The following is a 144,179-nucleotide window of genomic DNA, read 5'->3' as shown; positions in this document are numbered from 1 at the left end:
TTGCTAATAAAATCTCAGTATGGCTGATGCTGGAATAACTATCATGACTCCATAGGCTGAGGATGTTAGGACACAGTTCTGAAAAAATTGCTTGAAATACGAATTTTTGTAAATCTAGATAGAGGTCACATGTGTGGAACTATTTTTTAAAAAGATTTATCTTTTCTTACAATTCAACTTCAAATATTTCGGTATGAGTTAACGTTTTCTGATAGATTCGGAGACTTGTGTAACTTGGGGGTCTTTGAGGTTTTTATATAATTTAAAATGTCTTTCCATGTTTTCAGTGGCTGTATCTTCAGGCACAAGGGAAATTAATTTGAAGGTTGTTTTAGTCCATATGTGCCAGGTCATCTGGCACTCTGCATAAAGTTAGTTTCATTTTGTCAAATAGGACGATCTTCACATTTAAATTCTATTTCAAAGCCCTTAGACATGTGTGTGTGGTTTTTTTTTTTTTTTTAAATGTGCCATCGGGTTTTTCAAAAATAGATATTCTAAATGGTTGAAAATAACAGACATAGTCTCACTATATAGTTCAGACTAGTGGTAAAGTTGTGATCCTCCTGCCTCAGCTCAGGGAGTCCTGGGGGGTTACAGGTGTCCTAGTGTCCTTTACTGCAATGTGTACTTCTGAACACATATGATTTACTGGGGAACTTTCTACGTGGGCATCAGCAGTTGCTGGCCTCCTGTTGACTGGAGCGTTACTATTTGCATAGATGCCACAGGGAAAATTGTGGGCTGTGCAGCCAAGCTGTGCCCATCATGTGCCCTGTGCTCAGAAGATGCCCTCCTCTCTCCCACAGCTGCTGCTGCTGCTGTCTTGTTGCTACAGTCACCTCAGACCAGGTCCCACTAGTTAATCTTTCAGATCCCCAGTGCCTCTCAGCTGACACATGGGCAGTAAGTCACGGAGCCAGCTCTCAGTCACTGCCCATTGTCATACATGCAAGCCAAGCTTGCGTGTGGATGGTAGCTGTCACTAGAATAAAAGGTCTGTGGCGATTAATTTACGAAGAGAGGAAAGTTCACTTCAAACCTCGGATTTGGAGTTTCTACGCCCTTACTGGTTGGCGCCATTACTTTGAACAGGAGGGAGGACAGCCTGTAATAGTGGAAGCATGTGATAGAGTAAATACATTTTAGCATACAAATCCACAGCAAAACATTTACTACAGTCAAGCAAGTTAATATAGCCAATCTCTCATTGTATGGGTGTTGATGAATATTAATAATTGATATTCAGTCATATATTTAGTAAGTCATTAACCAATAATTTCCCCCAAATAACCACGTGTTGAGACTGTTGTTCATTCAAAGTTAAGCACCAAGGTGAACATAATAACTATCAATTTATCTCATCCAAGGTCCCAGGTACTGGAGTTATTATCTTCTCTGGACTCCATCCATTTTCCCTGTCTCCTGCACCCCCCTCCTCCGGTCCCTCGACCTTCCAGCCTCGGAACCTCAAACTCTATTCCCCTTTCTTCTGCCAAATCCCAAGCTTCAGCATTAAAAAAAAAGAAAAAAAAATTAACCAATCAACTTTAAATTAGGTGCAGCAAGGTTTGCACAAGGACAGGTATTCGTGAGCCTGTGCTCCTCTGAGCAGGGACCAGATCTTAGGAGCCAGTAATTAGCATTAAAATACACAGCACCAGACCAACCTCTAATATATGGGTATATGACAAGAATACATTAAAGACTGCTCTCGTAACAAGTTTCCAGCATAGACTCCGATATTCCGAGTCCTCACACTGCACATTAGATCACTAGGCTCACTCACCCCACAATAGTCCAGTGTCACAAGGCTTGGCAAGTGTCTTCTCAGACCCTGTCCCCCTGTAACCACCGCCTTACTGTGCCTTTGCCCATTTTGTAATAAAGTTCTTATTGAAGCATCCCTGTTTGCTTGTAGCATTCTGTCTGCCCCTGGCTGTGTTGCGGCAAGGCAGTAGGACTGAGTAGCACCATTAGGAAGGGTTGGCTTGCAAAGCCACAACACTTCCTGTCTGGGATTTTACCTAATAGGTTTGCTGACATCTGTACTAGACTGTAAACCCCACAAAGGCAGTCATCACGGCTGTCTACTTCACAATTGTCTTCTCCAGGCCTAGTGTCTACTGCATGCCTGGCACGTAGAGCGCGCTCGGTCAAGCCTTGTTGAAAAAGGAAAAGGGAAATTAACTATGTAATCACACTAATATTCTTGAAGTAATTTCTTGTCTTGAAAGAGTCATATAAATCTTATGTTTGAGTACACTTTGAAGTATCTGTATAAGAAGAATTGTCAGAACAGCCTACTTTACTGTGAAACTGACTCTTTAGGAAAATGATGGTATGTTTGGCTTGTGGCTTCACACATCCTCTGGTGCATTGTCCCCCGCCCCAATCTTAAGAGGCTGGGCATTGAATACGTGTCATCACCACTCGATGTTTATTGAGCAGACCTGGGGCCAGGTGTGAGGACCGAGAGGACGATGGTTCCACCATGTCTAACCCATCAGAGCAAACAGAGCTGGAAAGCCAAATGCAAGTGGACTCGTGATCTATTACATGTGTGGACACAGATCCGTACCCAAGAAGAGGTATCCAGTGCGAAGGAAGAACGCTGGAGTGACTGGTGTGGGTGTTCAGAGCTGAGACACAGTCCTCTTGATTTTTGGGGGGCTGAACGGGCTTCTGTGCAGCCCCTGTCTGGTCTCCGATCCAAGATGAGGCTTAGAAAGGCACTGTTCTGTCAAAGGGGTCTTACCAAAGCTGCTCTGCAGCCATCTTTGTTACGGAGAACTGACTAAACCTGAGACCAGCAAAGGCTTAGGAGGAATTAGAGATTCAGGATGGTGTGATCCAAAGCCGGGAAACTCAACACTCAGGAAAGCAGATTTGGGAGAGACTAGGAATCATCAGTAGACAATGGTGGTAGGGTCTCTCCAATTTGGGAAAAGTGTGATATACGCAGGACACTTCAACAGGCTGGGGTGATGGGGGCAGGTTTCCAATGGGAAAATGCATACATGCAGAAAGTTAGGCAAGAAAATCATCTCAGCCAGTACTTACTCTGGTCTTATGGAGAACTGGAGCCATACTCAGGTCACCTGACCATCATCTTGGGCTTTGGTCATATTGGATACCTTTGGCATGGCATGGCTGTGACTGCGCATGCGCATGAGGGTTCTCAGCTAAGGAAGATTTGAAAGAGCCAGTTACCCCCAATCTTATACATTCCACAGAGTTTATTTGTTATATGAGATCAACAATCTGCCTGAGTTTTTTTTTTTTTTTTTTTTTTTTTTTTTTTTAAGGCAAAGAAGCCAGAGATTATTTGTGACCAAAATTTTCAACAAGCTCCGGAAAGCCGATTCACAGAATAACTGGTGTTATTTTTTTATTGCTGTCCCTTATGGGGTCTTTACTCATTTCTTAGACGAACAACTGTGTAATTGGCCTGAAAGAGGGTTGGTTGCTTGCAGCGAGGTTGGGGTTTCTTGACTGCCTTGAGAGTGAAATGCTCTACAGCTGAGGAAAACAGGCAGAGCAGCCCAACCCTCCGTGGCTCTTTCCAGAACCCTCTGTGGACATCACATGTCATAGAATTGCAGGGACCTTGAGCTTGCAACAATATTCCGGGGATGTGTTGTTACAGCTCAGTTGTGGGAGCCTCTTTGTGTAAGAGAGAAAGACGGTGACAAAAATAGGTTTTTGTTTGTCTGTTTAAAGCTGATACGTAGAAAAACCTACTGATGGAGCAGAAATCTAAGGGATACAATGTTACTTGCTCTTCAAGTCTCTGCTGAAGACAAAACAGGGCATCTTTCTACAGTTCTGCCTAAGAGAGGCTATGTATGTTTGTCACTTAACCATTTAGGGAGAAGTGCCCCAGCATTCAATAAGTCTTTTTCTTAAACATTTAAATTGAAAGTAATGAAGTTTGTAAATGAGACAGAAGCAGCCAGTTCCTGTTCCTTCAGGGTAGTCCCATATGACATAAATTGCAAATCTGTTTTTGTTTTTTCAAGACAGGGTTTCTCTATATAACCTTGGCTGTCTTGGACTCACTTTGTAGACCAGACTGGCCTTGAACTCACAGAGATCCAAGCCATTGCATCAGGCTATAAATTGCAATTTTTATGTAGTGTTCTTTAAAAATGTTTTAATGATTTGTTGTTATTTTATGTGCATTGGTGCTTTACCTACATGTGTGTCTGTGTAAGTGTTATCTCCTAGATCTGGAGTTACAGAAAGTTGTGAGCTGCCATGTAGGTGTTGGGAATTGAACCCAGGTCCTCTAGAAGAGCTTGTAACTATTGAGCCATCTCTCCAGCCCCTGTAATGGTCTTCTGATAGTCCCAGGATCACTGTACAGACCCACTGGATTGGAATACTGACTCCAGCACCTGGCATCTGTGTGATCTGGCAAGCTTCCTACTTTTTCGGGGCTTCCATTTTCTCATCTGAGAAATAAAGATAACAATAGTATCTATTTAAATATTAAATGAGAACATCTATGGAGTGGCTAGCTCAATGCCTGGCATGCACTGGGTCACAAAAAAATCAGGGAGCTCAGCAGCTAGGAACATGTGCTGCTCTTGCAGAAGACCTGGATTTGCTTCCTAGCACCCACATGGTAGCTCACAACCATCTGTAACTCCAATTCTAGGAGTCCTCCCCAGGCACTGCATGCATGTTGTACGCTTACATACACACGGGCATACACTCAAACACATAAAATTGAAACAATCTAAAAGAGGGGAGTTTGAGGATACTAGTTGATGGGAGATGTCAACGTGGATGTATTTTTTTAAACAGTGAGCCACTCTCCAGCCCCTCCTTTGCACTGTGAAGAAGTTTCTGGGGGATAGACGGCATTTACTCAGCAATGTGAGTGTGCTTTACTTAAAAGCAGTTTAAAATGCTAGGCGGTATGTTTTGCGTATTTTATAAAATGAATTAATAAACTAAAATTGAAGTTGTTTTTTTTCAAAGATTTAAAAAAAAAAAACAAACCTTTAGGAAATTTCTATTCTCCATGAAGTTCAGCCTTGCTAAAGCTTTGGATAATTGCTTTGGGATATCGTCGTTTGGATGGTCAGTGACCTTCAAGGTCTACACGTTTACAGCTACAACCTGCTGTACCCAGTGATGGAGGAGGGGGAATGGGGGGGCAGAAGGTTTTGGAAGAGGGGCCTGGTGGGAGGAAGGAGTAGGCTACTGTAGGGGCGGGGAGTGTGCCCTTTAAGTGGATATTGAGACCCCTCCCCACTCCCTTCCTCTCAGCCCTTAGCCACTCCTCCAACCTGTGGTCCTGTGATGATGTGCTGTTCCCCCACAGGCCCACAGTGAGGGCATGAGGCAAGCCCAGCCTGAAACCTCTGAAACTATGAACCGAAAGAATTCTTTCTTCTTTTCAAACTGTCTGACCTGGGTGTTTCCTTACCACAATGGAAAGCTGACTAGCAACAGGGGGAGGAGAGGAAAGAAAGGATTGGCTGAGGGAGAAGGACCCAATGGAAGAGAAAGGGGAGGTAGGACTTGGGGATGGAGGAGGCTTGTTTGCCTTTTTGCTTTCTGTCAGAACAGTTGCTGGCACCTCTCGATTGAAACTGACCCAGCCTCTCTCTTCTTTTTCCAGCTAGAATCATAACACACACAGCACATGCCAAGAATGGTGACTGAGAACTTGAGCTCCAAGTATGAGGCTAAGCTCTCAAAGTATTTTTTTTTTCCTCTTTTAATGACTTTTTTTTTTCCTCCTTCTTCTTCTTGTCTTCTAAAAAAGAAAGTTCTCAATGGTGGCCAAAGAACTTTTCAGAAAAAAAAATATATATAAGAACATTTTTTTCTCATGGCTGCCTCCAATTTGATGGCCCTTGAGTGTGTTCCCCGAGAAAACTCAAGACCTGAGATGAGCACCACTCAAATCTGCCCTATTGTGTGAAGAGCTTGTAAAGGTGAGTGTGTCCCACACTCCTCACTTTGCCCTAGGTCTCCTCAAGGATAGGACAGGGCCCTGGTTACAGCCTGAGAGTTGAGTTGAGAGTTCAGTACCACTTTTCTAATGTATCCTCACCAACATCTGAATTGGGAAAGAACACAATCAGAATAGGCTGCTGATTAAACCATCTCTTTTCAGGAAGCCATTGAAGGATTGTGTTTGACCCACTGGAGAAAATGTGGACATCAAAACAAATAATGATGGCTCCCCTTAGGGATTTAGCTTAGGTGGAGAGTGTTTGCCTATCACACACAAAATCCCCAAGTTCTAGCCCCAGGACCACCTAACTGAGTGTGGTGCTGCTTGTCTGTAATTCCAGCACTTGGGAGGTAGAGGCAGGAGGATCAGAAGAAGGTCAAGGTCATCTTTAGCTTTGTAGTGAGCTGAAGGCAAGCCTGGGATGCATGAGACTGTCTCAAAAGAGTAAATAAAGAAGTAATGGCAGAAGTACATTATAACCCTGAGAGGCCCCACCTGGCAGCTGATCAAATCAGATGCTGAGACTCACAGCCAAGCATTAGTCAGAGCTCAGGGAGTCCTGTGGATGAGTGGGATGGAAGAATAGAAGGACCTGGAAGGGACAATAACACTGCAAGAAGACCAACAGAGTCAACTAACATAGACCTATGGGGGCTTACAGAGATGGAAACACCAACCAAAGAGCATGCATGGACTGGACCTAGGCCCCGTACACATATGTAACTGATGGGCAGTTTGATCTTCACGTGGGTCCTCTAGTAAGGTGAGCAGGTACTGTTTATGACATGGATTCTACTGCCTGCTTTCTATCACTTTGCTCTAACTAGGCTGCCTTGTTTGGCCTTAGTGGATGAGGAGAGGCTCAATCCTGATGTGACTTGATGCTGGGGTGGATTGGTGCCAAGGGGCTCCCCTTTTCTGAGGACAAGGGGAGGGGGAATAGGGATACAATGAATATTAAATTAAATTAACATTTAAAAAAGAAATGCATTATAACCCATTGACTATAAAGGGGGATTGGTGCCAAGGGGCTCCCCTTTTCTGAGGACAAGGGGAGGGGCGATAGGGATACAATGAATGTTAAATTAAATTAAAATTTAAAAAAGAAATACATTATAATCCATTGACTATAAAGTGGGAGATCACTAGTCCACATAGCTAAATGACTAAGTAGAAAGTTCACACAGACACAAAAAAATATTTATGTACTTTAACCTACCTCCCCCAATATACTTCCGAATTACAAAGAGCAGCCACAGCTCTGGCAGATACGACCTTCTGCAGGAGATTAAAAGAACAAGGCCAGTTGAGCTCATGGTGCATCTCACAGGATGCAGCAAGAAGACTCCAGCATCCCTGTGGTGTCATGACCTGCTGAAGATGAACGGCCTGACTGTGGTTATGGGAAACACAGAAAGTCCCAAATGGTGGATCATTTTACAACATAAGTGGCCTTCAAAGGAGTCAGGATCATGAAAGACAAAGAAAGACCTAGAAACTTTCAAACTTAAGGATAGAAAAAGATAGAAAACCAACCATAAACAATTCATTCTACTTTCTTTAACTGTGAAGGACATTATTGGGACAACTGGTATACCTCATATGGGGTACAAAGTGTAGACAGTGTTAGTTTTCTGCTGATGGCTGAACTGTGATTATGTAGGATAGCATAATTGTCTGTAGGACTCACACATTGAAATGTTCAGGGTGATTGGACATGGCAGCAGCAACTTCATATCCAATGACTTAAGGAACATTTCTGTATACTAAGCTCTTGGTTTTTAAAAAGTATTATTGTGTCTCAAAATGAGAGATGAGAGAGAGAGAGAGAGAGAGAGAGAGAGAGAGAGAGAGAGAGAGAGAGAGAGAGAGAGAGAAAGGAAGGGAGGGAGGGAGGAAGGAAAGTGGGAAGGAGGCACCATCATAGTGAGCTTCATTCAGATGGTCCTAGCTTTAAGCCTTTGTTCTCCTTGAACATGAGAAGCCTCTTTAAAGATTCTTGTAGGGATATGTATCTGTTACTTTTATGTTACTGTGACAAAACACCTGATAGCAACAACTTAGGGGGAGAGGCTTACTCTGGTACATAATTGGGAGGTGCAGTATCTCATGCAGAGAGGACAGAGAACCTGAGGTTGCTCTGTCTGTGGCAGCATGAGTTGGTGACACAGTTTCTCTACCTGTTGGTTAACCAGGAAACAGAGAGGTGAGTCAGAAAGAGTATCCTAGGTGACCCAGCTTCCCGGTAGTCCAAACCTTACTAGGATCTGAGTGGAAACAGGTGGGGAGAAAGGGGGGAAAGACAGGAGAGGGAAGAGGAGGACATATGAGCATCAGAGGAATGCTTGTATTTACTTTGGCTACTCGAGTAGAAGGCTCCATGATCCTTGATAGGACATACCTTATGTATGTACATATGCTCCTGTGTATAGAAACTTTTTAAAATGGAGATCACACCATATGTACAATTTATAATCTTGTGTACTTAATATCTTCTGGACATTACCTTTGTTTGTTTGTTTGTTTGTTTGTTTGAGACAGGAGCTCACTGTGTAGTCCTAGCTGGCCTAGAACTTTCAATGTAGACTAAACTAGCCTTGAACTCACAGAGATCTGCCTGCCTCCATCACTAAGTGTTGGGATTAAAGGCTGTGGTACCACACCATACCCCGTGACACATTATTCTAAAGGTTAGTTAATAAATAGCCATCTGCTGTGAGTCACAGTAGTTTATTTAACTAGCCCCAGCTGTGGTTTGGTTTAACGTCCCTGTTCCACCCTCCAGCCTTCAGTTATTGGCATACATTATTCTTAGTGTGATAGCAAAAAGGGAAAAACATAAAAGATAATTTCTAGATATTTATAAACTTTATAGGGAAAACCTATAAGATAATTACCGTTTCTGCTTTTACATGGACAAAATGGCCTAGGAAGAGGAAGCTTTGAGAAATGGTTAAAAATCATCTTGTCCAACACCATGAGATAAATTCATTTTTTTTTTCTTTTCTTTCATTTTATATTTATTTTTGATGGTGGAAGGCTCTACTTTCAAATGCTCTGAGCTAAAATCCCAATTCTCTTCTTCCCAGAAATCTAGGCCATGGTACCTAGTATCTCAGTGCCTCAGTTTCCTCATTTGCAACGTAGCGGTGAAATAAAATGTGTCTATTCACAAAGTCATTGAAAGACTCGCAAGTTATAAAGAGCTCATACAGGGTAAGTGTTCAGTGGTATTGGCCTTTGTTAGTATTATGAATAACTATAAGAGGCAGCTTTTGAGGTCCAAAGAAAAAGACAGCAAGTAGGCCAGCCCCCTCCCTGGGAGGGGAAAGTCCCCTCTCCTAGTGACAGGAGTAATATTGATGGGAAAAAAAAAAAAACATTTTGCAATGTCTGGAGCTGACTTATCCTCCTTATGACATTTTAATCTCTGAGTAATGGATTCCATTGCCTACAGAGCCATGGCATTTCCATTTATTGCTTTTTCCTCTTCTCTCTCAGACCTGGAGTCTACCTCCTGTTGACTCTAGTCTCCCTCCAGCCATGAGGAACTGTTTCTGGATAATGCTCACAACCATGCCAGGCCTTACTCAAGCAAGGAGGCCTGAAGGCCCAGCAGGGCACGCTACATTGTTTAAAGGGATGCAGAGAGGCCGCTGTTGTTTTTTGTTTGTTTGTTTGTTTTTCCTCCCAGTGATGTGTCCAAATGATATGTCGGGTATAACTTTAAGCTCAGTGTATTGGTGTCAACACTTCATAATGCTGTTCAAGGCACTATGCCGTGATTGTGAACATAACCTTGGCATTGCAGAGCATGGGCCCCATGACGTGCTCAGAGGTTGCATTTTGTATGTTTCAATGACATTTTACTTAAATGAGCAGAGGAAGCAAAAACATCTCAGCGGGAAAACTTGAGGAAAAGATGAGGAGACTGGACATGAACACTATCTTAGTCAGGGTTTCTGTTGCTGTGGTGAAACGCCACAACCGAAGCAAGAGGAAAAGGTTTTTATTTGCCTTACACTTCCATACCCATAGTCCTTTACTGAAGGAAGTCAGGACAGGAACTCAAACAGGGCAGTAACCTGGCATAGAGGCCATGGAGTTGTGCTGCTGACTGGCTTGCTCCTCAAGGCTTGCTCAGCCTGTGTTATTATGGAACCCAGAACCACCAACCTAGGGATGGCACCACCCATAATGGGCTGCCCCCTCCCCACCAATCAATAATTAATAAAACGCCTTACAGGCTTGCCTACAGCCTAATCTCCTGGAGGCACTTTCTTTCTTTCTTTCTTTCTTTCTTTATTTAATTTATTCATATTACATCTCAATTGTGGAGGCCCTTTCTTAACTGGGATTCCTTCCTCTCAAATGACTTCAGTGTCAAGTTGACATAAGACCATCCACCACAAATGCCTATGACACACGCTTACTGGGAATCGCACAGTATGACTCATGGCGTGCGGAGTGAGGGTGTGGACAGCCTTCCTTCAAGTGTGGGTAATTATTCCCCTGATTCCGGTATATCCCACAATGAGGTTCTAACTAACCTTGTTCTCCTCACATCTTTAAGACTTGGATCTTTGTATTCATCTGCTCTGAACCCCTTCTTCTCCCCGTCTTTCAGACTTGGGGGGTCAGGCATGGCAGAGAAACATAGAAGAGAAGAGATGGCCTTCCCTTCTAAGGGTGCAGTATGAAGCTGGGAAAAGGACGCTTGCAGCCCTTTTTTTTTTTTTTTTTTCCCCTCCCTGGCAGTCTTCAGGCCTGATTTAATCACCGTAGACTTCCTATGCAGAGAAAAATAAACTCACCTCAAAGTTTCCGATCTAGTCCTGGGGGTAGAAAAAGCCATCCCCACACCTTCACTGTCAAGGTCGTTGCTTATCTTATCAGTAAAAATGCCATAAAACTGCAGTGGAAAACCTTGCCTGGAGGTGTGGCTTTCTTTAGGCTTTGAGAGTAAAGATAAAATGAATCATTTCTTTTCCAGGAAAGCAGATGAATCTTGGGTGGGCAAGGAGGGAGGAAGAAGAGCAGCCAAAGTTCGGTAAACATGGCAGGGCCTTGTCAAGGAAACAGGCATACAGGAGGAGGCCATTGGTGGAGTGTTTCTTCCATAAAGGCGCCGGCAGGGGGCAGTGGCCTTTGCAAAGTGAACAGCCAGGTCCAACTCCTTCCTGTGTTTAGAGGCAGAGAAAGCATGTTGTGTTGCCATCCCTAGTTTCTAGGACTCACAGAGTCCTAGAGTCTACAGAGCCCTCGGTGCAGGGTGATTTCCGAGATTCAGCAAAGCTTTGACATTTTGAATCGTCTCTATCATAGAAAGACAAACTACCTTCAATGTTTGTCCGTGCTAGGCAAGTACTCTCTCAGTGCTTTCCACCCTTAGATCCCTGCCTGCTGCCCCCACCCCCGACCCCGCCACGGTCTTTTCTTCCCCACTATTGAAACTTACCAGTAAAAATGGTTTTTGCATTATTAAAAAAGTATCATTTAATACACACACGGAAAAAAAATTAAGAAATTAAGTTGAATGTGTAAGTATAAAACAAAAAGGCATTAGCCAGCCTTCCCTCTGCCTGAGCTGGTCCCTTTTTCCAGAAACCATTTCTTTAAATTATAAAGTTTTAAATTTCATGATGGTTACTTCCACATTGATTTTTTAAAAAATGCTATACAGAGTTTTGCAGTTTCTTATATTTATTCTTTATACACTGACTTCCTGTTAAAGTGCCTTTCACTCACTCTCTCCTCCAACCCCCCCCCCCCCATGTATGTCATTAGCTTCAGTGAGTAGCTTTTATAATCAAAAACCCTACCATGGATTTTCTACTGATCTTATTAAATGCTATCTTCTGAAACCAGTTTTTGCAAACTTATAGGAGAAAAATTAAGATTGAGGGGAAGAGCAAGGTGAGATGGGCGTGGTTCCACATGCCTATAATCTCATGGCTACTGAGGGTGAGGCTGGAAAGTCATGGCTGGAGGCCAGACTAGGTGAGATCAGCCTGGGCTACATAGTGCGACTCTCTCAACAGACAACACACACAAACACACACACACACACACAGAGAGAGAGAGAGAGAGAGAGAGAGAGAGAGAGAGAGAGAGGGAACACAAACACACAAAGAAACAAGCAAACAAACCAAGAAGCTTGTAACCTATAATTTAGATATGGTGCCCAGAAAGAACCGATGTTTGTGCTTATTTGCCTAAGTGCTGGCCTCTGGGAGGCAGAAGTCACCCACCTGCCTTTTGACGGAATTACCACAATGGTGAGATCATCCTCAGAGCACAGGGCGTGCTTGCTTAAGTCTGGATAAAATGATTATTCATCTCTGAGTAAGGAGATAGGTAAGGCACTCCTCCATTGTAAATATCCTAAGCGGTACATTGCAGGAAGTCAGGGCTTTGAAGAGGGAGATACAAAGGTACCTGAGCCGAGGCCAGCTTTTCCACCTTGGTCTTATTGGCAGTCACTTGTCTTTGTGTCTTAGGCTCCAATTGGAGCAGCACTTGGTGGGGCTGATGTGCACACACACACAAGCTAAGTTGACATCAGCAACCATCTGTGTGCCCATGATGCGCCTGTCTGGAAGGCTCCCTGCCTTGCATTGTCTGGTTTTGTTTCTTTGTCTTGTTAAATGTTATTTTTATTGGAGGTTTTTTTTTTTTTTTTTTTTGAGATTATAATATATTTGACTTTTCAATTCACAAGTGACTTGAAAGTCAATACCCTTTCTAATCCACACTGGGTTTTTGCCTTTGACACCAGCCTTCCTTTTCTTTAGCTGACTTCCTTCTGAGAATTGGCGCAGTCATATGTTCCCTTAAGTCTCGGAACTGGTGGGGAGCAGGTGGCAAGGGCAATCCAAGGGGCAAATTCCAGGTTCCAGGACTCAGCTGCAAAAATCCAGTTTTCCAAGATTTCAGCTTTAAGACATTCTGTGGCCCGGTCTACAGTCACACCAGTTAGCATTTGTGCCGGCCGCTACTCTGTGTGTCCATGGCTGTGTTAAATTTTTTTGCCTTCTCGTTCCTCTTTCATGTGCACATCACCCTGATGTAGATGCTCGCATTGGCCTTTGGAAATGAGAAGCTTGTGATTGGTAAAGTCTTTGAGCGGAGTCCGCTAGTTACAGAGTCAAGGTTAGTCAGTGTACAGAGCCGGCAGCACCTGAGCCTCTCTCTTCTTCCTCTTCTGTATCCATTGCAGAGTTAGAGCTTTGGTTTTGATACTTTGTCTTTAACCTGTGAAATAGGATTTGGACAAAAGTTGTTTTTTCTTTTTTTGTTTGTTTTGTTTTTCGAGACAGGGTTTCTCTGTGTAGCCTTGGCTGTCCTAGACTCACTTTGTAGACCAGGCTGGCCTCGAACTCACAGTGATCCGCTGCCTCTGCCTCCTGAGCACTGGCATTAAAGGTGCATCACCACACCCAGCCCCTAAGGTTACCTTTCAACCATGCCTGCGACCCGTCTTTCCCACTCCTCTGCAAGCATCTCAGAAAGTTTGGCCACGCCCCTGCTGTCTGCTACCACTCTTGGTCTCTGCCTGACAACTGCCGGGCCACACAGGACATGCTCCTGTGGTGTTTTAAAGGAGACTGTTTCCAGTAGGGTCAGATGTCTGATGATTTGACTCCCCAGTTGGTGGAACTACTTGGATTAGTTTGGGAAGTGTGGCTTCGCTGGAGGAAGTGTGTCACTTGAGATGGATTTTGATGTTTCAAAAGCCTCGTGCTGGTCACAGTTCACTCTCTCAGCTTGGTGCATGAGACTCAAAGTGTGAGTCCTCAGCTTCTGTTCCAGCCACCATATTTGTGGCTTACCGCCACACTCCCCTACCATGTCAGAGCCTCTTCTTCCATAAGTTGCCTTGGCCATGATCTTTCAATACAATAGAAAAGCAACTAACTCCTCTATTACCTCAGGCCCTTCCTGCAAGCATGTCGCCTCTCTGGGGTGTTTTTTGTTTGTTTGTTTGTTTGTTTTGGGTTTTTGTTGTTGTTGGTTTTTTTTAAAGATTTATTTTATTTATTGCATATGAGTGCTTTAATCTGCAGAAGAGGGTGTCAGATTACATTATAGATGGTTGTGAGCCACCATGTGGTTGCTGGGAATTGAACTCAGGACCTCTGGAAGAGCAGGCGGTGCTCTTAACCACTGAGACATCCCTCCAGCTGCCCCCCCTTCTTCTTCTTCTTCTTCTTTTTTTTTTCTTTGTTTTGTTTTGGTTTTTTTTTTTTTTTTTTTTTTTTTCAGACAGGGTTTCTTTGTGTAGCCTTGGCTGTCCTAGACTCACTTTGTAGACCAGGCTGGCCTCAAACTCATAGTGATCCACCTGTCGCTGCCTCCTGAGTGCTGGAATTAAGAGTGTGCACCACTTCCCCCTCCCCAACTCCCCCCTCTCTGGAATGTTATTAATGGCCTTACTGCCTCCCTAGATCCTGGACAAGAAAGGCAGTCTTCCTTTTCCTGCATTCTACAAATGTACAGGTCCTCACACCATCCTTACTTATTTTACCTGTCCACTTAAGATAGATCTCAAGGTGCAGAACACCCCAAGGACATTCAGCTGGGGCTTAGGCATGGTTAGAGTATTTTTCTTGAATGCTGGGGATGTGGTTCAGTTGGTGAAGTGCTTACCTAGCGGGCAAAAACTCCTGCCTTCAATACACAGCAGCACACTAACGTGGTGACATAGTCCTCAATTCCTCTCTGCCAACCCTTTGTACAAAGTCTTACTCGCCACCACCTCATCGTCCTGCCTCAATACCCTGAGGTCACAGTTGTCAGCACGGAAACAAGTCCCATGTGACTGCCTCGCATTTTCTATCTGAGCAGAAAAGTTTTCAGCTGATGGGTGAATCTCCCACCATATCCTCAGGTGGTGGGTAATACTTCATAAAATTTTTTAAAATGAGTTTTCTTCTCTCTAGGGATTTCTTCCATGCTGTGAACAAGGGCCATCAGTGTTGTCCATCTCAAGGGCCGAACCTTTGAGAGAAGAAAGTCAGTTGACATTGCTACTTTCTCTTTTCGGCGGTTCAATTCCTCGGCTCAGACAACATTAACATGATCTCATGTGAACAGATGAAGGGAAAAGGGTTCAGCTATGGTCTCAGAGCGCATGTGCTTTTAAGACTGTAGGCCCCACTGGCTCTGTTTCTAGAGATCTCACTAGCACATAGTGAGGGTGGAGACATGTGTATGTGTGGGCTTCAAAGGGCAGACAGAGCAAGACTTTTCAAGAGCTAAAGTTCTGGGGTTCCCATGCTCTTAAGGTGGGGTGTGTCTCAACGGAGGGTAGCGCTGAGCAGAAAGATTCAACCTTAACACTCCAACATGGGGGCTCAGGCGCACAGATGGTTATGCAGGGAGAGAAGATGGCACTGGGTAGGATCCATGTCCTCTTCTCTGAAACATTGTGGTCAGTTTGTAACCTCTGGGGCTGGCCCTTGCAGCTTTCCTTCGGAATTGTTGTGCTTTGCATTAGTTGAGACAGAGGCCCAAAGAATATGTTTCTATGACTCTGAAGGAAAATTTAACTGTTAGCATCTTACCCATCTTCGTGGAACTTTTCCTCAGAATTTAGAATGCCCTGTAAAAAGGAAAAGGATGTGAGAAAGTGGCGGCGGGGGGTTGGGGGGGGGGGGGGAGGGGGGAGGTGAGAAGGGCTTGAGGCGGGGAGAAGCAAAGGAAAACTCCAAAAGGGTAGTCCTTCGTAATATCTGCACCGGTTACAACCCCAAGGAGGGAAGCAGCTTTGCTTTCTAAGAGACGCGCCTGCACAGGGGTGTGTGTGTGTGTGTGTGTGTGTGTGTGTGTGTGTGTGTGTGTGTGTCTGTCTGTCTGTCTGTGGGTCTGTTAGTTCCTTCTTCCTCAGTTCTGCTGTTCAAGCTTTCACCCATCTGGATGCAAACCCAGAAGCTTCCTGGCCTTCAGACTTGACCTTTTGGGCCCAGAATGAAGAAGAATCTTTGTCTTGTGTCTTGCTCTCACACTATGGGGATGTAAGCAAAGGGGAGGAGGAGGAATTTCCCTGGAGGGTGAAGATTTCCTGGAGAGAAACGCACTTCCTAAAAGCAACGTAAGCAAGATTTATGCAACGCCCCACAGCCAGGCCCCTTTTATTTTTCTCCAACTCTGTAACACAGACTGGAGGTCCCCTGCTTATCTTCCACCCGCAGAAGGAGACTCTCATCAGTGGAGGAGGGCTTGGTATCATGCCAGGATCTGAATTAGAAACCACAGCCTTGAGATGATGCCAACTGGGCCAATTAAGAAGGTGTTGACGATGCTTCCCAGGAACGGGTTTCTAGATATTTTAACTCTGATGGAAAAGTTTAAGCTTCTAAAAAATCCCCAAGAACCTCATATTTTCCAGGGAATGGTGCCTGGGCTCTTAAAGGCTTCCAAGAAAAGAGGATTCTCAGCAGGCCTTTCGACCTTCAAGCTTATTGGTCCAATCAAGAGGTGTATGGAAAAACAAAAGCAAAGAAAACTGGGCCTTCTCATACACCCTAAGAGATTTAGTTAAGTCTTTAAATAAAAAAGTTTGCTGCCAATTAGGACAGTGGACTGGCTTTGGGAAATGAGCCCCGGCCTACTCTCCCGACTTTTGGCTGCTAGGTATGGTAGGGTTGGTCAGCAACCATGTCAATATAAGGGGCTCAGATTAGTACTTCCTCTGCCTGGAATCTTCCCAGATCTTGGCATGCTTAATAATTTCCTTCAAAACCGGCATAAACTGGTTATTACAATTTAAAATGTGAGTGCCCATCAACTCTGTGATCTTACTGCAAATCCTGCAAGGTAGCACTCACATCTGTCTTGTAGATGAAAAAGCTCAGACTCAGAGGAACCAAGAAATTCAAGGTAAATTCAGTTGCAAGTATGAATCAGCCAGACTTGAACTTAGGTATTCTAATCAGCACATGGGAATTCCCAGGAACAGGTGAGGGCAAGGGTAGTTTGGAGAGTCCCTCTCCTCCCAGCATTAACCCTTCAGCTACAGGACCCTAGTGCTGGTGAAATCTTGCAATAGAGATCTGACTCTAGGAGGAAGGAGTAGCGCCAGCAAAGAGATCCAGACAAATGGAAAAAGAAATAGTGAGAAACAGCAAAGAAACTTAGTCAGTATAGCTATTGCCAGCAAGAATAAAGAGACTGGCAGCCTTAGCTCTGTCCCCAGGAACACTGACCTAACAAGCTCCCAGGTTATAGAAGAACAGGACAAAGGGTGGTGCAAAAAAATTACACGTAATAAGTCTTAGCCAAATGGTGGTTCCATTGATCCTTAATCTCAGCATTGGTTAGACAGGGCCTTGTGGCAACAAGAAAGCCATTACTTCTTCAGTAGTAGGTGTGACTCTTGTCACAACAAGATCTACTGAAATCTGAGGTGGCCCCAGAAGAGAACAACTCTAAGCAAAGGTGACCTATGCAAAACAGAGCCAGGGATGTCAAAGTTTTATGCTTTTAATTATCTTCTGGGCATTTTAAAGCTGGGTGGGGAAAAGGCAATTTTTTTTTTTTTAAAGTAAAAATAGCCTCTAAGTTATCTGTTCTCAACCTGTGGGTCGCGACCCCTGCAGGAGTTGAATGACCCTCTCACAGGGAGTTGCCTAAGACCATCGGAAAACACGGATTTTTAAAATATATTTTATTAATTTATTCATATTACATCTCAGTTGTTATCCCATCCCTTGTATCTTCCCATTGCTCCCTCCCTCCCACTTTACCCCTTACTCCCCTCCCCTACGACTGTTCCTGAGGGGGATTACCTCCCCCTGTATATGCTCACAGGGTATCACTTCTCTTCTTGGTAACCTGCTGTCCTTCCTCTGAGTGCCACCAGGTCTCCCCCTCCAGGGGACATGGTCAAATATGGGGCATCAGAGTTCAAAAACACGGATTTTTTACATTACGGTTCATAACAGTATACAGTCATGAAGCAGCAACAAAAAATTTTATGCTGGGGAAGCGGGGGGGGGGGGGGGGCTCACCACACACGAGAAACTGTGCTAAAGGGTCGTACCGTTAGGAAGGTTGGGAACCACTGCTCTAAGTCCTTGTTCACGCTCCCTGCCCCCCCACCGCTTCTCTCCCACCCCCCCACCCCCGCCCTCCCACTCCCGCCCTCCCACTCCCCCACCCTCCTACCCAGCAATCCCCCGCCCCCCCCGGGGGGGGTCTGGAACAGCAGGAAGAACGCATACAAGGTCTTGAGAAAGTAACGGTTTTTTGTTAACCTGTGATTTCAACATTCCTAGAGCCAACCAGTACAGCCAAGGTGTCGCACAAGATGGCCCAAGACCAGAGATGAGTCTGGGTCAGAAATGGATTAAGGCAGGAGGCAGCTCTGCTTCTGGGTGGGGCAAAAGCATTATGGGATGGTCCATTAGGCCTTCAGAACGGCAGTGGGGAAGGGAGTGTCAGGGAGAAAGAAGGATGTGAAAGTGCTGGAAGCAACAAACTGCAGGGCCAACAATCCATTTATGGTAGCACATTGAAGGGTGAGGTTTGGAGCTTGAAAGTGGAAAGGAAATTATGGGTGTAGTAGGGTACACGGAGAGTGGGCCCCTAAAATACACCTCAACTGGGACGCTAGATAAAATCAGTTTATGCCTTGGATGTATAAATACTGATGGGTTTTTTAAATCTTAAAATATAAATTACCCAGCTTTCAAATAACAACATTAACTAAAGATTGTGTGTAGTGGACACTTCCCTTGCTCACCAAGATAAAATACATCTGCGCAGGCTTGCCTGCCATTGCCACTCCCCGGTCACTTTTAGCAAAGGTGACCTTCTGCTACAAAGGCTCCATGCTGGCCTTGAATTACAATCACATTTTATCTTCTAGCAATTTTTCAAGAACTGGACTTTTTTTTTTTTCCAAACACTATATTGCTCAGGCAACTGCTGGACTTCTGACTACGTTTTCCCAGGAGTCTTCCCTGGGGCTGGGCGTTGCTTCTCTTTCTTGGAGATAGAGTGTGGAATTGCTGAGAATTAAACCATTGCTCAGAATCACAGCATTAAATTCCCAATGCCTCTGGTACCTCCCTACACCTGGATTCCCAATGGCCTCCTCTGACCTCATCTATATACCCACATCTGCGGGAAGACCATCTGCAAACAACAGAGGGCCGTGAACTGTTGTGTGTCCCTCGAGGGTCAACACTTGAGTTCAGCAAATGTTTTTTAGCCCTTCTTCATTCCTGTCCCATGTAATCCCAAATTCCCAAGCATCCTGACCTGCTGTTAGCGCAGTCTTATCATGAACTGTGTAAAACTCTCGTGAAGTTCCAGCAGCCAAGGCAAGTGACTAGAAGTCATACTTTACCGGTGACAAATGTCCAGCTCTCGACACAAATGTTCGGAGCATTTTAAGTCTTCAGTAATTTGATTGCTGTTGGAGGACACCCTCCGTGGTGTTTCAGAGATAGTTTATGATCCAAGTGGGGCACGTTTTTCAGAGCAAGAAGGGATCTGATCATGTGCCTCTCTGAGTGTGTGTGTGTGTGTGTGTGTGTGTGTGTATCTGGGCATGCACAAGATGCCTGTTCATTTTTAACTGTAGTGACCTAGGTTTGTTTCAACAAGGAAAGTAGATACAATGGAAGAAGCCCTTGGTTAGGTGTTGTGAAACTGGAATTCCTAACTATGTGGAAACCTTGCTCCTCCATCTTACATCACTTTCCATCCTAGACCTTTAGCTGCCTTAGCCTGGAGGTGTTATGCCCAGATCGCTAGATCCCCAAAGACCACCAGGAGGCCGAAGCCATAGGCAAAAACAAGGCATCTTTATTTAAACTTGAGCCTGGGGACTCTCAAACCTCGCCTAAGCAGTGGATTAGTAGGAGAGTCCCGAACTCCCATTAGGCAAGGTTCTTAATCATGATTATGGCAAAGAACAGAAGTTTCCAGTTTGGCAGTTACAGGATTGGTTGACATTTAGCAAGGTTGGGTTGGCACTAGGGGATTGGTCGATCCTGACCTCAAAATGCTTAACATCTGGGAATGTTAGTTACTTTCCTGCTGTCCCCTGATTGGCTCAGGCCTAGGGTGGTTCTTTTTCTGGAACAGTTTGTGGTTTTTACAGTAATTAGGGTGACCTCGAGGACAGGCCTAAGATGAAATCTAGCAACAAGATGGAGTCGCAATGGCTGGGGTTCCACAGAGGTTCAAGATCTTTCAGAGGGGTCAGTCCTCATTATCTGTGCTTGAAGCCTGTTTTCAGTGAATAGCATAGCACAACTGAGAATGTTCCTTAAGCACAGTTCTGACTACACTATAATGTTATCTCCCGATTGCTACAAAGTCACCCACAGTTACAGATCCATATCTGGTCAATGTTCTCTCTTCTTCTCTCTCTCTCTCTCTCTCTCTCTCTCTCTCTCTCTCTCTCCTCTCCTCCTCTCCTCTCTCCTCCTCTCTCCTCTCTCTCTCTCTCTCTCTCTCCTCTCTCTCTCTCTCTCTCTCTCCTCCCTCCCTCCTCAGTATCCATTTGTTACCCCACCCCCCTGTTGTAACCATGCCTTACTTGTATCACCTCTGTGTGTGTACCTCTTAGTGTCCCATCTCATATATGAGCTTGGATGATACGACAGCCCAAAGACAACCCAAACTGGTTCTTAAGTAAATTGAGCTAAATACTGAGAATAACTGTTTCAAGAGCCATGCGTGCCAGAAAGTCCGACAGCTTTCTAAAACTAGAACAAAACATGTCGAGGAAAGAGCTGACTGGGGCAGTGCTATGGTTTGAGTGTGTTCTGGGAGGGTTCACATACCAGAGGACCAGTGTCCAGGGTTTCTTTGCTGAGGGTATTGAGGTGTTGCTTCGCGAAGAAAGTAAAGTAATTCTCGTGTGATTTCCGTTATTTCCTTCAAGGCTGAGACGTCATAAAAGGGTGAGCCTGATGGTTCTCTTAGTTCCTGACTTTTTGTGTCACCCGCTCATCCCTCCATCTTTTTTTGTTTGTTTGTTTTGGTTTGGTTTTGGTTTTTCAAGACAGGGTCTCTCTGTGTAGCTTTGGCTGTCCCGGACTCACTTTGTAGACCAGGCTGACCTCGAACTCCCAGTGATCTGGCTGCCTCTGCCTCCCGAGTGCTGGGATTAAAGGTGTCCGCCGCCACCACCGCCCGCATCCCTCCATCTTCTAATATAACATTATGATGTGAAGTAGCCAGGGGGAACTCCCAGCAGAAGCTGAACCAAGGCGGCTTGCTCTAGGACTTTCAGACTAACTCTGTGAGCTTCTCTTCTTAAAAAAAAAAAAAAAAAAAAAAAAAAAGACACGGAGTTTCAGGTATTTTGTTGTAGCAACTGAAAATGGACTAATATATGTAGAGTCTCATATGCTTAATACATGCTTAGTTGAGCCTTAATTAAGTTTATATGAGTTGAAGAAAGGAGTCCCCGCTGAAGAGAAAGTGAGCCGTGAAGCCTTTGCAAGGCCCCAGAGCCTGCAGAGCATTGGGGGACTTGCCAGACACTGCCTCACACAGGGTATGAGTAACCAGTGAGCTAGATCCGTCTCTCCCTGTGTCTAATAGTTACGGACTTTTAGAAGGTGACATTTCAAGCTCTCTTGTAGTAGGAAGCAGTGATTTCCTTAAGTACTTTGCAGATGCTTGCCGTGGGCGGGGCGGGGGGCGGGGTAGGGGGCACGAAAGCACTGGCTCTGTTGTGTTCCCGTAAATCACTCCTCATGTCCTCTCACGCCCTTTCCAAGCACGTGTTGGATTTGTTGTTCTGGGCAGAGAAGATGACGAACAGTCTGGTGAGTGCTTTATGCAATACAGATTCAGATCCTTTGTCAAAGAGCGGTTCCGATCAAAGCTTTTCAGAGGCAACCGGCAAGTAGATCAAAGGACATCTTTATCGAGTGTCTTATTGGGTGTGACTTTAAACGCCAGAAAATGGCCCTTTGGAATCTGTGTATTTATCATTAAAATGTGTCTCATTTCTAGGCAAACAAGGTCTTCAGGCCCCATCTACTTTTTTTTTGGCCAGGAAATGGGTAGGTGTAACAGGCCTGTGATCTCCCTTCTCTAATGAGAACGGTGCTTTGGAGTGTTGCGTTTATGCTGTGCCAGATGTGTGCTAAACACTTCCGATACAGAAGTGGGTGGGCCAGGCCCTGGCCCTTCCTGGAGACTGCGTGGAAGCCAGGCAGTTAAGGAAGGTACCTTAACCTGTGCTGACTGATTTTAAGCCAGGGGCCACAGACCTGGGCTCAACATACAGGAAGGCCTGTGTGTGACTAAGTATCTTGGGACCAGGTGTTAGTGAGTGAGGTGGGGCGGTGGGGCGGTGGCTTCTAGAGGAATTGAGCGATGCAACGATGAGCTTAAGAGTACAAAATGCAGAGTGACACTGCCAAGCTGCCAGGACTCAGAGGGAGTCGGCAGCCAGGTAACTTACACACGGCCTTGTAAGCCATGTTAGAATTTAGGAAGACCTGGAAAGCACTGGAAAAGATTCTACGTAGGGGATTAAGATTAGTGACTCGACACACACGTAAGAGGAGCCAGCAAAGGCCTCTTGTTAGCGATCAGGGACTGATTTCCTCAGAGACAGGCAGAGAGCTGCCTAGAGCAGGCTGCCTAGTGAGCCTGTGCCCACGGGGGCATTTTGTTGAAACAACTTGCTACACAGTGTCAACTGGATGTCTCTGCCCTAAGACAGATCTTTGGAGGAGACTAGATCAGTCTTTTCTCACTTTCTCTTTTCCCTCATCCATATCTGATGAAATCACCAGCTCCTGGTAAAGAGCAACTTGGATGCTCCCTTCTTTCCACCTTAAAATGTCTTTGTCTCATCTTCAGCTATTACCAGAATTTTCCTTTTCCTGGTGTCGGAGGTTGAACCCCGAGGGCATTGCTAAGGGTACGCTCCACCCTGGGGAGCCACATTTCAGTACTGCAACCAGAAATCTTCAAAGATGACTTGGACATTTCTTCTCCTCCTCCTCCTCCTCCTCCTCCTCCTTCCTCTTCCTCCTCCCCCTCTTCTTCTTGCCAGTCTGTCTCCCTTCTCTTCACCCATTGGGATTGGATAAAAATAAGTGCTGTCAATATCTGTACATGTGCATTTATCTCACAGGACAGCAGTGAGGACCAGGTTCATCAGTAAGTATGTGGATTCACTAAGGCTTAGCTGGTGCCCCTGCTATGTAGAATGCTGTTTTGTGTATGGACTTAAGCAAAGTTTCTGTAAGGATCAGAGTTGGGGCATAAAGTTGAAGCCAATCTGCATCCTTTTTTTTTTTTTTTTTTTTTTTTTTTTTTTTAGCAAAACAGACTATTAAGAATGACTCATAGGCGCCCACTGAAGGCAAATGTTAGTGGCTTACTGGGAGATTATGCACGAATGAATTACCGCAGCCCACGTAGCATCTGCAGGCATGAAACAGAGCCAGACTAAAAACTTCAAGATCCCAGCCTAGCCTAACCCATGAGCCTCAGGTCCAAGTAAGAGGCACTGTCTCAAAAAATCAAGGTGGAGAGTGATTGAGGAATGACCTCTGGCCTACACACACATCTGTACTTGCAAAGATGTCTCTTTGCTGTACTCAGAATGGTGATTCTGTCTATAATCTCATATGAAAGGAGAAGGTGACATCTCAAATCTGCACTAAAACCAGGCATACTGCTGGGTATGGTGGTGGCACACACATTTAATCCCAGCACTTGAGAGTCAGAGACAAGTAGATCTCTGTGAGTTTGAGGCCAGCCTGGTTTACAAAGTGACTCCAGGACACAGAGAAACTTTGTCTCAAAACAAAACAAAACAAACAAACAAACAAACAAAAACCCAAAACCAACCAAACAAAGCCCAAACCAGGCATACTGGCACATGCATGCAAACCCAGCAGTTCAGGCCAGCCTGGGCTACATACAGTGTGAGACTGTACTGGATAGTAACACAAACTAGAGTCACCAGAGGGGAAGGCACCTGAATTGACAAAAATGCCTCCATAAGATCACGCTGTAGGCCACCTGTGGGTCATTTTCTTAATTAGTGATTGACGGGGGAGGACCCAGCCCGTGGTGGGTGGTGCCGTCCTGGCTTCTATAAGAAAGCAAGCTATGCAGGCCAGGTGAAGCAAGCCAGGGAACATCACCACTCCATGCTCTTCATCAGCTCCTGCCTCCAAGTTCCAGCTCTGCTTGAGTTCCTGCCCAGACTTCCTCCACTGATGAACAGCAAGATGGAAGAATAGGCCAAATAAATCCTTTCCTCTCCATGTTGTTTTGTTCATGGAGTCTCGTAGCAATTGGAGCCCTAACTAAGACGAGTTGGTACCAGGATTGTGCAGTCTTGCTGTGACAGCCCTGGACATGTGGTTTGGGGTTGGGTGGGAGCGAGGATTGTGGAAACACTTTAGAACTTAATGTAAGAAAAGCCGCTGAGTGTTCCATGCTTGCTGAGCTGCTGAGTAGGAGCTTGGACCCTAAGCATGCGGAGGACAGTGCAGAAGATGGGCGGCGGCTGGCTTGCAAAGTTTCACATGGGAGCTTAAAGTCTCTATTGGGGCCGTTGGTTATTTTGAACTAAGAGTCTGTGGTTCTGGTTAGCTGGGGCTAAAAAAAAAAAAAAAAAAAAAAATGAGCTGAGATCAATAAGCTACCAAAACTACTAAAGGAAAACTTTGCTTTGCTGGGGTACTCTGTGCTGGTCAGTGGGGGAGGAAGAGACCAGCATCGGAAGCTGTGTTCCAGAGGAGGGCAGGCTTGTGCCTCGTGCTGGCGGCCGGCCATACTTGATAGTGTAAGAGTCTCCCAGGTGGTACCGGTTTTGAAGGCATGAAGGAGTCATGGGCCGTGGTACTGTGTGGCAGGATCAGAATCCCTGGAGAGAACCCAGGAGATGCTATTGGTGAAAGTGCAGGCCAGCTGCAGCAAGAGGTACCAGTGCTGTAGGATGACCCCCAAGAACAGCAACGGTGGAGTGGAGCCAGCCCAAGCCAAGAAGACAAGCTGTGTGTGCCACAGAGGGCAGAGCCGGAAAAGTAACTCAAGTCCTTTGGAGGAGCCCTGAGATGGTGAGTAAATCCCAGATAATTGACCACTGAGTTATTTACACTGTTGGAGTTTGGTCTTGCTTTGTTCAGATTGTGACTGTGCCCTGGTTATTTCCTCTTGCAGAAGGTATTTAAACTTAATTTTGATATTTTTAGGAGCCCACCCACAGCTGAAATACTTTGAGCTTTTTAAAAGAGATTGGATATTTTAAAGAGACTTGGACTTTCAATGTGTTTGAGTTTGTAAGGACTGTGGGACTTTTAAATTTATTTATGGCTTATTTTGTGATATTAACGTGGCATCTTTGGGATAAATGAAAACGGAAAGGTTCTCTTTAAAAATGATGTGTTCGTGTATCGCGTTAACAAGGGGTCAGTTAGTGACTAATGTAGGCAGGCCCAGCCCATGGTGGGTGGTGCCATCCCTGGGCTGATGGTCCTGGGTTCTAAAGAAAGCAGGCTGAGCAAGCCATGGGAAGGAAGCCAGTAAGCAGGTTAGCCTCGGCATCAGCTCCTGCCTCCAGCTTCCTGGCATGTTTGAGTTCCTTCCTTCCTTGGATGATGAACAACCATATGGAAGTGTAAAGCCAATAAACCCTCTCCTCCGGCCGGGCGTGGTGGCGCACGCCTTTAATCCCAGCACTCAGGAGGCAGAGGCAGGCGGATCGCTGTGAGTTCGAGGCCAGCCTGGTCTACAAAATGAGTCCAGGACAGCCAAGCCTACACAGAGAAACCCTGTTTCAAAAAAAACCAAACCAAACCAAACCAAAACAAAACAAAAACCCTCTCCTCACCAACTTGCTTTCTTGGTGATGGTGTTTCATCACAGCAATAGTATCCCCAACTAAGACAGATACTTTGTCTAAAAACAAAAAATCTGCACAAAACTTCTCCCTGTTCAGAGTGCCTTTCTACTGTTTCCCCTAAACGGGCCTCCAGCCCACTTTTGTTTTGAGGAATGTGGCATTTAAGTCTAAAGTCAAAGCTACTGTTTTGACATTTCCTCAGAATCTTATTTCCTGCCTATCTCCCACCTATACATGAGGTGCACTTACTTTTTTCCCCTTGTTAATATAACTTTTTATTATTGGGCTTTGTTTCCACTAGGAACAACAACAAGAAAAATATCTAGGGAACTTTTTTTTTTTCTTCCTCTCTTCTTGTAATTTGGATCTTAAATGTTACACCAAAGACCGTGAATGGGTGGTCCTCATCTTCTACTGGGAGCTGATGGAGGAACCTTTAATAAGAGGTATAGCTTTGTGGAAAAGTTAGGTCACGAGTGTGACCTTGAAGGGAGTAGTGACCCCGTCCCATTATGTCTCCCTCTTTCCCAGTCCTCATGTAAGGAGGAGAGCATCTCTGCTTTATGACATGACCCAGATTGATGCTCATTCAGCCTCTCAGAGTGCCTAAAGCTACTTGGGTACCATGGGCTCATTCAAAAGAACCCCTCCATCTTTTTTATGAGTGTGTGTGTGTGTGTGTGTGTGTGTGTGTGTGTCTTTCTCTACAGGAATGGGGAACTAACATACTCTCATCAGTGATGATCAGTGGCCAGCCCTGCATGGGGGTCTGCCCTGACAGGACGATAATTGAGATGCTCAGCTTGTTGGGAGCAGGGCTGACGTCATCGAGAAGGGCTTGGTGCCTGGTGTGCATAGAAACCAGCGCTATGCACCTGGGTTTTGAAAAAAGAAAAGATTTTATTGTACAGCTTATTGGCAAGGAGCTCCAAGCTCAGATCTGCTTCCCCGATCTACTAGGGTTGGGGAGGGGGGCAGGAGGCAGGTGGCAGGGATAAAATTTGCCAGAGGTAAAAAGATAGATTGCTTGTTAGTTGAATGACAAACTCAAGGCCCTTTCTTTTTTGTAAGGTGTGTGAAGCTAAGTTCTGTACCCGGGATCTTAGAGCTTATAAAAATCATTGATCAGACAACCTGATTTCTCATGTCCATTAGCAAAAGGCTTGGAGGCTTTGCCTGGAAAACAACTTAAAGTTAAGGAGTTTATACCCACGTGTGTCCAGGCCTCAGCTGCTGTCACTCATGATGCCCAGCTGAGGCTGTTCCCAGTGGGGGCTGTCGTCTCTCCCCTGGCAGCTGGACAGCTCGGGGGATGGGGGAGGTTATCTCTCCTCCCTGTCTGCCTCTAGCCTTCATCTCTTCCTACCTCAGAGCCCTCTCGTGGTTAATTCTTCTTTAAATATGGCCCTTTCATTGCAGAATGAGCTAGAATGGATTCCTTTGTCTTCAAAGACTAGGCATTGGGCTGTGAGGGCCTTCAAACAGAATTTTGTTCTCCTTTAAAGGTGAAGGAAAAAAAATCCATTTCTTTTCTATAAATTATGACGAAGATATTTAGCTAATCATGATTAAAATGCACGTTGTTCCGATCATCAGCAGGATGGCGGAGGGAGGGGAGGGAGGGGAGGCCATTCTCCCGGTTATCCGCCTCACTGCAGTAAGTCCCAGGCACAGTGAGATCCTTTCAGAGCTTAACATGTTTCAGAGCTGTACCTGGGTATAGGAGCCCTCTTCTTGATCATCCCCAGTGTCATTTTCAAGGGCTCCCGAGGGAGTTTTGCTTAGGGGACTACAGTTTCTGTGTGACTCCTTTCATCTGTCTAATGGGAATTCAGAGCTGCGCGACTCAAAACGCAAAATGGCCGCCATAAAATCAAAACCTCACTCGGCTGCTTCGAGGAGAGTGTCTGCGGAGGATTTAAAATTCTGTTCTCAAGTTCCGTAAAAGAAAGCTCATGGGCCGATGAGGTGGCTCAGTTGGTAAAGGTGCTTGCTACCAAGTCTGACAATGTCCCAGCCCCGCTCCGGGTCATACGCCTTGGCAGGGACCATATGATGGAGAAAGCCACTTCCACTCCGTGAGCCTGAGGCAGCTGGTAGCACTGTGTTCATTGTCAGGAGGCCAAGTGGGTGAACGCTGGTCCTCAGCTCAGCTTCTCCTTTTCCCATTTTTTATTCAGTCCTGGACACCAGCCATGGGATGGTGCCATCCATGTTCCGGGTGGGTCTTCTTCTTCAATTAATCCCTACCCCCACCCCTCACCCACCCCCAAAAAAAACCCACAAACACACCCAGACATGTGTATTCCAGGGTTGTTCTAAGTTCAGTGAAGGCAACAGATGAAAGTAACCACTAGCGATCACATGCTCTCTTTTGTTTAATCCTGTTGAATTTCACTTCAAATTCAGGCCACAACTCTGACGCTACACAAGTGTGTAGCCACGCCCAGTACAGGAGAAAGCGTCCTAAAGCTACTTTGTCTACTCCACAATTTCATCACTAACCATTCTGCTACAATGTCAAATGAACAAAGCTATGTATGTTCTTAGGATTTTATGCAAGAGGGCTAGTCATATCAAACTCAGATTTCTTCTTTGAAACCTTCTTTGATTGCTGCTTTTTTCCCCCTTAGAAAGATACATTTTTAGTTTATATCTATGTTTTGCCCATGTATGTCTGTGCAGCATGTACATGCATTAACAGAAGAGGCCAGAAGATGGTGTTGGATCCCCTAGAATCAGACTTACAGATGGTTGTGAGCTGCCACGTGAGTGCTGGGAACCAAACCCATGTCCTCTACAGAACAGCCAGTGCCCTTAACTGCTGGACTATATCTCCATCCCTTTTCTTTCTTTCTTTCTTTCTTTCTTTCTTTCTTTTTCTTTTCTTTCTTTCTTTCTTTTCTTTCTTTCTTCTTTCTTTTCTTTTCTTTTTCTTTTCTTTCTTTCTTTCTTTTTCTGAGACAGAGTCTCTCTGTGTTAACCTTGGCTGTCCTGGACTTGCTTTGTAGACCAGGCTGGCCTCAAACTCACAGAGGTCTACCTGCCTCTGCCTTCCGAATGCTGGGATTAAAAGTGTGCCCCACCACACATGACTCTAGCCCCTTTCTTTTCTCTCGTTTTTATTGGCAGAGTTGAGATGACACTTAACCAGGCACACGATCTTCCATTGAAATACATCTCAAGTATAATTGCTGTGCTTAAATGTCTTCCAGTGTTGAAATGTTGGAACCTAGATATTTGGGTTTCTTCCTTTTCTTGCCTTCCCAGCCACCTCCTGACTCATCCTACCAGACACCCGGCAGAGTTGCAGAATCCCTAGGGTCCTACAGCAAAGCTAAAACTTACTGGGTGCAGCATCCACTTTTAGTCATTATGGAAAATAGACTTTCTATCCTCTCACACCTGTATTGATAAGGGTTTGCAGGCATTGGACAATAGGCAATAGCATGGGGCAATCCTTGAAGGGATGAAACTACACACAGTGAGTGACAACCCTGTGGACAACTTCATTATTAAAGAAAAGAAATTGCCTTGGGCACACCACAAATAGAGGTGCAGAGACACTGAGCCCCAAGGAGAATTCAGTGGTTTTATAGGCAGGAAAAGAGCAGATCCCAGTTCAGAAATGCTGAAGTTGCCTGAAATCTTCAGGAGAGAGTGCCCGAGAGGAGAGAGACCCCCAAATCATGAGGTGAGGTCTCCTTGGGTCGCTGACTGGGAACTAAACTGCATGTGTTGGGGTGAGATGCCAAGAGGCCTTGAACACAGAGCGATGACTGATGGAGCGTGAGGTGAAGGATGACTCAAGAAACGTTTCAGTTCTGAAAGAACATAAAGGTCTTACCTGAAACAGACTTCAGTGCACAGCAACCAGTAGAGGTTCCATAAGACTGAACATGAGGGCTAGAGATGCCTGTGTCCAGATACAACAGTGTCTAGTACGCTGCCATAACTACTCTCACTATCACTGTTGTTTAGCTTTTACTGGCCTGACTTAGAAGGTGTACTTAACCCAGGTGGGTGTGTATAAGAAAATACAGGGTTGGTAACTCCCAAGGTCCGCTGGGGTCTTGAGATGTATCCCGTGCACAGAACAGGGAGACTGCTCTAGAAAGTACTCATCAATATCTGTTAAGCATGAATTAGTGAGCAAATGAGCTAACTGACTTTATGTACATAGAGAAATTAGAGTCAGAACTGTTGACTTTTCCACTCTGTAGAACTTACGCAGCAGGGTTGGCTGTGAGTAATAGCTCCCATCTAGAGTCCATAATCATGGCATGTCGTAGAGATTGCAAACTATTATTCTACATGTAACTATAAGCCAAATGCTGTTTGTTTTTTCTTCCCTGCTGGGGTGCTACACATATAGACATTATAGAAATTTCCAAAAAAGGAATGGAGGGAATGAGAAAGGTTCTTTAATGTTGATTGTGGTTAATGTTGATTGTCAACTCGAGGGGATGTGGAAAAACTGTAAGAGCAACTGCTAGGTATGTTTGTGAGGAAGCTTCTAGCTGAGTTCATTGACATAGGAAGAACCACAATGAATTTGGATGGCACCACTGGGCTGGAGACACAGTTCAGTGATTAAGAAGGCATGCCACTCTTGCAGAGGATCTGAGTTTGGATCCTGACACAGGAATCGGCCTGCTCACAACCACCAGTAACTCCACCTGCAAAAGATCCAAAGCCTCTGGCCTCTACACACACACTACACACACACACACACACACACACACACACACACACACACACACGTGCATGCACATGTACACACACACCGACACATACAGACACAGGCAGACACACACATAGGCAGACAGACCACACATACAGGCAGACACACCCACACACACAGGCAGACACGCGCAGATGCACAAAGAAAGAAAGAGAGAGCTTATACACAAAACGAAAATAAATCTTTGTAAAAAGAGGAGTCTAAGTCTCTGATGTCTGCCTTGAGATGCAGTGTGAACATCTGAGTCGAGCTCCTGCATGAACGGTGAGCCAGAGGCAACTCTTCTACCTCCAGGGGCGTTTGTCATGTGTTCTAGCCCAGCAACATTAAAAGCAATGAAGGCGAATATTACCTGTCAAATGTCTGGGGTCTACTTCTCCACCCTGCCTGCCCAGAAGTCAGTGGCCCACAGCATGAGTCTGTCTTCTCGTGGAGGTAAGGGGAGCAGGCCCTTCGCAGCCACGCTGAGCTGGCAACAGTGCCTTCATAGAGTTCCTATAATGTTGCAAGAGTAATTGCTATTGTTTTAAAGAACTCCTGCTGTTTGCCAAGTACTATGTAAGTTTTTGGCTTTCAATTCATAGCCTTTAAAGTACTCTGATATTTCCCTATTTCATAGGGTGGAAGGCCTAGGCTCAGTTACACACTTGCGTCATATACTGAAGACTACATGAGAAAGACTCCGCCTAAGTCTCTGGGACTCTTCAATCCATGAACCTCATTGGGGGGTGGGGGGGGGGCGTTTCTTTTCTGACATATAGAACAATTGCTTCTTGATTTAAATTTGAATTTCTTGAAAGTACTGTACGGATGAATAACTTTAGTTGTGTTTTAATTTTTTATGTTTTTATGTTATACAAACAAATAGGGGGTTGGAGAGACGGTGTATTAGTTACCCCACCCGCTACGCTTTCCTGGAGGACCCGCGTTTGCTTCTCGGCACCCAAGTCAGGGCAGCTCATGACTTCCCTAACTCCAGCTCCAGGGGATCTGACATCTCCGCCCTCAGGCATCCTAATTCATGTGCATATGACCACATGCACATACACACACCACAATGATCGAAAATAATAAAAATAAACTATTTTTTTAAAGGCAATTATCAAACCCACCCTCCCCCACTCCCCATCCCCTCCCACTGTTATTTCCTCTCAATTTAATTTGCTTTTTTTTTTTTTTTTTTTTTTAAGCTACCAAAGCCACTTAGTGTTGTCTTTTGTATGTGCGTGAGTGTAGGGCCATCTGCTGGAGCAGCTGTTCCTCAGCTAAGGGTGGAACTTGGTGACTCCCCCCATTTATACTGAGATCTTGTCTGACTTGATTTGGAGGAGTCTTGTGCTTGCAGTCATAGCTGCTGTGAGCCCATGTGTGCAACGTCCCTCTTGTGTCCCCCAAACACCATCTTACTGTGGTCACCAACTGCCTCTGGGTCTTACAGTCTTTCCGCCCACTCTTCCACAATGACCCCTCAGCCTCGAGGGGAGGGAGTGATATAGACATCTCATTTAGGCTTGGCTACTTTAATTCTGCATATTTTTATTATCATAACCAAGGGCCTTCTCCCTTGTTATTATTGATGGTCCTTCTGGTATAACATTGAGATTGAGTCTGTGTAAGGGTTTTTACCAGAGGATTCACAAACTGTGTGCTTTGGGTAGCATGTGGAATTTAAGACACCAGGCCATCGTAGACCATGTGATGTCACAAACTCAGAGACATAAACTCATAAATTTATATATTAAACCTGCTCTCTACATTTAAATATCTTTTCCCATAGTTTTCTCCCTCAAGTCGGGGCCTTAAAAACTCACCACCCATGGTGAGCAGCCATCGTCGGTAGACGATCTGAAGATGGCTGAAAATGTGGCTTGGGCCTCAGTTGGGAGGTGTGCATCCATTAGGTGCGTCTCACCTGGTAACCTTATTTTCCTGAGTTTCCTTGGCCTCCTGCATGGGTGCCTCCTGAGGCTCCAGAGGTCTTGGCTTCAAGGCCATCTGGTCTTCACTGTCAATCCATCCTCATGTTCCATAAATCTGAAATATGCTGGCTGACCTCTGTTGTCACAATGTAACCACAGCTGGAGACTGCTAAAACATTTTGCTGAATTAGAATTTGGGCTACCATACCACACGGGGAGAACATCTTCCAGGGGGGCATCAGAGAAGGCAAGTACATGCCAGGTGAAGTCAGTACAGACCTCTGCCTTTTACTCTCAGGCTATTTGCAGTGAAAGAGTGTTTATTAGAGCTCCACAATTTACCCCCCCCCCTTTTTTTTTTGTGGATTACATAGTAGACATGCCCCATCTCAGCCACTTGAACCTTGGAATGGGCATAGGGATCCTTCCTCATCATTGTTCTGGATGTTGGCACTGCTTTCTTTCTTGGGGAGGGGTAATCTTTTGATTTTTGTGATAGAGCTATCCTGACTGTCAGACTGCTCATATTTTCCAACAGAAGTCAAGTTTGCTCATTTGGGGAGTCAAGTGCTCCCCAAACACAGGTCGTTTTGTACTCAGCTGGAGTTGCCATAATAGTTTATTTAGCTTCTGCAGAGTTCAGATATAGCTCAACTCTAGCCACAGTCGAGGTTCTGGCGTTTACTCCGGTCACACTCTGACTGTACCGCTTTGAGACCCCTGGCTGCCCTTCCTGTTCATCTTGGGGGCGCTGACTTGCCAAAACTGTGGCCTGTGTGAAGGATTTTTTTTTTTTTTCAGTTTCCCTAAGCTTATTGTTAACCAATTGTGTGATCCGTTTCATTGACACTCTTTAACCTGAAGATGGTCATCTTTAAAGCTGCGACTTACTGGAAACATTTAGGACCTCCCATTTAATAGAGAAGGTTTGGGCGTGGTACTGTAGTTGGTTTCTCATAAATCCCCCTGATCTCTCTCCCCTTCCTTCGGTGACCTTCTCAGCTGACATCATCTTTGGGCCGGTTGCCTTGAGAAATGGGAGAGATTGGCAATGACAGCACTAAGCGAGCATCCTGAAGGCATGCTGAGTCGTAGGGTAACCAAATCTCAAGGCTGGGTGGGTACCAGGAGATTGCTTAGTTCTATATCCCTCCCCACACAAGAATTTGTTCTCTTAATATTCACAGTCCCCCTCCTCTGCTAGAATCCTTCCAAGTAGAGAGATCATTAGTTGGCTTGGCAAACTGTGCTCTGTTTCAAGTTCTGATTGCTGGAGTTATTCATTAAAATGAACTCCACTTTTTTTCCCCCCATTAGTCTAGATCTACCAATGGGAGCAATATATGTTAAGTAGATTAACTTCTTTTCTTTCTTGTTTTTGTTTGTTTGTTTGTTTTTGTTTTTCGAGACAGGATCTCTCTGTGTTAACCTTGGCTGTCCTGGACTTGCTTTGTAGACCAGGCTGCCATCACAGCAATCTGCCTGCCTCTGCCTCCCGAGTGTTTGGATTAAAGGCGTGCTCCACCATGCCCAGCTGGTAGTAGATTGATTTCTTGATAAGACCATAGTAACTAATGATGTGTGTTGAGCTCTCTCTGAGGTCTCTACCAACAGACTTACACTTAGTCAGGGTTCTTGTAGTTACAAGTGATAGGAACTGACTCTGGCTAACCATTTCAGCTAACTTTGGCCAAATAAGAGCTACTCCAAAACTTGGTGCCTTAAAGAAATAACTCATTACCTCACAGTTGCTCTAGGCCAGGAACCCCGAAGCAATATACTAGGTGATCCTGGGCCAGGGCTTCTTATAAGGTTTCAGCCAAAATGTCATCCTGCTGCGGTCATCTTGGAGGCTTGCCTGAGGGTGTGGGTCCCCTTCTGAGCTCTCTAACATTGCTGAGGGCAATAGGTCTCATTGGTTTTGTTTTTGTTTTTGTTTTTTTCAGCTTTTGGCCAGAGCCATCATTTTTTTTTTTTCCTATGAAGACCTCAGTTTGGTGTGGCTCCAACATGGCAACTGGCCTGATATAGGCTATAAGAAGGAGGGGCAAGGCAGTCCTTTTATACTTAATCTCTGAACTCACTAGTAAGGCACTCTCCCCCTGTCTCCCCCTGTCTCTCTCTGTCTCTGTCTCTCTATCTCTGTCTCTCTCTCTGCATTGGGGATTGAACTCAGAGCCTTCTGAATGCTAAGCAGGTATTCTACTGCTGTGCTACTATGCACCTTACCTTTCACATTTAGTTTATAGTAAGAATAAGGTTACTGGGCCAGAGACAATGATTCCTTAGGTAGACACTGTGGTAGTAGCTGTTCCTTGTGTCTCATTGGCCCCCAGGAACGACATGGGCAGAGACAGGTTGATCTTGGGCAGGTAGAAGAGAGGGTCTGTTCTACATGACAGGGAATCTGAAGCTGTTAACTCAAAGCACACTTCCAGCTGGAATTTTTTTTTTTTTTTTTTTTTTTTTTTTTTTTTGAGACGGTGTTTCACTGTTGTAGCCTTGGCTGTCCTGGACTCACTTTGTAGACCCGGCTGGCCTCGAACTCACAGTGATCCGCCAGCCAGCCTCTGCCTCCCGAGTACTGGCCAGCTGGAACTTTCACTGCAGTTCTCGCCACAGAAAAGGAGACAGGACCTAGAATATAAAACAAAGTCGCTAGGGAGGAAATAAGAAGTACTCTGCCCAGGAATATAGGCACATGGCCTATATTGAATAGAAATCAATGGCTCTAGCTTGGTAGGTGGTGGCGCATGCCTTTAATCCCAGCACTTGGAAGTCAGAGGCAGGCAGATTTATGTGAATTCGAGGCTATTTTGGTCTATAGAGCAAGTTCCAGGACAGCCAAGGCTACACAGAGAAACCCTGTCAAAAAACAAACAAACAAACAAAAACAAACAAACAGCCAAACAACAAAAAAGAAACCAGTGGCTCCCCAAACAGGTGCTTAAAGCTCTATTGAGAAGTGAGGAGCAAATTATTTTCTATTTTGTAGCTAAGAACAACTCTGAACTTCTGATCCTCCTGCCCCTACTTTCCAACTGCTGAGATCTCAGGCTCCCACTGTAATGCCCAGTTTGATGCTGCGGGTTGGATCCAGGGCTCCACACGTGCCAGGCAAGTGCTCTACCAGCTAAGCTGCACCCAGCCTCTTAGTCTGTCTTTAGAGAGCATGACAGTTTCCATTGCTTAGAAAACTCTCCTTCATAGAAACATGGAGGTATTCACTCTGTTTGCCAGCACCCGTCACTGTTCTCACTTCTTCAGTAAATTAGTACGTCGAGCCCATAGTCACAGCAAGCTGAGTCAGGTTCCACCTCTTGAAACCAAACAACAGAAACAACAACAGCGAAAATGTTTACGTGGATTTTTTTTTTTTTTTTTTTTTTGGCTTTTCGAGACAGGGTCTCTCTGTGTAGCCTTGGCTGTCCTGGACTCCCTTTGTAGACCAAGCTGGCCTCGAACTCACAGTGATCCGCCTGCCGCTGCCTCCCGAGTGCTGGGATTAAAGGCTTGCGCCACCACGCCCAGCTGTGGAAAGTGGATATTTTTAAACCATCACATTCTAAAAAACAAACAAACAAAAACCCACCTTACAGATTGACTATGTGATAAATATATAAATATGTGCATCTCCCTCGCCTCTAGGTTCCTGCAAGTGACACCCACAACATGTCACCTTAATTTACAGAATTTCAATCTGCATGAAGACCAGGTGACCTTGGGGTTTCCGTGGTAGCTCTTTAAATACACTTCTAATTAAAGCTCCATCAGTTTGAGTAAAAACTGCCTTCAATCCTCCCCCAGCACGCACAGTGAGACAGGCCTTGGCTAGCCAAAGTCGATACTTCTGTCCCCAAAGCAGGAAAACAAGAAGCCAGTCCTTAGCAACTCTGAGTTCCAACTGGCAGGTGTTACAACTTCTCAGTCCAGTTGGGAAATGTTAGGAGTAGACCAGGGCTCAGAGTGAAGGATTGATTAGCTCTCTGTAACTCTTGCCTCTGTTTTAGGGTTCTTAGTTCTCTCTTTTAAAGCCATCCTCCTGGACCTGGGCTGGAGATGGGTCAGCGTTGTGGTGAGCGCAATGCCAAACCAAGCCCAGCCAAGACATCACAAAACAGACAGGTTTGTTAACCACCACCAGCAGGCAAGAAACACAGAGGGGATTTCTAAGTTCTGTCTTCCTGGAACAGAGGCCGCTTGGAGTGATCAGCCCGGGAGGCTATAGGTAGCTGTGCAAGGTTTGCCCAGTTTCTAAGCCTGCTTAGTTTAAGGTTACACTTAGGAAAAGACTCTCGGTATGTCTTGCCATACTTACCTCATGGAGTACACATTTAAAGGATTAAAATGATGGCTTGGAATGCCCCTAGGCAGTGCACCATAAAATCTCGGCTGGAAATAAAGAAATGACACCATGATGGTTAAGATTGGCTGGACACACAGGCGGACAAGAAATGGCTTTCCAAGAGCCTAAAAATAGCCCAAGATAATTTGTCTCTGGTTTTTAACTCCTTGTAAACACACAACTCAGTCATTTGGCCTCGGAGAGTCTTCAACATGGGTTCACCTTCTCCGGTTCTCTGGGGGACGTCAGTTTGCAATAGTTATACATTTCTTCACATTTGCCTTCCCACAGTCTTTGAGTTGGGGAGCCTTAGAGCAGGTGAGCGAGGTGGGCCTGACTCTAGGCACTCTCTGAACGTACAAGCAAAGATTTGGTGGAAATGCTGAAAGAAAAAGTGTTGCGGTTCAGCATCCCCAATACCAGGTTCTCAGCACAAAGGAGTTATTTGCCCCAGAGGGACAGAGGACAGGGAATCAGAGACAAAGACAGGAGATAGAAGATGAGGGAGAACGGGAAGGGAACAAGGGAGGGCTTGGATAGGGAGGAGACAGATGTGGCACAGAGGAAAATGGCGGCTTTTAAAGGTAAAGGAGGAAACCTGTATTAGGATGAGGTGTTTAATTTGATTTAATTTTGGTTTTTGTTTTTTTGTTTGTTTGTTTTGTTTTGTTTTGTTTTGTTTTTGAGACAGGATTTCTCTGTGTAGCCTTGCCTATCCTGGATTCACTTTCTAGACCAGGCTGGCCTTGAACTCAAAGAGATCTGCCTGCCTCTGCCTCCCTGAATGCTGGGATCATAGGCATGTGCCACGGCGCCTGGCTAAGGTATTTGATTTTTTTCTTTTTTTAAAATTTTACTTAATTAATTTCTTCAGATTACATCTCAATTGTTATCCCATCCCTTGTATCCTCCTGTGCCTCCCTCCCTCTTGCTTTCATCCTATTCCCTCTCCCCTATGTCTGTGACTGAGGGGGACCTCCTCCCTCACTATATGGTCAAAGGCTATCAAGTCTCATCTTGGTAGCCTGCTTATTCTTTCTCTAGGTGAGAGAAGTATGGGAGAATGGGGGAAATAGAAGGAGCCAGAAGGCCCTAGAAACCTACAACAAGAATATCATGATGAACGGATCTGGGCCCAGGGGTTCAGCTCAAACTATTGCACCAACCAAGGGCAATACTTGCAGTAAACATCGAACCCTGTCTCAGAGCTAACCAATGGACAGGACATTCTCCACAGCTGATTGGAGGGCGAGGACTGTCTCGGACACAAACTCTGGTGCCCCATATTTGACCACTTCCTCGTGGTGGGGAGGCCTGGTAGCACTCTGAGAAAGGTATTTAATTTTAATTGGGCATGTTAATTAGGTGAACCAAATGGGAGCTTTGATTGCTGCACTTTAATACTTTCATGGTTGGACCTTGGCAGTCAGCCTGGGGAGGAGAAAATGGCCGAATAAAGAGAATAGACCTTGGTGGCTAGCTTTAGGGATATAATCTAATGGTTTTAAGCAAGGCAGAGGGCATGAGGGAGAAAGAGCAAGGCCTGCCGGAACCATACTCACTGTGCTGGAGCTGGTCCTGAGTCCTTTCAGACACTTACAGAAAATGACGACCGGATTGGAACCCCAGTCTCACTGGTGGAATTCAGGGGCTAGGTCAGTGAGGAATCTGGACCTCACAGTCGGACGCCCTGCCCTTCAAAGCTACTGCGAGCTCCTGGGCCTAGAACTGTGTTTAGAGTCAGGAGCAGGGAGGTTGTGACTGACACATAGTGAATGAATGGCTAAGTCTGTGAGTAACAGGACATTAGGCCTGAGGCTGGGCAGGCCTAGGCCCCCACGGACAGCTTGGTATAGCTATTTGGGGTTAATCTAGCACATCACACCATTCAAACTGTTCATCAGTTACTGACCTTTTCAGCTGGTCCACTGAAGTCCTTCTGACCATGTGGTATTTAATGCCTCCAGCACAATATGTCCAGTTCAGAGAGCAGGAAGGTCATTAAATATACCTAGAAACCCTGCCCAAGGGTCTCTGCTGTGGGATGAATCAGACAAAAGGAGATTGTCACCACAAGAACTTGGGTGGGAATTGAGAGCTGCCTCTGAGGTTGGTGGGAACATATCTCCTTAAGTCCAATCCTTTCCTAGTCCTCAGGATGTGAACATGTGTTTCCGTTATGTCCAGCATAATTATTACCATTTGCTGTGAGGGTTGCCAATATACTGATAATATTCCTTTTGTGCAGAGATGTTCTCTATTAAAATAAAATAGCCCTGGGCCAAGCTTAAGGCCCGAATATATATGACCTCACTCCTCTTCAAGACAGTTTCTGGGAGCCTCAATCAAGACTGTTAGCTCTGTTTACAGTAAGGCCTTCCTAATGCCCCACATCCTTGGCATCCAGACTTCAAATTTATCACTTGTAAAATCCTGTCAGGTGCCCTTGGGAGCCATATTGTAATTTCATATAAGTTCCTTTAGTGACCCTTTAAAGATAATAGCCCTAAAACACAGCAAAATTGTTTTTAAGGCAATAAAGTAGGACCCTTCTCTTTGAGAAGCACACACTTCTGGGGTATTTCTTTTCTTAGCCCTCGTGTTTAAAATCTATACTGGTGGTGGTGGGGGGTGCTGGAGAATAGTTCAGTGATTAAGAGCACTATCTGCTCTACCAAAAGACCTGGGTTTGATTCCTAGCACCCACATGACGGCTCATGACCAGTCCCCAGGGGATCTGATGCCCCCAATTGGCATGCTCAGGCACCAGGCATACATGTGGTACACACATAGACATGCAAGTCAAACATCCAGACACATAAAATAAAAAAAATAAAAAATAAAGAAATTCCTAATATCCACACTAAAAAAAAAGTCTCCTTTCCACAAATTAACTCTGCTTCATACTGGCTCATTCTGAAATCCCTTTGTGCATCAAAGCCAGGGATCTGACATGAGTTGTGGTCCCTAAAAGGCAAAGAGAATACCTCGGGCTGCGGAGGGTGACAGTATGGAGTGCCCTCCTCATCAAAGCTGACATCTCTGAATGTGCTAAGTCTCAATCAGAAAGTGTTCCTTTATCCCCACCCGCACCCTCTGTACACATCCACAGAACCATGTGATCTCCACAGGACTTCCTCGGCTTCCTCGGCTTTCCTAGTGGCTCTCCACTCACATCAGATGATGCCTCACGACTTGTAATTATGTCTTATTATTTGTTAGTAAGTTATATTTCTCCACCAGAATAACAGCTTCCTTAGGGAGAGCCAGAGCCCAATGCTTGGCTGATGGACTAGCTAGTGTTTCTGTTTTTTATGCTTTTGGGGGGGTTGTTTTGTTTTTGTCAATTTGACATATACTAGAGTCATCTGAAAAGGGGGAACCTCAATTGAGAAAATGCCACCTTAAGATCCAGCTGTAACGCATTTTCTTAATTAGTGATTGATGGGGGAAGGTCCAGCCCATTGTGGGTGGTGCCATCACTGGGCTGGTGGTCCTGGGTTCTATAAGAAAGAAGCAGGCTAAGCAAGGCCTCTGTGTGGAGCACCTGCCTGCAGGTTCCTGCCCTGCCTGAGTTCCTGTCCTGCCTGCCTTCAGTGATGCAGAAGTGTGAGCCAAATAAACCCTTGCCTCCCCAGCTTGCTTCTGATCATGGTGTTCCATCACAGCAATAGTAATCCTGACTAGGACAGAAATCCAGGATAGGGGATATTGCTGTGACAGACCAGACCATGTTTTGGGGGAGGATTATGGAAGGACTTTGGAACTTTGGCCTAGAAAAACCATTAGGTGTTCAAAGCTCAGTGAGCTGTTCTATGGGACATTGAGGAATAAGTGTTGAGAGAAATGCTCTGGAGGCCTGTTATGTAAAGTTCCAGAGAGAAGTCTGAGAGGCCCTCAAAGACTCTTATCACAGCTGTTGCATATTTTGAGTTAAGACTCTGTGATTCTGGTTAGCTGCAGCTGTGATTAACAATACACCAAAAACCTTTGCTTTATTGGGGCATTAGGTGCCCACTAGCTGGAGTGAAGAAATTAGCTGTGATTATGCAGAGACCAGTGTCATCCAGGTGAAATCTTCTGGGAAGTGTTTCCACACTCAAAAGTATGTTCCTGAGGTGGCCCAGGTTGTACCTTGACCTGACAGTGGAACTTGGTAGTGTTAAGAGTCACTGAGGTGGGACTGGTTTGAAGGCATGAGGGGTCATAGAAAGCAGCTGAGGCTTGTCACTCTGAGAGGCCAGGAGATGCCATCGATGAAGGCGTGGCCTCAATACAGTTGAAGGCTGAGGGCTGAAGGGGTTATGGAGGGAAGTTGAGGCTTGGCATCATGAAGGCTATTGATGAAAACGTAGTTTGGTGTTTCACCACAGCAATAGTAATCCTAACAAGAGCAGCTGATAACACCAGGCTTTTGACAAATAATATTGAATTAATACATATTTGGGCATAGTTTACATAATTTGAAAAAGAAGTTATGTCTTAGGAAATACGATACCCTTCTAGGGTTAAATTCAGAAAACCAGGGTACCATCTTGACTGCATTTCCTTTCCTGTCCAGCTTCTGTCCCTGTGAAGGTTGATGGTGATAACATTTCCCTCTGTGAAAACATTCAAGCATCTGGAGACACGTGAGCTATTCTTGGGGCAAATAATGTCCCCGGGGATTTCTGAATTCATTCACAAGACACAAGCCCCAAGATTTGTGCCTGAGGTAAGCTTAGAGACAACAGCTGTAACTAGCGCTGGCTGAGCTATCAGTGTGCTGGGCGTGCGCGTATGGCCTACTGGGATATGTCGAGAGGATCCTACTTCAGGATCCTGAATGATCAAAGACTCCGCGTGAAGCTCTGAACTTGCCTTACAGCATTTCATTCATGTCACAACCAGGGGAGGGTGTACTGTGGTCCCTTCCCCTCCTACCCAGGGGGATGCTATGGCGTAGCATACAAGATGCCAAACAGGTTGGCTAGCTGGCTCTAGACCCCTGGAGACATCTTCCCCTGGGGGCGGGGAGGATCCCCAGTGAGGTTGTTTTCTTCCTGGTTCCTGGTCCAAGGTGCCCCAGGGTTGTGCCTTGTCCTTAACACAGTGTCTTGGCTTTCCAGTGTGACATTCAGTTTGGAGAGAGACACATGGCTCTTCTGTGATGCCTCTCCATAACCTAGTCTGTTCTCCCACCTATCTTTTTCCATATTACCACACATTCCGTGCAGATTTCTGGAGCATGTTTTTACTTATCGCCTTGACTCACAGGGGGTGATTGTTTCCCCTGGAGTTCATGGTGCCTGTTCCAGGGCTGGTTTTCAACGCCTGCGTCCCTGGGCAATGAAGTGAATTCCTGAGTCTTTCTTTTCTTATATCTTAAAAAAAATGTGGATTATGCTTACTTTATGAGGTCTTTAAAAGGATCACGTAAGAATTTCTGTTGATCTGAACAGGCGAGGCTGACCTGCTAGCACAGGAAACCCCTTAAAAACGCCCCCATGGTTTCGTTCTCCCCAGTGCTGTGTGCTCACAGCCAAGTCGTGAGCTTCTCCCACCAACACAGTGACGCAACAGCCTTTATCTGGAATGAATAGCCCGTGGGTACCAGCGACAGCTATATTAGAAGCATCTTTATGTAAAACCAGTTCCTGCAGGATATGTGTTTAGACAGCAACCATACTGAATAATAAAACCTTCTTTATATCTCCTGGCTTCCTCCTCTGGGTGGGTTGCTGTTTGCCTCCTGGAGAGATTATGCCACAGCAACACAAACTTGGCTGCTTAAATTAACATGAATAAAGGCACACAATCTCAGAAATCTAGGATTAAGATGCTGGCGGGTCTCCGAAGACTCTGAACTTTGCTTGTCACAGAGTCTAGTGGCTATGACATCCCTTGACTATTGGCCCCAAAGTTCCGACCTCTATCTTATAAGGATATCTGTCAACAAAGTGTTTAGGGCAGATCTGGACAATCCAGGATGACTTCATCTCAAGACCTAATTATAGCTTGAAAGCACTTTAAAAAGAAATATCATAGCCATACGTTCTATGGAATAGGACACGAGACTATCTTTGGAGGCCGGCATTTAAGGTAACTTGTTGGGTAGTGTTTTAAAATGAGATTGACAAGCTGGGCAGGTGGATCTCTTTCTGCAAAGTGAGTCCAGAACAGCCAAGGCTTCACAGAGAAACCCCACTTGGAAAAACCAAAATAAAAAAAATAAAATAAAATGAGATTGACTTTATACATAACCTTTTTTCTTTTGGTGACCAAAGATTTAAATGACATCCAGATGCCAAGTGACCCACAGCTGCCAAAGCCCCTGTGTCCCTGAGAAATTCCCCACTGATGTATTGGTTCACGTGTGTGCACATGTATGTAGGAGTGATACCCATTTTTTTTTTCTTGAGGTTGCTTTCAGACTGCCAGTGTCTCTAGCATACAAATGTACACTAACGGACAAAAACCCAGATTTTTTACATCTGGCAAAAACACAAAGGAAGGGGAACTTTTCCATGTAACCCTGGAGTAAGGCTTTCTAGGAAATTCTCTGGGGCAGTCTGTACCCAAAAGACAAAGTTGTTTTGAGAGACGCTCCATAAGAAACTCGTTATAATTCCTAAGAAGTTTTGCCTATGATTAATTATGTTTTAAAATAAGTTATACTTGCTTCTGTGCTTTGGGGAAGAATTAAATGTAATTGGGTATCCTGCAGAAAAATGTCACCCTAGTCCTGTCCATTCTCCCCTGGCTCTTGATAAAAGTTAATGAGGTGCACTTTTCCTGCTAGCACACTTCCCTACTCACTGGTGTAGAAACACACTGACGCTTGCTGCCCCTTTCATGTCGTGTGATGACAGCCGGGGAAAACAGAAAGAGTCCTAATTTGTTGTCATGGAAACGAGTTAACACAAAGCATCAGGCTTGACCTTTGACATGAGATTCTTGGGAAAGGGGAAACAGAAGGATAATCCTCAGAGAGATGGAGGGTCAGGTGCTGGGCAGGTTTTCATTCGTGTGTTTCTTCTTCCTTGGATATTCTGCACCTAGGCTGATCAAGAAGCAGGCAAGTCCCCATGAGGCCATGAGGTTTTACCTCCTCTGAGTACACTGTGGCCAAGTAAGCTGTTCAGTAGATTCAGCCTCTAGGCACTGCATTTCTTGGATAACTATGACTCTGACTTTAATTAAAAAGACTGAACCTGAAGGCATTTTTTTTTTTTTTTTTAGCAGCTCCCTCTATTTCCCACAATTAGATTGGCTGCAGCTTCCAACCATGTCTTGGATTCTTGAATGGCCCTAAATGTCAGCTGTCCCCCTTAACCATATCCGGATTATTGATCTTGACTGTCCCTCCCACTCCAGCCTTTAGATCTCACTCAATTTGATCAGTTATGGTAATTCGTCCTTCCAGACATGAGTGATTGATCCAAAGGTGAACTTCTGAGGATTGCCAGACCAATCGGAGTCATTTCTCAGAACTTTCAAGTGGGAACTAACAAAAGAAAATGGGTTTCGTTTTGGTGGGGTTAGGCTGGCCTCTGGATGTGGTCGTGTGGCTCATGTCTTCAAAGAAATCCTGCTAAGAGAACAAAACGTACAACAGCAGACAAAAGATGTAAAGAGGGGGCCCTGAGATGGCTGCGGAGGTGGGGTGGGGTGGGGGTGGGGAGGGCGTACTTACTGTCCATCTTGACAAGCTGAGTGCTGTCCCTGAAACCCACATAGCAGAAGGAGAGAATGGACTCCTTCCTGGAAGTTGTTCTCAGATATCCACACATGCACTATAGCATGCTTGTCTCACCCCCATACTAATGTTTTACTTCTAAAAATGGAAAGGTACCCACTGGCCAGAACCAAGTTCCTCAGCTGACTTGTTCCTGTGGTACAGCTTCCCCTTCCCACAGTCTTGAGATCCACTTCCAACAAGCCCCCATTGCTGGCCTCCATTGTTGACTGATGGGGCTTCTGTCCCCAGAAGTCAAGAGTCTTCACTGACACATCTTCTTACCTTTGCTGACTGTAACTAGAGTGCTCACCCAAGTCATCACCTTCTTAGGAAGCTAGGGCTTTGGGTGGCTAAAGGAAGAAAGTCACAAAGCCCTGAGGACACCCTTGTGTTGCAGGAGGAGGCGACTCAGTGTACAGTGCTTGCCTAGCAAGTATAAAGCCCTGGGGTCAATCCCAAGCCAATACAGACACCCCACCACCACCTGCACCCACCCCCTTTGTCAGGCCAAAGTTGGGTATTACACACATGCTAGTAAAAAGGCTGAGGCGGGAAGATCAAGAGTTCAAGGCCATGTTGTGAGCATGTTATTGCGGAAACATAGGTGGACCTTTGTGTCTTTCCCCAATGTCAGAATTTGAGTAAAAATAAATTCACAAGCTACGTCACTTCTGCTATTTCCATTTGCCAAATAACTCCCAGTTTCATAGCACAGGTTCTTAATAGTCTTAATTATTAATTCTCAGAGGACACATTACTCTTCATACAAGTGTATGTGTTTGTATGTTTCTCTGTGTGTGTGTTTGTGTGCACATTTGCATGTGTTTGGTTGTGTGAGTGGGGGGGGGGGCGGGATTAAGGAAGCTGCAGAGTTTACAAAGGTTGTCCAGATATTGGGGCAGAACACTGATACAGGCATAAGGAAAAGGCTGTAGCCGACCATGTAAGAAGTCTTAGGAGCATGAAGCCAAGAGATCTGTTCAGGCACACATGGCAGGGGCAGGGCTGGGTGGCAGGCCATTTCAAGGGTCATTGTGAAATAGACTGAGCGTCATAGACAAAAGAAACTGCTGTCAAGTAGGTACACAGGAGACTTTCACTGTGGCAGTTTTTCTGCATGAGGCTCATGACAAGTGACCAGGAAATATACCTGCCACATTTTGTCCTCTTAGGGTGCTCATTATTTTATAGTCCCAAGAGAGGAGAGTTTCTGTCTGGTGTGGGTGTTTCTCATATGACTGGACTACATATTGCATGAGTAAATAATTTCTCAATCTGTGCATCCTTGTGTGCTGGCAAGTGATGGCTATTTACTTTTGTAAACAGGATATTGTCAGTCTTCTATTTAAGAGTTGTTTTTGTTTCTGTGTCTATGCGTGCCTTGTGTACGCAGGTGTCTGAGGAGGCCTAACTAAGGCACTTGGAACTGGAGGGACAGGTGACTGGGGGCCTCCCACGATGGTGCTCAGTTCTGAACCAAGGTTCTCTGCAAGGGCAGCACATACTCCTGACCTCTGAGCTGTCTCCCCAGCCCTGAGGGTCTCCAGAATGGAGTAATCCAAAGCTAGGCACAGCCTCAAAGCTGAAATTCCATACAACACAGTCCCCACTCAGTCCACAGTCCTTCTCCCCTCAAAAAGCAAACAAAAACAAAACAAAACAAAAACAACAACAGCAGCAGCATCAGAGAGTTTGTCATCTGAATGTTCTGTTCCCATAGCTTTTTTATTTTTATTTTTATTTTTTGGTGTTACTTATTTTTGTCTTGCTTTGCATTAAAAAAAAAAAAAGCGCCTTCATTGCATGTGGTCCTTGGCTTTGGTTGAGCTCTTCTTGTTCACCTGCAGTCCTTTTCTCATCAGTTATCACATCCCCTCCCCTCCCCCGGCCCCCCTCATCTCGAGAGCCCTGGAGAGTGAGTGGGGTCAAATAAAAGGAATTGGTTAGTACCATCCCAGGACAAAATGTTAAATGAAAGCTGCTGAGTTAGGCCAGGACAAAAGCCAAGTCTGGAGATTAGGTTTTCTGGGCCGGCCAGATGGAGCAGCAGATAAAGATGCCTGCCACCAAGCCGAGGACCTGAGTCTGGTCCCTGGGACCCCACGTAGTAGAAGGAGAGAGCCAGCTCCTGTAAGCTGTCCTCTGACAATCACACTTGTGTCTTGGCATACAAGTGCATACACACACAAAGTAATTATAATCAATTTTAAAAGAGAAAACAGTGAACTAGAGAGGTGGCTCAGCAGTTCGGAACTCATACCGCTCTTGCAGAGGACCCAGGTTCAGCTCCCAGCACCCACGTGATAGCTCACAGCCATGTATAACTTCACTTCCAGGGGATCCAGTGCTGCCTTCTGGCCTACAGAACTACCAGGCACACGCGTGGTGCACAGATACCACGTAGGCAAAACAAACAAACAAAAACAAAATAACAACAAAAAAGTTCACACACAGAAAATAAGTCTAAATTTATTTCTCTTTTTAAAAAAATGGGATTTCCTTACTCTTCAGACCTTGTTTTTGCTCTGTGCACAGTTGGTGAAAAACCACAGTAGTTCTGTAATTTTTCTGGTTTCTAGTCTGGGGAAAGTGGAGTCAAGGAGCCGAAGATATTGCTGGATTCACTCTGAAGGCTTGTTGGAAAACAAGATGATTTCGAAAGTACTTGAAATTGGCTGGGCTGAAAGGGGGAGGGGTGGATTTGAGAGTCAACTGTGGAAATGGGGGAGGAGGCGCCAGTGTGGGAGGGGTGCCAGTGTGGGAGGGGTGCCAGGGTGGAAAGGGGCATCAGATGTTGGTAGTATTTGTTGGAAACCTGTCCAATGGGAAAGTAACCTTAATATGTTTATAAAATTTCACCCACTGCACAGATACATCCAGTATTCCTACCCTTTCTCTAAGAACACCCTCGTGTGGTGTGAACAGCACACAAGCTACCTTGCTTCGCTGACATAACCTTCTGCATAATCTAGGTCTACCTGGCCTGACATCACATTCAGAAACCTTCCACTGTGATTTAGCTGCTGCTTCAGGGAAATAACGTACTGGTCCTCAAGCCTTCAAATACTCTTGTCCTTTGGAAGGTGCTTTCCTATGTGAAGGGTAAACTGATCTCCCCACCAGCCTCCAGAATATGATAAATAGGGGCCTGACTTGGAGATAGAGAAAACACTGTCATGCTGACAAGGTCAGGCTTTGACCTTGCCTGATCATCAGAATGCTGGGGTTATAATTTGTATGGTAATAAATAATCCTAAGTCCTGGGTCGTTAGCCAAGCCAGCCAGCCAAGATTTGTAGCAGGGTATGCTGACATAGCTATCTGACTGAAAAGGCAGACTTTCCACAGAGCATAGTTCTTTTTTTCTTTCTTTCTTTTCTTTTTTTTTTTTTTTAGTTTTTCAAGACAGGGTCTCTCTGTGTTGCCTTGGCTATCCTAGAATCGCTTTGGAGACCAGGCTGGCCTTGAACTCACAGTGATCTGCCTACCTCTGCCTCCTGAGTGCTGGGACTACAGGCATGCACCACCATGCCCGGCTGGCATAATTCTTTTTTTCCTCTCTCAAAACAGGGTTTCTCTGTGAAGCCCTGGCTATCCTGGAATCGCTTTGGAGACCAGGCTGGCCTCGAATTCACAGAAATCCGCCTGCCTCTCCTTCCCTGAGTGCCAGGATTACAGATGTACACCACTGTGCCCAGCTTAAAGCACAATCTTTAAATAAAGGAGCTATCTTGTTTACTGTCTATCTGCCTGTTTCTCTGTCTACCTGTCTCTTTTTTTCTGCCTTCCTTCCATCTTTCCTTTCTTTTTAGATAGAATCTCGCTATGCAGCCTTAGTTCGCCTGGATCTCACAGCTAAGTCCAGGCTGGCCTTGAATTCACAGAGATCCACCTGCCTGACTCCCACCTGCTGGAATTCAAAGTGCAAACCACCACACTTTGCCACAATTTGAACTTGAATACCACCCTCATGGGGGAAAACAGTTAAAGCAAGGTGAAAATAGAGTCTTGGTTGCAAGGTTGGAGAAGATGCCAAATGCGTTGACGGAATGAATACAGTGGCCGTGAAAATTGGGCCTCGTAGACTGCCACCCACAGGGAGGCGGGTGCATGCTTTGGAGCCCCTCACTAGATTTCCGTAGAGGCCAAACTCTGTCCCAACCAGGGACAGGGCTCAGTGAGAATGAGGCAGCCTATTCTAGGAGATAGAGGAATCCTCTGATGTCCGGGTTAGGCCCGAGAATTCCCATCAGCCTTGCCAAAACCTCTTCTGGATTGTACAGTAGTCTAGAGCGCTTCTATTCAGTGTTTCTTCCCTGTTGGCTTCCTGGGGCTGTGGTTTTACCCTGCTTACTTATTAAATCTTGTCCTGGCATCTGCTTTTTCAAATGCCTCAGAAGAGCACAGTGATTTTCGCCCTGTTGGGATCCAAACAGGAAAGAGAAGTCGACTCAAAGCGGGATACCAGAGAACCATAGACAGAGCCTAGAGTTGCCCCGGAAGGGTAAGTGAATGAGCCAGAGCCAGTGTTTCCCTCATATTACCGGCAAAGGCAGGGAGCAGTTTCTGGACTTCAGAGACCTGCGGGGGGTGGGAGGGAGGTTTGCTTTATTGGAGGGGGCAAGTTTCTACATGGAATAAAGTCATATGCAAGTCCCCAGGAACATCGTTTGGGACCACCTCCCACCCACCCCCACCCCCCACAGCCCCAAAGCATCTTGCTGGTATTCAACTCAGTTGGCAGCTCAAATGGGTCCCACACAGGGAGCACAAGCATGGCAGGGGTTTCTGGGAAACCACGTGGAGATGTCCCCAGCCAAAGGACAGCAGCCGGCTTTTGTGTGGTGGCAGCAAGCCTTCCCTCTAGGTTGGCTGGTGGGTAGCAAGCAGCAATCGCAAAAGAAAATGCCAACTCAGCAAGTTAAAGAGCAGCTTCCTTCCAGGAGTCGGCTTCTGGATGGGCCATCATCGTCAGCCATAAGCGTCACTCTCCTTATATCTCTTAGTCTCAAACTCCCCCAAGTGGTAGCTTTGTCATACTCAGTTTCTACATGGTCAGAGCTAGAACAGCTATGCTTCACATAGGAATGAGAAAAAAATCTCAGAAGGTTCTCGTTAATGGTCCCCTGTCGTGAGAAGAGAGGGATTCTGAACAAACTGTGAGTTCTGTTGGACTGGAAGGAGCCCGCCGCTGTACACGGCCCTTCTTTCCTTTCTTGACGGGGTCCTTTTTATGAAGTCCAGGCTGGCCGGAGGGAGTCTATCTTTCTCTTGATTCTGCCTTCCAAGCGCTGGCTCCTCTAGAGGCATGTAGCCTCGCCCACTCCATTTAATTTCTGCACTACAAACCGAGTTCTCTCTCTCTAATGCACACGTCTGATTGCATCATTCATTTCTGCTTAAAACCCTCTGATGGCCCCAGCTACTGCCATCGATAATATAGTACCCATTGTTTTATGACCCCTGCGAACCTCCTCCCCCCCCCCCCCCCCCCCCACCAGCCTTGGTTCTCTGCCAACTCTCTGTCTGCATTTATAAGTCAGTCACGCCCTTCTCTCTGTCATTTCCCTTGTGGGTTCTTTTGTGCGTTCAGTCTGTAGAACACTGTTCCATCTGCATCCCTCAGCTTGTAGGAAATGCCACATACACACACACACACACACACACACACACACACGCACGCACGCACGCACGCACACACACACATCTCAGAAGCCTTCCCGCGGCCTGCTGTGTGCTCCATGACACTTGTGTTTGTCTGTATGGTTTCTGTGTTCCACTGTAGTCGGTCTCCCCTTCTGGTTTCTAGGCTGGAAAGAGAAGCTCTGCCACTCAGAGGATGCACAGCTGGAGGCCAGGGTCAGCCCTCAGCTTCTAGCATCGGGCCGGCCTGGGTTTAGCTCCTGGCTTCCGTGTTCTATTCTAGTGTCCCTGGGCAAGTCATTTAACTGCTCCGGGCTTCTGTTTCCCCAGCTTTCCGTAGGAACCTAATACTAACAAACCAATGGGATTTATGATGCGCATCAAACAAGGTGACTTACTGAAAGCACGTAGCAGTGCCTAGGGTCACTGTACAATGAGTATTTGCAGACTGAACGGTGATGCGATGTGTTAAACAGAGCTGAGTCCCTCACACAGTTCTGGAAGTGCCGCATTAATGCCTTAATACACTTGCCCAGGTAGAGGGCTGCCAAGGCCAATCTTTTATACATGACTGGGAAGGAAAATGTAGCTGTCTGCTAATCTCCCCGACACCTTTACCAACTGCGGTGCCATTACAGATTGATCCTCTAATGCCAGCAATTAACCAATGCTTGGCAAGCAGAAACATGGTTTTGAGAGCGTAGCACAGGGCTCACTTCCTGCCACAAACATTCCAATCTTGTTCAATTAGTCAACATATAAAATGCATTGGCCTTCAAAGGAGTGCTTTACACTGAACCGGGAGGATGAATGACATTTAGACAAGTGGAGTAGGAAGGAAAAGATTAGCCAAATGAGGAGAAGACAAAAGAAGTAGAGAGCTTCGTCAGTGGCTGAGGGTGGCCTGCATGCTGACGAGTGGCTGCAGGGTCTAGAAAGAAGAAAATTTTCCTTTAAAAATGGATATGTTCCTTTAAAAATGTGAATTACCTTAAATTAATGTTTTATCACAGCAGCTTAGAACCAGAAGGGATTTTAAATCCCCTTGTTTGAAGAAATGAACTCGGAAATGTATTTTGACCAAAGTCACAGACAGAATTAGTTGACAAGAGACGTTACACACCTTTCCAGATTCTCTTTTCTTAGGTTGTAAATTTCCTTTACTTATACTAAACTATTTCTTAAAAGTTCCTTTACCTGTATTAAGCCATCTCTGAATGGTTTAGATAATTCCACCTCTTTTCTTTCTTTCTTTCTTTCTTTTTTGTCTTGTTTTTGTTTGTTAGTTTGTTTTTCAAGACAGGGTTTCTCTGTGTAGCCTTGGCTAGCCTCAAATTCACAGAGATCCACCTGCCTCCACTTCCCCAATGCTGGGATGACAGGTGTGCACCACCACACAGGCTTAGAGAATTTCGTTTCTTAAAGAGACACTGAAGTAATTGAGTGGGGAAGAGTGGACCGATGCAGAGACCAGGGGCCGAGAAGTGAGGAGGTTGCTGCGATGGAAAGCCTCGGCCTTTTTGGATGTTCTTTGCTTCTGTAGAGAGCCTAAGCAACATACTCCCACTGATGTGTGAATGACGCCAAGCCAAAATCAAGGACACAATTCTCGAATGGCTTATGTTGGGAAGGCTTTGCGTAGTCATTAAGAACTAGTCTAAGAAGACAATCCCACCTGCCATGGAGTCATCTCACAACCTTGAGAAAAACTACCCCACCTTATAGAACATTCTAAAGGGGAAAAAAAAAATCTTAATTATATATTTAAGCACAGGTGGCGTGCCACAACCCTCGTCTCATGCTTCAGTTATTTAGGCTAAACATAGTTCGTTCTTTCTGCTTTTTATTTCCAGTTTACCCTTGTTGCACTGCCCTGAAGAGGTGTCCATGTCTATTTCAAGTCACCATGAGTGATACACAAGATCCCAGTTGTGCAGGAAGTTTAGGACAGTCCCCTCCCACTCACCCACCCCCCATGGTTCACGAGAGGTGTCTATTAATGGAGTCTGAGCTGAAATCCTCTTCGGCAGCTGTGCCCTGCCCTTATGGGCAACCGCTGAGCAGCACAGATGTTTGGGAGCGTGATCTTTGCACCGGGCAGGGATGCACCCCAGTCACCATCCTGCGCTTCCACGTGTACTGGAGAAGATCAGACAGATACTGGAAAAAACGTAGCAGTTGCTGTCACATTTCAAGGCAGACCCTCACTCGTATTCATAAGGCCACTTCCATCCTCCCAGACCTGCAACCACAGAGTCGTTTGCATATGTCCCATTTCTTTCAGGCTTGTAGCAGTTGGTCACTCTTTTTATCAGCTCTATTTTCACTCCTTAAAATGCTTTTTTAACGCATCTCTTCCTTCCTGTTTCCATGCTCACTTCCATCTCAACAGCTGTATTGGCCTTTGGTTCCCCCAGCCTCAAGCCAGAAGTCCATATCGACGGCCTTCCTTCTGCTGACTGCACGGCGGGGCGGGTAGAGAACTATTCCCTGGCGAGTACCTTGGACACAGTTTTCTGCCACCCATTTGGGACTGGGCTAGCGATGTAATCAATATTCTGATTGTGTTGATCCTCCTGAGGTAAGAGAAGGGGTCTCCACTTCTACTATTGTGGTCTTCTACCTAGGCCTGGATGTTTGCCACTGGTCTCAGCTCAGCCCTGCTGTCTGTCACTGCTCCTTGAAGGAGAGATAAACATGTTTTTGTTGTTGTTGTTTAGATCACAATTGGGGGATGAGAAAAAGACTTGTGAGAGAGCTGGCAATGTTTATCCCCTTAGACGCCGAACCACCGTGGGGGGTGGGGAGATTGGTTGTTAACCAGCTGAAAAACATTCTTGAACAAATTCTGGGAGGTGGTATAAATGTGAGCCAAAAACAAGAGGCGGGGCCTTTGGAGACTTGGGATAGTTTTGGCTGTTCATTGTTCTACTTCGAGATGCTCCTGGAGAGAACTGCTCAAAGAAAGGCTTCAGGGCTCTGGGCTCCAGCTGAGGTTCCGGGTTCTGGTTGCTCCAGGTTCCAGCAGAAGAAATCCTGCTGATTATGCCAGGAGAATCGTTCCTCGGAACTGATGTCCTTAGTTTCATTATTATATTCTTTAATCTTCTTTTCCTATTGTTTAGGTTAGTTGGGTTATAAATGAGGTACTCTTAGTTAATAAGTGTGTAAGAAAATATATTTGTTAAGAAAATTGAGCCTACAGCTCCTCCAATGTTTGTGTCACTTTTAGGACTATGTTTTATCATTTAAAAAGAATTATGAGTCTTGTTTATCCATGTTATTTGTTGTTGTTGCTGTATGGCTTTTTTCTTTTCTTTTCTTTTCTTTTTTAAAGGTAGGGTCTCATATTGTCCAGGCTGCCTTAAGCTTGCTGTATTGCGGAGGACAGCCTTGGGTTTTATTTGCCTGCCTCTATTTCCCAAATACTGTGAACAGGTGTGTGCTGCCACGCCCTGTTTAGAGAGTTTGGGAATCAAACCCAGGGCTCCAAACACTTAGGCAGGTAGGTACTCTACCCACTGAGCTATATCCACAGGCCCCCTACGAGAGACTTTTACTTTTTTCTTCGAAAGCAGACTGTCTGCCTCTAATCCATTCCATGCAGAGGCTAACTGGTCTCTTTAAAATAATACTTTCATTTTCTGAGGCTCTTCTTTAAAAAAACAGACAAAGCCTCTAGATAGCATACCATTCATTTCATCAGGGACAATGACCTCATCTTGCTCAAAGCTGATCTTCCTTATTGATCAAGGCATTCTTTTCTTTGCTACTCGCCAGAGACCTCTTCCACGGTCTTTGCCACCAGCTTCTCGAAGCTGGCTTGGGAGATATACCTTGTCTTCTTCAGCCTGCAAAATTACATGGCGAAGGTTGGGCTTTGATGGTCCTCTCTCTTTCTGAGTATTCTTGTGTGGCGTATCACATCTTGTTGGTCCATATATGCTGGCCTTCTTTCCTGAAACGGACTCTTAGTTCCATTTCTGGTTTTGTTTGGCTGTATTTTTTTCTGCTGCTTCTTCAATGGTTGGATTCTGCTCACAGAGCGAAGGCAGACACTGTTTGCAGGTGTTCTCGGGTCAAAGAGGAGATGCTGGAGGCTGGGGTTGAGCTGGTAGCAGAAGAAAGCAAAGCCGGGAGGAGAATCAAGGTCTGAGGAGCGAGGCAAGGTCACGAATAAGCAAGCAGAGCCCGGGTTAGAGGAGCATGGTATGCAGAGTGCAAGTTGTAACAGGGCAGCCTGCTCAGAACTGAGCTTGGAGAAATGCTCTTGGGAGCTGTCAGACCCACTTCTGTGCAGGATCAGCCATTAAAACAGAACTATGTGTGTAATCGGCATTAATGCACAGAGAAGCGAAAGCATAAATCAGAGAAAGGCTGCCTAATCCTATGTTGAAATGTCATATTAACAAGAAATTTCTATGGTTTCCTCAGCCTTCTACATCCAGTTTTATATTAAAATACCAGCTTGGCAACTTTCCCTTAAACTACTGGGGTCTCTTGAGGTGTCTTTAGTCACACTTAAGCCAGTGTGGAAAAGGAGTGCCTCTGCTAGGCACACTAGTAATATAGCGTGGCTTACCAATGTAGCAGATGGGAAAAAAGAAAAAACAAAATACAACTCACCAGCTGGAGACTTCTGCAGATTAGAGCCACAGGAAGCCATGGTTTCTCTCTGCTCCCACTGAGTCTGAGAGACAAGCCTTCTTGCCACAGCTGCAAAAAATTAGCATCTGGCTCCTGCCAAGAAAGCAGGTGACAAGCCCAATGACTCTCTTTGGGTTTGGTTTTTGCCATGGCAGGAACATGGACCTTATGACCCAGCATTTGTTCGTGGAGCTAGAAGGATTGTAAAAGCAGTGGGCATGGATCAGGGAGGGGAAGGGAGCCAGGAAATAGAAAGTGGAGGGTGGGAACAACAAACAAAGCACACGCACAGGCACACGCACACACAGATGATAGGAGCAAGGGCAGCTTGCATTCGCCCAAGTGAGTGGAAACAAGTTGACTCTTGCAGCCACAGGAACAGCTGAGAAGTTTTGCTGTGTCGCGCATTATCTAATGAGGAAGACAAGCCACCAACTCCAGTTAACCTTGTGCATGAAAAGCAAATCTGAGTATTTCCATCAGGAGCTATTAAACTTGATCTCTATTGCCATATGCCCTGATAGCTGCGAAAACTGCATCAGAAATGAGAAACCGTGGGGGACGGGTGCGGGGGGGGGGGGGGAGAACAAGAGCAGAAAGCATCTTTCTTTATGGGATGCAGGTCCACCCATGTCAGGTGCTGTGGACCTTCTGGACCAGGAGGAAGGGATGTGTTGTCATCCATGCTGCCTCCAGCATTTTCAGGGCTTCAGCAGAGAGAGCTATTTATAGCTCTTTGTATTTCAGAACAGACGATCCTACCGGCATGCCAAATTTCGAATGCTAGGATGGCCAACTGCTGATGTTAATTGTTCAGGCTGGTAGTGGGCATCTGTTGGGTTTCAAAATTCTCTTACTTGGTAGTGCCTGGTTTCTGGTTCCTTGGAGAGGAGACTTGTATTCTCACCAGGTCCCTTGCTTTTCCCCAAGCAAGGAGCCTGAGAACTAAGGCATCCATAAGTTCCTTCTCTGTGTTCTCAGTCCTGTTTATTCATTGTTTTATTTTGTTTTTTTTTTTGTTTTGTTTTGTTTTGTTTTGTTTTGTTTTCTGGGACAAGGACTCTCTATGCAACCAAAGCTAGCCTAAAACTCACTATGTAGCCCAGGCTGGCCTCAAACTCAGGTTCTTCCTCTCGCAGCCTCCAAATGCTGGGATTACAGAACTGCACCACCACATCTGGTTCATGTTTAGTACTGACCCATCCCACCCACCATGGTGTTCCAGAAAAATAAAGCAGGGTGTTGTTAGACGCTCCCTGAGGTGCCTTGGGGTCAGGCTGTGCTCTCAAACCATGTCTGAGATTGATCTGAGTCTATTCTTTCAGCTCCCCTATCTGCTTTCAAATACCCTTTCACCCTTTCAAAAGAGGCTGAAGTCGCCAAGAGTATATTTGCTGTCTCTGACCAAAGAACATTACTTTTTTTTTTGGTTTTGTTTTGTTTTTTGTTTTTTGTTTTTCAAGACAAGGTCTTTCTGTGTTAGCCTTGGCTGTCCTGGACTCACTTTGTAGACTCACAGCGATCCGCCTGCCTCTTCCTCCTGAATGCTGGGATTACAGGCATGTACCACCACGCCCGGCCAAAGAATATTACTCAATGCAGATTCACATCTGTCAAAGTCTCCTTGACGGATGTTTAAAAGGAATAGTGACTATCATAAGCACAATAGGTTGGTTATATAAATGTTGGTTCAGAAAACACTCATGTCTTTTATAAGGCTCATTACGTAGCACCATGTCTTGTTTTCCGCATCGTCTCCTGCCTTGCAGTTCCTCTTATGATCAACTTGTTGCTCATTCTAACTCCTTTCTGTAATTTCCTCACTGTATAATAAATTGGTGATGTATTATCTATAGCCCCTGATTACCCAAAAATATAATTTACCTCGTCAAGTCTCACAGGATACAAAGTTTTTGGTTTTGTTGTCTTTTGTTATACAAATATATATATATATATATATATATATATATATATATGTACTTGACTACCAGTATTTAAGAAAAAGGGTAATAATTTGAGAAATATAAAAATACAGTAAAATGTCAAAAGTAATGGGGGAAAAGTGATTATGTCATGAGCAGAGTTTTGAGATAAATGGAACTCTCTTGCTAAATGGATTGCACATGCCTCTTCTGCTCTGTCTACATGGAAGGTTACAGTGAACAGGGAGGCAAGCCCCACACCCAGTCTGCTGGTGCCTGTATCTACCTTGGCCTCAGGCTTCCCAACATCCAGAACACTAAGACATACTACTGTGCTGTATGGTATTTTTATTTATGTCTCTATGTGTGTGCCTGCTTGTCTCTATGTGCACCACGTGTGTGCCGGTACCCATGGAGGCCCAAAGAGGCTCTTAGACCCTCTGCCACTGGAGTTACAAATGGTTATGAGCTACCTGAAATGGATGTTGGTATGATGAGACCAGGTCTTCTATAAGAGCAGCTCTTAGCTGCTGAGCCGTCTCACCAGCCCCCTATGGTATTATCTTAATACCAGCAACAGATAGATTTAAAAACATCCTAAGTGCAGAGACATAGTGAAAAGGTATGTGGACTCTGGAAATAATAATGACAACCAAAATCTATGGAGATTTAGCTAAGTTACAGACCACATTCTGTTTCCTACATATAATTAATTCAGTCCTCACAGTTTGTCTAGGTGTTTGTCGTTAACACAAGTACCACCCATAATTAATGAAGCAGATGGCTTACACTTAATGTCACTTCAAAGTGGGGTTATTAAAGTTTTATTTGATCTGACACCTTCATGTTTCCATCAAAGCAACAGTTAAAAGTATGTGTGAGCAAATACTGCTCTGAAGGTTTTCCTTTTATAAAATAAATATCTAAAAATGAAGGCTTGTCATGTATTCAGAAGTTCATCTTAAATTTTGTGTCAACCTCTAAAATTTTTTAAATGTTGTTTTTGCACTTTGCTCTGTAAATGTTAAAAAGCCTTTTAAGATAGAAGCAAAAAAAAAAAGTTTTATTTCCTTATTTTTATTTATATATTTATATAACTGTTTTTAAGAAATCAAAATTCTCACTACATTTCCTGATTTATGTTTTATACTATTAATTGTACTGTGTTTATTGAGAAATTATACTCAGACATTTTCAATAAACTAAATCAGGCATCAAGGTTTTTAGGCAGCCTTTCCTGTTCGATTCTAATCTTTGAGTCTTGATGGTATCCATATTTCTTGCTGCAAGGCCTCAATCTGGGACCCCCATTTTGTTTCCTGGTGGAGAGAAATTGCCTTGGATATCCTTCTTGACCTACACTCATTAGTCCAGTGGTATCTCTTGAGACAGCATCTGCAAACCCAGGAAGCCTAGATATTCCTTTTTGAAAACCCATTGTCACTTGTTCACTTCTCTAGGAGAAAATACCGTATTTCTCACAGTTAATGCACAAGACAATTTGAGATCTGGCTCAGAAAGTGCTGTATTTCTCACAGTTACCACACCATACACTTTGAGATCTAAGGCTTATTCACACTTTAATTGTAAATGGCTGAATTCAGTGCAATTAAAGCACTGGGCATTTTGTTATCTGAGACCGCTAGCTATCGCTTGTCCTATGATATTAGAAAGATGGTCATAAAAGCATCTGTTGTCTCTTTTTATCCACTCATCCATTGGTGCTGCCCATACTTTTAATGGTCTAATAACTCTTTTATATTTGGTATTTGCATTTTCAAAAGTCAAGGTCTCTATCAACACCTGGTCTGATATAACTTTGTTTCCAGCTGAAACCAATCTACAAGAAATATGTGAAGTCAGAGGACCCTCCCCTCCCCCCCTTTCACCAAGCAAGTGATCTTTGGCAATATTCATTCCCTTTGCTCTATCTCATTGTTCAGTGTTGATGGCTTCCTCTCTTCAACACATTAACCATTGTAACTGCTGACCGGCCTCCAGCACAGCTATTACCAAACTTTTTCAGTCTTGGGAATAACTGTATTTTGTGTAGCTCAGTTACTTAATATTTGTTCTGTATAAGGGGAATGCATTCTGTAGGACATAATAGCCTTTTCCAAAGCGCCTCAGATCTATCACTTCCACAGAATGCCACTTTTTCTCATCATAATAATTATCAACACCACTAGGCGTGTGCTGTACAATCACTGGGAAAACTGGTGGTGATTTTTGTGATCCCAGGCCACCCTTCCTCTGCTGGCACAGTTGGCTGAAGTTTATTTATTTATTTTCTTGACACTTGCTGTTTTTCTTTAACCTTATCACCTTGCATGGTCTCCTTATCCTCCTAGCTCCCCATCCCACCCAGGGCCTATGGGGACTTGAAACCAAAAGTACAAGGGCACCCAGGCAGTGGTGGCGCACACCTTTAGTCTCAGAACTTGGAGGCAGAGGCAGATATATCTCTAAGTTGGAGGCCAGCTTGGTTTACAAGGTGAGTCCAGGACAGCCCAAGGCTACACAGAGAAACCCTGTCTCCAAAAACAAAACAAAACAACAACAAAATGTACACAGGGCATCCATCTGCCTTCCAGCCTCGTTTGCTTCCCCCCTCTTTCACCCTGCAGGAAGCTCCCGATCCCTTGCTTAGTCACTGGCACTGAGCCATTTTGTTCTCCATTTTCCAGAGCTCCTCGCTTGTCCAGTGCTCCCACCCATACCTGTAGCATCTCCAGTCGCACAGCCAACTCTGCAAACTTTTCAAAGATGAGAGGGTAGAGTGACCCTTCTGGCTTTCTTCTTTCATCCATCCAGTTTTCTTAGGGTCCCCAAAAGATGCCTTCACCCCTAGACAGCAGGAACCAGTCATTTCCCATGAGGCAGGGTGGGTGGTTTTTGGTCATTTGGTGGGTTATGGATGGTTGTTGTTGTTTCCTGGGGTTGGTTCCAAGTTGTTACTGGTCACGATCAGGGAGAAAACAAAGTAAAGGAGGTTAGAGCAAGGGATGTCTTTCTTTCTTATTCTTTTCTATCCTTTTTCTCTTATCTAGTGTTGGGGGAGGGGAAAGGGGAAGAATGAAAGGACAAAATGTGTGAGGGGGAGAGGATGAAAATACGAAAGGGGAGAGAAAAGGATAAAATGAAAATAAGGGTACATTGTTATATCTCTTTTTAGACTAGAAAGCAATAACAAATCTCAAATATTTTAGATTGGTATGGAATTTTTATATGATGATAGAAATTTAAGGTTGTATTTACTGTAAAGTACTATATATATATATATATATATATATATATATATATATATACACATACATATATATATATATATATATGATTCAGCTCTTGTATAAGGTATATGTGCATATCCAACTCATTTACAAATATAATGTAAAGTTCTAGTTTTGTAAAAGCTACTATTGTAAAATGTAATTTTACATTTACTTGTAATTAAGAAATGCAAGTTAGTAGTTAGTCACATATAAATAATCAAAATTGTAGTCATGTTAGGTATTAGTTTAGTTAACTACTGAAATACACTTTATTTAGCCTCCTGTGTTTGCTTTCAAATTTAGGCAGAAAGTAAATAGCTAGAAACAAGAAACTCTTGTCTATTTAGATATACTTTAGCTAGACAGATAGTCCTCAAACACTTCAGAGATCTGCAGAATAATAATAATAAAAGGTTTTTCCGAAAGAGAGACATATCAGCATTTGGCAGCATCCCCGTTCTCCTCCAAAGAAATTGATGGGCACCAATGAACCTCTACCTGGAGTTTGCTTCAGTTGTGGTAAAGATGGCCAATGGAGGAGGGTGGTCATGGTGGTGGACAGGACTGCCTTTACCTCAACTGCTGATAGCACATTGTCCATACTGTGGACAAGCAGGTCACTGGGAAGTAGAGTGACCCACTTTACTGAGACAAGGCAGGACAATCCTAGTTCTAGTTCACACCAAAGTCTGTCAGATCTCTGGGCCTGGCAGCCAAAGATGGATGCCCCACCAACACAGAGGAACTTTGGGTGGCTGTCCAGGTAGACAGCAGTCTCTGTCTTTTTTAATAGATTTGGAAGGTGCTTGCTCAGCACTTCCTGTTTACTCAGGTAAAAATTCATCCTTCTCAGATCTCTGATGGGATTGAAGACTAGATAGCTATATAGTTTTACAGTTTTCCCTGTTATCAGATTCAGAAAAAAAAAAAAACAAAAAACCTAACAAAATAGGTATAAAGTTTATAAAGTTTAAAAGACACAAAAGCTTACGTTGTTTAGGATCTGCAATAATATTTTGGAGTCTAAGATAGTGTTTTAAAGTTGATAAATAGAAGTTGTAAAGGTTAGAGGATATGAAAGCTAAGTAATGATAAAGTGATTTGGGTGCACAACTTTGGACTCAGCAAGATAGGATAGCTAGAGGAGTACTTTCTCCGTACTGTCAAATGCAAATGCACTGGGCATGGTGACTAGAATTCTTACCTGATAATTCTCATAGTTGTTCTTATTGTATATAGTTTTTGATGCTAGAGATAGAGCCATTTCTAAGACGTAAAGGGGGAGATGTTGGGGTAACCTTTCTTTACATTGTGTGAAGGTGGGTCTCTGTTTTTTCAATTACTAATTCAGTACTGGAAGAGAACCGAATGCTGGCAGGATTCTGGTATTGTCATTTCCGTGGCCCATCACCGGGTTTTCTATTTTGTACATATTCATCTTTCCTCACCTGCCTAAGGCAATCTACAAATGTATCAAAGGTTGTCTCACTACTGATAGCCAAATCTGGGCAGGAAGTAGGGGCGGGGGGGACTTCCTGGCAGAGAGAAGTGACGCAGGAAGATAAAAGCAGGAGTGGGAAGTTCAGAGACCTGGACCTCAGCAGAGTAGAGTGGTATAAGAAAACCTAGCTACCTGCTGACCATCAGCTAGATAGTCAGGTTAAGTTAGATGAGGTAACTGGGAGGCAAAAAGCCCAGCAAAAAGCCTAAGCTTTAAACTATAATAGAAGTCTCATGTCACTATTTATACCTCTGGTAAGTCTGAGAAAGTCTCACTATGGACCATAATGTGACTATCAAATTAAGTGGAGATGATACATAAGCTTTGATGTTTCCGTGGAGGCTACATTTCAGAAAGAGGCAAATTCATATATAAATGATACTTTGAATTTTTATTTGAAAAAGATGTACTAAAGCCGTTTGTATTGATAAAAACAGGCAGCTTTTGATGATTTGCCATCACATTAGCATATAAAAAAAAGCTCTGAGAAGCTATTTAGAAACAAAGAATCCTATTTCTTTCATTCCATCTAATATTTTCTCAAATGGCTCTCGGAATGAATTATTTTGGTCATCATCTCCTACCCTCTCAGATACAAAAGCACCCATAAAGCACAACTTGAGTAAAATGGCTTTAAATAGTAAAAGAGATAACAAAAGTAATTGAGGGCTATCATATACACGTGGTTGGATGGATGGTTTCCTGGGGACAGCAGCTGTCGGAATGTGGTCTGCACTTTCCCTATGTCATGCAACATATTGCTGTTTCCCCCCATCTTATACGTGTGACCTGAGATAGCAGGCAAAATGGCCACTGCGTAAGTGTACGGTTAATATTTAAAGAGGCTATGTGTATCCAATTGCTTTAGATAGCTGTTTTCCTTGCATGGTTTTTCCTAAGATTTTTTTTTTTTTTATGTTATTACCTCCAAGGTGTCGTGTCTTGCTTTGGACGTTAGGCAGTGCCCTAAACTAATATGGCTGTTAGCTTATTCACTGTTGCATAAGTATAAAGGCACGTGGTGAAAAGGGTGTGATTAGAGTAAACGGACTTGCCCATAGCCAGTGTATGTGGGAACGCTCTCATGTGGCTCTTTTGGGAAAGACTAAGACACAGGGCTTGGGGCTACATGTACTTCTGTAACACCACACGGATTTATGATCGGGACTGGGGGTGGGGGGCAACAAAGGATGGATAATTTACACAGTTCAAGGTTTCAGACAGACCTGATAAGATTTGGGTGTCTTCCAGAATGTTCCTCACCAGCAGAAAGATAGCACACAAAAAGACGTTAAGTAATAAATAAAAAAAAAAAAAACTCATTTTCTCTTTTCTTTAAAAAAAAAAAGCTTTATTTATTATATATACAAATACTTATTTGTATGCATAATGTATTATATATTGTATACATTATATAATACATATTTCATTATTATTTATTATATATTGTATATGCACACATTATAGATATTTGTGAGCCATCATGTGGGTGCTGGGAATTGAACTCAGGACTTCTGGAAGAGCAGTCAGTACTCTTAGCTGCTGAGCCATCTCTCCAGCCCCTGATTTTTTTTTTTTTTTTCTTTATTGATGTCTGATTCACCTTGATCTATCAGAATTTGAATCGATGCTAAATACCAAGGTTCAAGTCTATGCTCTGGGCTTGGAAGTACATCACCTCTCGGCCTTTTGGCGAAGATCAAGTGCAAAGTTTGAAAATTATAATTTGCTCAAAGTTTATCTCAACATAAACTAGCATTTTTACCTAAAGATATTCAATTTATAGAAAAAAATATGTGCCTAAAAATACATTTTGGGTTTTTTTATTAAACCCAAAGGTGGTAATCATTATCCACCAAACATTTCCAATTCTCCATCTGGATATAGCTAGGTTTTCATATTCCTCCTACTTTATAGTAACTGAAGCCATGTGACTAGCTTTGGTTAAGGAAATATGAAAGGAAAAACTGCATTGTTTCCAGGCAAAAATCCTAAAAACATTATCCATAGGGTGAGAAAAAAATTACTGTTCCATGTCACCAAGGGTTGGGAGTATTTGTTACTGCAGTTTTCATTAACTTATTCTGACTGGTTTATCACAGTGGATCATTAATAGTCCAGGAACATCATGTGGCAGAAAAAATAGACAATAAGAAAACATAGATAACATGCTAAATGTGCATTTGAAAGTATTGCTCAAGTCATTGAAAAACATATGTGAAATGAGGTTATCTAGGGGAGGTATATTGAAACTTCATAACTTTGAAACTGGGGAAAATAATTGAAAAAAGAATATTTAGGATGGGTGTATTGACAGATGAATGGCTGTGCATTCATAGTCACACGATGGAATATTACGCAGCCTTCTGAGGAGAGGGCACATGGGCATATGTTGCAGCACATGAAGACATTATGCTATGTGAAATAAGTCAGTCACAAAGCTGTAAGCACTGTGTAGTGGAATTACTTACAATAGTCAAAATCGTAGAGACTGAAGACAGACCCGTGGATGTCAGAATCTGGGAGAGAGGGAACGTGAGGTGTTTATTGGACATAAAACTTCGGTTTTACAAGATTATAAATAAATATGGAGACGTGTAAGTGTTCAGAGCAAGTTGTATGCATGTGTGTATGAAACAATACAAATTATAGAATAAGAGGACATGAATTTGAGAGGGATGGATATGTGGGAGGAACTGAAGGGAGAAATGGTGTAAAAACTGTGATCAGACATGAAATTCTGAACAAAAAGACGCGTGGAGACAAGTAGTGGCAACAGCACCACCGAGCTGCTCACATTAAAATAGGCAAGATAGTAAGTTTTATGTGCGTTTTTGCCAACATAATAAAAAAAAATGGGATGCTTTTGTGGGAGGAGACCAAATACTCCATTTTTCCCTTTGGGAGGCAAAATCATGCCCTCTTTCTAAGCTTGAAGAGTACCTCAAGTCTCTTTTTCAAGAAATGGAAAAAGCAAGGAATTCCTGGTAGCTAGGGCAACACTCACCTTGACCCCCAGCCCCCCAGAGGTCACCTGAGTGCCAGATGGGCGCCCCCTCATCCAACCTCTGCCTCTAAGCCAAGCTGTACTCTTGAAGCATAGCTCTTGAAGGGAACGATACAGCCTTTCTGCTTCTCCCTATACAAGCAAAAGCTCCAATAAACTACAGAGAGAGGATTCAGCCTGACAAAATCCCCAGGGGCCCTTGCAAGGATCCTGGTGCCTTCTTTCACAACAAGAGCACCTAGAGCTTGGCTGGAGAGGTGGCTCAGTGTTAGGCGCTTGCTTTGCATGCACAAGACCCTGGACTCGATCCTCAACGCTAGTCAATTACAGAAGCATATACATAAAAGCTCAGGAAATACCACGTTCAACGTCCGGCTTCCTGTGCACGCATCTTCATCCCTCGCAAGTGTCTTCACCTCCTGGGACAAGGTAGCACCTGGGATCCCTCTCCTGTCCTCCTTGAAGACAAAGAAAGTGACAAGGAAGGAACATCACCACGGGGAGCTTTTCTCTGAGACAGCAATCTTCCCAACAGGGTAGGAGGGAGCCCAATTATCTGCAATGGCTGCAATTAGCAGTGTCAGGTTTAACCTTTGTTCCGCTGTGAGAGTCTGAGGCACCGAGTCCTTACCTAAGACCTACTACTCTGTCTATGACAAAGCTTTTGTCCCTCTGCGTGGGAGTTGGTACTCGCCACATCCCATGCCTGTGTTACCAAAGGACCCATCTCATTCCAAGACAGCATGCAATGACACCAGAAGGGAACAGGGGCCGGTGACACTGCCTTCTAGCTATTCCCAAGTCAACCCCTTTTAGACTGCCTCTCAGAGACTCTAAGGTCAGATTTCGACAAGAGCCCCACTCCTGGAGTTCCTGAGAAGAACTCAGGGAAAATTCCCTTAGTGCTGAGCTGTGGAGCAAAATCTACCTGCATACCATGCTCAGGTGAACAGTGACAGTGGGGAGTACAGTGACGCATGCATGTACACACACTCAGGTATATGCAAGTTTAACTGGGAAATCTTCCTGTAAGACAGAATGCATCGCCACAGCCTAAAACATTTGTGGTGGGGGACAGAAGTGGAATCCACATTTTAGTAATGCTTTTTATTTTTCCTGCTTCACCATCAACTGCCCCTTTTTTTTTTTTTTTTTTTTAAGCATCTGTTCTTCAGCCCAAGTGGGCGGGAGCATACACCATCAGTAAGTGCTTGGAAAAAGAGCTCTAGAGAAATGTTCCCCACTTAACTCCTCTTAGCTCTGTGAGTGATTACAGGGTTTGGGCTATTTCTGGCCACATCTCCTTGTCTATGAAAAGTGGAAGTGAAGTCGTTAACCAGACCTGGCATTCTCGCATTTAGTAATTCACCTTGAGTCAGAAAGTCTAGACACTCCCCTGGGGATGCGCGGAAACACACACACACAGTTTGTGTCTATGACCTTCAGGACTCTTTTGTAACTCAAAAGGCATTGAGCAACCAGAAGTCAAAGTAAACGGGGCGCCAGAGCTCCCGGCTAGGGCACAGGAAGCGCAGTGAAAGTGCACCACTGGGCCTGTGGCTGGACACAGCCAGTCTATCCTGAGCAGGTGACAAGCAGCCAGAGCCACTAATCAGGCAGAGCTCAGTGCCATCCAAATGCCGCCGGTTTCCTATCATAACAACCTGAGAATTTGACCTGGGCCTCGATTCCTTATTTGCGCTACGATCAGACCTCATAATTATTGGGTACTTCCAGATGCCGGGCAAACCACCCCGTTTCTCTTGTCCTTCGTGGAAATGCTCTGGGGTAGATGGAGAACACTGGTGCGTTTCAGGGATCCTAAGATGTCCATTGCTCTTTTGTTTTCCTGTCTTTTAGCCATTTCAAAGTGTGTTATAGAACTGATAAAGAAGTACACAAGACAACATGGCAGACACTTTCACATCTTTCTCAGTGGCATGTAAGTTAGTAGTGTGTTAGATTCAGTGAGGAAACTGAGGCTGAGATCTGGAAACTGGGGCTGGGGTGGATTAAACTAGAAAGTGGCTGGCGGGGGAGTTGCACTAGAATTGGATCACACGCAAATTCCAGAAAGGACTTTCTTGAAAGGATTTGGACATACTGGATTTGATGATGAAATTTACTGTTTCACATAATTACTATATGCCAATTAACAGGGTGGCGGAAGAGGCATACTGGGTTTATAATCCGGTTTGTCCCCGTGCTAGCCATGTGACTTCAGGTCAGCTTTAACCTTCCTCTGACTCCGTCTTTTTAATCTATTAAATGGTGACAATAATAACAGTAATTTATCCACAGATCATAATGGGAACTAAACAAGTTTGTACACATAAAGCCCTTAAAATCACGTCTGACGTATTTGGAAATCCTCCATTGAAATTAGCTAGGATTAACTTTCACATATTTTGAAGAAAGGCAACTAGGAAAAAATATAACAAAAGAATGTGTTTAAACACACACACACACACACACACACACACACACACACACACACACACACACACACACACACACACATCTCCTTCGCCCTAAAATTATCTTCATGCCAGGAGAGGTGCCTTAGACTTTGGGATTTTTTTTGTTGTTGTTGTTGTTCTATTTCTTCAAAACCAAGAGATAGGTGAAATGAAACGGGAGAATATTCTGAGGGGAAATGGCTGACAGGGGAGGGGTGGGGACAAGAGGAAGGCAGCCCTGGAGCAATCAAATCTGGGGCTGCCTTGGGCAACAAAGTTTGTTGAAGGAGGTAGGAATGACAAAGGGTTATGCTAAGGTTGGCCAGAAAGGTGGATGAAAGTTGTGCTCCAGAAAACAGTGGCAGAATGGGGAGGTCAGAACTGAAACATAGTTTTCAATCTCCGGGTCTGGTTCCTCCAGAAACTGTGGAATGAATTTGGTAGGTCACAGCTGGCTTCTGTGCAGTGCAAAGCAAACAGGAGGCATGAAGCAGCTGAGCACCAGGGAAGGTGGTAAGACGGCACCCAGAACCTAAGCAAAGGAAGGGTGAGATGCTCGGATGCTCGGGAGGACATGAGACGGCACCCAGAACCTAAGTAAAGTAAGGCGAGACACTCTGACAGAAGGTACCCAGAGCGTATGTAGTAAGTACTGTGTCTCTGGGCCCAAGGACAGGTGCTTCCACTGCAAGTGTCTCTGGCATTTACAAAACTGTGGTACAACAGTACGTCCCGGTATAAAGCTATGTAGAAGAACGGAACAGCGTGGTGTACTTAGAAATCAGTCCACATGCCCACAGCCAAGTGATTTTTTTTTTTTAACAAAGGCACCAAGAAGAAAAGGGCAGTCTCTTGGATGAGTGACAATGGGGTGACCCAATATACAAAAGAATGAAATTCTATTACTACTCCTCTCTGTACACAAAATACAAGTCAAAGCGGACAAAAGACTATTAGATCAAGACTATGAAGCTTTTGGGAGAAAACATAGGGGAAGCGCTGTAAGCCACCAGCACAGGAAAAAGACCTCCCAGAGCATCAGCAACTGCAATGAAAGTATGCAAACAGATTGCATCCAACGAAGATGGTTCTGCCCAACAAACAAAACCATGAGCAGAATGGAGCGACACTGAGTGGAATGGGAGGAAATATCAGCAAACTATCCACCCAGGGAAGGACCAATATTCAGAATATATAATTATCTGATTTAAGCGCTGGGCAAGTGATCTCAATCTCATTCGTGTTTCAAAAGAAGGCATAGAAATGGGCAAGGAAGAATATGAGAGAAAAATGCTCATTATCACCAGGCACCAGGGAAATGCAAATTAAGGCCACTGTGATGTACTAATTTCGCCCTAATTAGAGCTGCTATTATCAAAAAGTCAAGAACAAGAATAATAAATGCTGGTAGGGATGTAGAGAAAGGGCAGCTGGTATGTGCTGTTGGCAGGATGTAAATTAGTACAATCACTGTGGCGAACAGTGTGGAGGCTCTTCCAAAAACTGAAAATGGCCTACTGTGTGACTCAGCAGTCCCAGACTCAATGAAAGGATTTCATTTCCTTTGGGTATATAACATAGTTATGTACCTATGTTATAACTATGTATGTAAGATATATACTATGGATATGGGCTCCCAAGTTAATTATAGCTCTAGCCACACTAGCCAAGACATGGAATTTTCCAAAGCATCTATCAACATATGAACCAACAAGGAAAACATGGTATATATACACTACATGTGTATACATTTTTAAAATATTTTCATTTGCAGCACTATGGATAGAGTCAGAGGACATCATTGAGTGAAGTAAGCCAGGCAAAGAAGACAACCACTGAGTGTTCCAATTCACTGGTGAAGGCTAAAAGAAAAAAAAAAAAAACAAAACAAAAAATGACTGAAGAGAAAAGGAGAGTGAGTCGGACAGTGGTGGCGCACGCCTTTAATCCTAGCACTCGGTAGGCAGAGGCAGGCAGATCGCTGTGAGTTCGAGGCCAGCCTGGTCTACAAAGCGAGTCCAGGACAGCCAAGGCTACACAGAGAAACCCTGTCTCGAAAAACCAGAAAAAAAAAAAAAAAAAAAGGAAGAAAGAAAGAAAAAAGGAGAGTGAAATACTTGTTGTTGGAGCGGGAAGAGGGAAGATGGAGAGGGGTTGGGTACCGTGCATCAGCACACAGCGAGATGGGAGGGGCCAAACCCGATGCACAGCAGGGTGACTGCAGTCCACACATTATATCTCAAAGTAACTAGAAGTGTTTGAAAGGGTAAAAGCAATAAATATCCTGATTTGAGTATTATAAACTGCATAATACACAAAATTCTATACTCTACAAATATATATTATAAAATAGCATATATCCACTTAAATAGACTTCAGTAAGGAGTCTGATTAGGGCGGATTCTAAATGAAGATCTTTCTTCCAGACTGGGGGTAGGGGAGCAAAGAAGACTAGAATTACCTTCCTTTCTGTGTGAAGTAACCAGTGATAAGTGAATCAAATTAGCGTTGTTTTAAAATGTGCAAACACGCATGCGGTTTACATCCGAACATGGGATAGAATACCTGATTAAATCTGAGAGCCCACACCAAATGGGGCTGTGACCATTTGCATGAAGTGACTCTAAGATAGTGGGCATGCTACCAGCCATCTGCTCATGGCTGCACTATTCAAGCTACACAAGCCTGTGTGTGTGTTCTAAGTTCAATGCCCACGTAGAAAAAGAAAAAGTGACCAGAACTCATTGGCAAATATCACGTGGAAGCTCCCAGAAGAAGAAAGAGATATCAAACAAAGCTCATCACCGTGGTGAAGTCGAAGTCAGCTGGCTTTGAAAACGGGGAACGGCGTGCTGGTGTCAGGGCTGGATGTGGCGGTGCATGTCTGTAAGCCTTACGCCTGCGAGGCTGAGGCAGGAAGGGGAAGAATTTGATGCTAGCCTGAGCCACACTGAGATTTGTCTCAAAAAACAAAACAACATAAAATCAAGCCATTAACATGTTCAAAATAATTCATTAAAATTCTCTCAAGATTAAAGGAAGTACTAAAACTGGCCATCGCTGATTATGATAAAGACATCACACACACACACACACACACACACACACACACACACACACACAGAGAGAGAGAGAGAGAGAATTCCCAAAGTAGAGCCAGTCATTGTAACTCCATAGCAGAGCATTTGCCCAGTGAGAAGTTATGAAGTCCCGAGTTCAATCTCCGGCACTGCAAAAGGAAAGTACACACATGCCAAGGGGGGAAAAAAGGAAAAAGAAACAAAAGAAAACACGAGCAGGTGGTGCATGTCTTGGAGGCTGAGAAGAGAGGATATCAAATTTGAAGTTACCCTGGGCTGCATATATAATAAGACCATGTCTTTAAAAAAAAAAAAAAAAGTAGTAAAATAGATCAAAATAGGCTTGGCATTCCTATTGATTCATCCCTATAACCCTAGCAATAAGGAGGTCGTAGCTGGAGGGTCAGGGGTTCAAGGTCATCCTCAGCTATCTAGCGTGTATGAAACCAGGCTGAGCTACATGAGACTGACACCAAGAACAAAACGACAAGCAAAAATTCCCACAGCAACAGCATTTAAAACCCACCTACTACTTGTAAACTCATGTTGTCTGCAGTTCAATTAGACATGTTATCTTGAGGTTTTCATCTTGGCCGTCATTACGTAATTGACCTTTTCAGTTTATTTACTATTTTATTATTAATATTAATCAATCATATTAATGCTATATTAATAGTATATATTATATTATCACTGTTAGCTATATAATTGTATTAATATGTTAGCATTATTATTATTTATAACAGAATGACTATTCTTCCCATTAATAGAAAACAGCAAAAACCAAAACAAAACAGAAAATGGCTGCTAGGACGTATCCTTTTCTGTTTCTTTAGTGAATGTGGGCTTTGGCAGGAGCATATTCCTGCACTTTTTCCCGCACTTACATAAACCTAACTACCAAGTGAACTCAGAAATGAATGCTGTACTTCCTGAATCCTACCGGGAACCCTAGGTAGACCTCAGCAGGGGTGGTGGTGGGGGAGGGCGGAGAAAGCAAGCTTGGCCTGAGTTCTAGCCAGCTTCAGCCTAAGGTTCTGTCCCCTAGAGATGGGCCAGGAGGAGGCCTGGTGTTCTGGTTTGTTTGGGTTGGGTTTTTGCAGCTTTTCTTCAAAAGCAGTCTAGAATTCCTCATTTGTGGGCCCCCTCAGGGCTGGCCGGGAGACGGCTGCGGTTGGATTTGACCTACCATATCGTCTGTGTTTGAAAATCATGCTGAGAGTTTGGAAGCGACAGCAGGGCTTTCTCCTCTCGCTCCTGAGCGGCCCCTACAGGAGTGATTAGATCAGATCGTCAGGGTTCGCAGGAACCGATGATGGGGAGCCATCAAGGCATCCTAATGGCATGCGACCTTTTCCAAGTTTGACTTTCAAGTTGGACAAGACAGAAATGAGAATGAGGGGTCGCTCCGTGTCCTCTAACGGAGCTCTGGTCTAGGGCAATCCAAGATTCCCCGGGGAGAGGAATTAAGAGCTGGAGGGAGCTCCCCGAAGTTGTTCCCCCTCGGTGAGTGATTCCTCCCCACCCTCGGGACTGAAGGAGGGTCGGCGGGACATGGGGAAGGCTCATGGCAAAGTAAAGGAATGCCCAGCCCTTTGTTCACATAAGTTGCAGGTACAGCACAGAAAACAGAACAAAACAAAAACCAGAACTAGAGACAAGAAAACAAAACCACCTGCACATCTGCTACCAAAAAACAAACAGCTTGTGACACACCCTTTAATCCTCTCACTGCGGAGGCAGAGTCAGGGGAATCTCTGAGTTAGCAGACAGCCTGCTTCCGGGACAGCCAAGACTACATAGTGAGACCCTGTCTCAAAGGGAAAAAAAGCTTTTAAAAAATAAGAAAAAACATCTCTAATATATTAATATACATGGATGTATTATTTTCAAAATGTTATATGTAAGTTGTCTGGATACTATAATTTTCCTATGCACATATAAGTAGTCATGCACTCAAAATATATTTTCTTTCCAAATGGTATGCTATAGATTCTTTAGTTTTTGTTTTCTCTTAACAATAAATGAATATGCCACACATCAATAAGTATAGTTTATCATTTTAAACTGTTACCTGCTAATCTTTTTATGGTGGGTCTTAAAATATTAGCCAAAGTCTAATTTTATTTATTTATTTTGAGACAGGGTTTCTCTGTGTAGCCTTGACTATCCTGGACTCGCTTTGTAGACCAGGCTGGCCTCGAACTCACAGCAATCCACCTGCCTCTGCCTCCCGAGCGCTGGGATTAAAGGCGTGCGCCACCACTGCCTGGCCCAAAGTCTAATTTTAGACCTCCCCATTTCAGCAAGTTCTTGTTATCTTTTGAGCCTCACTGAGCTAACGCTGCCTACACTTACAGCTTTCATCTTCTCTTCCACGTCTTGGTCCCCACAGTAAAGAGCTTTCTGTTGCTTGTTTCTTCCTTGTGGTCCGAGCCTTATTTTTCTAGGGGTGAAGCCTTTAGTCAGGAAGGTAGAGCCTCCTGATTGGGATTAGTGGCTTTGGGAAAGAGGTCTCAAAACTCTTACTCTCCCCTTCCCCTCTAGAAGACACAGATAAAAGATGGCGCGAGGGGAGCAGCAGAAAAGATGGCTGTCCGTGAGCAAGGGTGTGGGTCCTGGTCTAAGGTGTCTATGTATCACCTTAACCCTGAACTTCCTGGTCTTCAGAATAGTGAGAAAGTGCCTTCTATTGTTTATAAGGTAGTCGGTGTCTGGTGTTCTGTTCTGGTATCTGAGATGTTCCTGATGTCAACTGAACATGTTCATGGCAAAAACTTACTATATTAGGGGGGAAAGTTAGTCCCATGAAAGAGTAACTCAGTGAGCATGCTTTCATGCAGCTATGTATTGTGTGTGGGTGAGCAAAATAGCATATGCATGTACCATATGTGTGTGCGCACATCCAACGTGTAAGGACATAGTCATTTTGCTTTAAGCTGAGTGGACGCAGATTTATTAAGAGAAAGTGAGAAAGACCTCATGGGAATGGGAGGGGCTTCAAGGAAGAAAAACCCTTAAGGACATCTTTTCAAAGGATCCGGTGACATATAACTCTCTGTGTACTAGTTGACCTGGAGGGATTTCTGGTATAAGTCATTAATATTTAATTCCTACATAATATTCTATCATAAGGGTTGTCATAACTCATCCAGATATTCTTTTATTAATGGATTTGGTTTCCTATCAACTTTCAGTTATTAAAACTGGGGTTGCAATGATCATCCTTGTACCTATATGCTTGTCAACTAGGGCATTGATTGTTATACTTTGTGGTCCCAGGAATGGAACTCTGGATAGACTTCCATGTGCATGTAAATTATTCTTTTTCTTTTTTCTTTCCATTACGGGTCGGGCTGGGGAGGGACGGGGTGGCAGTGTATGTAATTTCTCAACCGAGGTCATAAATCACTTTTTCATGTCTCTACCAGTGATCCACGAAACTGCCCATCCTGGTGTTAATACGTGCTATTACACTTCCATGCGTTGTTACACTCACACGTGCTATTACACTTCCATGCTTGCCACTACGATGGGTATCACCGTGGTCATTTTAATTTCCATTTCTCTGCTCACTAAGGGAAGCTGAACAGTTTATCTTACTTGCTCTTCTGACAGTTGCCTTTTCATGTCTCCAACCCATTTTGCTATTGGTTTTGACTATTCTTATCTTTTTTAAATTGTAAAGGAGCAACAACTGTTGTTAAATTGTAGGTATGAGTTTGAATCCATCACTTGAATTTAAAGTATTTTCTCCAACTTACTTGCCTAGCAGCTTTGCATTCAGTACCTCTGGAGCTACCTGAGAATTTGATGTGTATATACACATAATATACACAGTGCATGCATATCTTGGTGTTAGTTTAAAACTTTTCTTCTGGGCTAGTAAGATGGCTCAGTGGATAAAGGCACTTGCCACAAAACTTCAAGATCTGTGTTCAATCCCTGGATCCCACAAGTTGTCCTCTGACCTCCACACATACGCTATAGCATGTACATGTGTATGTGTGTACATACCCACACTCACACCACCTCCTCCATGAATGAATGAATGAATGAATGAATATAAATAATAAAAACATGAACCAATTAGTGCCACAAAAGAGCAAGTGGTTGGATCTTGCCATGACCTTGTCTCTACTTTCTTTCAGCTGCAGCAGAATTCAAAATGGCTGCTAGTAGGGCTAAGGGCAGCAGATAGACCAAGCCAAGGCAGTTACATTTTCACATGCAGAGCACTGGCTGGCAGTTGCTTATGGACCATATTCATGAACACAGGACCTAGCTTGGGCATTCCTGCAGTCATGGAGATTTGGGCATCACTGCCACTGAGCATACTGTGGTCCTTCTACAATGTGCTCCCTCTATAGTGTGTCTCTGGTAGCTACTTGAATTGGTCTCATCTGAAGGGCATGTGGCACATGGTTCTTTACTCTCTCAGGGCTCAGAACTCCACAGCTGGCCAGCATTTAATGATCCCAGTGGACTATACCTCTGTAAAAAAAAAAAAAAAAATCATAATCTTGCCTTTTTTTTCAATTCTATTTCAGCATGTTGGGGCTTTAATTAACTTCCCAACCAGCCTGACTTCTGAAGTTAAAGAAAAACAAAACAAAACAAAACAAAAAACCATAGTTAAGTACAACTGTGGCTTCAACAATGTTATATCTTCTGAAGCAGTGGTTTTGATTGGCGTGATTATTTTTTGTAAAACTTCTCAGATCATAATTGTGATAGATAAGTTATAATAATAAGCATTTGGATTTGTAGAGGCATTATTTCCAGTCTGTGGACAAGCTCAGCATAGGTCATGACTCACCATCCCAACCGTCCTCTACAAATGCTGTTTCCTCAACTCCTAGCTATAAAGACAGTGTTCTATTTTTTCTAAAATAATTGTCTTCACTTTGAGGTATCAATCTATCAAGAATTTATTTTTGTAGCTAACACAAAATTTATATCCTGTCTTCAGGAGAACAGAGTTTATTCCTCCTTAGGGGGAAAAAGGAGGGGGGGTTATTTGACTTATTTTTTTAGGTCATAGTCCATCATAGAAGGAAGTCAGAGTATGAACTCAAACAGGAAGTTGGAGGCTAAACCCACAGACAAACGTTGCTTTCTGGCTCACTCACAGGCTCGTGTCTTGCTAGCTTTCTTATGATGCCCAGGGCCACCTGCCTAGGGAATGGTGTTGCCCACAGTGAACAGGATCCTCCCGCATCATTTGAGGCAGCCAAAACAATCTTCCACTGACATACTCACAGGCCAGTTGATATGGAAAATCTACCCAACTGAAACTTCTCAGACCAATCTAGGCTGTGTCAAGTTGATCAAGCTAACTGGGACAAAGGGCTTTAAAGCTACATTATTATTATTATTATTATTATTATTATTATTAATTTATTTATTTAATTTTTCTCTCCTTTAATAGATTTTCAAAAAGAGCTTAGGAATGGGTAGAGAAGGAGCCAAGAGGACAAGAAAAGAGAGTAAAAGACTTTGTTCACACTCTCATGTTGTGGGATTGCTACCGCAGTGGTCAGCCATGACAACGGCTGCTAATGGTCTTTTCCATAATGCCCAGGCCCAACTATTGCTTAGCACAAAGAACCAATGACAATACAGTGTGCTTTGTCTGCCCAGTGGGACAAATGTAACAGAGGTGCCCCACATTTAGAAAAATCACACTTGTTCTTTTCTTTCCTTAGTAGAGCTCTTGTCCCTACTTGAAACCTGCTACAGAACACAGGCATGATGGAAATATTTTTCACACTAAGTGTCCTTCAAAGCTTCACCAAGGCTTGTAATTTGAAGACTAGCCGTTAACTGTAATTTGCTGTAGAACTGGCCACAACTCACTAGCTAAAAGGACTATAAGTCAAAACTAAAAGGTCACCATAGAATTGGATAAGGGTGGGCAAGCAAGCTTGGAGTTGTGTCAGATTTTTGTCTTAGTCTTTTTTTTTTTTTTACATATACATTTATATTATTTCACATACATACAATAAACTACCTATAGCAAGAATAACCATGACACAATCAGGAATTACATAAATGTTACATTCTTAGTGTTTTGGCTATTTGTATTTATTTGACAGCCTTTGAAGAAAACATCTTTCTTATACTGGTGTGTCTAAAATTCTCAATGTAAATCAATCTTCATCAAGCTTGTCACTATCAACAGTTCCTGCCTCACAAATATATCTGTCAGATATACTGGGCCAGAAGGCTGAAGAAGATGCTCCAATATAGTAGAGAGTTTTGGGTGACTATCCAGGTAGCAAACTGTCTCTGTCATCTTCTCATTTGGAAAGCTACTAACCTGCACTCTCGGCATACTCAGACAATCAAGTTTACTCCTTCTCAAGTCTCTGATGGAGTTGAAGACCAGGTAGCTTAGTTTTACAACGAAGCTTAGTTGTTTAGGGGTTAAGATGTTTTTAGGTCTAGATAGATGTTTTAAGTTGATAACTATTTATTATTTTACAAAATGCAACTTTTGTAAATGCTTTCCTGGTGGTTCATACTATCTAATGTTTTTAATCACTCTTCTATAAGACTAGATAACATTTTGAATAATTAGTCCTATTAAATGGTTTGGAGAAGTTGTTATGTTTGTGTGTCTTGAGTCTGTCTCACTGTATACATGATTTAAGAAATTTCAGTAGAGATTACAAGATAGATGATTAACTAATTTCATAAGTTTTCATTTTGCATAATATGTTAATTATATATCTCATCTGGTTATTAGAGATCAAAATTTGTGTGATAATGAATATTCTTTTCAAGGACATAGATTCCTATTCGTTCATTCATATTTTTGCCCCATAATAGGATCTAATTTTCATATATTTCTGATTTGTATCATTAGTGTGTTTTGTATGTTTTCCTTATTTCTATGTGTAGGCAAATTTTGTTCACATAAAAGAAGCTAATGATTTTATCTCTTTATTTTGTATCTACTCAGCTTACCAAATTATCTTTTTGCCTTTTTTTGTTTGTTTGTTTTTTACTAGAGTTTCTTGGTGATGTCAAGCATAAAATTATATTACCAATAAAAAGTTTCCCCTCTTCCATATTTGTACTTTCCATATTATATAACATATGCATTGTCTGTAATAATTCACTAGGATATACAGACAATAATAAATGATAATGGCAATACTATAGGTTCCTATCTTGTTTTTATTTTATTTTATTTTAGCAGGAACTGTTATTTTCAGAGACAGGGTCTCATGTGGCTCAGGCTAGCCTCTAACATGCTATATAGTCAAAGATGACCTTGAATTTCTGATCCTCCTGCCTCAACTTCCTGAGTGCTGGGATTCCAGGCATGAGTCACTACATATATGGTATTAAATATTGAACCTAGGGCTTCATGCATGCTAAGTAGGCACTTTACCAACTAAACTACACCATAGATCTAAAATTTCATTTTCAATAAAAACAGTTCATCTTGATTCTTAGCCCCTATTTTTTTTCTCATTCTAGGATCCAGGCCAAGCCCTGATTTCTGGGGATAGTTGCTATTTTAATGCCAGAGAGAATTGCCACAGCCCATTCATTCTGAGGACATCCATACCGTGGCCTGTTAATCCCAGAACTCAGGAGGCAGAAGCAGAGGCAGGTGGATCTCTGTGAGTTCGAGGCCAGCCTGGTCCACAAAGTGAATCCAGGACAGCCAAGGCTGCACATAGAAACCCTGTCTGAAAACAAACAAACAAAATCCATACCTATTCCCCTTGTGTTAATGGCCAAAACCAATAAACGGCCGGAGGAAGGCCCCGAGGTGCTGTCAGGGTTGTGGAGAATTATAAGCCTCCCATGGATAAGGCAATAAGTAACAAATACCAGAGTGCACTCACACACAGATCACCATTGTGTGATTGTATTTGCTGCTGCTTTTCATAACCTTTATAGCCTTCATTGTGAGGGGGGTTCATTTTTTTCTATGCCTATGGCACCTGGTGTGTGCTGTAAGTAGGTGTCAGGTTAATCCTGCCTAACACTGCACCGTCCATGGTCGTGGTGCCGTTGCTTTCTGCCTTTCATCGTTTGTTGATGCAATACAAATAGGTTCCTCAGAATCACCTCCCCTTGAGCTCCCAGAGTGACTGTGTTGAGAGCTGCGGACCATTCCTCTGGCAAAACCAGTGATTTCTACCTTCATGGAACATAGAAGTATTGTCTTTTCCCTCGTCAGTGTAGTTAGCTGCCAGTGCTCCACTCTGACATGGTTCCAGGGTTGCCTTGTAGGTGGCGCGCATCTCGTAATGTGAGTTTGAGTGGTTCTGATTTTTAATTTCACAAACTAAAATAATGTATTGAATATTTCCTATTCAAATTTAGCTCTGCGTTGTTAGATTCTAACGCTTCCCCCTTTTCTCTTTCTTTCCTTCTTTTGTATTTATTTATTTATTTATTTTGAGAGACAGAATCTCATTATAAATTCCAGGCTTGCCTCAAACTCGCCTTCTACTTCAACTTTCCAAGGACTCGGATTCCAAGGCTGCGCCACCACTCACAGCAGTCTAATGCCCTTCTGCCTAATTATCTATACGCTATCCTTCCCAGTCTTTCTGTGGTCAGTAATATAATAAAGTCTCTGTGGGAGGATATATATATATATATGTGTGTGTGTGTGTGTGTGTGTGTGTGTGTGTGTGTGTTTACATGCATGTGACTGTGCACGTGTGTGTTCGAGGGCCAGAGGTCAGAGTCATGCACCTTCCTTGATCACTGAGTCTTATTTTTTTGAAGCGGTCTCTCATTAAGTCCGGTGCCCACAGAGTCAGCGAGGCTAGCTACCACACGAGCTTCCGAGGTCCATCTGTGTCTGCTTCCTCGGGGCTGGCACCACACATCCACACCACCCAGCTGGCTTTTTGCATGGGTGCTAGGGTCCTAATTCCGATCCTCATACCCATAAAACTGAGCCACGCCCCCCAAGACCCTCAGGTTTTTACTTTTCAGGTCACCTTTCCAACTTAAGTTCATATGAAAATCCTTTGTGTAGCATTAGGACTGGGTGGTGAGCCCACCTTTATTATAATCTTTCGTGTTTTGTGTGTGTGCGCATCTCTGTGAATGTGTAATTTTTCCATAAGCATATGTATGTGTGATTTAGAAATTGGTATCATTGGTCGAGACATGACCTTGAGCCTGGCAGTAAAGTGTCTGTGAACATGAGGATCTCAGTATGATTCCCAGGACTGATGTAAAGAGACATGGCGGCCTATGCCTGTAATACCAGTACCCACAAGGTGGAGACAGGTGGGTTCCTGCGGCTCACAAGCCAGTCAGTGCTCTACATGATGAATTCCAAGCCAGCTAGATGCCCTGCCTCAAAAAAAGTAGGCAATGTTTAAACCGCAGACTGCACCCGAGGTTGTCCTTTGGCCTTAAAATGTATGTGCACACAAATACATGCACACACACATACACCCAGAGTACGCCCAACTCTTCAGAGGCTGAGGCAGGAGGATCACAAATTTAAGGTTAGCCTGGCTTATATGACAGTGTCATGCTTTAAAAAGAAGGTAGCTTTTAAAATGATATTCTTTTCACTATTATTTCATTTTCTGATTCATTGCTTTTTCAGCTTACTTCTACATGTCACTTACTAGTTTATTTTCTTGTAGTTTCTCAAGTAAGTGGCTGATCTTTTGCACTTTTCAACTGAGTTTATCACGGGCAGTCTTTCATGCCTCACAAATAGACTTCACTCTGATTGCTTCTCTGACTGGTGCGTAACTTGTACCCCAGCCCCGCCCGAGCCATCTTAACATGCACTCTGATGCACTCATGTGCACTGCCTGTGGTTTATCACACCCCCTCCCATGGTTTAGACTAATGGCTTCCAGATGTCCCAGAAGCTGCAAGCTCAAATTTCCACATTTTCTCACGCACGCAGCTAGCTGCATAGGCTCAGCCTTGTCAACATTTCTCTAAATCAACAGTAAACGTCCTTCTCTGTACTGCCTCACTGTATAGAACATTAGGGCTTATCTTTCTGCTCTGACTTGCCCTTCCAATCCATTCCGATCAAACGCCACATCCTGATTATTTTATCTTCACCATAAAGCTCACCATCCTTGTGGCTCTGCCATCACCGCCTTGCCTTGAACATGCACCATCAATGGCAGATTATGTCAGAGACGCAAGGAAGGCTCTCCTTCTGTCCCCCTTCTCCCTGTCCCATTCGATTCTTTTTTTGTAATAATAAACTCCAAAGTGAAAAGACTCCTCGACCCTAAACTTCCATTTTGCTATACTTAGCAGATTGGCTTTTATGTACATGTTCATTTCATCATGAAGCAAGGTGACTGAAGAAACTCCAGATAACAATGGAAAAGAAAAAGAGCCATGACATGGAGCTTTCCTGTGGAGCCCAGTACCTCTACATGGATGCAAATTTTCTCCCTGAGCCCCCCACCCCCACCCCAGGTCTCCATTTCCATCTCATTTAGCCAGGAACAGTCATCTGACTGTCCCTCTACAAGGTTTCTAGCCTCTGTGGGGAATGGAAACAAGAGGTGGGGTAGGGGTGGACTGCAAGGAGAAAGACTGACCGATGGGTCCAGAACAGGCATGACGTCATTATTGTCTTCAGTTCATAGACGAGACCACAATTACCCAAAGTCCTGCTATTGGTGATTGGTGTATGTTGGATTGAGCAGAGAGTTCTGTTTCCAAATGTTACACATCTTCTCAGTGGCACTCCAGTTTCTCATGCGTCCAGATGGGATGTCAGCAGACAGGCATGACCAACGGGCATTTTCTAATACCAGCTTTTTTTTCTTTTCTTTTTCTTTTTTTAAAAAATCACACCGCATATGTTCTCATCCATTGCACAGAATTACAACGGTGTCTCATGTAAACTGGTTTCCTTTTTTTAAACAAAAACTAAGGCTGCCCAGACTGTCTTTGAAGTACGTTACATAGAAAGCAATGACACACGGTCCCTGACCTTCCCAATCCCCAGTCGGCAATCCCTGCCAAGTTTCATCATTTAGCTATGAAGACGGTTTTAGACACAATCTCCGTGACCTTTGGCCACTTCGCTTTGCCTAATGAAAAACTTGTAAGTTGGAGAAGGCGGTTAAACCCTCCTCTAATATGTCAGAGAAAAGGAATGAAATAACTACCGCAGGAGAAGGTTCACTTCCACAGCGGTTTCCAAGGGGATAAAATATGCATGCGAGACTCTGCCTTATGTTTCTTTCATCCTCCCTTTAATAAATGAGAGGCCACAGGGCAAGAGTCCACGTCTTCACTGGTGCAAAAAGAATTTAAACCTTTTATTAGGGACCATGTGATGTTTGTGACACTACAAAGGAAACATGGTGATTTCAAGCCCTAAGTGAGGGGAGTGTCTGTAAGCTGTAGGACCCATTAAACGGTACTAATTCGAACCCCACTGGAATTCATTCTCCCCTAACAATAATTTTCAGTTCCACCTGCTGCAAATTCATTTTCTATAGAAGCAAAACTACAGGCAGCTTAGCAGCCAAAGCTACAAAACGAGATCGGAGAGCTATGTAGAGAAGAGAGGAAATACACACACACACACACATATACTTTTCCTCTTGAAGCAACCAAATCTTAGCTACTAAAATGGGCTAAAAAGGTCTGCATTTATCCTCAGAGGCTGGGTAACCAAAAACACTCCTGGCACTCTTAGAAACATTAGAACATTAGACCAAAAAAAAAAAAATCATATTGTCCCCAGCCTCACTAATGGGTTTAAGGATGCCCTCCTGTTTCTGCCCAGCCCAGGCAGTGAGTTTTCTTGTGGTGGAAGCACATTGTTCCTGGAGAAAGAAAACAGCTCAAGTTAAAAAAAAAAAAATTTCAGCTTCGAACAGGAGATAGTCATTCCCTTGTGCAGTCATTCCAAAAACTTCCGGAAGACTTGAGTTTCTTCTGAGACATGAGTTCAAAGATTAGGGGGTGGGGAAATGCAAAACATACAATTGGAATGAGTAAATAGAGTATATGATACAATTTAGATATGACAGTATAAATGGCCCCTGACCTACAATTGCTCAACCTGAGATTTTTTTTTTTTTTTTTTTTTTTTACTCTAATGATACAAAGCGGCCCACGTTCAGTAGAAGCCGCACCTCAGATTTTGAATTTTGATCTGTCCCCCACCCCTTGCCCCTTGTATGCTACAACATTATCTTGGGATGCTGGGCAGCAGAAATTGGTCATAGCTCCATCATCTGTACAATCAGCAGAGTGGGCAACCCATATTCTGCCATATACTACATTGCTGGGTTATGATGGGTAGTTTTTTTTTTAAATGATGGATATCTTAACTGCATGTCCAACTGCAGATATTTTCAGATTACAAGTGTGTTTACCAGACTACAACCCCATTGTAAGTAGGAGTGTATCTGTTCACAGGCTTAGTCTTCAGACCCTCTATACTCTTTGGAACTGAGATGAAATATGACGGACAGAAGAAGCAAACCCAGAAATGTTCTTCATACTTAGTTTCTGCAATAACTTGTTGCTATGGAAACGTTAAATCCTCAGCAGATTTCCTGGAAGTTAAGGATCTGCCTGCAGACTTCTTTCCAGATGCCAGCTTGCTTGCTTGTTAAATGAAACTTGGCATTTATCACACAGGAGATTTTTTTATCTCAACCCACACTAGGATACCTACCCAGGGTGTTGAGTGCCGTGCTCATACGAGAAGGGTATTTAGATAGTAAGAGAAAGTTGTCTGCTGGGTGGGGGGTGGGGGGCAGGGTGGAGAGGGAGGAGGCAGTCAGATTTCAGGACCTGTCAACCTGATGTTTTTTTCCTTTTCCCTCATCAACACTTCCCGTAAAGAAACAAGTCTTAAATAGCATCAGCTGTTAGTGGCCAGATGACGGGAACAGAACTTTGTCAATGAAGTTGTCTGCCTGTGGTAAGCAGCTTAGGTCTTTCAGGATGCGAGTGAGAAAAAAATTGCATTTTGCTGTAGACACTTTGGATCCCCTCTCTAAGAGTAATTTCCCCCTAGCAATTAGACAGCAGTTTGCTCTCAGAAAGCAGACTAATTAATTAGGAAGCAGTTAAATGAGTTCTTTAAAATTAAAAAAAAAAAAAGTCTGAACATGTTCTTACTTCTCTTTTCCTAATCCTCCTCAATAATAGCTTTTTGAAAGGATCCCCTCCAACAGCGAACGAATGATAATTATGTTGACGCTCTTATCTCTGGCCTTAGTTTAAGAAGCGATTTAAGTAATAGCAGAGACTGCCGTGTGCATTACCAGGCCAACCCCGACACAACCCACGCCCTTGGCTCCCTCTCATGCTGTTATTGTGACATTGTTTGACTGTCATGGCCGCAGTGGGAGAAACCCAGCCTATCTCCACATGGGCATTTTTGTGTTCCGGCTGTAGGCTTGGACTTCTATTAAAAATATGGAGAGACAGGTAAAGCCCTTAAACAGGCTGCCCTGGTCCAATTTGTGGGCTGGCCATAGTGACTTCCTTCCAAAGAATGCAGCAGGGACGGATGGGGCAAAGGATCGGCTTTGCGGTAGAGAGCTCTGACGGCTGCGTCAACCTTGGTCATCGTAAATCATGCTGACTGTACCTTCTGCAGATACCATAAAAGTGGCACTACACCTCTGTGATCTTCGACCCCCAAATTTTTACGGCAGAAACACCAAAAATACATCCAACAAGCCCAAATAACGGAACATCCCAAGATGTGCCTTGTAATGGAAGTTTTGGTTTCTTTGTAAACTCGGCTGTGTTGTGAAAATGTGTTTTTGTGCTAATGCCAAATGTGGGATTTCAGTTTGAGAGTCAGCCTGTTCGCACCTGTTGATTGTCTCATGAGAGGCGTGGCCTTTGCCAGCTGGTGATGGCCTCCTTTCTGCGGCATGGAGAGGGGCGTGGTCTAGGGCTTGGCCCATCTAAACAACGAGAGCACGGAGAGTGTGGTGTGATTTGCGGTGCTGGCCTGTGGCGTGTGGCAGTTTGAAGAGACCAAAGATGAGCAGTGTTGCACTTTGGAGCAGACAGATGGAGAGAAATGCTCTGGGGCTCAGAGTTTGCAGGAGACTGTTGGTCGCATCTGCTGTTGACAGAGATGGGTACAGCCCACAAGAGCTCAATTGACTCTAAACAGCTGGGAGAAGTAAAAGGGGGTCCCCTCTCCCCACTAACCTTCTTTCCCCTACATAGGGTTGGGGCATTGAGGCCTAAACACCCCCAAATAAGGTAGAGTTTAAAAGAAAGAGTGCTACAGCAGCTGACTGGTATTTCTCAACTGTCGAGGTCATCCAAGACAGGAAAAGCCTAAGCATCTGTCACCACCAAGAGGACACAAAGGCAACAGTATAAATAAGTGTAACAAAGCATCCTAGATGCGATTCCCAAGTTAGAAAAAGACCACTGTATAAAAAACCAAGAAAATCCGAGTAAACTGTGGGCTGTGTCACGAGTTCGTTCACGGTAACATGTACACAACAACAAGGTGTTAACGACAGGGGAGACTGTAGGCCTCTGAGCTGTCTATGACAACTCTGTACAGTCAGCTGGTTCATAATTTTATTTCAATCTGAAAGTACTATACAAAAAAATAACCCCCTTTTTTGTGTTTTGAGACAGGACCTCATGTAGCCCAGGTTGGCCTCAAATTGCTATGTAGCTGAGGATGACCTTGAACTCTGGATCTTCCCTCTCTACCTCCCAATTTTCAGATCATAGGCTTGCACCATTGTGCCTGGTTTTTTGGAGTCCTGAAGCTCAAATCCAGGACTTCACGCATACTAGGGAAACACTCACCTGAGCTGCATTCCCAGGAATAAATTCCACTGATAGAATAAGAGGGAAGGTAATTAAAAGAGCTAACAGTAGGACTCCCCAAGAAACATGCCACTTAGAAAAAGGCTTCTTTTTTTCTTTTTTTTTTTTTTTAAGATTTATTTATTTTATATAGATGAGTGCTTTGTCTGTGTGTACACCTGCGTGCCAGAAGAGGGCACCAGATCTCATCATGGATGGTTGTGAGCCACCATGTGGTTGCTGGGAATTGAACTCAGGACCTTCTGGAAAAGGAGACAGTGCTGTTAACCACTGAGCCATCTCTCCAGCCCAGAAAAAGGATTCTTTTGAACTGAAGGCAAATGAGAGGAAGCAAAGTAACTCTGTAGCCTCCCCTCTTGCTAGATAGACTTTCATCAAGATGGAGATGACCCCAGAGGAGAGCACATAGCTGACACCACTGAATGGCCCTTCTCTTCCATTCCATTCCCCCCATCTGTTCCCCCTTTCCACATATTCCCTACCCAACAAGGCAGGCATCACGCTGCGCACGACTACCACAAACATTGTGTTAAGTATGGGCAGGATGAACCGGGATTATCTTCTCACAGGCTGCTTTTTTTTAAGGGATGAATCGCTGCTTTTGAGCATTTGAAAACCCTGAGCTTGGTTTGGCAGATCCTGCTTCTCCTCAGCACTGCGAGATTTATGGGTCTTGGATTTGACTATGGGAAGAGCCTCCTAAAAGCCCATGATACAGGGTAATTTATAACAACGCCACTGGGACATGAACCCGACTCACACTGAAGTGGGTCAGGATGGCCAGATTCCATATAATTACAGTGTATTTTTGAGAACTCTTGTATCAACCCCACCCCCACCCCCACCCCGCCCCTCCTGTAGAAGCTGGGTGCTGGATCTAACCTATTGGACTAAGCTGCCAGCAGCCAGGCAGGCTGGTGGAGGGTCCTGATCAGTGAGTCAACATGAGATGCTAATGGCAGTCACGCACATAGCACTCTTTCCATTCCGTCTCCTCAGCAGTCTCCTGCAATATCCAACACATCCGTCACTAAGTAGCCATGAGCAGCAGCCTTTCTGCTTAGACGTCGTGATGAAGCCAGGGCAATCCTGGCTTATGACTGTGGTCCCCACACATGGTAGCTCCTCTTTATCTTTGAGATTTATGTGCCAGAATCCCCAGCAGGATGAGAAAAGCTGCAATTAATAATGATACTATATACCAGTAATTGAGGATTATGCTGGTAAAGCACCCTGTGCTGTCTAAGTTTGTTGAAAGTAGGCTATGGAACCGAGGAGGCCTTTTCTTGCTTCCTCCTCTCCCGACCCAGTCCTGGGGTCAGGCTGGCCCCCCTGGCTTTGTGACAGGGAGAGAGAGAGAGACAGAGACAGACAGACAGACAGACAGACAGACAGACAGAGAGAGGGGGCAAACCAGGCAGCTAAGAGTGTTAAAAACATTGCATCCTTGAGAACAACTAGAAGAGAGCTTTTCCAATAGACATCTCTGTTGTCTATCCTATGGCAATATTGTGGTGGAGAAGGGAAGCCAAATGCTCATCCATGAAGAGAAAACTCAGTCAGAAACTCCAGCTCACTGTCCCAACGTATCTAGTCGATTTTTGTTTAGATGTTTATAAGCCCCGATTTGATGATGTTGCCTGTTTTGCTCTCTCACACGACCCCGGCCTTCGGTGCTGCCTGCTGCAGACTCCTTTGGTGATCTTTTGCTATCTCTCACTGTTTCTATCTGCCACTTGCTATTGTCCCTTTTACCTTTGCTCGTAATATACTTAATAAGTTCACTCATTCGAAACCAAAAGCATAGCTATCAAGGATCACTCTCCACACTGGACAGGATGATACCTGTACCATTGCTTCTTCTTCATGTCCTGCTGTGTTGCCACATGACACCAAGAAAGTCGGCCCTTCTGTCCTTCCGTGGTTCACCTTCTGCTGCCTCTGTTAATCCCAAAGGTGGGAGGAGAGAGACGCACAAGTGAGCCAATCATCATGGCCAAATTAATTAAATCCAGCCTTTTAATTCATGTACACAGGCTAAGGTAGGGGTTGAGAGGTCAGCACTGGATGTGAGGAGGAAGACTCTGGGGCAGGAGGTTTCTAAACAGAGGGGTTGGTAGGCAAAATAAACAGGGTCACAGGAACAGAACATCATAGCAAGTTAGTCCTAATGACCTCCTGACACAAAGACATGGTTGTAAGATGGGCAGGACGTGGGCATAACAAGGTGGTCATAGATGGTCATGCAGCCATTTGAAACATAGACATGGTTGCCATTCCTGGAACAGGCAGCGTAAAACCAGTTGTAGTTATGGTTATAGATGGGGTATAGCCCAATCCTCGAGAAACAGAGGCTTAATCAAAAACAGAAATGAACCTAGTAGGGCTGGAGAGATGGCTCAGAGGTTAAGAGCACTGTCTGTTCTTCCAAAGGTCCTGAGTTCAAATCCCAATCCCAGTAACCACATGGTGGCTTACAACCATCTGTAATGAGATTTGGTGCCCTCTTCTGGCATGTAGGCATACATGCAGGCAGAGTATTATATAAATAATAAGTAAATAAATCTTTAAAAAAAAAAAAAGACTTCATAAAGACTGGAGAGATGGCTTAGAGTTTAAGAGCACTGACTGCTCTTCCAGAGGTCCTGAGTTCAATTCCCAACAACCACATGGTGGCTCACAACCATCTATAATGTGATCTAATGCCCTCTTCAGGTGTGCAGGTGTACAAGCAGGCAGAGCACTGTATACATAATAAATAAACAAATATTAAAAAAAAAGAGAAACGAACCTAGTTTGTTTTTAACTATAAAGTGGCTTTCAAGCCTAAGATGGTGACAGCCTTCACTTTTTACTTTGGGATCTTGTTAAATAGGATGAGGGGTTTGGGGACACAGTTATGGGAGTACTGTGACAAGTGGCAGGGCTACTAAGTGGCTAACATACAGCTGGTACATATAGCATGGATACACTGCACCAAAGGATGATTCATGTCGCAAGGAGAGTGTAAGACTCCGTGGTATGAGATTTCATTGTACTGCCCAAAACTGTGTGATTTAAGTTTATGCATTGGGAATTGGGAGACAACTCAGTGGATAAAGTAGTCACTGCACAAAAAAGAGAACCCCGTCAATACCCACATCACCCATGCAGAAAAGCAAAGCATGACAGTATGTGCCCATAATCCAGAATTGGAAGGTAGAAATAGAAGGATTTCCGGGACTCAGTGGCTTTCCAGTCTAGGCAATTGGTGACCTCCAGCTTCAGTGACCGTCCCTATCTCATAAATAAATCATAAATAGGAGAGATAAAGGTAGACACCCAACATTGACCTCTGACCTCCACAATGTAAACACACATGAATTCACCATCCATGTACACGCGCACATGCGCGTGCATACACACATATACAAGTGAATAGATAAATAAAAACTAAAAGTTAATAGATAAATAAAGTATATAGATTGTTTTCTTTCACAAATTTCCATTTAGTGTTTTTCAGACTAAAGTTAGATTGGGGCAACAGGGATCTGTGGGGAGCAAAGCCACAGGTAAGGGGGTGGCTAGTAGTTAGTGGTTGTTTGTGGTGTCTTCTTCTACTCACTCTCAAGCATGCTGTACTTGGGCAGTCACCATATCTGTACCACAGAGCCTCTGGGGTTCCCAGGCTGAAACCTCCAGAGGCCACGCCCACTGCTGTTCTAAAATGTCAGGGATGTAGGGATGGTCTGAAATGTCAGGCCATCTGGGAGAACAGCTCTACTGTGAAGGATATGATGACCATTCACTCCACATGGGTCAGTTTTAAGAATGTCTTTTGCTGGGGGGGGGGGGGACAGGGGCAGCATTTAAATAGACCTCTGACAGTCACCTGTACTCCAAAAGCTAGAAAAGTTGCCCTTAGGAAGTGACAGGTGGCATCTCCCTCTATGAGGGCTGTCAGCATAGTCTCATGAGACGCCACACTGAGCTCCGATAACCGGCCTGTTGGGACAGGGCCTGAAGCAAGAAATGCCTTAGGTCAACCCTGACTTTCTTGTCACTGGCTGTCCACTGCAGCTCTCTTGCCCTTGACAAGTGTCCTCAGCTGCTTTTCTGGCCTTATAGACCTTGTCTTACGCAGACTCACAAAATTTAGCCGTTCTACCCTAAGACTTCTCGATAGTTCTCAGCACAAGTTTCCTTGTTTTTAAAGTGGGCACAGCCTGTTTTTACAAAGTCATTTGCAGGGCTAACACAGTCACAGAAGAATACGTCGTCTTTCACCCCATCAACGTCCAGTCATGCATGGAGAGACGGCCCACAGGCCTCTAGCTAGCCCTTACTGCTTAACTAGGAGTGAGGGATACCGTTGCCTACAGTTGTGTACTAACTCCTGAGTCTACCAGGCACCACTAGTCACATAGGCAGCCTGGCCAAACTCAGAGGGTCACAAACAAACAAACAACAAACAAACAAATGACATCAGTGTGGAAAAGAGATTACATGAAAGAAGAGAGGCAGGTGGGCGTAGGAAGGAGATAAGAGAGGGCGAGGCAGTGGGAGCCATCAGAATGCATTCTATGTGTGTCATGAATCATGACATTGTCCACAAAATATTTTTTAAAAAGAATATGGAATCTTGCTTGCAAAAAACTTTTAAGTACCAGTTGCTCATGTTACTGTTTCGTTTGACGAATTCTATGATGTATTGCAAAATTCTATTTTCCCAGGGTCACAAAACTCTAGCAGCTACCAAAAATCACAAATATGCACTCAAGTCTAAGCCTCTACTAAGGCTGGTGATAACATGTGGTCTTCCACGGCACTGTGGCCAAAGTAATTCTAAAATATATAGACTAGATCAGGCCCTGGCTAGAGGCAGCAGCAATGGCTGCTTAACAGTGCGAGCATATTTCATGCTATTTTATTGTGCATTCAAAATGGTTGACAGTAAAATTTACATAACACATACTTTACTGTAATATGTGGAACATAAAAATTAGAAGCACTGAGGGACGTGTGTGTTTATGTGTGTGTGTGTGTGTGTGTGTGTGTGTGTGTATTTATGGATGTTACAGAGTGTGGCTAAAAGAAAAAAAAAGAGTTAAAGAGGAAAGCTACAGTTTCCAGAGAAATGGTTTCCCATTTCAGATGGTCTAAACAGGTTGTGGGCTTTGTGAGGATACACATGTCATACCAAGGATTGGAAAGGGAAATTACCACGAAGCCTCAAAAGACAAAAGATTTTCATCATCTAAAATATGAAAATAAGTGACAAATGTATTCATTTATTCAGCAGCTACTGCACTCCTAATATCATATTTCATCATGCCGAATACAATGTGAATTATTAAATTATCTATGGGTTACATGTGTGGTTATTACATATTTTATTTTTGTATATCTAAAATACATAACTATTTAAGAGTGCCGATATTCTCCCATGTACCTGGAGTCCTGTAATTTTCCTGTAAATTTACTTTATTTACATGAGACCATGGCAGGAATGGCAGATAGAAGATCACAGAGCTGGGACTTGGAGAGATGGCTCACTGGTTAAGAGCATTTTCTGCTCTTCCAAAGGACCAGAGTTTGGTCCCCAGTACCCAGGTCAGGAGGCTCACAACTGCCTGTAACACCAGCTCCAGGGAATCCGACCCCCTCCTCTGGTCTCCACATGCACAGACACACAGACAGCAAAGCTAAGAATGTGTGGAAAACAACTGGAAGGAGGAGAGAGAGAGAGAGAGAGAGAGAGAGAGAGAGAGAGAGAGAGAGAGAGAGCAAGTGGCATGCACTATTTCAGTTTAAGCACACAAGGATGGTCATCTGGAAAAACTAGAAGCCCAGATGACAAGATGTTACTGTCGCAACACAACCCAAGCTGCTCTTCACAGGAACATCTACCCTCTGCCTGCACCTCTCCTCGCCTCTCCACGGAGAAGGAAGAACCTGATTGACCTTGTTTCCAGACAGAGACTGAGTCATTTACCGGTGTGCGCAAGGACACAGTAGTGTGCTGAAGGGCCACATGCACACGTGTGGGGAGCACAGTGTCCAGAAGCTTCCATGTTGCAGTTCACGCTGCCTTACATGTCATGTGACCTTCATCAGTGCGTTTAGTCTGTCGGAACTTCCATCATCTCATTGTCAAATAGGAGAAGCACGGATTTGAATCATTAAAAAGAGGCATAGATAAAATTATGTTATTCCTGGAAAGTGCTCATCTACAGACCTGACACCTGACACACACCTGACCAGGGTTAGTCACTGTCACCATCCCATGTCATAGGCAGGCCCATCTGGCCCACTCTCCTGCACTCTATTTCCTTGCACTCATGCCCGGCCACGCACCTCCCTTCCCACGGCACAACCAGCATCACCGGGAATCAGATTGAAGACAAGCGTGGCTGCATGCTACCTCACCAGAGCTCTCTAGCCCAGAGTACCAGCAACTGTCCTCAGGTAGCAAGCAGGCTTTTAATTATCATTTTAAAGTAGCATTTCTCCTTGTGAGTATATCTTCATCAAAACAAAACAAAAACCCAAATCTTTCTTGGGGTACCAGGGTGATAGCTCAATGAGAAAAAGGGCTTGTACTGTAAGCACAAGAACCTGGTTTTGACCTCTAGCACCCACGTAAAAGCCAAACATGGTACTTGAAATCCCAGCACAGTGAAGCAGGACTCAGGAGCGTCCCCTGGGGGCTCCCTGGCTAGACCACGCAGCCTAATCTGCAAGGCACAGGTCCTGGTGAGAGACCCTATCTCAGATCAAATAAGGCATATGGGTTCTGAGAAATGACACACGAAGCTGACCTCTGGCTTCCACACAGATGTGCTCATATATTCCTATGCCCCTCTACACAGAGTATACACATTACCACACACGCACACACTCACACACTCACACACAGACCACTCACACACACCACACACATACACATACACACAACTCACACACACACACCATACACACACAAACACACCCCACACACCACACACGGAACTCACACATACACACCACACACACATACAACTCACACCACACACACAACTCACACATACACAACTCACACCCACACCACACCCACACCACACACACACTACACAAACACACCACACACACAACTCACATACACAACTCACACACACACCACCCACACATGCCACCCACACACAACTCACACACATACCACACACACACACACCACACACACACATGTGCACGCGCGCACACACTCCCTTACTTTTATAGGGTAGGGTAGAGATAGAAGAATGAGGATCCCTAGATCTGTAGCCTAAATACTATGTTTATTACAACTCAAGCATCACAACGTGACTGTTTATGGCTCTGGATACTGGGATCCTGCTGGGAACAAACAAACAAACATGAGCCCTTTCACTTTAATTGGTCCTTAATCCTGTATCATTACTGTCCTTGCCATATTAGGTTCTGACTGTTGGTTTTCTTCTCTGTCTCACTCTGCTAAGCCATGGAGTCCCAAGGTCAGGTCCTTCAGAACCTCCAGTCCCTCACAGTGTCAGCTAGAGTGAGAACATCGGAGGCATGAAGCCATCCACCAAGAGCGGGCTCTCCTACATGTTTCCCCTCTTTTCTCTTTGTTGCGTTCTAAGCAACTTTAGTCCTTTCGGTCTAAATTACTAATTCTCACTCCAGCTGTTGAATCTGCTACTAACCCTTCTGCTGAGAATTTCATTTCTATTTGTTTATCTGTCGTGGTCTTCTCTAAATCTTTCCAATCTCCTTTGATAATGTTATCTTACTCTCTTGTGTTTTCAACTTCCTTCTTACACCTGATAATTCCATTATCTGAAGCTCTTGGAGAAAGAGTGTACCACTTGCTTATACTTGTTTGCAACTTCGGGTCTTGAGCCTGAATTCACATATGTGGATGCTCATAAGCCTGCATTGCACCTTTATTCCTTCAGGAAGGGTCTCTCCTTCTCTCCCTAATGCCTTGGAGTCACTTTGTATTCGCTCTTTGCTCTGGAGTTTCCAGGACTATGTCAATATTGGTTCGGGCCAACTCGCTAACAGGTGTATATGGTCATTACTTTTGAGGGGATGTTTTATGCACTTGGAACCTTGGCTGTGACACACGTTTCCATCAGGAAGCACGTGTTTTTCTAGCCCATATGCTTTCCCAGAGTGTGTAACTTTATCTTTACTATTTAAATTTTTATTAATTTTTTTCCCAGTCCTGTTTGTGTCTACCATATGTCTTTGGGTTTTCCAGTCTCTGGGTTCTGGCCATCCAGGCTGTGTAGGACATGGGTTCCCTCTTATGGGGTGGGCCTCAAGTTAAACCAAACATTGGTTGGCCATTCATTCCCACATGTTCTGTGCCACCATTGCTCCAGCACATCTTGCAGGCAGGACGGATTGTAGGTGGAGGGTTTTGTCACTGGGCTGGTGGCCATGTTTTCCTTCCATAGCCTGCAGATTACCACCCACACCAAAGAGACTAGAATGTAGTTATAAAGGCTCCAAGCCTGTACTTCATTAGGTTTCTACACTGCTCCCCCCAAAGCCCCCCAATCCCAGCTGTCTCTCCTTCCTCCCTCCGTCTCTCCTATTCTATTTCCCCTTCCCAGGGAGACCCATGCTTTCCCCTTAGAGCTCTCCTCTTTACCTAATGTGGGAAAGATTAAGCTTGGTCACAGGTGGAAGCAGTCTTGGTGGGCTTTACCCTTGGGGCACCCCATGAATACCTTGTGACAGACTGAGTGGAGCCATCCTGGGCCTGGAATTCAGGAAGCAGACCTGGGAACCCCACCTGGGCTATTGTTTTTCTAATTGACCCTCAACAGGAGAAGGAGACCGCCCTTCCCATGTGACTCAGGCAGGTGGGGAGGAGAGAACAACAGGTTCAGCCTGGGCTTGAGCGTGTGTGGAGCAGCAAACAAGCTGGATCAGCACGCAGGCCAGAGAGACACCTAAGGACCTGTCCCGTGGAACGCATACCGGAAGGTTCACTCTTTTGTCCCTTTAACCTTTTTTCCTTCTTGTGTAAGCAATTTGGATTGTATAATAAAGTTTAATTGTTAAGAAACAGAGCCAACAACCTAACCTCTGGGCTGTAGATTGTAGCTCTATTATCATTAACTTAACAGCTAATATCCATTTAGAGGTGAATACACACTATATTTGTCTTTCTGGGTTTGGGTTACCTCACTCAGCATGATTGTTTTTTCTAGTTAGATCCATTTGCCTGCAAATTTCACAATATCATTTTATTTTTAGAGTAATACTCCATTGTATAAATGTACCACAATTTCTTTATTCGTTCTTCAGTTGAGGGACAGCGAGGTTGTTTCCAGTTTTTGGCTATTATGAATAAAGCCACAATGAACACAGTTAAACAAGGGTCTTTATGGTAAGATGGAGCATCCTTTGGGATATGCTCAAGAGATCTGTAGCTGGGTCTTGAGGTAGATTCTCAATTTTCTGAGGAGCCATCATATTGATTTCCATAGTGGCTGCACAAGTTTGCATTCACACCAGTTCGTCTTGTTCCACATTCTCAATAGCGTAAGCTGTCACCATTCTGATCTTAACCACTCTGACAGGTGTGAGATGGAATCTCAAAGAAGTTTGGTTTTGCTTTTCCCTCATGGCTAAGAATGTTGAACATTTTAAAATTATTTCTCAACCATTTGAGATTCCTCTATTAAAATTTTTCTGATTCCATTTTTAATTGGATTATTTAGTTTTTAATATCTAATTTCTTAAATTCTTTCTTTATTTGAGATATTAGACTTCTATCAGATGTAGAGTTAGTAAAAAAAAAAAAAAGTATTTTCCCATTCCATAGGCTGCCCCTTTGTCCTATTGATGGTGTCCTTTGTCTTACAGAAGCGTTCCCATTTCATGAGGTCTCATTTGCTGACGGTTGGTCATAGTGCCTGCAGTATCAAAGTTCTGTTCAGAAAGTTGTCTCCTGTGCCAATAAGTTCAAGGTTATTCCACAGTTTCTCTTCTATCAGGTTCAGTGTATCTGGTTTTATGTTGAGATCTTTGAGCCACTTGAACTTAAATTTTGTGCAGGGTGACAAACATGGCTCTATTTGCATTCTTCTACATGCAGACATCCAGTTAGACCAGCACCATTTGTTGAAGATGCTTCCTTTTTTCTATTGTGTATTTCTTCTTTATCAAAAATCTGGTGACTATAGGTGTATGAATTTGTCTGGGACTTTGATTTGATTTCATTGATCAGCTTGTCTGTTTTTATGTCAATACCATGCACTTCTCATTACTATTGCTCTGCAATACAGCTTTATATCAGGGATGGAGATACCTCCAGCAGTTATTTTATTGTTTAGGATTGTTTTGGCTATCTTGGGTTTTTTGTTTTTCCATATGAAGTTGAGAACTGTTCTTTCAAGGTCTGTAAATAATAGTGTTGGAATCTTAATGGGGATTGCGTTGAATCTGCAGATTGCTTTTGGTAGGATGAACATTTGTATTAAGTTGCTCTCACTGATCATAGGAGATCTTTCCACCTTCTGATATCTTCTTCAATTTCTTTCTTCAAAGATGTGAAGCTTTTATCATGTAGGTCTTTTACTTTCTTAGTTAGAGTTACTCCAAGATATTTTATATTACTTGAGGCTAGTATAGGCGGTGTTGTTTCCCTGATTTCTTTCTCAGTCTGTCAGTTGTATATGAGAGGTCTTCTGACTCTTTGTTAATCTTGTATCCTGCTACTTCACTGAAAGTGTTTATCAGTTTTAGGAATATGTAGGTTCACTTATGCATACTGCCATATCACCTGCAAACAATGAATTCCTTTTTAATTTGCATCCCCATTGATCTCCTTCAGTTGTCTTATTGCTGTAGCTAAAACTTCAAGTACTATACTGAACAGATATAGAGAAAGTAGACAACTCCTCTTTGTTCCTGATTTTAATGGAATTGCTTTGAATTTCTCTCTGTTTAATGTGATGTTGGCTATAGGAACGCTGTGAAGTGCCTTTACTATGTTAAGCATGTGCCTTGTATCCCTAATCTCTTCAGTACTTTTATCATGAAGGGCGTTAGATTTTGTCAAAGGCCTTTTCAGCATCTAATAAGATGATCCTGACCTTTTTCTTTCAGTTTATTTATATGATGGATTATATGGTGTACTAAATTTAATATGTTGAACCATCCCTTGATGGATGATGTTTTTGATGTGTTCTTAGATTTGGTTTGCATGCATTTTATTGATTATTTTTGTATCTACGTTCATAAGGAAAATTGGTCTAATTCTCTCTCTTTGTTGAGTCTTTATTTGGATTGGTTATCAGGCTAGCTGTGGCTTTGTAAAATGGACTGGAAAATGTTTCTTGTGTTTCTATGTTGTGGAATAACTTGAGGAGTATTGGAATTAACTCTTTGAACATCCGATACAATCCTGCACTAAAACCTTCTTGCTCTGGGTTTTGTTGTTGTTTGCTTGTTTTGTTTTTTGGTTGGGAGGCTTTTGAGAACTGCTTCCATTTCCCTAGGGGTTATAGGTCTATTTAAATTGTTTATCTGATCTTGATTTAACTTTGGGGTTACCAATTAAGAAAATTATCCATTTTTTAAAAAGATTTTCCCACGTGGTTGAGTACAGGTTTTTGAAGTATGTCCTTACGATTCTTGGATTTCCTTGGTGTCTGTTGGTATGTCCTTTTTCATTTGTCGTTTTATTATTTGAATAATCTGTGTGTCTTTCTGTTGTTCTGGATAAGGGTTTGTCTATTATGTTGATTTTCTCAAAGAACTAACTCTTTGTTGATCCTTTGGATTCTATTTTATTGATTTCAGCCCACAATTTGATAATTTCTTGCTGTCTACACCTCTTGAGTATGCTTACCTATTTTCCTCTAGAGCTTTTAGGTACTTTGTTAGGTTGCTAGTATGAGGTCTCACCAATTTTTTTTATGTAGGCATTTAGTGCTTTCATTGTGTCCCACAAGTTTTGGCATGTTGTATATTCATAGTCATTGAATTCTAGAAAGTCTTTCATTTCTTTTATTTCTGTCTTGACCCTTTTTTTCATTGAGTAGAGAGCTGTCCAGTTTCCCTAAGTTTGTAACCTCTCTGTTGTTTCAGTTGTTGATATCCAGCTTTAGTCCACAGTGGTCTGATAGGATGCAGGGGATAATGTCTATATTCTTGCATCTATAGAGACGTGCTTTGTGCCTGAGCATGTGGTCAATTTTGGAGAAAGTTCCATAAGGTGCCGAGAAGAAGGTATATTATTTTGTGATTGGGTGGAATGTTCTGTAAGTATCTGCTAGGCTCATTTGGCTCCTCACATCAGTTAGCGCCAGTATTTCTCTGTTCAGTGTGTGTGTGTGTGTGTGTGTGTGTGTGTGTGTGTGTGTGTGTGTGTGTGTGTCCTGTTCATTGGTGATGTGAAGGTCAGTCCCTGATTTAAGCTGTAGTGATGCTTCGTTTTCAAAAGCAGGTGCCCTTGTGTTTGAGGAAAAGATGTTAAGAATTGCGATGCCATCTCTGTGGATTTTTCCCTTGATGAATGTGTATTGTCCTTCCCAATCTCCTGTGACTAATTTTGGTTTGAAGTCTTTTTGGTTAGATATTTAAAATAGCTACCCTAGCCTTGCTTCTTAGGTCCATTTGCTTGGAATATCTCTTTCACACTCTTTACCCTGAGGTAATGTCTGTCCTTGATGTTGAGGTGTGTTTACTATATGCAGCAAAGGATGGATCCTGTTTTTGTATCCATTCTCTTAATGTGTGCCTTTTTTATTGGGGGAATTGATATTGAGAGATATCAGTGAACAATGATGGTTAATTCCTGCTATTTTCTTGCTGCTGCTGCTGCTGGGGGTGGTGGTAGTGCTGAGGGTGTGTGTGTGTGTGTGTGTGTGTGTGTGTGTGTGTGTGTGTGTGTGTGTGTGTTTGTGTGTGTGTGTGTACGTGCACACATGTGCACGCACACATGTTTCCCTTCTTCTGGTTTTGGTGATATGAGATTATTATGTCCTATGTTTTCATGTGTGTTTTTAACCTCTTTACTTTCTCCTTCTAGCACCTTTTATAGGGCTGGATTTATAAATAGATATTGTTTAAATTTGACTTTATTCTGAAATATCTTATTTTCTCCATTATGATGATTGACCTTTTTTTTTCTGGGCACAGTAATCTGGGCTGGCATCTGTGGTGCCTTAGAGTCTACAGCACATGTGTCCAAGTCCTCCTAGCATTTAAAGTCTCCACTGAGAAGACAGGTGTAATTCTAATAGGCCTGCCTTTATATGTTACTTGGTCTCTTTCCCTTGCAGCTTTTAATATTCTTTCTTTGTGCTGTAGATTTAGTGTTTTGATTATTATGTGGTGAGGAGTTTTCTTCTCTGGTCCAGTCTAATTGGTGTTCTGTAAGCTTCTTGTACCTTTACAACCTTTAGGTTAGAAAAAATTTCTTCTATGATTTTTGTTGAAAATATTTTCTGGGCCTTTGAATGGTATTCTTCTCCTTTGTCTGTTCCTATTTTTCATGGGTTTAGTCTTTTTATAGTATCCCACATTTCCCAGATGTTTTGTGTCAGGAATTTCTTTATATTTAATATTTTTTCTGACCAATGTATCCTTTTCTTCGGTTGTTATCTTCAATGCCTGATATTCTCTCTTATATCTCTTGTATTCTGTTGGTGAAGCTTGCCTTTGTAGTTCCTGTCTGCTTCCTTAAAGTTTTTATTTCCAGTATTCCCTTAGTTTGTGTTTTCTTTTTTGCTTCTATTTCCATTTTCATGTCTTGAACCATTTTGTTTCCTTCAGTTGTTTGTTTTGGTTTTTTCTTGGTTCTCTTTAAGAGATTTTATTCATTTCCTCCAATTGTTTGTGTTTTCCTGGCTTTATTTGAGAGATTTATTCATTTTCTGCAATTGTTTGTATTTTCTTGGCTTTCTTTGAGGGATTTGTTCATTTTCTCCAATTGTTTCTGTTTTCCTGGGTTCATTGAAGGATTTGTTCATTTCCTCTTTAAGGACCCCTATTCATATAGTTGGTTTTAAGGTCTTTTTCTTGTGCTTCAATTATGCTAAAATATTCAGGACCTGCTGTGCGATGACATATGGCCCTGGCTGTTGTTGACTGTGATCTTACACTAGTGTCTAGGCATCTGGGTTTGGGTGATTATAGGTCTAGCTTCTGATTTCTGGGTGTGTCATGGTTGTGTGGGAGCTTTGTTTCTTGGTTTCTGTGTCCTCTCTGGATTTTCAGAGAGTGTGTTGGCTTAGTGTTGCTTTTTTTTTTTTTTTTTTTTTTTTTTGCCTGCTTAGCTGGCATGTGTTCATGAGGGAATGCTTGCTGGTGTTGGAGATCAGGGGGAGATGATGGTCTGAGGGTTCCACAGGAGTGGGGGAGGGGGGAACTGCCCCTGGTGTTCTGTGGCAGCACTAGGGGCAACCCTGAGAGAATTGGGTCTGGGGTAAGAGAGAGTGTGAGGGAGGTCTGTGAGCAGCCTACCTGGTCTTCTGGTAGGTATGACCTGCGGTTGAGCAGGAGGTGTTGGCTCTGTTTCTTAACAATTAAACTTTATTATATAACCCAAATAGCTTACACAAGAAGGAAAAAAGGTTAAAGGGACAAAAGAGTGAACCTTGCGGTATCCGTTCCACGGGACAGGTCCTTAGGTGTCTCTCTGGCCTGTGTGCTGGTCCAGCCTGTTCGCTGCTCCACACACGCTCAAGCCTGGGCTGAACCTGTTGTTCTCTCCTCCCCACCTGCCTGAGTCACATGGGAAGGGCAGTCTCCTTCTCCCATTGAGGGTCAATTAGAAAAACAATAGCCCAGGTGGGGTTCCCAGGTCTGCTTCCTGAATTCCAGGCCCAGGATGGCTCCACTCAGTCTGTCACAAGGTATTCATGGGGTGCCCTAAGGGTAAATTAGCCTGCCAAGACTGCTTCCACCTGTGACAAAGCTTAATCTTTCTCACAAGGAGGTGTTTGCCCAGGTTGGGGGCTAGGACACAGCAATCAAATATGTAACTTTAAGGACCCTTTAGAACGATCTAAGTTCCAGCTTGCTTTTGTTTTCCTCCAGAGCGCCAATGAGGCCATGTTTCTTGATTACAAAATTGGAACGATACCTCAGAATTTAGATTTCTTCATTTGGAGTATCCCAAAAAACCTACCCACTTCTCCCTGTCTTCATTTTTGCATTTATGAATATGTTTAGTTTTCTGTGTGCAAGAGAAAGAGTGTGTATGTGTATATTTTTATGTGTATGCATGTGTGTGCATACACACGTGTGTGTGCATGTTTGTACATACTTCTGTTATGAATTGTAATGTAAACATCTGGGTTCTTTTGCTGGTCTTAGGGGACCCCTGTGAAAGGATCATTCGACAACCCCCAAAGGGGCCGTGACCCACAGGTCTGAGGACCACTGGCTTAGCATTTAAGATCACTCTCTGTGCAAGCACAAATACACGAGTCAAGTCCAAATCCCCAGAACTCATGTAAAAAGCCAAACAGGTGCACCTGTCTACCCAGTACTGTGTGGGGTACAGTTATGAGATAGCAATGAAATTAGTTTTATGGTTGGGGGCGTGGTCACCACAACGTGAGGAGCTGTGTTAAAGGGTCACAGCATTAGGAAGGTTGAGAACCACTGTGCTGGGCCATCTCCCCAACCTGAGCATATGTTTATTATATTTTATTTAATGTTTTTAAGTGCATTCTGGTGGGAAGGCTTTCAAATCGCTACTGCATAGCAGATAATGGGGCATAATAATGCTATTGGGAAGGACAGGAGCTTTTATTTTTGCTTTGGAAAGTCTGTAATCTTTTTCAGCATTTATTTGGAAATGCATTTAGGAAGACATCAAAATCTTTAGGGGCTAAAGAAAAATCTCCGCAGTTAAGAGCACACCCTGCTCTTACAGAGGACTTGAATTCAGTTCACTCACAACTGCCCGTAATCATAGGTACAGGGGACCCAATACCCTCTGTTAGCCCCTGAGGGCAACTGCAGTGAGAATTCTGGAATTTTGGTTTCTTTTTTTTTTTTAAAGATACTGAAATAGTGTAAGAATAGGTTTTTGGTTTAATCCCAGGTGTGGGGATATGGGGCTGTGATCTGCCTTGTGCTGTAGCAGAGGGGTTTTTTTTTTTTTTTTTTTTTTTTGCCAGCTGTAGATAATTTCTGTGATTGTGTGACATTTGGAATTCTGGGGACTTTTCAGAGAGTATATAAATGCTAGGGCCCCGAGAGGCGGGGGTGGCTGTTGGTTGATCATCCAGAGGGTGTTGGCTGTGGTTTGTCAATAGTCAGGCTCAAAGAAGAAACAAGAATAAAGAAAGTAGATTCAGATCTCTCTCTCTCTCTCTCTCTCTCTCTCTCTCTCTCTCTCTCTCTCTCTCTCTCTCTCCCTCTCTCCCCCATTCAATTCTTTTCTCTCCTTTCTAGTGTTAGGGAGTGATATGCTGGTTTCTCTTCAGATCGTATAAATCTTTCGCCTTTTACTAGTGTTAGGGAGTGAAAGTAGGGATGGGGGAGTAAAGGGTGGGAAATAGAAGAACCCACAAATTAGCAAAGGCAAGCTACAGGCAACTTCATTTGCAAGCCCATATCCCTACACAGATGCACACATGATTTGAAATAAAAATATCTTTAAAAACTCAATTCTGGTTAATTCCAGGTACTGCTCTGTTATGCTAGACATAATAGATGGTCTCGTTCACGTTCTTCCATCTTTTATTTATTTTGTTTATTTATTTGTTTATTTTCCATCTTTTTTTCTTTCTTTCTTCCTTTTTTTTTTTTTTAAGATGGAAGCATTGTTACTGTTACCTAGGCTATGTGGGTACAAAACTCAATGGAACAGAGCAAAGAAGCCACCTAAGGCAACGGTTCTTAACCTATGAGTCCAAACCCTTTTGGGGTCACATAGCCTTGTATATCAGATATTTACACTATAATTCATAACAGTAGCGAAATTACAGTTATGAAGTAGCAGTGAGATAAGTTTATGGTTGGGGGTCACCACCATATGAGGAACTGTATTAAAGGGTCACAGCAGTAGGATGGTTGAGAACCACTGGCCTAAGGGGAGTGAGGACATATTTTAAAACATCCCTCAGACCGGAAGTGAGGGAATCCCGGTGAACTGTCCTATCAGGTGTGCATCTGGTCCATAGAGGCTTTCGAAGAGAGGTTGTCTAGCCAGTAGTCTGTGAACCATAGGCAAAACTTACTCAGAAAAGCGGAGCTCACATTTTCTCTCCCGCTTTAGATAGAGCTGTCTAGGGGTGGGATCTGGAAATCTGAGTTTCTAACAAGCACCCCTGGTGGCTCGTAAGTATGCAGAAGTGGGGGAAGCTCCAGAGTGGGTTCTTGTTTGAACAGAGCCTGTTGCCGTCGTTCCTGGAGCCACACTGATTTCCACAGCTGGAATAAAAAGAGACAAACCAAGGTCTGTTTCAGCACTTGACAGGAAAGTCTCCGGAATTCCGTTCTGTTAAACCCTCAGAGCTGAACCGAGACAGAAAGACAACAAAGACAGACAGAATGCCCCCTGCCGTTAGTTCACCAGTCTTCCCATAAATCCATGCCCATCTAAACCCCTATGATGTCATACATGGTCATGTTTAGGTGCAGAAGGCCTAACAAAGATCAGTGAAATAGATCCAGGACCATATTTAAAAAAAAAAAAAAAAAAAAAAAAGCAAGGCTAAAACTTGAGACCATGACTTCGTGGAGAAAATCCTTTCCCGGTGCAATTTAAGGAAGGACTGTAGCTAGTGACAAAATCACAACCCATCTAAAGCCATATGTCACGAACTATCACACAGCATCTTTCATTTGGCCATTAATTAGTTATAGCCATTTCCTCTCATTTCTGTGGGTTTGATTTCCATCCCCAAATTATCAAACCTGGTCCAAGTTAGAAGAAAACTGTCAGGAGCTGGGAATGTAGTTCAATAATGGAGAACTTGCCAAACATTGAAAAGGCAGGCGGGCAGGCAGGCAGGCAGGCATGGCAGGCAGGCATGACAGGCATGGCAGGCAGGCATGACAGGCAGCAGGAAGGCAGGCAGCAGGAAGGCATGGTAGGCAGGCAGGCAGGCATACAGGTGGGCAGGGCAGGCAGGCAGGCAGGCAGGCAGGCTACCTTTGGGAAATTTTATATAGATAGACGATGTACAACTCTGTGGCTTAGGGTAGGTATGTGTCACATCTATTCAAATGATGACTAAAGAATTCCTAAAGTGCTAACAGGGAAAAAAATACTACTTAATATGGTAGCGGGGTGTGTGCAGTGCGATGATGTGTGGTTTATGGGGCTAGTAAAATAACTTAGGATTAATAGAGGATCCGGCCCGGCGGCAGTGGTGGCAGGGGGCGGGTGGATCACCAGTGCAGTGGTCCTGATCCTTTAAGGCATGTTATAAAGACAGAACGCCATCCATTGGGAATAGCTCTTTTTTTTGCCGGTGGGGAGGGTGCGGTGGGGGGGCAGGGGCGGGTGGCACACAGAGGAGTTTCAAATAAAGAACTTCGCTGTATAATTGTTTCTTTTAAGCGTCAGTTTTTTTGGTTTGGAAATTACATGCCATTTTACAGACGACTAAAGAAACCTGATCCAACTGTGATCTTCTGTTGTCCTGCGTCTGAGCATTTCCATATGGCTGGCTAACATCAGCCGCGCGGGGTGAGGGGGGGGTGCAGTTGGGAGGGGGTTCTTTAGAAACAATTAAAGAGCTTGCCAGTTATACAAGAAAAAACCACGTGAGCATGTTTTCTGCTTGCTAGTGACATTTTGTCCCCTCCCAAGCTTTGGGTCTCTGAGAAATTACCCCGCCTGCTGGAACAGGACCTCTCAAAGACTGGGAAATAACAGGCCTGGTCTGAGCTATCGCTCTTCCCACAACCCACATCGGGCCTTAAGGAAACAGTAACACAGAATGTAGTCTGTTTTGTTTCTTTTCTTTCTTTCTTTCTTTCTTTCTTTCTTTCTTTCTTTCTTTCTTTCTTTCTTTTTTTTCTCCCATAGACACAGATTTTCTTTATTAAGTAGAACATGTGATCCGAATGATCTGTATGGAAGACTGGTGTCTGACCAAAGTTAAAAACCATTGTCTTAAAAATCTGATATTGCTTACTAATCAATGAGACTCTTTTTTAAATTTGTAATATGTATGTTCTGGACTCTCCACTCGTGGTTTTGTCATTCATGCACATGGCATGATGCATTCACTCTCATCCTCTTCTCTGGCTTCTGGGACAACTGTGAGTCTGTCTTGTTTCTATGACACTGACATGACAACTGCAGGGAATGACAGCAGCTGGTATGACAACTGCAGGGAATGACAGCAGCTGGTGGGGCCATCGCTCAAGGTGAGATAACTGACAGTGAGTTAATAGGATACGCAGAGCCCCACTTGGGAGACCCTATTGATCAAGGAAAGTAAGACTCTGGAAAGGTAGTGCCCACTTGAAAATGTTAGTGGTTTATCATCCCAAAGACTCAGTTCTCACTCCTACTGTCACTTGTATGAGAAAGCCTGCTTGGATACTCCCATTCCAGCTCAGGGACAAGGAAAGGAACTGTGGAAATTCTAGTTAGGAGACCCAAGACCACTGGAGCTAACTTCCAGGGGTAGGAGCAAGCACAGGGTGAGCCTGGCCTCTGTATCTGCACAGGCATGGTCTCCTGAGTAAACTCTTAATGGAAGGCTGGTTAGGACAGAAGGCATATTATGGGGGACAGATGGCAGCAAGGGACCAGTCATGGCTCCTCTCCATCAGATTGAGCCTAGGGGTAGGGAGAAGTCATTAACTAGTAGAGATTTGCCATGCCCTACTAAACAAACAAGACGTTTGGAATGTAGGATTTGCCCTCTCACCAAAGTCTTATGAACTCTTTCTGTCCTACTGTCCCCTACACACACACACACATACACACACACACAGAGAGAGAGAGAGAGAGAGAGAGAGAGAGAGAGAGAGAGAGAGAGAGGCATGCACACACACTATTCATCTACTTGAAGAGAAATCAATTGAAACATGGTGTTTCTCCTAAAAAGATTATAAGAATAGGGTTTTTGTGAAGGGTGAGATGATGAAAAGATCCAAGTAAGGTCTCACCCCCTTGGTGATTTCTTTTTAGTTTAGACTCTGGGTGTGTGTTTGTATCTGTGTGGGGATATGTGCACACATGCGCTGTTGCCCCAGAGGCCAGAAGAGACCATTGGGTCTAGATGGTCCTCTTGATTTAAGCCTCCCAGGGAGCAAGGGCAGAGATGATGGGGCCTGCTGACCCCTCACTCCTCACCTGACCCCTCGGCTGCTTCACAATGAAAGTCAACTTCTAATTTAGGACTCTGTGCATCGCTACTTTCTAATTTTCTCCTCTGCTAGGATATTTCCATCAAGCAAAGATTTATACAGCCATCTTCATCTCAGGGTGATCATTAAAAAAAAAAAAAAAAAAAAAAAAAAAAGCAGAATGGGTATCCCAAGTCACCACTCGCTATTGTAATAGCCCTTCAGATGGGCCACACGCATTTACTGCATCGACTTGCTCTGAAGGTGGAATCCCAGCAGCCTTCAGGAGTCTCTGCTCTAGTGAGCACGAAAGATCAGGCAGCCCAAGAAAGCTACAACAATCTCACCTGTAGATTGAAAATGTAGGATTCCCAAATGAATGGCTCCCTTGGGGATTGTGGAAAGAGAGTTTGTCTTAGTTTCCTTGGTCTGTTTGAAAGTCCGTCAGAAGGGAGCGCTGAGAGTCAAACGTCCCAGCAGGGCCGTTCGTAGGATAGCATAGCAAATCCCCACCTTCTTTTTTGCTATTGTTGTTTTGTTTTTCAAGGCATGGTCTCTCTGTGTAGTCCTGGCCGTCTTGGACTCCATTTCTAGACCAGGGCGGCCTCGAACTCACAGAGACCCAGTTGCCTCTGTCTCATCAGTGCTGGGATTAAAGGCGTGCATCACTGCACCTGGCTTCAAGCCCCCAACTTCTAATCAATCTCTCTGTCTCTGTCTCTGTGTGTATGTGTGTTTGTAGGGTATATAGTACATTGAATTCATGTGTGTATAAGTGCATGTACATAGGGTGTGGTTGCTAGAGATCCACATTGGGTGTCCTTGACTAATTTCCACCTTATTTTTCCAGAGACTCTCACAAACCTGGATCTCACTGATTAGGCTTGTATAGCTGGCCAAAGAGCCACAAAGATCCCTCTATCTCCATCCTTTCTATCCTGGACTTAGAGATATGTGCCACACCGTCCAGCTGTTTATGTGATGGCTGGGGATCTGAGCCCAAGTCCTTGTGTTCGCCATCACTGTTTTGCTTTTTTTTTTTTTTTTTTTTTTCAAGACAGGGTTTCTCTGTGTAGCCTTGGCTGTCCTAGACTCACTTTGTAGACCAGGCTGGCCTCGAACTCACAGTGATCCACCTGCCTCTGCCTCCCAAGTACTGGGATTAAAGGTATGTGCCACCATACCTGGCAATCACTTTTAACAAAGGAACCATCCTCTTAGCCTCTCCAGCCCCAATCTTACCAGTCAGAATGAGCTCATTTTTTTATTGCTGTAACAAACAGTTCCCAAAACTTTGCTGTGTTAAAGCGTCACAGGCTTGTTTCTAGCCGAAGCTACACCTTGGCATGTTTTAGCAGTGTCCTTGGCTCTGTAGAATCCCCACTCAAGGACATAGGCTGATGTTTCTCTCCTGATATCAAGAGAGAAAAGGTGTGAGAAGTGGCAAAGGTACTGTTCCAGAGTGGCCCCCAAGACACACACACACACACCTCTGCTCACCTGCCATTGGCTGGAGAGCACATGTCATGGCTACACTTAACTTCCCAGAATTCAAAGTGACATGGCACTGAGTATCAAACAGGTGAAGGTGGCGGTGTGTCCCACACCTATGTGGTACCCGAGCTTTGAATGCCTTCCACCTTTGTTCTGTTTTATTAAACTTGCTGTCAGCTTTTGGAACACGATGTAATCGCATTTCACTTGGTCTCTTCTAGCTGGCAGCATCCCTAATATTATCTGAAATCTGTGGGTTGGAGCTAAGCTGCTTGACAGGACAGGGTTTCCCCCCCCCCCCCCTTTCAGCTCTGGTTTTCTGTAAACCAGTGCCTTGGGTGTTGTCAAAAGTGAGCCTGTTTTTCCTCCGGTGTTTTCTGCCTTTCCCAGCCCCCACCTGGGTCTAATTGTGAAAAGCATCTGCATGTTTTAAAGGCTCATTATGTAAATGTATCAGAGTCCATATCCATCAACAGATAATTAAGAAGACTATATACATATTTATGAGATAGCTTAATATTGCTTTAATGAGGAGGTTTACTAGAAATACCAAATCAAGGAGACAGAAAGAAAAACGATGGGAACAAAAAAGTGTACATGCTTTCATCAGTTCTTGGTGGTTCCGAGCTGTCAGAACATTCAAAGAGCTGTCAGAACTCAGATTTCCTGATTAGCCTACCGTACATGGTAAGAAGCAGCCAGGAAGACCAGGATAAACTCACTCCAGACTTCTTTGAAAGCAAAGTTTCCTTGTTTCAAACCCGAGACACTTCAAGGAGCCGGGCATCACGTGCCCACACCTGGGAAAGCATTCACCACAGGGAATGGCTACAAGTATCATATAGTAGTCTCTAGCTGGTGCCAGAGAGAGGGGAGGACATGGCCCTTTCTCAAGCAGGCCACGCCCATGGGCATGCACCTTAGGGAGAAGAAGAGCTGTTGTCCAGACTCCCGGATGCCTCTTAGCCTGGTGCCAGGACACAGACCCATGGATATAGGATAAAAAAGAGCTCAGCCTTCCATTGTCTTGTGGGCCAGGCATCTTTCTGCGCAGCACACAGTGTGTCCAGTGCCAGCTCTGTCTGGAAACCCCTTGCGTTCTCACAAGGAGCTAGCCCAAGTCTGCAGGAACAGTACCCCACCTTCATTTTATTCAGCATTATGTGCCTTCTGTTTACCTACCTATCTGCTCAATCTCTTTGGGGGACCTCTGCATTAGTCATTTTGCAGGCTAGTCTGTGGTCATACCGTGTCACCAAAAAATACAATAGAGGCTTGCTAGGTGGTTGGGAACAAAAGAGAGGCTAGATCCATTTACCACATGGCCTTGTCTCTGGCATAGTTTACCTGACTGGTCTACAAATACCCATTTCAGTCTCTGTCCTCACATCATCGTGTCCACTGAGAAAACCCACAGATCCTCGGGTTATTTTAAAGAGCTCAGAGTCAAGGGCCTCAGTGGCATGGCCAGTCCTCACTGCTGGGTCTGGCTGGCTTCCTATGCCCTGGAGACCTGTGAACTGGAAAACTAGATTATCGTTATCACCCCACCCTGACCCGTACACACTGCTGAAGAAAGCAGTTACCCCAAACTAAACCTCCCATTCAAATAGGAGAGTCATGGGAGCAGCAACCTTGTCCACAACAGTTCTGAAATGCTGGCTTGGGGTGGAGGGAGGTGGCGGGGGTGGGGGGAGTCCTTGATTCTGTCTGGTACGTGTCCCTGGGACACTACTTTGCCTTTCAGTCTTCTGTGTGTGCCTGAACTGGATACAGACTTCTGGGGAAGTGCCCAGCTTTAGGACTCTGGTCTTCTTCCTAGAGCAGACTAAGGTGGTTTTTAGAACCTCAAAAATTCAAATGTCCCATTTTCATCTAAATCCATGCTTGTGGTTTCTTTGGCTTAAACCGTTCCGTAGCGTTGAGCTGGTACTGTGTCAGGAGCGCCTTCCAGCCTCCTCCCTCTCTCTCTTTCCTCTCCCTACCCCCTTTCACATATTTCCATAACCCTTGCCCCAGAATTCATTCACACGGTCCATTTAACTGCACTAAAGTCTGGAAAAATACAATCTCATCTGTGTGCTCCAAAAAAGAAAAGAAATAGGGTTCAAATGCCAATCATCATTTCTCGCTCATCTGCAGACCCCCATGGCCTAGGAAGTGAATTATCCTGAGCAGAAACCCACCAAAAGGAGATCTTTGGAGAGAGGTAAAGTCTTAACAAAAAGTGGATATAGTTTACAGAAGAAAATAAGTCGGCAAGCAGAATTTTCTAACTAGCCATCGCCTCCAGTATAAAATGGAAATCAGTCCCAGAGTTTCCTTCGTAGATTGTCATAAACATCTATTAGACAGCATTGGTCAAGTACTTTGTACAACATCATGTAAAAGGAACTACAGAACACCACAGCATGGACAATAAATGTGAGGCAAGAGTCCATAAACTCATCTGTGTAATAAATTTGACTTTAGTTTTCCATATTGAAGCTTAACATCACTAAGCCCGTTTCTCCTGGTGACATACACTGAGTCTATTCTCAGCCAAGGTCTATGAGGCTGATCCAGTGCTAAGTAGATGGGCAGAGGAGAAGACATCTTCTGGTATTATTATTATTATTATTATTATTATTATTATTATTATTATTATTATTATTATTACTCCCTGCCCACTGAGATCGCCTTGGCTATGGTTTGGTCTCTGGTTTGTATGGGTCATATCTTGATCCCACTACTAACCATCTACAGGCTTGGAAATTCCACGTGCCATATCTGGATGACTCCAAAGTACACAGGAAACACCCCGCATATTGCTCGGATCATTCTGGAACCTTGGAATCCTCGCTGAGGTAGCTGTGGCCCTTTCCTGTCTTGACTCATTTCACAGATGTGCCTTCTCCTTTCACACCTCATTGGCCCAGGGACCCTGGATTCTTCCCACACCCTAACAAAGCACCTCAGGTGCATTTTCCCTTTTAATTCCTTCACTTAACATCAACCACTCTCTTCCTCCCAAGACTCTTTTGAAGGAGAGTTCTCACACCCTCTAAGACTGCGCTTTCCAGTCACTGGCCAAACGTGGCTACTCCTGTAGACACTGACCAAATGTGCCTACTCAAAGGCAGAAGCAGTGAGGGTGTGTTCGTTGAGTTGTGCTGGCTGCATTTCAAGGGCTCCCTAGCTATGTGGAAAGAGGCTAGCACTCTAAAGCAGGCTTGTGTCATGGAGCATTCCCATCACTCAGGGAGTTCTATTGGATGGGGCTGGGCTAAGACAGCTTCCTTAGGTGGCTGCTGTTCCTCCTCCCCCTCAGCATCTTTACTGACTTTAGGAAGAAGGCTTGCTCCTTCGTGGTCTTTCGTACATCCTGCCTTGGGTTTCGTACTTAGGTTTAGAAACTCGCAATCCAGGAAGGGACCTCTGCGGTTTCTGTGCCATGCTGTGTCGTTAGACACACTGAGTGTGGTGTGTCTTTATTGTAAGTAGGGTGGTTGATCATTTCAGTTCACCAGGCCAAGAGGATTTGTAGCTCATGGAAGCTATGAAGGAAGTCCCAGACAACTGTGCAAGTCAGTTACCCTGGCTACAAAGAGGCATGGCTTACCAATGCCCATGGGGAGAAATACTTATTTTTATTTTTTTTAATTTACCTTGTTTCTGTAGTCAATATTAATTTGACAAAAAAAGACACATTAACATCCTAAATTAGACTGAGCTATTATATTTCTTTTTCTCAATGTAGAACAGTGGTTCTCAACTTTTCTAATGCTGTGGCCCTTTAATACAGTTCCTCATGTTGTGGTGGCCCCCACATGTATGTGGTGGCCATAAAATTACTTTGCTGCTACACTTGACTGTAATTTCGATACCATTATGAATCATAATATAAATATTGGATGTGCATGATATCCAATATGTGGCTCCCAAAAGGGTCACCGCCTAAGGTTGAGAGCCGTTGGCCTAGAAGTTTCCCTGAGCCCCATTCTCTCACACCCTTCCCTCCTAGCCCTGTAACTTCCATGAATTCCAGGCAGTTCCACCTGATCTGAGCAGTGAAGTATTCACATCCCTTTCCCCTCTCACTCTCATCGGGGGAATTGGTGGAGAGTTTGACTTTTCACCCTTCTCTTGGGGAAAAATGATTAATCCTGGGATCAGCTAACGAGCCCTGCATATGGCTTTGCCTAGACACAGAACAAGGGTTCACCCCACAGAACCCCTGTGAACATTAAACTCAGCCCTTCAGTGTGCTGTTAATGGCTGCCTTTGACCTGCTTCTAACAAAGAGGAAAGTGACTGGAGAGAAACTGCTGTCACTCCCCTGCTGACTAGTACTCGTCCCCACTCAGTCCTCTCCCTGACATCTCCCTGTCATGGATGATTAAGTGTGTGAACCACCTAAAAATATCATGATAGAAGCAGGTTGAAGAGATGAGAGAGAGAATGAACTGTTCATGAGAAAGACAACTGGTCTACCTCCACCCCAAGCAGTCCCTCATGAGGTCCTTGGCTAATAGCTATCTCCCTCATGAGGTCCTTGGCTAATAGCTATCTCCCTTGTGAGGTCCTTGGCTAATAGTTACCATCCATGTGTTCTCTTTCCCATGAACACGGCTCCTGCTGCTCTGCGCCTGCAGTGTCTTCCCCCTCCATTAAACTTACCTCGTAGATGCTACTGCAGGTGTAGCCTCCTCCAGGAAGCCACTCATGATTTCTGTTGGTGTCAACTGCCAACCTCACAGAAGATTTTAAAAAACAAAACAAAACAAACAAACAAAAAAACCCAACCCAACCAACCAAACAAACAAAAAAACCCAAGCAGACTTTGAATCAAACTCTTGGGATAAAAGATCTAAATGTGTAGGTGATTCTAGGGCCTGGGTCCGGGTCCCTGTGACTCATAAGGAAGCACTCTACCATTGAGCTATATCCTCAGCCCTCCTTTCACTTTTAATTCTGAAACAGAAACTCTCAAAATTGCTCAGCCTGACCTTGGCTTCAGTCTGTATCCCAGGAGGGCCTGGAATTTGTTGTGATGCTTCTGTTTCAGCCTCCTGAGTACCTGGGTCATTGCATAAGCAGAATGGTACAACATGTGGTCCTGCCTGGCTTCTGTCACTTAGATGGCTTTTCAATATTCATCTACATTGGAGTCTCGTGGACCTGTTCCCCATTTCCTTTTCTGTCCAAATAATATCCCATTGTATGTACATGCCAACTTTTATTTTCCCAGTCATTAGCCGCTATACATTTGGGATGTGCCTGCTGTCGGCTCTCATGAATAATGCCGCTATGAATATTCATGTACAAATTTTGTGTGCACATATGCTTGGCTATATGCCCAGGAGCATAATTGCTGGCTCATATAGCAACTCTAAGTTTTTGAAGAACTACTAGACTTTTCCACAGTGGCTTCACCATTTTCCATTCCCAGCAGCAGTGTACAAGGGTTCTACTTTCTCATCCAACAGTTGCTATTGCCTGCCTTTTGTTAAAACCACTGTAGCGGCTTTGCAGGGGCAGGGAGGGCAGAGGGCGGTATCTTACTGGTGCTTTGACTTGCAAGTCTTTGATGGCTAGTGAGGGGCTTTTCTACGCTCCTTGGAGCTTTGGATTTCTTGGGATATTTATGACACAGGTACCCGCCTTGTGATCCCTACTAGATGGACCCCTCCCAGGAGACCTGGTACAAACCACAGCCTCTTAGTGATTTCCCAGTGCCGGCACTATTTATGTCGCTCACCATAAATCAAATAACATGTTGCCAAAACCTTCTAGCTCTTGCTAATGTGGATGGAAAACGACCATGGGAGCCAGCACCATGACTGACAAGCCCCTTGGCATCAGGAAATGTAGGCATCAGCTAAACCCAGATATACAATTCAAGCCAAAGCGACCATTTAAAACCATACTTCTTGCACTTGGCGTTAGATGGCCGGTGAAGAAGAGGTAGCAAGTGGGGAACTCGTATTAGCATAGGCACAAGTTACACAGATCAGTTCCTTGAGCCATCCCGGCTTCTCTGAGACAGGGCTGATTGCTTTTTATCATTTTGAAGATAAAGGCACTGAAGCAAAGAAGATGCCCACACTTATCTAGAGCCACTCATTAGCAAGAAATATTAGCCCACATTGAACGGAGGTTGCCCAGTGCCAGGCTGGACTGCTTCCTGTAATGAACACCGGGTGAGTAAATAAATGAAATAAAAGCCCTATGGGGAAGCTGATGACTGACAGCCAACCTTCTAGAAAACCAGAGCAAGGAGCCTGAGGGGACCTGTCTCTCTGAGGGACATCTTGACCCCTGACAAAAAATTCCAATTTTCTGATGTGAGTCTTAGAAAGTTCAGTGCATTTGGGATTTTATTTATTTTCTTTTTCTTTCTTTTTTTTTTTAAGGATTCATGCTGGATGGTGATGGTGGCACATGTGGCTCATGCCTTTATTCCCAGCATTCATAAGGCAGAGGCAGGCGGATCTCTATGAGTTCAAGGCCAGTCTGGTCTACAGAGAGAGTTCCAGGACATCCAAGGCTACACAGAGAAAACCCTGTTTCTAGACCCCCTCCCCAAAAGAAAAAAATATTCTTTTATTTTATGTATATGAGAGTTTTGCCTGTATGCATATATATGTGCACTTCTGGGGTTCATGGATGTCAGAAGAAGGCATTGGATCTTCTGGAACTGGAGTCACAGGTGGTTGTGAGCCACCATGTGGGTCCTGGGAACCAAACCCAGGTCCTCTGCAAGAGCAACAAGTACTCTTAGCCACTGAGTCATCTCTCCAACCCTGGTCTTCAGCTTTTTCTTTTTTTAAACAGACATGAATCTTGAGCCTCCAGACCCATAGACAAGTATTGTTGGTACAAATGCAAACAGGCTCACTGTGCTGTAGGCGTGGGTCAGTGCATGCTCCCCAGGCCTTGTGGAGATGCACCAACAGTGAGGCAGGAAGGAGAAAACTAAAAAGCTTCAATGGCTCTTAACCAGGCTATTTCTTATTTGAGGGTTAAGATTAAGATCAATAAAAGGACTGAGGCTGGTGAAGAGAAACCTGTTGGTATGCGCCTCCAGTGTGATGCTGAACAACCCCCCCCCCCGCCCCGATTCTGTGTCAGTTATACACAGTTATATACAAAGTGATGCAGCTCCCTGAGAAGGGCAGATGGCTTAGTGAACTGGATATCTTGGCTGAAGAGCTTTCGTACCCTGAACAACCCTGTGTGGTATCCCTGAACCATCACCCTGAATTCCAAGGAGTCAGTAACCCCCCACTTAATAGCTAAGCAGTCCTGATGCGGGTGAACAGGGGAATCTTGGCAATCAAGGAACAACTTGCCATAAATCTTAAAAAAACAGGTTGCCAAAGGCTCCTTGCTCTTTCTGTTCCAGATGAAGAAACAACCACAGGAGCCAGCAACCGATGACTGAGAGGACCTTCATCTGGCGTCGTGAGATGCAAAAGCCAGCGAAAACCAGACACACGGGTCAAGCCAAAGCCACCATTCAAGCAAAACCAGACTCATTCATCTTGACATCACTGTCTAATTCAGAAAGCCAGGATGCCTTGGAGCCTCAAAATAGAATAGAACAGAACAAAAGGAGACTGGAGCTCTGCATCTTAGGAGAGCAGGCACCCGAGCTTGCTGGACCCAGAGCATCCCCAGCAGTGTGTACTGCCTCATAGGCAGATGGCAGAGCCACCTGAGACACTGGCTTTGGGAAGTGGTCTGTTAAGGTCCTGGCTACCACTACACAGTGTCTGCCTTAAAGCACAAGGTAAACGTGGGAACCACAGTCAGAGGTTGGAGTTATAAGAGGTACTCCCAGGCAGAGGCAGGTGGATCGCTGTGAGTTCGAGGCTAGCCTGGTCTACAAAGCAAATCTAGGACAGCCAAGGCTACACAGAGAAACCTTGTCTCGAAACACCTCCCCCTTGGCTACCGGGGGTGGGGGGACATGGTGACCTAAAGTAGTATGACACATTGAATGCCCAAGCCCAGTGACAGACAACTGCAATGATGTGGCATGGTGATCACTTGATCTGGGACTGTGGTCACAGATGGAGGAGCAGTGTTGAGAGAGAACAGGAAGATGGCCATACATGGGCAGAAAGGAAGAAAACACATTGCGGGCAGCCCATGAGCATACAGCTAATCACACTGGTAACTATTACTGGTGCTAAGTATGTTGATAAAACCACCAAAGCTTCTAAGTGTGTACTAGGCTCCCCCATACCCTCTCACTTTCATTACTAAGTAACACAGCAACCTTTGGAGATGGGGCACTCACGGAAACACCGTGAAGGGCTTTAAAGTACAGAGGTGTGAAACACCTTAGCAAAGGTCCTACAGCTCCCACCCAGTGGTGGAGCTGGCTCTAAAGAGCTGTAGTCTGAATCCAAAGCCCAAAGCCCCAAGTATAATACAAGATATAATACTTTACTCCCAGAAGGACTATGGGTATGTAAGGATGAAATGTGGAGGGATTTGGATCACCTATGTGTCTCTGAAGTCACAGTGGGTCTTTAAAATCATAAGTCTATATACTGGACATATTATCACCTATCTATGCATCAACACATGTATGTGTGTGTGTGTATATATATATACACACACACATGTATTCAAGGAATGGTTATTAAACTCTACTCTTTGTCTTCCTTGTTACATTTAATATTCTCTACTACTTCAAGGCAGATTGGTTCTAAAAACAGCTACGAGAATATCTTTCATCTCTCTTGTCTTTGTCAGGACAGTGTGTGTGTGTGTGTGTGTGTGTGTGTGTAGATCAGGGGCTAACCTCAAGGTCATTCCTCAGGGAATATGCATTGTTTTTCTTTAACAGGGTCTCTCAGTGGTCTGGGTCTTGCAAAGTAGGCTGGAGCCTCAGGAATCCACCTGTCTCTGCTGCCTCATAGGCTGTGGGGATGACCAAATGAGCTTTCTCCCCGGCCATCTCTTACCTTTCACAGTGCAGCTTTCCCAATTCTATCATTAAGAGGTATGTTCTATGGCTCCTTACTTGGACTTTGGACTGTTCATGACTTTGGTTGACTAATAGCATGCAGTAAAAGATTGGTTGGTTAATAGGCATATAGATAATGATAGATAGATAGATAGATAGATAGATAGATAGATAGATAGATAGATAGATAATACATAGCTGATAGATGAAATAGGAATAGATAGATAGATAGATAGATAGATAGATAGATAGATAGATAGATAGAAGACAGAGATAGGTAGTTCTGCAGAGAGATTGATTTAAGGAATTATCTCACGTGATTATGGAGTCTAGAAACCCTCAAATCTGCTGGTGGCTAGCCAGCTGGAGAGCAAGGGAAGAGCCAATGTTCGATTCAAAAATTCAATTCCAAAGACTATCTACTGAAGAATTCTTTCTTCTTCGAGGGAACTCCATCTCTTATTCTATTCATTTCCTTACTGATTGGACAGAGCTCACCAGCTTCCAAAACAGAAGGTGTTCAGTGTTCATCAATTTAAATGTTAATTCCATACAAACACACCTCACAGTAACTTGTGACCAAGTATGTAGGCTCCACAGTACAGTCAAGTTGACATAGAAAAACAACCATCATAGCTGGGTAGGTGGCACACACCTGTAATCTCAGTACTCAGGAGGCAGAGGCAGGAGGATCTCTGTGAATTCGAGGCCAGCCTGGCCTACCAAGAGAGTCCAGGACAGCCAAGGCTACACAGAGAACCCTGTCTCAAAAAACCAAAGGGGGAAAAAAAAAAGAAAGAAAAAGAAAAATCACACTGGACCCTAACCACCAACATACTGCACTGAAAAGATACCTCATGACATCATAGGAAACAGAAGAACCACCCAGCTGAGCTGTGCCCAAATGGCTATCTTCCAGAATCATTAAAAGTAACAAATTTTTAGTTGCCAGCCATAAGGTTTCAGGCTGTTGATGGAAAGTACAAAACTTTAAAATGTGTGGTGAAGATGATGCACGCCTTTAATCCCAGTACTCGGGAGGCAGAGGCAGGCGGATCTGTGAGTTTGAGGCTAGCCTGGTCTACAAAGCGAGTTCCAGGAGAGCCAGGGTTACACAGAGAAACCTAGTCTCAAAAGAAAAGAAAAGAAAAAAGAAAAAAGAAAAGAAAAGAAAAGAAAAACGTGTAGTTGTTGCATAGTCCTTAAGTAACTACTAAACACACAGGACAGAATTCTTATGGCACAGTCATGGGCAGGCGGCAACATCTGGACACAGCACTGAGCTATTCTAGGCCTGGGTTTCTCCATCTGTGAAATGGGCAGGCTTGTGCATTCTCCCTGCCTCACCTATTCGAGTAACGACAAAGAGAATGGAGGAACAAAAGTGCTATGATTGTGGAAACGTCCTGCAAGCTGCTGCATAATCAAATAAAGGTTCCCGTAGGCTTCAAATGCAAAATCACTTTACCATGCAGTTCTGAAAAAGAGACATCTGGCCCAGGAAACCTAAAGGAAGCCACAGCCTTTCTGACCAAAGCAGTTTCATCTAATGGCTGGTCCCAGGAGCCTCCTCCCGCTGTTCTGATTCACCAACTCAAGTCCACTTAGAAGCACATCAGCTTTGCTTTTTGTTCAGCATCTGTGATGTCTATTTTTTTTTACTTTTGGCCAGAATTGAAAAGGAAGCCTTTTAAATACCCTTCTAAATACTAACTGTCCCACCCCATCACCAGACATTTCTGTAAAAAGTATAGATCGTCTTACTTAGTTTCAGTTACAGCGCAAACTGCTGCAGGACAGAACTGTGGAGGAATTTTAGACACAACCTCATTACAGGCCACAGTTAATCTGCAGGCGAGTAAGATTCCACTTGGGTGATGAAGGAGGAAAGCCAGGAACCAAATCCAGCTCCATCTAGCTTTCCTTTAGAAACTTCTGGTAGACCAAACCCCAATGTGAGCACTGTGGTTGTCAATATTGATTGCCAACTAGACAAGATCTGCATCTACCATGAGTCGAGGCCCCTGGACACACCCATAAAGGATTTCCTTGATGAGGTTATTTATAGCAGGAAGGTTCACCCTAAATGTGGGGTCACCTTCCACCAGTGGCCCAGACATGTGGAAGTATGAGAGAACCGATGTGCTCTTTGGCCGCTTGTTTTAGTTTCTCCATGTTGAGCTCATGTACCCCGTTCAAGAGTTCATCCCCCCAATTCTCACCCTGCTGGTACCATCCTCACTGTCTGCTGTATACCAGGCCTTCGTGGACTGAAGTCATGGCTTTTTCCCTTCCTGCTCTGGAGCCCTTCCTCAGAGAGCTTCCATCTCCCCCAGAACAACTCCATGTGCTTGGAAGTCAGAGCAACTGTCTAAGTCTGGGGGTCTCTGCCTCCCCAGCCAAGTGCCCCCTGTCACTACACCATGTCCTGCCACATGTGTCCTAATAGCTGCCTGGTGGTCAGGCCTGACAGGCAAGAATACGGAAGCTTGGAGAGCTGGAGAGAGAGCTCAGTGGATAAAATTCTTGTCCTATGAGGATGAATGAGACCACATATGGACCCCCAGAGCCCATAGAGAAGCTAAGTTGGCATGGCAGCCACCTGTAGCCCAATCCTGGGGAGGCAGAGGTGGGAGGTCCTGGGGACAAACTAGGTAAGTACACTAGCCAGGCAGTGAGCACTGCATTGGCTTGAGATTGAAATAAAGTAAAGCGCACTGAAGGAAGATATTCTAAATCAACTTTGGGCTTTCACAAGCAAGCACACATATGTGCTCGTGCCTCTGCATGCTTGCACGCGTGCATCTGTATACACACACACACACACACACACACACAGAGAGAGAGAGAGAGAGAGAGAGAGAGAGAGAAAGGCAGACAGACAGGCAGGCAGGCAAACAGACAGACAGACAGACAGACAGACACAGAGAGAAACAGCAGCATTGAGGTGTTTCTCTGGTACTATCTCCAGACAAGAGTCAAGCTTTCTATAGTCAAATGTTCAACCTGTCCGCCCTCTCAGGAGACAGGCTAGCACCTTGCCCTCCAGCTGTCTGCATGAGGTCTCAGCGGCACTCTAGAAGGACAGGAATCATTCCTCTCCTGTGTCACTTCCCAGGGACAGCCCTTGTGTCTCTAGGCACGCTGCTCCTTACTCTAGCAGGCTCACAAGGCAGCCTGCTTTCCGCATAGATAAGGAGCCAAGATAATTAGATCAGGACTCATCAAGATGTGTGCTTCAGATCTGGATTAACTGGTCATGTCTGTGAGTTGTAGAAGATAGGTGGAACAGGAGTGGGGGGGTGGGGGTGGGGCCTTCAAGCTTGGGACTCTGAACAGAGGAGGAAATAGGGTGGGTGGGATAACACTGACTCTACCTCAAGCCATGGCCAATCTTGAGAGCTGAGAAAGTTCAGAAAGCAAGACGTTTGTCTATCATCAGACAAAGGCCACGGGAAGGAGCCTTAGATGCCTTGGTTGAGTGTTGGGGTAGGGGTAAGGGGTGGGGGGACAGACAGGAGGTGGGCTGAGGGCAGTGAGTAGAGGAACAGCAGAGAGGGACAGAAACAAATCAGAATGGCACCTGGGGAACTGGAGATGGATGCTGCGCACACGGAGAGCCCCCAGCTCCTCATTTCTGGGTCTTCCTTCTGCCTGGGGCTTCTCTTCTCCTCTGCACTGCCGCTCTCCCAAATACCAAATACCAGGCCACGGTGATAGCTAGCGACTTACCCTCTCTCTCACCTTGACTTTGCAAGCTGCATATTCATTCTCCCCTCCTTCAAGGCTCACACTTGAGCCTTTTCTCTCTGAGAAAGGAAAGCACAAAACAGCCCAGTAACGGGTCATCCAAGAACATTTTCAAACTCTCTTAAAAATACAGCCGGGCAATGGGGGAATAAACTGTTCTGGAAAAAAAAAAAAACCCACCCCAGGAGTGGAAGGTCTTGCCTACTCTTTAAAATCCTAAACAGCTTGCACAGAGGTCTCCAGTTCCTTCCAGAAGGAAGGAAGAAGGGCGAGCATAGATGTATTGCTAAAAGGCTTCCCATTGCATGGAACAAGTAAAAAATGGAATGAAAGTCTAGGAGTTTTTTTTTCTCATGTAACAGTGGTTGGGAGAGTGGAGTCAGTGGTTCAACTGTCAGAGCTCTTCTCAACATGTCATGATACTATTCCTCAGTAATGCAAGATGGCTGCCATAGCTTCATACACCCTGCCTTGAAATAATAATAATAATAATAATAATAATAATAATAATAATAATAATAATAATAATAATAATAATAATAATAATAATAATAATATAACAACAGTGCTAGAAAGGAGATGGTGACTTTGTACTTGTTTACCTCAATTAGATCCTGGCCAGAAGCCCTACAGTGGAATTCTCTTCAAGAATAATTCACCAGTGTTGGCTGGGCAGTGGGAACCTGCCTTTCTTGTCTCTGTGATGGGAATACACCCTATTGGCTGAGAGAGAACAAAGAGAAGAAGATGAGCTGAACACCGAACACCGAACACCAGCACTGCTGCTGCTTTCTTGGTAAGGATGTAAGCCTGTGCTTCCGTTGTAATGCCTGCTTCACAGTGATGGACCGTGTCCTCTCAAATTCTAAGTCAGCGGCTCTCAACCTTCCTGATGCTATGACCCTTTGCTGCAGTTCCTCACGTTGTGATGACCCACAACCATAAAATTGTTTTCATCGCTGTGGTTATAGATCATAATGTAAATGTCCAAAATGCAACTTTCAAAGGGGTTGTGATGCACAGGTTGAGAACCTCTCCTGTAAGCCAAACTAAACCCTCTTTCTGTAAGTTGTTGCTGTCTGGTATTTCATAATAGCAACGAGGAAAATAATAAGCCTTCTGAGGCATGGGTGCTTTAGGACTTCAGAAAATGAGTCTTGGGAAAAAAACAATTTCAACCTTTAAATCACCTTAGACTAAGAACTTCTTCCTCTGCAGTAAAGGAAGCACTCATTAATCTTTCCTGAGGGAATCAATATGCAAATACCCACCATTTTCTTACCAACTGCATTGTCTCTAGCAAGTGGAAATCTTTAGCAGTCACCTCTGCACATCCACAGGTTACTGATATTAATAATGACGTCCTGGAAATGCATATAGCTTCCAAGTACCGTTTGAGTAATTGCACAAGATTATATGAGCTCTGGGTAATTTTAATGCTGGATCTATTTTGTTGTGTCTTACTAATATAAAAGTCAGCCATCGATAAATGCGATTTATACTAATCACCAAATATTTGCTATGCTTGTTCCTACTCTAGTCCAATAGAATGTGGGGGCTTAAGGAGCGTGCCAAAAATAGGATTTCTGTAAAGTAAGGATAAAAACAGGCAAAACTGAATGAAGCAAAGAAAAACACGTGTGCTAACTGTGGGAGTCATTGCAACTGCCTACTGTAGCATGAAATTGTATTTAAAATTATGTGCAACCCCACAGTGGTGAAACCAATGCTTCAGAGGCTGGCTTACACCAGTTTAGGAGACAAAAGAATGTGCCTTAAATAAACTGCCAAATTTTCCACGGGCCATCTAGAGAACACAGTGGTGTTCCACACTGTGCAGTGTCTTTCCTGTGAGTTTTGACGCATTCGGGGTTCTTCTTACAGACAACATCAGAAAAGCCTGTTAGCACCATAGAAACAGTACATAGTACAGGCTGTCGCTGTGGTGTGTGGTGCAAATGCCAAGCTCTCCATCTGAGAAGAACACAAAGTCTGACGGGGTCCTAATCTCCCAGCATCCCTTGCGTTTTCTCCATAGACCTCATTTCCGTCCCACTGAGCCCTTTGCCATGACAGACTCTAGAATGGTGATTAAAAGAGGGTGACATCTGGATTTGAATTCAGACATCACCACCCCTAGACCAGTGTGATCAAGGACGATTTCTTATGCATAAAATATGGACAATTCTAATGCCCATTTTGTAGGTGTGTGGTGAATGTTAAACAAGTAAAATGTAGGTGAAGCTCCTAATGCAAGGCCTGATGCATCTAAGCACTTGGTAACATTAGTGGTCATGAGTTGTAGCGTATTTGTGGACCATTGGAATGTTTGGGAGCATGGGTGCACGTGCCTGTGTGTGTGCGTGAAACTACGTGAGTGCATGGTAGTAGTCAAGCTAACCAAGGTCTCTCTCCAGCTTAGATGAAAGGCATCATTTATTCATAATGGTTCCATTGTTTGAGTTGGCACTCCATTGAGAATTAAATATATATCTATATGTGTACATCATAGACTAATTTCACAAACTATTCTTTATTTAAGTGATTAGGCTTCCAGAAAGTTCTAGAACACTGTCCATGAACCCAGAAACCAATCAGAACAAAGGAAATGAAGCTAGAGGCTCTCTATTTTTTTCTCTTTGGCCAAGGCATGGATGCCATTGAGGTTCTCTGGGGAGACCTATTATCACAGCTGAAAGGTGGCGTCACCATTACTGCTCTAGCAGGGTTCAGATCCCAGCACCCGCATTGGGTAGTTACAGACACCTGTGATTCCACTGCCTAGGGATCTGACATCCTCTTCTGGCCTCCACGGACATGTACACCAAGTAGAATAATTTTTAAAACCCATTATGGGCATTGAATGATTCTAGAAGAATCAGAATGACCTCTGAATCTGCCGGGACCATTAAAAACTGGAGATCCAGGGGTTCAAATGAGTCAAGATGAAATGTGTGTTAAAGGTGGCTTTCTCCCTCTAAAGACAAGTCAAACAATGGGCAAATTGTATTTAGCGAAGTGCTAGATATTGCAGTCTATGTAGGCTCTTCACTGCTCACTCATTTCTATTATATACATGTGACGTATATAAAGCTACGTGTGTGTGTGTGTGTGTGTGTGTATTGCTTTAAAATTATAAGAATTATTAGCCCAAGGGACTATACAAAGTTGGTGCAATCAGACCCGTAGCTGTTGTTTGCTGGTCTGAGACCAGTACCTAATATGAGTCCTGGTTTGCTACCCTGAGTTGTATGAGCAGAAAGGAGCAAAGCGAACAGGCTGAGACTCTGACTGTAAAGTGAGACTTGAGGATGGGTATTGCAGGACTATTTGCCTAGCTGCTTCCTCACAGGGTGCATCCATGTCACAAGGTACATCCATAAGTCACAGGGTGCATCATCCATAAGTCACAGGGTGCATCCATACCGGCTGGGATGGTGCTTCCCGCCCAATCATCAGAGTCTCTGCTGTAACCTTTGCCTTTTCCCCGTTTTTCAAAAGTCACTTCTGCGATAAAGGTAGGATCGATGTGGGAGTTGGACCCATCCCAGGGAGGCCAGGAGAAACAAGGTGCCTTTAGTGGGACAACCTGAAAGTCTCTCCCACCAACTGGAAAAGGGCATGGGTTCCATGAGGATCATCCTCTGCCACACAATACCACATCTCCATAGTCCTCTTGGTCCCTAGAGGAGACAGGAGTTGGGGCACCTGGCCAGCCTCAGCATACTGCAGCACAAACTTGTCTAGAAAATTAGCTCATCTCTGGACACAGCCTGAGGGAAAAGTCTACAGCAATGATGTCACTGGCCAGAAGACAGTCTGTAGAGATGTCAGAGAGTGTGAGGAATGAGGCCTGGAGAGGAGGCGCCAAGAGGAAGACAAAAAGCACACATGGCTGCTGCGCCATCTGCTTTGGCCATTCGGAGGCACCTTTCCCACTCCAAGGCTCTGGCACCGGCTCCCTCCATTGCTGTGTGGGAAAAATTTGTGGACTTTCCTAATCCCAAATCAAGGCAGTCATATCTGTCTTTAGGACCTTCCCAGAATTCACCCCGAGCAGTCTTTGGTGGCTGACAGGTCAGTTTGTCTTTGTAATCTCCTGGGCTTGAAGTGAGGGGCAAGTGGATTGACTTTTCACTGTTTGTTCTCGCAAAACCTGACAAAGGGGTTGGGATGTGCAGACAGTCTGAAGCCAAAGGGAAAGAAACCATCTAACTTCTCCCCGAGTCCCATGTTCCAGGGCCCCAACTATAGACAAAGCCACAGAGATCGTGGCCTCACTCCTTAAAAATACTCTTATGACCTAATTATGCATGTTCAGGCAGTATCATTGAGTGTTGTCTGTATGTAACTTTCATGAGTACATCTTTATTTACACACACACACACACACACACACACACACACACACACACACACACACCTGGTCTCTTACTGAACATCAAATCTTACAAGGTACCTTAGCTGTTGGAGCCTGACACAGGCCTGGTTGACTTTCATTGCTGTACAGAATTCGACCCTTTGAACACACCCGAGTCACCTCCCCCCTCTACTCTTAACAGACGTTTGAGTTATTTTCACCTTGGGGCCATTGCAAACACTGCTGCCAAACGGTCTTTTTAATCTTATAGCCTGCTGCTATCAGCGTCTGTTCCTGATGCTCCCAGGCATGGGACTGTGACAAGAAAGCATGTGTACCCTCACTTACACTAAGTGCCACCAAGTGTCTTTTGTTCTTTACCCGTGCTTTTCTTTGCAATGGCCTCCTTGACCGAAGAAGGCTATTTTCACATTGAAAATAAAATAAAATCGCCTGTTGTCTTAGGGTTTCCATTGCTTCAAGGAAACGCCATGACCGAAAAGCAAGTTGGGAAGGAAAGGGGTTGCTTTGGCTTACAGTCCTAATATATCCTATAGTACCCCACCCTCATTCATTCAATAGTGTCCACCTGGGCCTATCACAGTGCTAGATTCCAGGCTTACAGCAATGAAGAAATATATATATATATATATATATATATATATATATATATATATATATATATATATATATATATATATACATATATATATTTTTTTTTTTTTTTTTTTTTTTTTTTTTGGTTTTTCGAGACAGGGTTTCTCTGTGTAGCCTTGGCCATCCTGGACTCACTTTGTAGACCAGGCTGGCCTCGAACTCACAGCGATCTGCCTGCCTCTGCCTCCTGAGTGCTGGGATTAAAGGCGTGCGCCACCACGCCCGGCCAATATTTATAATTTTAATCAGTTGATAATACTATATGACAGACAATTACAAATAACACTGCTTTGTTTTTTAAATTATTTAAGACAGGATTTCATGTAGCCTAGGATGATAGTGAACTTCTGATCCTCCTGCCTTCCCAAGTGCTAGGATTACAAGCTTGTGCAATACTCCTGGTTTATAAATGCTCAGGATTGAGCCAGGGCCTCTTGCATGCTAGGCAAGCCCTCTACCACCTGAGCTACACCCCCAGCCCAATAACACCTTATTGAAAATATACCAGGTGGGATATAGATATGTTGGTTCATACCTATAATGCCCAAACTCAAGATACCAAGACAGGGAACTCTTGAGTTTGAGCCAGCCAAGCCTACACCGTGATATTATCTCATAATTTCAGTTAATAAACCAATTAATTAATTTTAAAAGTTTTCCAGATACAGAATACATAAAGAACTCCTACAGCTTAAAGCAGGAGAAAAAAAAAAAATCACGGCATGTCCTCACTTTAAAAATGGGCAAAGGCTGGGTCTGTGGCTCAGTGGCAGAGGACTCGCCTGGCATCACATGATCCTAGGTTCAATGTCTAGCAACACACACACACTAAAAATAGGCAAAGGGCTTAGACATTTATTCAGAAAAGATATGCAAATACCCACAAGTGCAGAAAAAAATGTATCCAGTCCCACTAACCATCAGGGGGAAAGAGAACAAACTAAAACTAGAATGAGCCATCACATCACAACCATTAGGGTGACTGATGATGAAGAAATAGATTAGCAAGTGCTGGTGAGTACGACAGGAAACAGGAACCTGTGCTCACTGTCAGTCAGAACACGAAACGTTACTCTGATATAGAGAACAAAATGGCAGCTCCTCAAAAGGCAATATCAGAGTGTCCACATGCCCAAGCATTCCACTTCTGAGTATGCACCCAGATGATCAAGCCGGGTCTTGAGGAGACTCATGTATGCCTATGCTTACAGCAGCATTGCTCACAACCGCCAAAGGGCGAGAGCATCACAGTCCTTCAAGGGATAAATAGATGAGAAAAGTTTGGTGTGTGCATATGATACAGTGTTATTGAGCCAATAAAAATAAAAGGGACAGTCTGTCCATTCTTCAGTTGAGGGACATCTGGGTTGTTTCCAGATTCTGGGTATTACAAATAAAGCTGCTATGAACACAGTTGAGCAAATGTCCTTGTTGTGTGGTGGAGCATCTTTTGGATTTACGCCCAGGAGTGGTATAGCTGGGTCTTGAGTTAGAACTATTCCCAGTTTTCTGAGAATGTACCAGGTTGATTTCCAAAGTAGTTGTGTAAGTTTGCACTCCCGCCAGCAATGGAGAAGTGTTCCCCTTTCTCCACATCTTCATCAGCATGTGCTGTCTCTGAGTTTTTTATCTAAGCCATCTGATAGGTGTAAGGTGGAATCTCAGAGTCATTTTGATTTGCATTTCCCTGATGACTAAGGACACTGAGCATTTCTTTAAGTGCAGCTTGGACATTTGATATTCCTCTGTTGAGAATTCTCTGTTTAGATCTGTACCCCATTTTTATTTAGGTTAAGTTTCTTAAATTCTTTATTTATTTTAGATATTAGACTTCTATCAGATGTGGAGTTGGTGAAATATATTTTTCCATCCCATAGGCTGCTCCCTTTGTCCTATTGATGGTGTCTTTTGCCTTGAATAAGCTTTTCAGTTTCATGAGGTCCCATTTATTAATTGTTGATCTTAGAGCCTGAGCTGTTGGTGTTCTGTTCAGGAAATTGTCTCCTGTGCCAATGAGTTCAAGGCTCTTCCCCACTTTCTCGTCTAATAGATTTAGCATATCTGGCTTCATGTTGAGGTCTTTGATCCACTTGGACTTGAGTTTTGTGCAGCGTGATAAAAATGATTGACCTGAGACCCACCCCATGGGAGACAGCCAACCCCCTGACACTATTAATGATACTCTGCTGTGCTTGCAGACAGTAGCCTAGCATAACTGTCCTCTGAGAGACTTCATTCAGCAGGTAATAGAAATAGATTCAGAGACCCATAGCCAAACATTAGGCAGAGCTCTGGAAGTCTTGTTGAAGAGTTGAGGAAAGGATAGAGGTTCCTGGAGAAGGCAAGAACTCCCCAAGAAGACCAATAAAGTCAACTAGCCTAGGCCTTGCAGAGTCTGAAGTACCAACCAAAGCACGCATGGACCTAAGCCTCCTACACATATGTAGCTGATGGGCACCTTGGTCTCCATGTGGGTCACCTAGCAAGTGGAGTGGGGGCTGTCTCTGACATGGACTTTGTTGCCTGCTTTTGGCTCACTTTCCCCTAGCTGGGCTGCCTTGTCTGGCCTTAATGGAAGAGGATACGCTTAGTCCTGGTGCGACTTGAAGTGGTGGGGTAGGGTGGTTCTTGAGTGTGGGAAAAGCTCCCCTTTTCTGAGGAGAAAGGGAGAGAGAAAAGGTGGAAGAAGGCTGGAGGGTGGGATTTGGAGAAGAGAAGGGAGGAGACTGCAGTCAGGATGTAAAGTGAATAAAAAATTAAAAATTTAAAAAAGATAGTCTTACCAATATGGGTGAAATCTTAAGGACAATATGTCAAGTGAGATAAACCAGTCCCCCAGAAGGCAAATATTGGATGGTTCCATTTAACAGGAATAGTCAAATTCTCAGAGGCAGTAAAGTGCATAGAACGAAATCTTCCAGGGGTTAGGGGGAGAGGGAAAAGTTACCGTTTTTATAGGTGCAGTGTTGGAGGAGGGTCTCCTGCACTGTGTTTTCAGATGTTAGTTTTGGTGCCCTGAGATCTGGTTACTGCCCTGCCGTGGGCATTGTTATGAATGCTGAACCATCTCCTGGGCCCGTGTGATGTGTGATGTAAGGAATGTTCACCAGTTATCCCTGAATGGCTAATAAAGATGCTGAGGCCTATGACTGGGCAGAAGAGAGATTAGGCGGGGCTTTAGGTTCCCAGGCTTAGGATCAAGGGACCACAAGGATGAGGAGAGAGGCAGAAGAGGTGGCAGGAGGAGAGGAAGCCGTAAAGAAAGGAGTCTCCATGGAACAAGATGGACAATGAGCACACGGCCATGAGGACAGACTGATGGAGAAGAAGTTGTCCTGGAGTCGTCAGATTGGCACGTGATTGGCTTTTATTTGGGTCTTAAGGGTAGTAGGATTAGAATAGCTCAGAATCTGCCCAGCATAGTGCCTATGCTTAATAATAAGTCATAGTCTCCATGTATGGTTATTTGAGAAAATTACTGGTTGAGGAGTAACTGGGCTTTAGTAATATATGAGTGAATATAAATTATTAATATTCGCCCACAGTGCAGAGTTCCCACTCTGCAAAATGAAATGAGGTTTGGAGAAGGATAGTAACCATCGTCCATTGTTGTGAATCTGCTTGATTTCACTGATCTGTGGGCCGTACAACTGTTAAAGTGATAAATGTGACCCGCATTTTGCTACAATTTAAAAACCCTTGTAGGATAGGTAGAAATAGGTACACATCCAAATTAGGTATAATACCATATAGATACATTTCAGACATGTATGAGATGGACAAATAAGTTAAGGAAGGGCTGCAGTTTTAAATGTGGTAACCCCACGGAGGTGTGGTGGTTACTGTCTCCTTGTACCCAAATATCACAATGACAAGAAGCCATTGAAGGAAGGATGGGTTTGTTTTGACTCACAGTTTAAGGACACTGGTGAAGGGACAAAGGTAAGAGCATCTCAGGGCAGTCACATCGCAGTCACAGACAGGAAGCAGAGAGATGAATGAATGCTGGCAATCAGCTGACCTTCCCCCCTCCCCCACCTCCCCACACACCATTTTCTCCTTATTAAGATAGAGACCCAAATCCATGGGGTGGTGCCACCCACATTCAGGGTGGGTCCTCCTTCCTCAGTTAAAGCCCACCAAACCTGCCCAGAGATATATCTCCCAGGCTGCTCTAAATTCAGCCAAACCGAAGCCTACCCACCCATCACATTGGAAAGGAGGTATTTGAGCAAAAGCCTAGAGGAAGGAAGATGCGGGGGGAAGAGGGGGCACGGGTGTGTGTTCAGTGGAAGGGTGACCTGGGATCTGAAGTAGAAGTGTGTCCAGGATATCACTGGGCTGGAGCAGAGCTAACAGGGAGAAAATAAGATCAAGGAAGGCATAGGAGAGGCAGAGGGAGGACAGTGCTCCTGGGCCCATCAGGCAGCCCTGCGCTGGGCAGGGAGAGGGGTCTGAAAACATAGGTGTCTACAGCATGTGGCCACAAACTATAGAGTCTTTGATTATGAAATAAAGACACCTGCCGCTACATATCACAAAGGTCTCAGGAAGATCACATTAGAGAAATTACGTGAACATAATAAGATGTCGTAGGTCACAGATAACAATGTCAATTACATGCAAAAGCATATACCATAATCCCGGTCATCTTCCATTGTGTCACATTTTGTGGTTTGTGGACCTCCTTCTAGGGAGTCCTCCTGTAGGTTCTTAAGAAAATACTGAACTCTGGACCTAGTATCAGCTCTACCTAGCCCACCTCCACAACCAAGACATTCCTATGTGCAACAAAGTTGGGAGCCACGCGTCCTAGAGTTAAGATGGATAAAATAGAGAATAGACCATGTTCCCAGACCCTTCACCTTCAGAGAGGTGCCAACCTCTACCATACATGAGGGACTGGACTTACAATGTTTGGCTCCTACCAATGCTTGAGTGGCACATTCAAAAATGGCTGGGTTAAGCCACATATCAGAGTTTTTAATAGGTGATGTGAATCTTCACATGTGCCCCTCTGTGGAGATATCTCTAATAATACAGAGACGAATTCTTGGTGTTCTTACCCCATGACTCCTATTCCGACAGAATGCTCACACCTGGCATCTCTTGATACTTTGATAAATGCCACAACACAGAGGGCTCGATGCTTTTACGGCTGCATTTCAGCCTCCCCCACCTCCTGTCCCCACCCATTCCATCTCAAGAGCCAAATGAGCCACCACACTTGTGACGCTGATCTCATCAGTGTCCGGCGCAGGTCCAGAGGACAGTCCGTCCTAGTGGCAAATTGGGCTCTGAGGTTCTTGATGCAGGATTCAGTTATTTCCACACACACCAGATGGGGAACTGGGGAGTTTCTAAACCCTCTGCCCACCGTCTATTTAATTCAGATAATAGACTTGCCAGATGGCTGCCCAGTCCTAAAGTTTCAGCTGCGCATTTCTCCATCCACTCAGGAGACAATAAGCCTCATGGTCACGTGGATGCTCTAGAGACTTTTGGAACGGGTTTAGGGGTGTGGCAGGGGAAGAGGTCAAGGGAAGCCTAAGAATGCCAGCAGCAGCCAGCCATTTACCGGAGACATCACAGCAAGGAACTACACACTCACATTAGAGCCAAGTGTTCTAAGTACAAAGGGGCAGCCTAGGGTCATTCATACAGCAGGTGTCCCTTTGGCCCCAGGGTCACTCTTATAGTGGGCATCCCACTGGTCCCCAAGATCAACCTTATAGTGGGTGTCCCACTGGCCCCCAGGGTCACCCTTACAGTGAGTATCCTATTGGCCCTCAGGGTCACCCTTACAGTGGGTATCCTTTTGGCCCCCAGGGTTACCCTTATAGCTGGTGCTCCGTTGGCCCCTAGAACTGAGTCAGAACAGAGATGCTGTAGGCAAGGTGCCTGAGGTGATCTTGAGAAAACATCACACCTTTCCCAAGGAAATAAACTTTGAGAAAAGCTTGTAATACACGTTTGTACCAAGGTTATCACTAACCTGGGAGGGAGAGTTCAGGATGTCCCACCAGACATTCTTAGACATTGTTACTTCTCTTTACTGTTTTTGTCCTCCCAGACCCTTCCCGTGTCCTCTCCCTTCTGGAATGTTCTTGTTAACTCCCAGCTGTGCTTACCCTCTTCCTCACAGCTCACTTCACCCATGCTGTCTTCTCAGGCCGTTCAGCTCAGCTCCCACTTGTCTGAGAGCTCCTAAGAACCACCCTCCTTGCAGGACTCTATGCAAATGACTTTCACACCCCTTGCTCAGTTTGACGGTGGCCACAGCACGGCAGCTGAATGTCCTTGGTTATCCTACCCCATCTTAACGCAGTGTCGATGAACCACAGTGGGTACCTGCTGACTCCTTAGCATGAGCTTGGGCATACAAATAATCTTCAAAAGCGAAATCGGGTAATACAGTATAGTTGGTGGAAAAAATATGCCTCCATCTTGAATGAATGATGACAGATGAGCTCTGGCAAAAGAAGACATTTGTACCTTAAAAAAAAAAAAAAAGTACAAAATTTTCCAGCACTCGGGAGGCAGAGGCAGTCAGATCTCTGAGTTCAAGGCCAGCCTGGTCTACAGAGCAAGTTCCAGGACAGCCAGAGCTACACAGAGAAGCCTTGTCTCTTAACCTCTGTACAAAAGTACAAAATAAAAGGGAGAAATCAAATGCAAGTTCCCAGTGACATCAGCCTTGGCAGTCCCCGATGGAAAGTGACCTCGCCAGAGCCCGGCTCGCTCATTCAGTTGGAACACTTTCCATTAACGCTATTAATCTGGCCCAGCGGTCTGAGGCAGAGCGGCCTGGGCCAACCCCTCCCGCTTGAATCCAAATGATGAGTCAGCTCCATCTCATAAGGCCCTCAAGAATTAGAAGAATCAAAGGAGGAAAAGAGAGGCACAGAGCACCACCCACACCCTCACAAGGACCCAGGCCAGGACCTTCTGATGGTTTCCGTCTCTGGGAAGTGTTTCCATTAGAACCATTTTTTCTGTTGCATCCATGTTTTAGATTTCTTTTTGTTAGCTTCAGTACAGAAGAAACGTCTCACTTCCCACCTCCAACCACATACTATACATAGTTTTTTTTTCCCAAGGGCTTTTTTGCCTTCTTCTTCTTCTTCTTCTTCTTCTTCTTCTTCTTCTTCTTCTTCTTGTTCTCCTTCTTCTACTTCTACTTCTAGCTAGATTACTTGGCATCAACCAAGAAACCCTAGTAACAGCCTATCCTCCCAAAAGCAACCCAGAAAATCAGAAGCTCCCCCATCTGCCTCCTGGACTAAGCATGATCAAATGCTGTGAGAAGACACTGGGAATAGTAGAAATGTTAAGTCAAAAAACAAAAACAAAATTTAACATAAAAAGACACCTTAAAGGAAACAAAGGCAGACATAACCAAGAAGCAAGCAAATCTGATATTCCCTGAGCTGGAAACAAGAGCCAAGGGAATTCTATTCTTAGCAGATGCTCCTCATCCGGGCTGCATTCCCCAGGGGCGGGGTGAGTTGCAAAGAATGCTACAGCGCCCTCTGTCGGGGATCTATCGGCATGCAGTTAGGGGCTTTTCTTTCCTTTGTTGTTGGTTGGTTCGGTTGGTTTTGTTTTTCTTTGTTTGTTTGTTCTTCAGTTTTTCGAGACAGGGTTTCTCTGTTTAATAGTACTGGAGGTCCTGGAACTCGCTCCGTAGATCAGGCTGGCCTCAAACTCACAGACATCTGCCTGTCTCTGCCTCCCTAGTGCTAGGATCAAAGGCATGTGCCACCTCGTAGCTAAGGGCTTTTTATTCATGATCTCGTTAGTCCTTGTGCAACCCTTGGGAGATCTGATTATCTAAAAAGAACTTAAAAGCAGAGAGGTCAATCGACTTCACCAAGGTTGTACAGTCTAGAAATGACATCACTAAGGATGCTAACCCAGATTTCACTTTCTTAGTTAATCTTTCTGTACTATACTCACATTGTTTAATGCTCAAAGGCTTTGACAGCCAGCTCTTTCTAGTATAGGGGTCAGATCCCAAAGCTGACCACTCCGGGACCAGCTGGAAATGTGCTCTACTGTGCTTGGTAAGTGCCTCCCAAAGGCTGGACAGCGCTACCACTAGGAAGTGGTGAAACATTTAAGCAGTTTCCCCAGATGAGACAACAGGGATGTGAAGAAATTGAAAGGAGAGTGGCCGTCTGAGGCGTGAGATGAAGCACAAGCAGCATTTTTAAGGAGCTGTAGCATCAAAGTGATTATGATGATGGGCCAGATCTCGAAATTGGAACCAGCTCTTGAAGATGGAGCCAGGTCTTGAAGGCGGAGCCAGGTCTAGAAGGCAGAGCCAAGTCTTGAAGGCAGAGCCTGGTCTAGAAGGCGGAGCCAAGTCTTGAAGGCAGAGCCAGGTCTAGAAAGTGGAGCCAGGTCTAGAAGGCAGAGCTAAGTCTTGAAGGCGGAGCCAGGGTCTAGAAGGCAGAGCCAAGTCTTGAAGGCGGAGCCAGGGTCTAGAAGGCGGAGCCAGGGCCTAGAAGGCGGAGCCAGGTCTAGAAGGTGGAGCCAGGTCTAGAAGGCGGAGCCAGGTCTAGAAGGCAGAGCAGGGACAAGAAATGAAATTGGTGGAAGATCTAGTTGCAGAATGCAATTCCTTTCACCGACTGACTTTATATGTCTAGGAGACTGATTTTAATGACAAAGAGCTGCTGGCAGGCTTTAAGTGGGGGCAGTTTCCTTATGTTTGAACTGCAGAAACAATCACTTTCTGGAACTGGTTGAGGAGGAGCAAGATAGTATTCCGAACAATTTGGAACCCTTTGTAATGATTTTGGTGAAAGACAGTGGAAGGGAGAGCCATGGTAGTGGTGAGAACGAGTCGGGTCATCAGCAGAGGTTTAGGAATGTTGCGATGATGTCACTGTGGAAGCCACGGTGGGGGAGGGGTGGAATATTTCTAGATTGAGTGAATGACAGTGCCATTCATTAAATTAGAAAAAAAAAAATACAGGAATCATCAGTTTGAGAGGCAGGCAATCAGCTCAACTTCTCACATGTTGGTGTGAACACAGCGATGGCCTATGGGACTTCTGTGTGGTTAGACACAGTTGGTAGTTGGAAACGAGTCTGGAGTTTTTGAGAGTCATCCGTCCTTGGTTGGTCTACCTGAAACCATGGGAAAGGATGAGGCCACTCAGGGAGGGGAGCGGGGAGAAGATGAGCAGGAGACTAAATACAGAAGAAATTAAACATTCTAGAAAGGCAACAGCATCATCCAACAAGAGAGGAACTAAGGAAGTGTGGGGTCCCAGAAGTTTAGGATATGAGTATCTCAGAGGAGTAAGGGGTCCATGTTGCTCAATACGTCAATGGCACCAAAGGAGACAAGGGTGGGACTTGACACAATTCAGGCCACCATGTCTACCGGAGGCAACTTCTGAGACGTGATGGAGGAGGTTAGCATTAGCCGGAGATAACCTACTTAAAGGAGCAAAACCTCATTCTAGCCCACGAGTTTAGAGCTTGTAATTGGGAATCAGATGGCTGGATTGTGAGGATACCATGGGGAGGAGGCAGAGCAGAGGAAAATGGCTTGCCTGAGTGCTAGAAAGCACAGAGAGAGAGAGAGAGAGAGAGAGAGAGAGAGAGAGAGAGAGAGAGAGAGAGAGATGAGCCTGAAACAAGACAGGTCCCTAAGGGCATCCTCTCCGGGAGCTACACCTTTCAATTTGGTTTCCCCACTTCAATTTCCATTGCCTCCCAATAGCACATCAAATTATAAACTCATTGGCGGACCCATCCAGGAATGGTATCCGAGGCCTCAAGGTCTGATGACTTCCTTAAAACTCTATCACTGAACTTGCTCCACTGGGTTGTCAACATATGAAAGGGACATTTCAATCAGACCCAAAACCGTAACGGGGGAGTGATATCGAGATCTCAGTTGTTACCTCAATGAGGTCCAGAATCACCTGGGAAACGGAGCTCTGGGCACACCATGAGAGATTGTCTTAATCACCCACTGTGGGCCATGTCCTAGGATGGGATCCGTGTCTGAGCCAAATGGAGACCGTGAGCCGAGCACACGCAGACATCCCTCTGTTTCTTGGCTCTGGATGCCGCTGCCTCGAGCTACTGCTCCTGTGACTTCTCCTCCATGATAAACTGACTGTACCCTAAAACCATGGGCTGAAATAAACCTGCAAGGTGATTTCATTAGGGCGTTTTTAGCACAGAAACAAGAGGAGTAGCCAAGACAAAGGGTGAAAGAGTCCACTGCGCATGAGCGCCAGGGAGAAGCCGAGCTAGCTCGTGGAGAGTGCAGTGGGGATCGCTCCTTCAAGAGAAGAGCATGATTGTTTTGGGGAGAGAACTTTGCAGAGTTTGGGGTACAATGTTTGGGATTCTTACTTTAGCATGGAAAGACTTAGAAATATTAAAACAGTCCTGATAAGGACAAGAAAGAGAGAGGAAAGCTTGAACGGTCAGGTCTTCGTGACTATTCAGAGCCCGTATTTCCAAATTTCTCTCCTCACTAACACTTAGCCGCATCCCCAGATCAGCTTTTACTGTCAATCCCAACATGCACATGCTCAGAAAGGTGTTAAAATTAAAAATATTTTAGCCTTTATTTTATTGTATAGATGTTTTGTCTGCGTGTATGCCTGTGCACTGTGTGCATGCAGTGCCCGCAGAGACCGGGAAAGGATGTTGAGTCCACTGGAACTAGAGTTAGAGATGGTTGTTAGCCGCCATGGTGATGCTGGGAATCGAACCTGTGTCCTCTAGGAGAGCAGCCAGGGCTTTCAGTGGCTGAGCCATCGCTCCATGCCCAAAGGGTGAAAATTTTGACCCTGCCTGGTGTGTAGCAATTCTAAAAAAGCCATTATCATGACGACGAGTGGGACACTCTATGCCCTCATTGCAACTATGACCTCACACTGTTGCCTTTGTGATCCTTTCTGATTCTTTGCCATTTCTTTCACTGGTGATTTCCCAATTATACGTTCGGGTTGCCTTTTCTACCTCGGTGATGTTTTGAGCCTTAAAATGTCAACCATACCCGTCAGGCATAGCGGTCCTCTTCTACAATCCCAGACTGGGAACTGAAGAAAGCATGAAGGGGCAGTAGGTCAAGACAAGCTTTGGTTTCAAAGCAAGTCTGTGGCCAGCCTGGGCTACATGAGAGCCAGTCTAAGAAAAGTAAATTACTGTTGTTATTGTTGTTTAACTACTTATTATTTGGTAACTTGGGCCAATATCAAACCCCCCAATCATTTTTTTTTTCTTTCCACTGTATAAGATGATTCAGAAGAAACAGCCATTTCACTTGAAACAGTAGTTGGATCTTTTGGCTTCCAAAACCCAAATCCACAAAGATGTGGACATACCACTGTAAAAGAGTCTGCCATAACAACACATGAGAGGGAGTGGCTAAGCGGCTGATAGAAGGAACACTGAGAAGGGTCAGGAAATCAGAGTGCTAAATTCACTCCCTGGGTCCTTATGTCACAGGAGAGCTTCCATTCTATAATATGTCGCTTTATTTCCCTGAGGAAATGTAGTCACGGAAGGGTAACCATATATCATGGGTGCACTTTTTTTTTTTTTTTTAGCATCTTTTAAGTTAAAATGCTGCTTACAGCTAATAAGAAGTTGTCATGATTTATTGGGAGAGATTTCTGTATCAGCGTCATACATAATATAATGGCATATCTATTATTAATGATGTCTTAAATCCAGCAAGATACGGTATTTAAATTTTTGATCCTAGGCTTTTCCAGGATTGATACAACAAATAAATATTCTCACTTGATGCAAAACTACTACTATGCACCACATGTTTTATGGGTTGATGTCCCTGAGTTCCATGCTAATGAGAGAAAACATCTCTCCCTCGGAACTGCCCCGGCTCTCCTCCCGGGCAATCATGGTGATGGGTCCTGTAATCCCTCTTCTCACCTTACATGGCCAAGAAGTGAGACTTACCACATCCTTTCAACCTAAGCCCTTTCTTCTCATCGTCCATTTAGTGATTTTTGCCCTTGTTTTAATTATGATGCAAAGAAACGTGTTTTTCCTCTTCAGAAACAAGTGAGGAACAACTAAACAGATAAATAGGATATATATATATATATATATGTTATTTTTTTTCACAATGTATCAGCTTTAAATGTTTCACCCTTCTAGATCCTTTTCTTTTGCCTTAGACCATAGCGCCTCACTACTCTTGACAAGTTAGGCGGGAGGCTGATGAAAGGTGCACATTTACCAGAAGGGTCACTAGACTCCATCAAGGCTATGCCTCAAGCCCATTGTGGTTCTTTTTAGTGACTTTTATGTGTGTGTATACATGTGAGTACAGGTGCCCATGGAGACCAGAAGAAGATGTCAGATCCCCTAGAGCTGGAGTTACAGGCAGCCATGAGCCACCCAACACAGGTGCTGGGAACTGAGCCCACATCCTCTGAACTTTGAACAAAATTTAAAATACTATATCCTGCTGGATTTAAGACATCAAGTTCTCTTAATGGCCGAACCTTCTCTCGAGCTCCACCCCTTATGATTATTATAACTTGCACATATCCCTGCTTTTAGTCATCGTTTAATGCCCTGAAGAGTGACGGGAACACAGTTATGCTCAGTAGATCTGCCCAGACTGAGAAGAAGACCTTAGGCATACATATTTGAGAGGGACACTTGCTTCCACTTTCTTGGCCCCTAGATGTTGCCATTTGCCTGGCCAATGGGACCTGAAGAGAGATGCTTTATACAATGATGGGAAAGCTTCCTTAGGTGTGTGTTGGGGCGGGATGGAAACAGATCTTCTTCCTTCTCAGTGCTGAACCAAGAAAGCAAGGACCATAGCCCAGTGGAGCGAAGTGCAAAGTCTCTCATGGTGGTGAAGATGCCCACCAATCCACCAATCCCAAGAAGCCTCCTTCCCTGACCTTTTTTTTTTTTTTTTTTTTTTTTAAGAGAAGAAATAGTCTTGAGTGTTCAAAACATCATCTGGGGCATTCCTAAATGTCAGTCAAAACCAGTTCCTCACTGAGACATCATAAAGAGATCTGTTCAGGGTTAGGCAGCAAGATACGAGTGAATGCTTGGAGCCAGGCCAGGGTCTGTCGTTTTCTCCTTCGCTGTTTCTTTTACACTAAGCTTGCTCCTTGGACTTAGGAAGCTGTTTAAGCATTGTTTGCTCATGACTCCTCACAGAAAATAATTAATAAGATTTCCTCCCACAGACTTGTGATGACTGCTTGACATGAAACAGAAACAAAAGCAAAAACAAAAACAAAAACAACAACAACAACAACAAAAAAAAAAAAAAACGGGAAAGCAGTTTGAAATGGCCCTCCCTCTTCCTTATGGCTAGTGGCGTGACAATCTTTTCAGTGTCCCGTTCTTGCTCAGTGACTTCATTCAGGTGTCCTGGACAGGACTGAAGATGTTAAGAATTAAACCGTAAGCCACGGTTTAATGGAATTATAGTTGCTCAGCTAGAGAACAGAACGGGAGCGAGGGCGGGGGGGGGGGGGGAGGGGTCTTCCAGTGACATGGTGCTTGCCGAGAAAGGCCAGCTGTTTCCCGTGTCCTCCAAGAATGGAGGGAAGCAATTAAGAGAACTTCCTCTCTGGGTCTGTCATAGACCAGGTTTCCCAGGACTAGAAAATATGGGGACAGGGGTAATCTCAAGGGAGAGAGGTAAATCGATGCAAGCAAGAAGAGAAGTGTGACTTTAGCTGCTCCCATAGGTCCTGGAAAATGGACCGAGGGAGGCCCGACGTTATGTTCTGCATCAGCGGGTCTCTGCTGCAGGCCACCTCTGAGAGGGGGAAGGACACAGTCTCCCCAGAGTCCCTGGGGAGTAGACGCTCCCCCAGGCTGAGAATAAGTCTCCAGCAAAGGCGCAGCTAAGCTGCAGAGGGAGCATAAACCCACTGCAGCACTGTGAGAATGTGCTGCACCCAAACAGGGGGCAGGGAGTGCGCCCCTGATGTCTACCATGGGTACCATGGACTAAGAGGCCTTAGGGTTGTAGGAGGAGATGTTACCTAAAGACCCTTAAGTAGGTCTGTGTCACCCATCTGTCTGGAGTCAAATGGGGGTGTTCAGTGTGAACAGATGTGTGGGAAGACATCTTTTTTTGTTTTGTTTTATTCACTTTATATCCCAATCATAGCCCCCTCCTTCCTCCCCTCCCAGTCCCACCCTCCCTCTCCCATCTCCCCTCCCCCCTCCCCTGTTCCTCAGAGAAGGGGAGCCCTCCTCCCTGCTACCAACCCTCCCCAGCTCATCAGGTCGCATCAGGACTAAGTGCATCTTCTCCCCCCGCCCCCACCCCGTGATGGTGAAGCATCTTCACTTTGGGTGCAAGGGAACAGGTGTGTGTAGGAGACATCTTTACTGTGCGTGTGAGGCCTCTGTGGCTCTGCTGTTGGCTGCAGGGGGAGTGCTCAGACCTTCTCCTAACACCTCACTCTTCTTCCTCCCATGACCACTGACCACTGGAAGGAGGGGTTGGAGCCAGCTGTGGCCACTAACATATGTAATCCCACACTGCTGCAGGGCCATGAGTTCAAGACCAGCCAAGCCTACATAATGAGTTCCAGGTAAAAACCTGGGCTACCACAGGAGGCCATCTCTCAAAAACCCAGGCTGCCGGTTCACAGTTAACCCTGTTTGTTCTGCCCTTGACCTGACCAGTGAAACTCGCTAAGCTGTACTTTCTTCGACCACAAATGGCACTTGTGTCTGGACACCGTTCCAAGGGACGGGCACGCCTTGGGCTCCTTGCGGGGCCCCTTCCCCCTTACTCTCACTAATGGGAAATGAGCAGAAGTCTCTGATGTAAACAAGCTAAGAGTGCCTGCAACTCCCCGCCATAGATTCCTCAGCCTCCAGCTGAAAAGAGGGGCTTCTGAGGGCCTGCAGGAGGGAGTAGCCTGGGTTCCTGCCAAGGATAAGGCAGAATAAACAGCTGAATAAGGTGAATGAGGAAAACCTTTCTGTGTGGGGATGGCACCAAGCTTTTGGGAGATACTAGAACTGTCAGTTTGCTGGCTCATGAAGCTGCAAATGGAACCCTAGGTTTGTTTGTAAGGTTCAGGGAACCGCTATAAAGAACCTTGAACATTTTATTATCCATCACCTTCCTTGACGAGGTACCTACAAAAACAAATGTAGATGATGTAAAGCCAGTATGCAAATGCAGCTATAAAACACTTGCCTAGCCCCGCCCCAAATCCATCCAATAGCTGGAATTTCTGGAGTCATTGCTGCCAGGCCCGCCAGCTAGCCATGCTTTAAACACGTCTTTTACAGCTCCCTGCAAAGGAAATGGGAGGAATAGTTTTCTAGACATAATAATAAATTAAAAAAAAAATGATTGAGTACAACCCTGGGCTTGCGTATGTTATCCATGCGGCTCTAATCATAAACTCATCAAGGTGTAGACTTTCCTATCTTCATTTCATGGGTAAGCCAAGTGTGGTTCCAAAAGGGTGCAACCGGTCAAGCAAGGCGGCTCAGCAGACAGAGTCGGCCACCGCTGAGCCTGACAGCCAGGGACTGATGGGGTAGGAGGAAATCAACTCCACAAGTTGTCCCCTGACCACCACCACATGGCATGTGTGTGCCCACACACATACATACATGCGCACGTCATTAACATGTAATTAAAAGCAGGAGGAGAAGGAAGGGAGAAAAGGAGTTGAGGGGAGGGAGGAGGAGGAAGAGGAGGGAGGAGGGGAGGGGGCTGCTACTAAGAGCTTACATTGCAGAGTTAATGGGCAGAAGAGAGAATTTGAGTCTAAGTCTGCTCGGCTCCCGAAGCCTGTGTCCCATCCTCTCTGCAAGTGAGCGAGCCTGTCCCTCCTTGCCTTGTGAAAGAGCTATGCAGCCTGCACGGCAGGTTGAAGGGTTGAGTGGATCAGAAATGCTTTCCCTGGGTACAGTGGCTTTCCTGGGTGTTCTGTGTTTCCTGGTTGTACCTCATTTCCCAGATGTACTGACTTTCCGGGAGGCGACGCTCTCCTAGGTGTACCGCGTTTCCTGGATGTACTGCATTCCCAGAGGTAATGATTTTCTCAGACATCGTCCATTTTCCCGGATGAGCTGCATCCCCCGGGGTGTGCCGCTTTTCCTGGATGTACTGCCTTTCTGTTGTCGGGAGGAACAGAGAATTCACTCTGCTTCCTTCATTGCCCTGTGGTTCCCAGATGCAGAATGCATTCGATTAGGCAAGGTCCAAATTACAGTACGATTACAGGGCTCCACACGCCTTCCTAGGCGGAGAGGTGATTTCAGAGGCGTGAGCATTACACAAACTAAACATCGTCTCCATTACTTTGGGCTAGAATCATCTCTCTCTCTCTCTCTCTCTCTCTCTCTCTCTCTCTTCCTCTCTTCATTCCTTGCTTATAGAATCTTGTATGCTGTCACCCAGTGTTCTGTATGGTGAATGATGCCACAGCTTCTGGTTATAGGGAGTGCCACAGAAAACCAAGGAGAAAGCCCTGCGGTCAAGCATCTTCCCTAAGGACCCCTGGGGTCTTAAGAAGCTGTTGCTTGTCCAGTTTCTTAAGCTGGTTTGGGTACCCGAGGGGTCAAGAATTCCATGGCTGGTTGACTCAGAGGATGGTCGATTAGCTTTTCTATCCCCTATAGGGGATTTTTTTTTTTTTTTTTTTTTTTTTTTTTTTTTAACATGAAGATCTGGAACTGTGTAGCTGCCCAGGAAGGGTGGAATAGTCTAGAAGGAGCCAGATAAGTGCTGACCTTTAACACAAAGATGCTACCTTCTTAAGCAAACATGGCTTTCCTCTCAGGCTGTTGCCAGGGAGTCGAGGAGAACCAGCACCCATGGGAGCCAACTGGAGCTATAGATAAATATCCTGAGGCTAGATGGAGAGATGGTGATTTCAAAATTGTGGCATCTCCCCAATCCCTTTAGAAAAATCTCTCACTTACATATGTATAATCTCTGCATAATGGAGGTTCTTAATTTTGATGTGCTTTTGAGGATCTCTGACACATGCTCTTGACCTGCCTAAGCTCAATACACCACTGTCTCCCACATGAGCTGACCTCACCTCGTTTTATCAGTCTTTGATCTCCGATCTCCTCACCCATCTCATGACTGCCATCTTCAGTCCCCTGGGACCCTGCTCTGCCAACTCAATGTGCCACCATCCTCTGGACATCTGCTCTGATCTTTCTGGACAGACATACTTTCTGCGGATGTCTCTGTAGACATGCGCGGGTCTCTCTGTCTACTTGAATGCTTGTCTTGCCCTTCTTTTTAAGGGACATCTTTCTGTTTATATTGTGGCCCCTAGAGCAGGGGTTCTCAACCTGTGTGTTGTGACCCTTTTGGAGTCAAATGACCCTTTCAAAGGGGTCACCTAAGACTACCAGATAACACAGATATTTTCATTAGATTTATAACACTAGCAAAATTACAGTTATGAAGTAGCAATGAAAATAATTTTGTGGTTGGGGTGTCACCACAACATGAGGAACTGTATTAAAGGGTCACAGCATTAGGAAAGTTAAGAACCACTGACTTACAGCATCTAGCATTGTGTTTATACCTATTAATTACTTAATAAATTGCCACCGACTTGACTTAACTCTGGAGTTAAGACAAGATGTTTATGAACACTGAAATACTAATAGTCTCAACTATATTCTAGTCTGTGTTCATAAGTGATTGCATCTATCTCCAAAATAATTATAAAGATTAAAAAAAAAAAACTCATGCTGACCAATTTTTAGAACAACTTCTTCTTATCATCAGATTTTATGAATCACATAGTTTGCAGTAAGTTGGGGGACAGGTCAGGTTTAGCAAAAGAGTTAAATTTAGCGACAGTTAGCTTCAGAGTTAAATTTAATCCATGCGTGACCCATGGGCTCCTTAATCCCCCTGAGACACATTTCGTCACCTCTAAAATAGAAAATAACTACGTGCTTTGAAAGTTCATTTATGAGAATTTGTTTCTCACAGCATCCTTCCACTGCAGACCCATCTCCATCAGCATCCTCCTCCTACCCTCATCTTACCTCAGAATTGAATGCTAAGCGTTTTAATGAGTGTATACTAAACACACAGCATCACCCAGCTCAGCCCTAGGGAAAGGGAATAGGAGATATAAATGGAGACCAAAAACATTGAATATGACAACATTATAATTTGATTGGATATTAGCACAAAAAGGCCATATTAAATGGTTCCATAGATAGATGTTCAAGTATGGCGGAAGCCAAGAGATTAAGTTCAGTCAAAAGCATACGCAATATAGTAGCCCCTATCCCTGGCCTCATTTTCTGAGGTATCAGTTATCCATGGCCAACCCAAATCTGAAAATCTAAAAACGGGAAATTCCAGAAGCAAATAATTCATACATTTTAAATAGTATTCCACTTTGCGAGGTGCCGTGAAGCCTCACCCTGTGCTGCCTGGGCTGAGTCACTATTTTGTCCTGTGTGTCTGCAGCTTAAGTGCTGCTACCCGCCAACAATCACTGAGTAGCAGATGCCACTGTCCGGTCTGCTGACACAGAGTCAGAGCTTGTGTTCAAAGAACCTTCATTCTTGCCTGATAAATAGACTTAAGGCTCAAAAATGATGGCGCTGGAAATGGGGGTGTGTCAAAGAGAAGCCATAAAGTGCTTCCTTTAAGTAAAAAACTAATACTTTTAACAGGGATGTGTGTGTATGTGTGTGTGTGTATGTGTGTGTGTGTGTGTGTGTGTGTGTATGTATGTATGTATGTATGTATGTATGTATGTATGATACAAGTGAATTCTATATACTGTTCCAAGGATCCACTGCAGTCCTGGAACATGTGCTGTATAGATGAAGGGGGAAATGCCTTGGCCACTTTTCCTGCTGCTGGAATAAAATAGTCTGATAAGAAAAACAGAAGGAAGAAAGGTTTTGTTTGGGCTTGAAGTTTGAGAACACCGTCCATCATGCCATCATGGCAAGAGAGCCGTGGTGGCAGGAGCTTGAAGTAGCTGATCTTGTTGACTCTACGACCAGGATGAAGAAAACACTGAGCGCTAGCGCTCCGCTCACTTCTTGCTTTGTACACGGTCTAGGACCCCAGCCTAGGAAATGCTGCTGCCTTCCTTCAGGGTGATGCTTCTCATGGAAATCAGTCTAACCTGGATAAGCCCTCACAGGTGTGCTCGGACACTTGTCGCCTCAGTGTAAATTGATGACTAACCCTGACAGGAAGATTACCGCATAGATGTGGGCATTGATCAGCCCCTGGACAAGGCTGATGAGCCTCCACCGGCTAAAGCTTCCCACTGAGTGATTCAAGCCCCTTGGAGAACTTAAAAGGGCCCCGAGTTTGGCTCAATGCAATACTACCATTGCCTGAAAATATTGAAATATGTGTGTCTTTGGGCAGGTTTGTGCATGTGAGTGCAGTGCCCACAACGGCCAGTAGAGGGCATCAGACTCTCCAGAGCTATAGGTAGTTGTGAGCTGCCTGATGTGGGAGCTGGTTCCCAAACTCAGTCCTCTGTGAGAAAAGTACACACTCCTAATAGCTGAGCTATATCTCCAACCTCTGCTTTGAAGTTCTTAATTGCCCTCTAGTAAGGCCGACATTTTCATTTATTCTGAGCCGTACCAATTATGCAGCCTGATCTGCTTATACAAATGGAGGGGTTGCACTCATTTTATTTTTTGTCTCCTAATAATGCTGCCTGCTATAAATGAGCAGTTTAGTCACATGGTCACATGCAGGTGACAGATGCCAGCACATCCACCTTTACCTCAAGTTTCATGTTT

Source organism: Acomys russatus, chromosome 31 (genome assembly GCF_903995435.1).
Source record: "Acomys russatus chromosome 31, mAcoRus1.1, whole genome shotgun sequence".
In the NCBI taxonomy this organism is placed as follows: Eukaryota; Metazoa; Chordata; class Mammalia; order Rodentia; family Muridae; genus Acomys; species Acomys russatus.
This window is presented reverse-complemented; position numbering follows the sequence as displayed.